Source organism: Pseudorca crassidens, chromosome 2, assembly GCF_039906515.1.
Source record: "Pseudorca crassidens isolate mPseCra1 chromosome 2, mPseCra1.hap1, whole genome shotgun sequence".
Lineage (NCBI taxonomy): Eukaryota > Metazoa > Chordata > Mammalia > Artiodactyla > Delphinidae > Pseudorca > Pseudorca crassidens.
The window spans coordinates 113,369,711-113,512,738 of NC_090297.1; the positions used below are offsets into that span (position 1 = coordinate 113,369,711).

The 143,028-nt window shown below is 46.3% G+C and overlaps 2 protein-coding genes and 3 long non-coding RNA genes across 11 annotated transcripts; 1 reads left to right on the forward strand and 4 right to left on the reverse strand.

Moving 5' to 3' along the window:
• Nucleotides 1–10,681: 10,681 nt before the first annotated feature.
• On the reverse strand, nucleotides 10,682–16,122 carry ETV3L (ETS variant transcription factor 3 like). Its single transcript, XM_067713841.1, has 5 exons — nucleotides 16,059–16,122; nucleotides 15,728–15,965; nucleotides 15,283–15,472; nucleotides 14,760–14,880; nucleotides 10,682–11,151 (listed from the first exon to the last, which is right to left on the reverse strand). The coding sequence occupies exons 1-5, from the start codon at nucleotides 16,120–16,122 to the stop codon at nucleotides 10,682–10,684; spliced, it is 1,083 nt and encodes a 360-aa protein (XP_067569942.1).
• A 19,172-nt stretch (nucleotides 16,123–35,294) lies between these two features.
• On the reverse strand, nucleotides 35,295–49,998 carry ETV3 (ETS variant transcription factor 3). Of its 4 annotated transcripts, none has more exons than XM_067728257.1 (5): nucleotides 49,796–49,998; nucleotides 47,788–47,843; nucleotides 46,958–47,195; nucleotides 45,583–45,698; nucleotides 35,295–40,046 (listed from the first exon to the last, which is right to left on the reverse strand). In XM_067728257.1, exons 2-5 carry the CDS (start codon nucleotides 47,831–47,833, stop codon nucleotides 38,911–38,913), a joined length of 1,536 nt encoding a protein of 511 aa, XP_067584358.1. In that variant the 5' UTR covers nucleotides 47,834–47,843; nucleotides 49,796–49,998; the 3' UTR covers nucleotides 35,295–38,910. The 4 variants fall into 4 exon arrangements, with proteins under 4 accessions (XP_067584358.1, XP_067584357.1, XP_067584356.1 ...); XM_067728256.1 differs by having other exon boundaries at nucleotides 47,788–47,846; nucleotides 49,796–49,996; XM_067728259.1 differs by lacking the exon at nucleotides 35,295–40,046 and adding an exon at nucleotides 42,219–42,709 and having other exon boundaries at nucleotides 47,788–47,846; nucleotides 49,796–49,995.
• A 12,338-nt stretch (nucleotides 49,999–62,336) lies between these two features.
• On the reverse strand, nucleotides 62,337–67,591 carry LOC137211403 (uncharacterized). The gene is made up of 3 exons (XR_010937077.1): nucleotides 67,342–67,591; nucleotides 66,148–66,215; nucleotides 62,337–62,984 (listed from the first exon to the last, which is right to left on the reverse strand). It is a non-coding gene; the product is annotated as an uncharacterized lncRNA (long non-coding RNA).
• A 7,516-nt stretch (nucleotides 67,592–75,107) lies between these two features.
• LOC137211406 (uncharacterized) lies at nucleotides 75,108–96,004 on the forward strand. 3 transcript variants are annotated; one of them, XR_010937083.1, is made up of 6 exons: nucleotides 75,108–75,181; nucleotides 75,855–76,027; nucleotides 84,224–84,312; nucleotides 84,574–84,594; nucleotides 94,331–94,422; nucleotides 95,659–96,004. It is a non-coding gene; the product is annotated as an uncharacterized lncRNA (long non-coding RNA). The 3 variants fall into 3 exon arrangements; XR_010937082.1 differs by lacking the exon at nucleotides 84,574–84,594; XR_010937079.1 differs by lacking the exons at nucleotides 84,224–84,312; nucleotides 84,574–84,594 and having other exon boundaries at nucleotides 95,659–96,003.
• A 198-nt stretch (nucleotides 96,005–96,202) lies between these two features.
• On the reverse strand, nucleotides 96,203–127,279 carry LOC137219527 (uncharacterized). 2 transcript variants are annotated; one of them, XR_010941160.1, is made up of 3 exons: nucleotides 127,163–127,279; nucleotides 102,571–102,892; nucleotides 96,203–100,141 (listed from the first exon to the last, which is right to left on the reverse strand). It is a non-coding gene; the product is annotated as an uncharacterized lncRNA (long non-coding RNA). The 2 variants fall into 2 exon arrangements; XR_010941159.1 differs by lacking the exon at nucleotides 102,571–102,892 and having other exon boundaries at nucleotides 96,203–97,523; nucleotides 99,996–100,141; nucleotides 127,163–127,265.
• Between the last annotated feature and the right edge of the window lie 15,749 nt (nucleotides 127,280–143,028).

Consider the following 143,028-nt stretch of genomic DNA (forward strand, 5'->3'; position numbering starts at 1 on the left):
AACCTTGGCATTCTTTCCTTCCAGTTCTGGTTTCTCTGAGACATTTGACAAAGGGGAAGAGGAACAAGAGGCAGAAGACCATCAGAAGTGACTCATCCTGATGAGCTGGGCTGGTCGAGGGTCTCAGGAGTCAGCATCCAGTATCTGTGTGTGGAGCCTACTGTAAGGCTGCTATAGCCTTGGGTTTTGCAGCCTTCAGATTTCTGTGAGGATGTCAGAGTGAGTGAGAGAAGGTCATGAGACTCAGTGTGCATACTAGGCCAACAAGAAAATGATGTGTGGAACTGATGGTAGATGTTTGAGACCAGCTGCAGAAGAGCCCCTGATTATATGAGGGCCATGAGAAGGTAGAGGTAGGACGTGGAAAGGGAGGGTAGGAAGGAGGCAGGCTCTTGTTGAAGAGGATGCCTTTAGAAGGCTTTTGGGGAGAGGGTTCAGATGTGGGACCCTCCATATTACAAGCAGGTATAAGATCATGTTTCAGTCTAATTGTCATTTTCCTTTTTTCAGTCTCCTTTCTTCTGTAAAATGATAGTAAAACTTGATCCTCCCCCAGTGAGTATGTATTGGGGGGAGGTGGGTTTGGAGAAGGGAAGGTATGTGACATATTTGTCATTATAATTATTATTAGTACTATAGGATATTAGCTTCACCACAAAAATGACATTATTGCTTTACACCTTACAGTAATAGCACATGCTTTCACAATTTTTATTTGATCTTCCTACTTGATCCTGCGATGTAGTTATGGCAGATATTATTTACTTTAAAAATTTATTTAACTTTAATATAAATAATACAATCTTGTAGTTTAAAAATCTTAAGTATAAAATATTTGCAGTGAGAAATCTATTTTCACATCTGTCCTTCAGCCACGCATTTCCTTCTCCCCAATAGGTAAACTTTGTTATTAGTTCTGTTTATTTTTCCAGACGTTTAAATGAGTTGACCTAAACCAAATAGACTGCTAGATATTTGGCCAGCAAAGATGGGTTTATTCAGGTTCAGCAGAGAATTGCCACCTTGGCAAGCCATCTGCAAGTCCCGCCAACCGCAAGGGAAGGAGAACAATTTTTATAGAGAGGAAAAGGAAGTTGAGAGGGCTATAGTAAACAAAAACTCCATGGCTTTTCATTGGCTAAGTTATTTCCAGGAAAGAAGAGGGGTCTTTCTTCTTCCTATTGGGCTCTGCTTTTATCACAGGGAGTAAGAGCTCCCCCTTCTGGTCTCCCCACTCTATTTAACTGAGGTTTCTGTTTATCAATTTTTTACAAATGCCTAATCAAGTAAACATGAATATGTGTTTCCCCCTTTCTAGACAAATGATAACATCCCATGCATACTGCTATGTACCTACTTTTCCTCTTAAAACAAATCTTAGAGGTATTTCGACATCAGTACACAAGGGGCTTCTTTTTTCTTTTTGTCTGTGCACAGTGTTCCATTTTATGGATGTACTATAATTTGTTTAACACTGCGGGTGGACATTTTGGTTGCTTCCATTATTTTTCTTTTGAAACCATGCTGCATCGAGGTCCCTTGTAATTTTGCACCTGTGCGAGTTTATCTGTATGGTCCCTGTTTCATAGATGGGACAGCTGAGACTCAAGGTGATGCAATGACAAGTCCAAGGTCACAAATGATCACTGAAGCAAGTTCTACGGCGCAGCCACTGTGAGAGTTTCCCACTACTACAACATGGAACCTGGGTTTTAGTTCAGCAGCCGTTGTTTCATGCTGCCATGGCCAGGTCCTGCCTAGTTGCTAGCCCTGTAGAGATGGGGAGAGACCTATTTGACCCTGCCTACAGGATAAAAAAGAGCCTCTGAGCGAAATCCTAAAGGATGGGTAGGAGTTAGCTTAAGCAGTGGACAAGACAGGGCCTTTCGGTCCACGGGACAAGCAGGCACCCAAAGCCCAGAGGTACAAGCAATTCAGTACCACCAGGATGTCAAGTGGGTGGTGGGAAGTGGCTGCAGAAGTATTTCTTGAGTGTTTGTGCAGGTGCAGCAGTGAGCTCCTGGATCCCATGCTATATTGAACTTGGACTTGGTTCTTTAGGTCTCAACTCAAAGTCAATGGAATTTCTGCAGAAAGGTTAACTTTTGTGTTTTACTTTTAATAATAAGAAAAACAAATGCGACGATCATTTAGGATCAACTGGGTGGTGTTTTATAACCTAAATTGCCAAATGACTTCAGTGTCTGCATTTGCCTTTGTCTTTGTGGTGGGTTGGCACCAGGTAGCGCTGCTTTAATTGTCTCAGCTAATGAGAAGAGAACAGAGGAGGACTCAATATGTAAATGAAACATTTGTGCCTCCGGGAGGCCAAATGTCTCCCAGCAGGCTGAGTGAACAAAGGGTTAGCAGAAGTTCCAACAGAGAAAAGTGGTAGGAGAAGTGAGTCATTGCATGCCTGCCAAACTCCAGAGACCCTGCGCTGGAGGGATCAGTTCCACAATCACATTTTGTGCAGCAATTAGTTTCAGCAAACATCATCTGTCACAATAAATTAATGTTATTATTTTTAAATGTATTGGTTTTTATAGTTTTGTTTCTATTTAATTGGTAAATTGCTATTGCTTTTATAGTTTTATGTACTGTAAGTATATATTTATATCTAGTTTTATGCCTATATCTATTTAAATGGCATTATAATACAGATAAATTACCAATGCTGGGGGTACAAAGACCTTTTTTTCCTTTTAGGGGAGCTACCGAAGGGTTTTGAGTCTCATGATCAGACTGGCTTTTTAAACAGAACGTCCCGGCAGTATGGATTATAAATTGGAAAGGGACAAGCTTAGACTCTCTAAGAGGCTGGTGGGGGCCTAAACTAGGTCAGTGTAGCATTGTCCAGAAAAGAATAGATTCGAGAAATGTTTAGGGGGTGAAACTGGTAGGATTTGGTGACTGACCAGGTGTAGGAAGTGAGGGAGAAAAAAGCTTGGCCTGACACTCTAGTTTCTACTTGGTTGTAATAGGCTAAATTGTGGTGTCATTAACTAAAGTTAGAAACTGAGAGAAAAGGGGAGTGAGGAGCAGCGCTGGATGATAAGACAAAGAATTCCATTTGGGACGTGATACAGTTGAGCTGCCTATGGGAAAATGAGGCAGAGATGCTCGGTGGGCAGCTGGACCAATAAGTCTGAAGCTTGAGTGAGAAGTCAGTGCTGGCTGTGCAGATGTTGTGGTAGTTAAGACAAAGAGACAAGACGAAACTAAAACCGTCTAGGAAGCATGTGTAGGATAAGCAGAGCTGTGGCCAGTGTTTTGCAGAACACTGGAGGTGGGGGAGCAAAGGGGAGCCCAGAAACGAGTTTGAAAAGGAACAGTCTTAGGAATGGGAGAGTTGAAAGGGGATGGATCTTAGCAACTAATGGAACAAAGGGTTTTCAACCGTGTTGCATGCAGAGGAGAGGTTGAATAAGATGAGGACCAACATGCGGTCACTGGATTTAGTAATATGGAAGTCACAGAAAAACATGGCACCAGGTCCCTTCCTAAGCCCCAACACAACCTTGGAATCCTTCTCAACTATGTGCTGCCTAACTGTGGCCCCAGACAGTTAACTGGAGTTGGCACAAGAGTTGACACCTGCCTGACCTTCCTTGTTTGGTACAGGTGGGAGGGGTTACATCACTGGGGAGACAATCCATTCCTAGGACTGGAAAAAAGGACTGGGGGCAGGGGAGGGAAGCCTCGAGCGGAAAGTGGAGTAGACCGAGAGGAAGGGAGTGGGATATAGGTAAGAGAAGATTTAGAACAGATGCTAAGAGCTGACCTGGGATCAGCAAAAGACTTGTGAGGACCCAGATGAGGGCAGCTACATGGTAGCACCTTGTCCTGCAGTTGTGGGATTTCCTCCATCAATCCATGGCAAGCTGGGGTAGGAAAAGTGAATGGGATTGATTATATAGGGATTGATACCCAGGGTTTGCTGTTCCAAGTGACCCAGGACAACTTATTCTTGGGGACCTTGGAACCTTCAACTGAAAAACAGATGGGTTGGACGCATGATCTCTCTGGCTTCATTTCTAAGTTCCTGGCAATCGTCCACGGTAATCGTGCTGTTTGGGTCTCATTCCATTTGGATGCAAAACCTCTGGCCCAGAAACCAAACCTTACCCATTGCTTGCTTTCCTCAGGCTGAACTTTCCAGGTAATTACTGCTGTGTTCACTCAATTTTCCCCTGGTGGGTTGCTCTGACTGGTCTGAGTCTCTGAATGGTTAAGGACAAAGCAATGAAAGAATTATAAACAGTATTAATTGTGATAGAATTAACATTTCAAATGGAATTAATAGCTCCCAGTCATGTGACCAGATACATTACTTTTATAGGTAATTATGATAAGTAATTAACACTAAATAAGTGATTCCTAACCTGGTGCCTGGAACATTTTCTTCCCTTTCCTCAAAACCTTCTGAAAAGTTCTCCTTTTGACTAACCCTATTTCCTACCTTTATCCTTAACAGGCCATAATATGAATTTAAACTATCTTTCAAATATTGTATTAGCGAGGTAGCCTTTGTTCCCAATTTTTTTTTTTTTTTTGTACGCGGGCCTCTCACTGTTGCGGCCTCTCCCGTTGTAGAGCACAGGCTCCGGACACGCAGGCTCAGCGGCCATGGCTCACGGGCCCAGCCGCTCTGCGGCACGTGGGATCTTCCCGGACCGGGGCACGAACCCGTGTCCCCTGCATCGGCAGGCGGACTCTCAACCACCGCGCCACTAGGGAAGCCCTGTTCCCAATTTTAAAGCGGGAGAGTCCAAGTTATAAACGGCATATGAGCATAAAAATGTTCAGTTGCCCTCACCATTTATTTGAGACAAACCGAAGACGACAGTAATGACGTAAGAGTTTACTCTTACTAATAAAGGTGGGGGAAGGTGGGGAGAGGTCATAGCTGCTGAGGGTCCAGGGGAGCTCATCCTTTTCAGTTGGCATCATAGGCCAGCACTTGAAGCAGGACTATGGAGCCAGGTGGCTTGGATTTGAGTCTGGCTCTGCCACTTGCCAGGAAAGTGACGTTGAACAGGTTGTTTTACCTCTCTACTTGGTGTCCTCATCTGTAAAATGGGATGATAATAGAGTCTACCTCCTAAAGCTGTTGTGGGTTTTGGATGAGCTGACGTATCTGAAGCACTTATGACACAGCTGGCTCATAGTAAGCGGTGTGTAAGTGTGGCTGCTTGAAATATTATCATCTTTTTGGAGGACAGTCGAGCAATATGTATCTAAAGCCATTGAAATGTCATAATTTTTGACCCAGTTATCTCACTCCTGGGAACGAACCTCAAAGAATTAATTGAAGGAAAGAAAAAGATTGTAACTATGGACAAAAGTTTTGAAAACATTTTATTTACAAAACAAATAACAAGAAACAACCGAAAAAAACCCACCGAAAGGGTAATGGTAAAATATATGTTGTATAAACATGATGGAATAGTCTGCCCCGGTTAAGATGATCAACGTTAATTACAGGGACTTCTCTGGTTGTCCAGTGGTTAAGAATCCTCCTTCCAATGCCGGGGATGCAGGTTCTATCCCTGGTTGGGAACTAAGATCCCACATGCCGTGGGGCAACTAAGCTGGCGTGCCTTAGCTAGAGAGGAGCCTTCGTGATGCAACAAAGAGCCTGAGTACTGCAACTAAGACCCGACGCAGCTAAAAAAACCAAAAACAAGCAAACAAAAATTAATTACAAATACATAATGAAGTGTTTATGAAGTAATATTTGATGAAACAAGAGATCACAGAATTGTGTGTCTGTTTTGATAACTTTATAAACAGTTGGCGCGTGTTGCTTGGCTTTCTGTGTTTGGTAATTAGAAAGGACCTCTTGAGATTTACTTTTAGGTATTTTATTTTATTTATCTTATTTTATCTTATTTTATTGGAAGCAAGTTTATTTAAAGAGACACATTCCATACGGATAACACAGTTCATCTCAGAAGGTAAGAGCGGCCTACTTTTAGGTGTTTTCCCTGGTGGCGCAGTGGCTGAGAGTCCGCCTGCCGACGCAGGGGACACGGGTTCGTGCCCCGGTCTGGGAAGAGCCCACATGCCTCGGAGCGGCTGGGCCCGTGAGCCATGGCCGCTGAGCCTGTGCGTCTGGAGCCTGTGCTCCGCAACGGGAGAGGCCACAACAGTGAGAGGCCCGCGTACCGCAAAAAAAAAAAAAAAAAAAAGTAGGTTGATTACTAAACAAAATTCATGTTTAAATTATGTGTTGTGCATGTATGCAGAAACCTTGCCTCTCCAGTGCTCGGTACTCAGTCGTTTGCTGTGACTGCCGGAGCCCTGACCCGGGCACACCCCACCCTCCTCTCCCCGGCCAAGTCACCTATGTTTCATGCAAGGCACTGGCTCCTGCCACGCTGTCTGTGACCCTTCACAGATGGAAGTGTCTCAAGGGCACCTCAGAACCTGGCAGCACAGTGTTTGGCACGTAGTTCTCACTTAAGAAATGCTTGTTGAATTATATATATGTGTGTGTGTGTGTTCATATGTGTGTGTGTGTGTGTGTGTGTGTGTATAAAGCGTATACGGTACTTGAATTTTTTCTCCCCTCTTGGTCAGAGTCTTCATTAGGGAGAAAAAGGGAGAGGATAGGGATTCTCCTCATTGCCAGCAATGATTCAGGGCAGCAAATACTTTGCTTCTGTTTTTGTTTTGAAATGTCCGAGGCCTCTTCCATATGCTAATCAAGTGTGTTCCAATGACAAAACACCTTCCATTTAACTGCTGTGTGTTGCACCACCCTGAGGAAACCAGCCTTTATGGGGACACCATATTAATGCAGATCAGACAATTAGAGGACAGCAGTAGACAATATGTAATCAAGCGACAAAATGTACACAAAAAGGAAAATGTTTGCTACTATGGTCATATTAAAAATTAAACAAGACTAATTTATAAAACAGAAATAGACTCACAGACATAGAGAATAAACTTATGGTTACCAAAGGGGAAAGGGGGCAGGGAGGGATAAATTAGGAGTTTGGGATTAACAGATATATACTACTATATATAAAATAGATAAACAACAAGGTCCTACTGTATAGCACAGGGAACTATATTCAGTATCCTGTGATAAACCGTAATGGAAATGAATATAAAAAATAATATATATAAATAAATATACAAATAATATATAATAATAATATATAAATAAATAAAGAATATATATATATAAAACTGAATCACCTGAAAGTGACACAACGTTGTAAATCAACTATACTTCAATTAAAAATAAAAAGAGGGGCTTCCTTGGTGGTGCAGTGGTTCAGAATCCGCCTGCCAATGAAGGGGACACGGGTTCGAGCCCTGGTCTGGGAAGATCCCACATGCCGCAGAGCAACTAAGCCCGCGAGCCACAACTACTGAGCCTGCTCTCTAGAGCCCGCGAGCCACAACTATTGAAGCCCGCGCGCCTAGAGCCCGTGCTCCTCAACAAGAGAAGCCACCGCAGTGAGAAGCCCGCGCACCACAACGAAGAGTAGCCCCCCGCTCACAGCAACTAGAGGAAGCCCGCGTGCAGCGACGAAGACCCAAGGCAGCCAAACATAAATAAATAAAATAAATAAATTTATTGGAAAAGAAGAAAAAAATCACACAGGAATAACTTTTAACATTTCCCTCTCAGTAGATAATTTGCTCTTATTTCTAAGGAATTTTAAGGGCCTCTTGAAGTCTCAATCCATGTGAGGTGAGATGGAAAGAACATTAACTGATAATTAGGAAATTTATGTTCTGAGTTTGGCTCTTCTACATGTATGATTTTGAACAAGTCCCTTCTTCTCTCTGGGCCTGTAAAATTAGGAGGTTGAACTTGATGATCTCAAAGGTCCCTTATGGCTACTAATGTCTGGTTCATGAAGCCTGGGAGTTCTGACGCCCTACAACTCTGCTGGAACCCAAGTGTGCTCCTGTCCCTGCCTTTGGTGCAACAGAGTCCAGGGCCTGGGAGCGGGGGTTGGTGAGCTGGATTTGCTGTGTCTTGCCCTGGTTCCCACCCCTCCTAGAAGAAGGCTGAGCATCTGCTCCATACTCTTCTCAGAGGACGCTGATGGCCCCAGCGGGCTAGAGGGTGTGGTGTCCAGGGCTGATGGCTGCACCCGACTGTACCAGAGGAACTGATAATCTGCCCTCTGTTTTCCCATTAGACCTGTGGATCCTTTGGTGAATAGTCCATGATTTGCAAATGGGGTTTGAAATAGGAGAGTTCTTATAAAATAGTTTTATCCTGCAACTCCCTTCCTCCCCTCGAAAGACTCGAAGGTGCCCAGCACCCCTTCACCTCAAACAGCGCCCCCATGGTTTCTACCCATCCAGCCTGGTCCCGAGCTCTGAGCTCTTCGGATCGCTGGTGTTGACTCTGGCCACCAGAGGGCACCCTTGCAACGTGTAAACCAACAGTTCTCTTCGCGTTGGTGGAGCCTGGGTCGCATCTTTGCCAGAACATCTGGACTTGCTGAAGCCTTTCTTAAGTGATTCTCAACCAGGCACGGTTTCTTCCCCTGGGGGGAACATTTCACCAGGTCTAGAAGAGGAGGCTGGGGGAGGGTGCTACTCGTATCTAGAGGCCAGAGATATACTAAACATCCTGCAATGCATAGGATAGCTCCTCACAGCTAAGAATTTTGCAGCCCAAAATGGTAATAGTGCAGAGGTTGAGAAACTCTGCTCTCCTTGAATCTGTTGTCTAAAACACAGAGTGCACCACCTGGAAATTTATGTCCTCTGAAGCTGAGCTTTCAGTCTCCTGGGTTCACCTACTCTAAAAAGAAATTTTAGAAAAGTGACCACAAAGCATTTTTCATTGCCTGAAACGTGGGGGTCATAGCAACCACGAACTTCTGAAGAGGAGGAGGGGTCAGGCAGGACACATGGGGGTCTTTGTTAGGGAACCCTGTTCCCGAGGCTGGCCTCTCTGAACAGGACCCAAACCCTATGACAGTATGATCCAGTTCTTTGTGCCACAGCAGACAACACTAGCTCTTTGTCTCCCCAGACTGGACAGGATGATGGGAAAGCGCCAGGCTGGGTGTTCATCCTTCTTGTAGGGCTGGGGATGGGCCTGGGCCTGTGACTTTGGGAGCAAGTGAGAAGCAGTTTTCACTATAGCTCCTAGGATCTCCTGGGAGCGACACTCTGAGGTCCCCTTTTTTTGGCATCTGGGGTAAGGGAGGGAGACTGTGATGAAGCCCACTCACAGATCCTTTCTCCTGGCCTATACCCCGCTTGGAAGCCTGGGAGCTGGGTTCCTTGCTCATCTTAACCTTTCTGTGTGGTGAGGGCTTAACCCTGCCTTACTCTGGGTATCTCCTTCCCCAGTCCACCCATGAGAACATGCGCCTGCCCCAAAGGACTGAGAGGCAGTGGGTAGCAGAATGAATAGGGAGCTCTGAGAGAGGGATGCACCCCTACTCTTTGGATGAGGGCCAGGGACAAATGATGGACAAAGGGACCCTCTGTGCCTCCTTAGTTTCTGCTCTCCATCATGGGAAGAAAGTGGAGACAAATCCTAAACCTGTAATTGGCAGCCTAGAGATAGGAGAGCAATATGGCTTGGCTCCTGGAACATTCTTTTCTTTTGGCCTTTCCTTGGTTGAGCAAAAGACCCCTCTCTATGTGTCCCCTCCTCCCCCAGCCACCTGTTGCTTCAGTTGGCTCCCCTTGTCATTCTTAGGACCTGGGGTGCAGAGGGAGAGGGACCCCTTCCAACTCCCTCCTTCATCCCCAGCCCTTAAAACTCTGCTCAGAGGTCCATGGCAGGGATCTGGGGGTCATTCTGTGAAGACCCTTGCTCTGCTCTTAGGTTCCTTCCTTGAGGTTGGTTTCTCACTGGCCAGGGCAGCTCCTCGGGCTACAGCTTCAGCCTTTCTCTCTGGGGCATGATGGCAGCAGAAGGGAGGAGAGTGGCTGGCTTGATTCCTACTCTTCCTCCCAACCCCCTCTCCCCCCTTCCCATCAGGAATCTTGGGTGATGTTTAACTCCATACCAGATCAGAGGGCAGCAGGAACGCAGGAGGGGGTGGTCAGCCACGAGGGAGGTTTGCCAAGGGCATTTTATTCATGGTCTGCAGTGGAGTATTACAGAGCTGAGGAGGCCCATCCCTCCTGACCCCACTTGCTTGGGTCTTGGGGAAAGGAGGGGACAGGAGCTCCCAATGTCGCAGAAATCAGAGGGATCGGAGAGAGCTGCATGGAGGGGCAGGAGAGAGAGGGGAGACCTTAGACTGATGAAGGACAAGGGCCCCAGCGAAGAAGGGAGTTGCCCTGAGACTCGGGGAACAAAACAACTCCTGACCCTTCCCCAACTTAGACTCTTAATTTCCCGTCTCATGTGGGCAGGTATAGGGTCTTTCAAATGATGGAAATCTATGGAAACCTTATTCTCTTTCTCCCTCAAAAAAGTTGAGATTAAGAATGTCTCCTTAATCTGATTAGCAATTTGGTGGGAGGGGGCACTCTGCCTCAATTTTCCCCTTCCCCACATTCGCTTTTTCCCTGCGATGCCCTCCACCTCCTTGGGTGCAACTCCGTTCCTTCAGATCGTTCTACAATTTAAAGCTGTTTCCAGCCAGGGGAAGGAGCAAAGCCAGAAGGGAGGTAGATAAGAGGTGAGATGGAGTTTGGGGGACACACCCCCACTTCACATCTTCCTCTCCCATTAAGGAGGATCCAAGGGCCACACTGCTTTGAAGTTCTGCAGATTGGGGGACACGGGACTTTCCTCTACAATGTAGGGTTCCTGCCTCTCTGAGGAGAAGCCCTCTCTGGGATCCATCGTGGGATCAGGCTTCACCTCCAGCCCCTCGGGCCTCAGGCTTGGGAGCCAGAGCCTCTCCCCAGCCCCCTGCGCCAGCCCGGCCAACAGAGGAAGGCCAGGAATATACCGGGCCCCTGGGGCCCCTGCAGCCCCTGTGGGTTCTGGGAGCAGGGTGTCCGGCATGGAGGACCCTGGGAAGTGCTGCCCTGCGGGGACAGGGGGCAAAAAAGGCCCTGAGAGGTGGGGCCAGTCAGAGGGGACAGGGGGTGGCAGGGGAGGGGTGAAGGAGGCAAAACGGGGAAGCTCGTCTTGGGGGCTCCCCAAATGGCAGCAAGGGCTGAGCCGGCAGTGGGCAGGGGCAGAGCCAAGTCCTAGAGAGGCAGAGAGAGAGAGAGAGAGACAGAGAGAGAGAGACAGAGAGAGAGAGAGGGTCAGTGAGTCCCCACCGCTGGAGATGTCTCCTTTCTCTGCCCACTTCCCATTTCTTTCTTTTTTTTTTTTTCTGCGGTACGCGGGCCTCTCACTGTTGTGGCCTCTCCCGTTGCAGAGCACAGGCTCTGGACACGCAGGCTCAATGGCCATGGCTCATGGGCCCAGTCGCCCCGCGGCACGTGGGATCCTCCCGGACCGGGGCACGAACCCATGTGCCCTGCATCGGCAGGCGGACTCTCAACCACTGCGCCACCAGGGAAGCCCTCCCATTTCTTTTTGCTCCTGCTTGAAACCTTCTCTCCCCACCTGTGCACCTTCCTTTTTTCTTTGCTTCACATCTTATCGTAAATGTCATCTCCTTGGGGAAGCCTCTGAGCCTTCCCAGCCTAGGTGAGAGCCCCTGGACTCCCCCCTCATCCTTCCTGGTACTCTCCTCCAGGGCCCTGTTGCTTAGAATCAGGAGTCATTTGTGTGATTATTAATATCTGTGTTCCCAACACTGTGGTGGCAGGAACTGTGTCTGTTTTATTCTGGATCCCGGGATCCAACCCAGCCTGGCATGTATTAAGTGCTCAATAAAAATGTGTTGGATGAATGAATGAGGATATTCTTTGCCATAACTCAATGGATCCATTCTTCACTCTCCTCGTCCCTGTAGCAAAGGACTTTAGTTCTATTCTAGCTGGGCAAAGATCTAGTTGTGTGACCCTGGGTCATTTAAATTCTCAGTCCTCAGTTCCTTCATCCATAAACCCCCTGCTCCTAGCTAAGATCAAACAGCATCATGGGGCCTGCTGAGCTGTGAGGCCAAGCATGTGGGGTGAGCCCCAGACTTCCCCTTCTCTGGCTGGCTCTGGCCTATAGCTCTCCTCCTCCAAGAAGCCCTCCCTCCTTCCATTCCTTCCAAATCTGCCCTGTTTCCCCAGGGTCCTGCAATAGAGACTCCTAGCCTGGGATCTCTGGGGATGATTATATAGAACTTCACACCACTTTCTATAGTTCAAAAAACCTAACTCCAGTTCCACATTTTTTCTTAGCAAGTATCAACCCAAGGTGATGACATCAGCAAGGCTATAGTTAGTAAAAACTGGAAAAACAACTTAGTTGTTACTTAATTCATCCGATTTATTTGGTAGGAACAATATTTCTGATGTTGGATCTGTGAAAGGGGAAAGTAGTGAAAATGATCCTTCGTGAGGAAAAGCGTGGAGACCCCTGCAAGAATGTACTTTCTCCTAAGTCACTGTCCTTTTCTTGGGTCCTTAGATGACGTGGAGACTGCTGTCTTCCCCCAGGAAGGTGTGTCCCCTGGGGCTCCTGGGGGCAGTGTCCCCCCTCAGGGCCCCACAGCTGAGTAGGCATGTGGAGAAGATGGTTCTAAGAGTCCTCCTACCCCTCCCCGCCCCTTCCCAGCTCTGGTCCTGCAGCTTCTGTCCCTGGCTCAGTAGTCCTGGCCGCTCTTCTGCCCAGAAGCTGCTTCCTCTCTTGACACCAAATGCTGTGAGTGAAGGTGGAGTGAAGGGCTGGCACACCCTTCTGGAATCCCGATCCAGAAGTGGGCATGTGGCTGCTGCTAGGCTCCCAGAGGCCTGAAGCGGCTTAGGGTGCCCCAGGACCCAAGCACGGGCAGGGCCTGGGCACCCGCGGAGGGCAGGCGGGTGCAAAATACCTCAGGCCAAGCGGGGGCCCGCCAGGGAATATTTTTTGATTTCCCCCTCATAGTTTCCCAAAGAGCGCAGCTCTGTGCCCAAGGCATTCCCAGAACTGGGAAGGGGTGGGTGTGAGCGGAAGAACAGAGAGGTGTTCAGGTGCTGTCTTGCTGCAGGCTGCCAGACTTGTGGCCCTACGAGTCCTAGCAGGTCTTGGGCCGCCCTACGCCCACAGCTTTGGCTGCGCTCGTGAGGACCCAGAGCCAGGTGCCCTGCATTCTCTGTGAGGTGGGACCTCTGGGCTCTCAGCTGCACTTGGGTGGGGTGAGGGCCATGGGTCTTTGTTCCATGAAATTGCCAGAAGTGGAGGGATAGGTCTTGGGCCTCTGCAGAAGAACCTTGTGTTGGTCAAGTGTCTCTGTTGATCTTTTTCACAGAAAATCTGACTTTGCCTCTTCCCAGCTTACAGTCCTGGAAGAACTGGCCTCTGCCTGCATTTTTGCCGTGTCCCCCTCCATCGCCATGTGCTGTCACACTGGCTTCCTCCCGGTTCCTCTTTCCTGCCCCAGGACCTTTGCACACCTTATTCTCTCTACTTGCCATGCTCTCCTCTCTCCCTCTGAACTAAGCCAGCACCGATTTACATTTTGGGTCTCAGCTCGAATGTCACTTTGTCAAGGAAGTCTTCCCGGCTGCACCCTGAACTTCCCTGTAGCAGTTAGCACAATTATCATTACTTATCTACTTGTTGGATTATTAACTGAATGTCCGCAAACCCCCTCTTGTCTACAAGCTCTATAAAGGCAGTCTTGCTCACATTGGCACCCCTGGCCCTAGGACAGGGCTTGGCACATTCAACAGGAGCCCATGAGCTATCTGTTGAAAGAAGAAATGAGTGAATAAGGGAATGAATGGGTGAACTTTATCTTCCCAATCTCTCTTCAGTTGGGCCTCCTTCTCCACCCATGGCCCTTGCCTTGGTTCTGTCCCCATCGTCCTCTGCCTAGATGAGCTTCAAAGCCTCCAACATCAGTTGTATGCCTCTCCCACCACAAACTCTACATCAACCCAAGTCGCCTTTGCAAAATGAACATCTGGATGTGCCTCTCCCTCTGGGTCCCTCCTGTCCACGGATCAAGTCCAAGCCCCCTCAGCATGGCTTCAGAGGCCCTCTGTGACCAGACGCCTGTCTGCCTCGCCAGCCTCGTCTCTCACCCGCCTCCTTGTTCCCACTCCCATCACGCACCTTAGTCTCACCATGTAAGCTGCCAGCAGATCTTCAGACTTACTACACTCACTTGCAGCTTTTTACTTCACAAATGCTGTTCCCTCTGCCTGGGCCTCTTTCTCCATCTTCTTCACCTGCTCAGGTGTAGCCTCCTCCAGGAAGCCCCCACTCATCTGCATTCCCATAGCACCTCGTGCTTCCCAGAATCTCAGCACTGGTCACTGACCATCCTCCCATCTCTGTTCCCTACTGATCTCCGAGCATCTTGAGAGCCATCTTTCATCTCTGGGTCCACACACTTAGTAAATAGCTGGTGAGCAATAAATGTTTGTTGAATGAATACATGACTTATCCTTTGACTCATGCCCCCTCACCCATGTGCTCAATCAAAAGGGTCCTCCCGGGGGCTCCCCTGGTGGCGCAGTGGTTGAGAGTCCGCCTGCCGATGCAGGGGACACGGGTTCGTGCCCCGATACGGGAAGATCCCACATGCCGCGGAGCGGCTGGGCCTGTGAGCCATGGCCGCTGAGCCTGTGCGTCCGGAGCCTGTGCTTTGCAGTGGGAGAGGCCATGACAGTGAGAGGCCCGCGTACCGCCAAAAGAAAAAAAAAAGGGTCCTTCCGTCCTCTGCTTAAGATTCCCTGGGCCCACCCCAGTCCTGAGCACTCACGGTGGACAATGCTGCCGCTTCCCTTCTTGTCCCTGGAGGCCTCTGGTGGTCCTTGAGGGGTCCGCTGTCCAGCCAGCTGCTCTGCCATGGCCCAATGGGTGGACAGCCTGCTATGCAGGAGCTGGGGAGTGAGGAGAGCAGGCTCAGGGGTTGAATGGACCCTCCCTGGCGTGTATTCCCCAGTATACATTGTTTGTTTTAATGACCAGTCATTACAATAATGAAATACTCTCATAATGGTTGCTAAGTCAGCACTGCCCACATGTCCTGGGCCCTCCCCTGAGACCCCGCCACCTCCTTCCCTGTGATCCTGGCACAGAAGGAGTTGCCCTCTCTCATAGGCAGGTGCTCTACTGTAGGGATTGTTAAGTATGTAGGGGTGGTTCAGAGTATCACCCCCACCCCTGGGACACTCAGGGACTAAGGATGCAGGGGGAGAAGAACATTGAAAGCTGATGGGCCCCTGAGGCAGAGAGGCAGGTTCCGGTGGAGCTCTGGGGATGGGACCAGCTTTCATGCCTACCTCACTCTGTACACCCATGGGCACCAGGGCTGGTCGAAACAGAGCAGGGGTCCCCAGCAGCAAGTGGAGGGATGGCAGTGCCCACGACTCCCACAGAGGGTAGTTGACGACGATGAGCTTGCTGAAGTTGAACTTGTAAGTGAACCTTTTACCTTTGGTCTTGTGCAGGATCCTCTTATTGTAGTAATATCTGGAGATTCCAAGGTTGAGAATAAAGGGTTGGCCCAGTGGCAGGGAGGATGCAGTCAGGGACGCAGCCACATCCCCCGTCCCCAAGCTGCCAAGGCAAACCCCAAGCTGATCCTGGATAACCACTGGACATCTCACCACACTCCAGAGCATTTCCCAAGCCTTGGAGGGGCAGGAATCTGACAGGGGTGCCAGAAACCACGGCTCTTTCCTTTGAACTCTCCCCTGTCTGGCCACGTCGGCTGCCTCCTCTCACCTGAGGGCCCGGCTCAGCTTGTCATAATTCATCTGTGGTTTGCACTTCCTGCGGCCCCAGAGGCGGGCCACCTCGTCTGGATCCTTGATGACAAACTCCCCGTACTCTCCCTGCTGCCAGGCGATGACATGGCGGAACTCCTCCTTCTGCAGCAGCTCCAGGATGAAGTACCATAGCTGGATCTGCCGGGAGCCCGGGGACGACTCGGCTTTGCAGGCCCAGTCGGGGAAGGCCAGGCCTGGGGTGGAGAGGGGAGTGAGCGCCGCCCCACTGCTCCCGAGGCCTCTGGGGCACTGCTGGAGCACAGCTGGGACACCTGGCGGAGGCTCACCTGAGATCCAGAAGTGACGGGAGGTGATGGCAGGGATGCCCTCATCCAGGCAGCCGCAGTGCATTGTCCATTCCGGGGGGGCAAGAGCTGTGTCTGGGTCTTGGGGGGAAATGGTCCCCTCTTAGGAGGAAGCGAAAGAAGGCAGGAGAGAAGGAGGTGAAAGAGGAAGGAAAGAGAGAAGAGGGAAGAGACTAGGGGAGGAAAGGGAGACTGAGGCAGGGGAGCAGGGTCTGAGGCAGGAAGCTCCCCCCAGCCAGGCTGGGCCCAGCCTCCTCTGGGGACCTCCTCACTGGCCAGGGGCTGACCCAGGGCTTTGGGCTTGAGGCTGAACCGCTTTATAGATGGGGAGGAATGCAGAGGGTCCTAGGTCCTGCCGCCGCTGGGGGATTTAGACAATGACACCTTTTCTCAGGCCTTAACAGGATGGGGGTTTTTCCCAGGAGGAGACAAGTGAAAATGTAATTAATCGCTGGCTCTTTCTAAACCTTGAGTGTTGGCAGATACACGAACCCGCACTTTTATAGTACTTAGAACAATTTTACATTTGAGAAGAGGAGGGATTTTTGTGCATTTTATTCACTGAGGAGTCTCGAGTGCCTAGCAGAGCGCCTGGCATGTCATGGATGTTCAAGAAATGATTGTTGGTAGAATCAATGAATGGTGATGAAGTTATCAAGGGTGTCACTATGTGTTTAATATCTGTCTTCCCCTTCAGAGTGTCAGCTCCCTGCGTTCAGGAACCCTGGCTGTCTTCTTCCCTGCTGGCTCCCCGGAACCCATCCTAGCCCAGGGCCTTGTACTCACAGGGGCTCTATAAATATTTGTTGAATTAATGAACCATGGGCAAGGAAGATGGAATCTTGCTGGTTCCCAATTTGGCTTGGGGGTGGGATGGGGGTGGGCCTTGAGATGGGGGGAAGACTGGGGAACGAGCCCCACTAAGATAAACTTGCCTGATGCAGGGAGGGGAAGAGAGGAAATGTCTAAGTCACAAAGACTTCCGGATGGAACTGAGGATGGTGCGAAAAGCTGGCTTCTACTGTCATTAGCGCAAGATGAACTGATAGGCCAGAGGATGAGGAGGGATGGGAGAATGAGAGGCCTGCTCCTGGGGCTGGGCCCAGGCGCAGCGGACTGCTTGCGCACAGGGGACCGGCTCACACCACCTGGGCTCTGGGTTTCCATCTCTGATGCAGTTGGCATGAGGCGAGCGTTGTTCTCAACCAGAACTTATTAGACCGTCAGGTCTGGAGGCATGTGGGGGCTTACCTGGAGTAGCCTCCACACTTTCCAGATGAGGCTCAGAGAGGGAAAGCGACTTGACGATGGTGTATGGTCGTCCCACCCTCCACTCCTAATTCACGGCAGTTTTTCATATACCGTGCTGCCTTAAGACTTGAAACAAATCATCTGTAGCCGTGCTTCTCCAACTCTAATGTGCATAGGAGTCACCTGAGGATCTCTTTGAAATGCAGATTCTAATTCAGTGGGACTTGGTGGAACCTAAGATTCTGCATTCCTAACAAGCTCCTAGGTGATGCCAGCGCTGCTGGTACGTGGGCTGTACTTTGAGTAGCAAGAATCCATGGGAAACAGCATTAAGGAGCTGTGGGTGTTGGAAAGTCAAGGAATCCCGAGGAATCCCAAGAACAAGGTCCTACTGGATAGCACAGGGAACTATATTCAATATCCTGTGATAAACCATAATGGAAAAGAATAGGAAAAAGAATGCATATATATGTATAACTGAATCACTTTGCTGTACAGCGGCAATTAACACAACATTGTAAATCAACTATACTTCAATAAAATAAAATAAAATTAAATTAAAAAGTCAAGGAATTCCAACCCTGCCCTCCTTCCCCCCACACTAAGAGGTCACTGGGTCTCTTGCTCTCCTTTTCCCAAGGAACACTCAGCTCCAGGTGGGCCAGTGGACAAACCTACAGCCCGCTGGGGGCAGGTGTGTCCAGGGGTACCCAATCTGGCCCCAGCAGAGAGCATCTCTGGAAATTAAGGCAGACAGGGCTATGAGTAGGTCTGTGCCCACTCTGAATCTGGGTGAATAGGTTTTCCCACCCATCCATCTGTCTCTAAACTGATAGCTGATATTCTGGAATCTTCTCTCCTTCTTTTCCTCCCCTGAAGCAGATGCCCCTACTCCTCTCCCACCTTCCTTTCCTGCTCTGTCCATTGGGAGGTTCCTCCTTTGTCTAACCTCCAGATGATTGGGATGTCTCCTACCTCATCTTAGGAAAATGGGTGGGAAAATAGGGGGAGCAGAAGTGAGAGATTCCAAAGGAGGACTGTTCCTTGGAGGAAGCAGATAGAATTCCTAGGGCTGCAGTGCCTCCTGCTGGATCTGATGATGTTTCCTGGTCTGGAGGGTTTGAGACCTCAGGGTAGATTTAGAATCTGGCAAGAAGAGAACAATAAACCCAACGCAGAGCAGACACTCAGGGCACTCTGCACTGTGCTGAGAAATTGACACACCCTGAACCTCACAGGAAGTATCAGATGAGGTGGAGCTCAGAGGGGTTGACTGACTTCTCTAAGGTCACACAGCTCTTAAGTGAAAGAGTGGAAAGCAAGAACTTAATACAAAATACAAAATTTATAATATTCAGCCACCTAGGTAGGCTACCAAACCCTCTCTCCTGCTCCCTCAAAGAACAAAATCTAAAATATGAAGCCAAATATGACGCGCAGGCTCAGTGGCCATGGCCCACGGGCCCAGTCGCTCCGCGGCATGTGGGATCTTCCCGGACCGGGGCACGAACCCGCGTCCTCTGCATCGGCAGGGGGACTCTCAACCACTGCGCCACCAGGGAAGCCCCTGATTACTATTAATAGGATTAATCCCCTTGGCCCACACAAGCGCTCATTACGACACATGTAGGTTTTAGGTAATTATTTAAGAAAAGCAATAGCGATAACGATGATAAAAAAGAGAGCCTTAACCTAGATGTTGGAGCCAAAAGAAATGTCCCAAGCAGATTTTAGGTTTTAAGAGTTTAGTGAATATGAGCTGGGCCCCTATCATGAACCCAGCATTGGGCTTGACTTTTTTTTTCTTATGTTACTTCATTGAATCTTCACAACCCTTCGTGGTGGGTATTATTATCTCTGTTTTGCAAGCTGAGGAAATTGAGGTTCAAAAGATTGGAAGACTTGCATAAGATCCCAGGGCAAGTGGTGGAGCCGGATGCAAACATGTCTGACTCCAGGCTCTGAGCTGTAATTAGTCAATCAGGGCAGAAAAGTTGAGGATGAAACTTGGGAGCAGAGGCAAGGCTTAGGAGGCCCTGGGTCCTGAAGGAGGTGCTCCAGTCTAAACCTGAGAGGTGGGCTCTTGGCCAGAAAAGTGATCAACAGTGGGGGTCGGGGGGAAGCCAGAGGACCATCAGATGGGCAGAGTGGAATACAGAGAGGTGAGGAGGACAGGAACACGCCCAGGATAAACAAAGGTCAGAGCTCAAGACAGGGCTGCCTCTCTGCAAAGTAGAAACTTGCATCCTAAGTCACCGTGTCGTTGGCCCTTCTAAACTGCTAAAGGGATTGTCCCCATAATCTGATTGATCGGACACAGCGAAGTCTTCTCAGTGACTGCTTGATGGATGAGCGGGAAAACGGACTGTTTATAAATTCAAAGGCGGCCAGAAAGAGGGCAAGAGGGTCGGCGAGGAAGAGAGTGAATCAGAGAGAATGAGACAGAGAAATAGCATCGCGGAAATCGGGGATGCTGTGGACACAGGTGAGGTTCAGATACAGCCCTGGGAGACTGAAAGATCAGAGTGGAGAAACCAGCCCTGAGGGGCAATGAGGGAAACACAGAGATGGCAGTGTGGGGGGATGTGTGCGTAATATTTTCTGCTTCTTAGCGTCGAGCAAACTGCTCATCCCCGCCCCGCCTCCGACCAAATCCCCAGTCTGATTAGAAGCCTCTGGTCTCTCCCCTTGATCTCAACCCCAAGTGGAGAGCGGTTAGTCCTGAGACCTCCCTTAATGCTATTAGCGAAAGCGGCTTAGGATGGAGAGCAGGACCAGCTGGGGGCCTCAGAAGGGCAAAGCCAACACCTCTTCCCTGGGGAATTTGGGGGAAGGGCAGGGATCGATGTCCTTCTTCACCAAGGGCATCTTGTCCCTTCTTCTGCCAAACCCAGACAGCCTAGGGCAGAGAGGAGCCCTTCTGGACGCTCCCTGGCTGGGAATCTGGCCAGCTAAACCCCATCTCCCGCCCGCAGCCTCAGCTCTTGCTGCCATCAGCCCATACCTGGGAGAGGTGCCTCCCTCTCTGCCACTGCCCCAGCGGGGTCCACCCTACTTCCCCTGAATCCCTCCTTCCTCCTCCTCAGCCCTGAGCCCCCTCTCCAGGCTCCCTCTCAACCTGCTCCCATTGCCAGTGCCCCCTCATCGGGTCTCAGATATTTATCGCCTCTTTACCCCGCCCCCACCCCTCCAGCCCCTTGCAGACTTGTCTCTGGCTCTTGTCTCTGTGGTCCCTGGGGGCCGTGGGATTTTAAAAGGTTTGTGTTACTCCATGGAGTCGAAATCCAAACCCAGACAGCCCCATGCTCCACCCCCAGCCCTGGCAGGAAGGGCAGTTAAAAGTCATGGGGAAAGTCACAGACCCCCCCCCCCCAAGGACCCAGGGGTTGGGGAATAGGAATTGGGGTGTCAGGAGACCAGCTTCCAGCCTCACACCCACTGCTCCCTTGGTCTGGCCCCGCCAAGTCTCTGTTTCACTTTGCTTGACCTTTAATCTTCAACTGTTTCCTCCTTTCTTACAGTTTCTCTCCTCTCCCCTCTCAAGTCTTATTCTTCCTTGTTTCCACTTCCCGAACCAGGCTTCTCTTGTCTTACTTCCCTAGCTCCTTTCACTTTCCTTTTTCTCTGTTGTCCATCCTTTTCTGTCTCAGTTTCTGTTGATCTCTCCATTCCTGTCTTTACGTCTTATGTCTACAGATCATACTGTCTCCTGTCTACAAATCAAGTGATCTGTCTGTCTTGCCTCCCCCTGTGCCCGTTTTCCTCCTTAGAGGGTGTCCCTGCCTCACCACCTCTCACCCAGCCTGCCCTCTGTTGTGCTGTCTCTGTCACTCTCTCTCTTGGTCACTTTCTGTCTTACCTCTTTCTGTCTTTCTCCTGCCCTCCTGTCTCTCACCTATGCTTCAGAGATGGAAACTAAAGCCCAGGCCCCCAGCTTCCCGACCCAGGCTCCTCCAGTGCCCCTGTCCTCCCCCCAGCCTTCCAGCGGCCCCTTGCCCTCTCTCCCAGCACAAATTCAGTGTCAGTTCCTTTCATCTCCTTCCCATCAGCTGGGCCCCAGGGGATCCCCTTGACTGGACACCCCCCGATCCTTCCCTTCATCTCCCCACCCAGGGGACAAGAAATCCCCCCCAGTAGGTGGCTGGGGAGTCTGGCCAGCTTCAAGGAAGTGAAAGCTCTCAGCCCAGTGCTGAGCTGGGATGAGCCGGCAGGCCCGTCTGGGGCTGAGTAACGGGACGGACGAGGAATGCAGCAGGCAGCGGGCCTCCCAGGGCGCTCTCACCAGCTGGGGGCCTCTGACGCTGTCTCACTCAGTCGCCAGCCCTCAATGCCATGTCCGCTTCCAGCTTCCGCCTCAACCCTGGCCCTCGTACCCAATCTTACCATGAACCCTGAATTCAACTTCCACTAAGGGCCAAACCGGACTCGAGACTCCATCCATGTGCCCTGGACTCTCCCCACGGGGCCCCACTGCCCTCGAGCAGGGTCAGAAAGGGGTTGGAGGTGGAGTGGCAGCGGCACCACCTTCTTCCCAGTGCTTGCCCTCTTGTCTGTTGGGAAGGAGGGTAAGACCTTTCTCTGCCGTAGGAGCATCACCGTCTGTGCCTCTCCAGCCTCACACAGCCCACCTCTGCCCCAGCTGTCACAGGGGTGCGCCTGACACGGGGCACCCAAGCTCTTAGATTTCGGGCTTCTTGGACCTCGTTCTTTGGGAAGAAGCCAGGAGTCTGAGGAAGTGAGGGAAGCGGATGGATGGGGCAGAATCCCTTCAGTCCATCAGAGATGTCACTTCATCCCAGCCCGGCGCAGGTGGGAGCACAACCTTAACTCTGCCCTCCCTGGGACCACCTCCTACTCCTTCCCATGCCCACGCTGTGATGCCCACCCCCTCAGTGTCAGTCCTCCCCCCACTACCCTTCAACCTGGCCACACGGATGGCAGCAGCGAGCTCTCTGAGCCACTGAAGTCCCTGTAGGTACAGACAACAGGGCACGGGGATGGCTGAGACTCATTCATTCAGCCCCGAGAGCCTGACTTGGCCCCATTTATCGCAGGAGTCTTCTCTGCCCCAGTGAGCCGACATCTGACCCCAGCTGTACCCCATCTGGGGAGAAGAGCCTGGTGCCACGCCAGAACTGCTGCCTTTCTGGGGTCCCTGCCTCTCTCTGCCCTGACTGCCCTACGCCTGCCTCTGCGCTGTCCCACACCTGGATGGAAGAGCCTGGCCCCTCCTAGGCAGCTTCAGTGTGGCCCTCGGGCTCTCATGTTCACCCCGTGCCTGTGTCTCCTTTCTTTTCCTCTTCCCAGTTGCTCTGCGACTGGCTCCACAGCTGGGGTAGGGGTGGGGGAGGAGAAGGGCTGTCCCTCTGGCCAGCCCCAGCGGCAGACCCGCCACCAGAGCCCCTTACCTTGGTGCAGTAGCTTCTCCGGGCTCCGTCCAGCGGCTCCTTCTGGCGCACTCCTCGCCCAGCGACCCCTCGCTCATCACGCGCTGAGTTAGGGTTACTTAAAATGAGAGCGGGATCTCCAAGCTCCCAGGGGAGCTGATGTGGTTTTTCAGACAATAGCATTAACCCTTCGGAGGCCAGTGGCACCACGGCCCTGAGCCCCCTCCACCTCTGTGGGCGGGTAGGGTGGGAGGGAGGGTCTTCCACTGGGTCCTTTGCATCCAGAGCCTTCCTCTGGAGCAGATGGCTCCTGAAACATCTGACCAACAGGGAGACTGGTGAGAGGGCTACACCCGCTTCAGTTTTAGGAAAAGGGACACTGACCTGCCGGGAAGTCCTTCCAGCTGTCTACTCTTCCCACTATAAGTCAGCCCTGCTCTCATAGAACGTCCTGTGGAGATGAGTCCAGGCCTGGACAAGAACCCCCTCTTCATAACCTCTGACTCTTAACACTACCTCACTCCCTGTTTTCCCCTCGGAGTCCCAGGTCCCACCTCCGCTCACATACTGGTGTTGAACCCTCATAATCTGTAACTTTCCTCTTAGTCTCAAATACTACAATGAAACCAATAGTTTACCCAGTCACCTTTTCTCTAAGGTTTTTAAAGCACTTATTATGTCTCTTTCCTCTTAGGGCTCTAGAAAACAGATTTTTCCTTTTCTTTGTAGATACTACTCAAAGTTAGACAGCAAGAAGAACTGCCCACTAAGTCATAAACCAGACAGGAGAAAGTAACTGCAGGGGCATCAGACACCCTGCTAAATAAATAGCAGGAAGAAGATAAGGTGGTAGAATTCCGGAATACACGGGGGAGGGCATGGAGAATTTAGGTAACTGACCTCAGGGGAAACTAGAGGAGAGAGGCTGTCAAAGACCAGCCTCTGTTTTGAACGTCCTGGGGACCAAGGGACCCTGGAGCCTGTTGGGCCTGCGTCCAATCTCCCCAATCCCTAGTGGGGAGGAAAAGATTGATGGCTGTCATTGTGGAATCAATATGATTTTCTTTTTTTTTTTTTTCTCCTTGACTCTGGGAGGCCAAGTTTCTCTCTCCCCCACTACTCCCCCCATCATTACACAGCCCCTCCCAGCCTTGAGCTGATCGAGATGGGAATGGAGGGCCATGGAATTAAATTCTGGGGGTTGTTTTCTGGTTAAATCAACCGAAGCTAACATGATGGAAAGGTGAGAGAGAGATGCTGATTGCTGGAAGAGACAGGAGCTAGGGGCCACGAAGAGAGGGTCCTTGTTGGGGGAGAGGCAGGAGGACCGGGCTCCGAGCCCATCGAGGGCAAAAAGGAAAGAGGTTACAAAGGGAGGGATGGTCCAGAACACTGTTCCAGGGAGTTGGATGCAGGGAGAAGGGAGGAATATTAGCCAGGACGAGGCAAACTGGATCTCCATAGAGGACAGAGAGCTATAGCCAGGAAGACTGAGGTTAGTGCCAAGACGTGTTACCCCAGGCATCTCTCTCAGATGTCACTGGTGTTTTCTCACTGGAAGAGCTGGCTCTGCCCCTTTGCTCACCTTCACTCCATCCCATTTCCTTCATTTAAGGATTTAGGACCATGTGAGTTCAGAGCAGGAAGATGCCAAGGCCAAGGAGAGGATTCTGGGGAGGTAGAGCCATTCCATCCTCCCCCTCTCCCACGAAGGCCCCATTGGAAGAGCAGGTCATGGCACAATCTTTAGTGGGAGAACTGGGACCTACACGGTGGGCCTGGACTCCACAGGTCCTTCAGACCACCTGCTGCCTCCACAGACTCTCCTGGGAGGGTGACATGTGACAGGCCTCCAGGGAGGGAGGCTCAAGGCTTTTCTGCTGTCCCACTTCCTGTCACTGTCCCAATTCCCAGGGAAGTCCCTCACGTTGCTAACTTCAAGTCCTTGTGAGAACCAGAGCAGCTGCTTCTGAGACTATTAGGGTTTCACCTTTTCTCTTCTGCTGCTCCACACGCTGTCCCTGCCCACTTCCTCTCACATGCCCGTAAACCTGGTCACAGCAGTCCCCCCGCCACCGCCCCTACCCTTTCTGTACAATTCACGTTTTGATGGCTGGCCCTCGTAGGGGAGGCTCGGCGTGGGATTAGGAAGCTGGGCACTTGGCACAGACATTGGCTTCTAGGGTGGGACCCTGAGCCTCTCTGTTTCTTCCTTGAGACACAGGCAAATGGCCTAGTGCCCTTTGGGGAGGGGAGGTCCCCTGACCAAATCCAGCCCTTTCCTTTGCTCTTTTGAGCATCTCTGTGTGCATCCGGTGCCTGGACACGAGGCTGCTCTACAGATGATCGCCGAGTGAATAAACCAACAGGTACCCGACCAGCTCCCCACACTCTAGCTAATCCAACTACCCTAAGTTGCAACAGGAAGCCTCAGCATTTTAAACTGCCTTCAAACCCACAACTTCATATCTAGTAACTGTACCTGGCCTGATGCAGCCCCCTAAACAACGCTGACACGGTAACGGGGCCCATTGATGGGGGGTGGAGACCCCATCCCTGTCTGGGGACAGGAGTCAACAAGAGGCAGCCCTTCCCACTTTGCAGTGTAGAGCTGGCTCTGGCTATCTCCCAGGGTCACTTGGAGAGGAGTCTCTCAGGGCTGGTCGGGGCGCAGGGCGGGGCTGGGAGGAGCCCCTCTCCTCAGCTCCCCTGCCAGCCCCCTGGGTGTGATGGCACAGACTCAGGCGCGCAGACTGCTTTCACAGCAGCAAAGCCAAGGATGCTCTATCTGAGCTGCAAGCAGACTTTTCCTGTTCTAGTTCGTGGCTTTTTTTCATACTTGAGTAACCAGCACGATAGGCTAAATTCCTAGTCTACCGACACAGTCTGACATACTTTGTATCAAGACCTCACCACCCTGAACGGGTCCTCTCAGGTCTCACTTGTGCCTTCATAATCATCTGACATTAACATGGGCAGGACCGAAGACCCACAGATGGGAGATCAGGCCCTGCGGAGGGTTTCCCCAGGCACTGTAGGGGGTGAGGGGCTTGCCAGGTGGGGTAGAGAGGAGGAGGTGGTGTTATCTCCTCCACGAGGAACAGCGAGAGGGAAAAGAAAAAGACTTCCTCACTCTCTCCTTGTTCTTCTGCCAGGACCTGGCCTGGGGTGGTGGCAGCCAGCGCAATGAACGAAGGTGGGGGACTTGGCTGGTTCCAGGAGGGTCCGTCTGGCCAGTCCAGGTGTGACAGAAGGAGACTGTCCCTTGATAAGCACTCCTTGCCAGCGGTTGGTGAAAGAGGGATGGTTCCCACTGGCTCATTCCCGTGAATCCCCCATCGCTCCCCAAGACTGGGTGGGGCCCAGTGCACCCCCATGGGGGACTGATGGTGACTGAGACTGGACCCAGAGGAGGGAGAGAAGAGGAAGTGAGGGGAGGGAAAAGGGACACCCCTGAATGGAGGGATAAGGTCCTTAGGTGGCCGGAAAGGGGGGAAAGAAAAGGAGGTGTTGGGGGAAGCTTTTGGGATCAGACTCAGGGAGACAAAGAAGAGGCCGAAGGAGAGGAAGAGGAGGAGAGGGAGTGGATGAGGCAGAGGGAGGAGGTGAGGCTGGGGATGCGGGAGGAGGCGGGGCTGAGGCAGCCTGGGATGCAGCTTTGGGATGCGGGGGCAGGGGAGGGGAGCCGTGGGTGAGTGTGTGCAGCCAGGGGCTGTGGTGTTGGTGGCGACTCTTCATGTCCCATTAGTGGCGATGGAAGGTGACACGCGGGGATCGATACCAATCGAGGCAACAGACTCCCAGTAATAAACCCATTTCACTCACACTTCTCCACCCCCAAGAGAGGGAGCCAGGGCTTCCCACGCCCGACCCCCTCTCCAGAGAGGCTGCTCTCAGAGCTGTCCCCAGCCCTGGCACCGGCGCGGGGGCAGGGCCCGCCAGGCAGAGGGAGTCTTCAGCAGGGTGGGGGGGTGTGCTCTCTCTATCTGGTTCTGTGAGCCTCAGGCTGAGGTCCCCTGAGACCTTCAGGCTGGGCCCACCTTCTCCTCTGGGGCTGAGCCCAGCCAACACCCCCAATCCTGTGAGCATTTCCAAGGCAGAACAGGGAAAAGCTCTGGAATGTGTGGGTTGGCTCAGTCTGTGGGCGCAGGTGAAGGCATCTTTGTGCTCCTGGGTCTTATTCGTGCCTCTGTGTGGGCGTCTGAATGTGTGTCTGTGTGTCTCTGAGGAGTCATACAGTGAGCGTCTCTCTGTGGATGTCTGTCTCTATGACCGTGTGTTGTTGTGCGTAGGCGTTTGTGTCAGTTTTTGTGTTTCCGCTGTGCGTTGTTGGTGTACCGTGCGTGCCTGTGTGTGTCTACACACACCTGTCTCGAGGAATGTGGGTGTGAGGCGGGGTTTGTCTGTGTGTGAATCTGAATGCGGGTGTCTGTGTTTCTGTGGGTGTCTGCTTCTGGATGTGTGGGCTGTGTTTTTGTTTTAGAGACTGTTTATGGATATCTCTGTGTATATGTGTGTGTGTCTGTCTGTCTGTCTTTGTCTCTGTGGACACATGGGAAAATACAGCTGGGCTTTTTGTATTTGTACTCAAACCCTGCTCCCATCTGGCTTCTCGAACTGGGCCTCATGCGGTATACTACCTTCCAGGTAGGGTGCCCCACTGTCCCTGGGACAGAGAGGTTCCCCCAAACACAGGACTTTTTTAGAACTAAAACTGGGACAGTCTCAGGCAAAACAGGACAGTTGGTCACTCTTCTTCCAAGCCCGGATACAAGGAGGCCAAAGTGAATGAATGCAGGTGTCAAGGAAGGAAGGATGAGAGAAAGATGGGGCGTGGAGAGTTGAAGGAGAAGCTGGAAAGGTTGAGGCATTTGAATGGAAGAGGAACCTAGAAAAGAAAAACAAAAAAATGCTGTGGGAGCAGCAGGAGGAATGCTGGTTAGACTCAAGGAGGAACTTTCCAGAGCACAGAGATGGGACTCTGGAAATTAAGATGAGAAGGAAAAAGGATCAGTTGCCCTCTGCTCTGGAAAACTCTGGTGAAGAGTTGGGTTGGGCTCTGTGGAGGACATTGGCAGAGAGTGATGGTACTTGCCAGCTCATGGAAGGTAGGATGTAGCCAGATGGACCCTGTGGGGCTCCCACCCTCCTGCACACCCGCCACTGCTTCCTCTGGCTCCTCACTGGGTGGGATGAGTTTGTGGGGCTCAGAGATGGGACCCCCCACCCTCAGCACAGATGGTGTCTGGACGCCCTGCTTTGAGTCCTTCCCTCTCCCCACCTGATGGGCTCCCTTCCTCAAAGGGGACAGAGCGAGCCTGCAAGGCCCTGGGTGGTGTGCATGGATCGGGTGGGAGATCCTGAAGGCTGTAGGAGGGAGAACTGGTTTATAATGTCCTAGAGTCTCTAAGCTCTGTGGGGAGAGCCTGAGCCTTATCCATCATGTTCACCATGGAACTCCCAGTTCCTACTTCAGTGCCTGGCACACAGTCTCAGTAGAAGTTTAGAAAATAGAGCTCCAATGCTAAGAATCTTCACACCCTGGGCCCGCTCTTGACATTGCAGGCGCCTGTGCAAGACAACAGGTGGACAGCTGTCCCCTACGCTCATACTCAGGAGGGTGCGTCCAGGGTGGAGGCGCATGCGTGCCTGGACACAGCTCTGGCCATTGCACAGGGAATTCCAGGGTTCCAGGAATCCAGAGTGTGTGCTGGAAGGAAGCACCTGGTTGCAGGTGGATGGATCCCCTTGGCCCCATAGACTTCGCACCCAGGCTCGGGGAGCTACTGTTGGCGAATGACAGTCTCAGTATCTGCTGCCACTCTGCCTGGCTGGTCTGTGAGCTAATCTGGGGCTGAGCTTTGCAAGATGGTGAGAGAGCTGAATCTTGCCCAGGATCTTCCGGCATTCACTCCCCTCCTGGGACATTGTCTATAACTTTTGTGGGGGTCTTCTTGTCCTGCCCTCAGATGGGTCTTGTCCCTTCTCTCAGACTGGAGGCTTCAGGAAGACAAGAGCCCTTGCTTCTCAGGTTGGGGGCTCCTGGGAGGAACAGTCTGTGGACTCCCTGGGGAGTGGCTGAGTCTCCTTCCCTAGTTTTCCTTCCTCCAGCTGAAGGACAGGCTGCCTGAACCCTGAGGTTAGGGGATTGGGCCAAGGCCAAGGATGGGGAGAGTGGGAGAGGGTGAGGAAGGTGGGCAGGAAGGACACACATTGGGCCACAGAGGGGGCAGGGGACAGACTGGCAGGACACATAGTTAAGAGCAGCCGGAAGGACAGAGGCAAGACTCTGCAGACTTAGTAAAGGGACGTCCAAGAGCCTGGCTGAGGAGTTGGGGTTTCCAGGTCTTGCAGGGGAGGAGGATGGGTGGGGCGGTGAGAAGAGACAGATTGAGACCAAGGCCTATGCAGCCTGTTTCCCCCAGTTCTTATCTGGACCTCGGAGAACCTGGGGTGGGCAGACATTTCCACTATCTGGAGCCAGGAAGGGTTTCTTAAAAGAGAATTTAGGGGCTCCAAGGGCAGGCTGGTCTTACCTTCCTCTATCCACCCCTGTCCCCCTTCCCAAACACCAACCCGGGGCAGGCTAACCAAACCTTTATGTTCATATATATATATATATATATATATATATATATATATATATGTATATATATTTATTCTGTGTTAGGGAGCCTTGTGTCAGGCTGATAGGAAAAAACAGGAGGGAGAGAGACGGGAAAGTCAGGAGAATGCGGAGCTCAAATAAGACCCGAGATAAGGCAATTACCTGATCAATACGGGTGAAATTGAGTAATCTAGCGGATCAATACCATGGGCAGGAGGCTGGGCGGTTGGGCGGGGGGCGCTCCCTGCTGTCAACCCTGCTCCCCTGCCCACCCCTTCTGCAGCCCCCGCCCACTCGCTTCAGTTCCCCCCACCCCACCTCCTTGGGAATTCATCTCTAGGTCTTTCTTCCACCGCTGCCTCTGCACTCTGTCCCCCAGAGAATCACCCCCTGCCCCTCCCAGCTTCCAGAGAGTGCTCAGGCCCCCGGCCCAGGACTCCGTGTCCGTCTCATCTCCCCTCACCCATGCCCTCTCCTCCCTTCCCAAACTGCTCCACTCTCAACAGTCCTTCCAGGTTGATGCCTCACCCTCTCTCTCCATCTTCCCCATCCCCACCCTGGTTCCCCCTTGGTTGGGTCCACAGCCCAAGCCAGTTGGATAGCCAGCTGCCCACATCTCTGTCCTGAGGCCAAGTGTGGCTAAGTGGTCCCCCCCACCCTCAAATCAGGTAGGAGCTCTCTAAGGACCAGAACTAGGTTTGCAAGGACCAAGCCTTCCCCATCAACTTTGACCTGACTGCTGGAGAGGGAGTTGTGCCTCCTGCTTCACTGTTACTGGCAATACAACCTACCTACTCCATCTATAGAGCACTCCTTATGTGCTAGGCGCTGGCTGAGCTGGACTCTGGGGTCAGGAGGCTAGGAGGAGGACCCTGGTTCTCACTGATCCAAAAGTGGTGGTGTAGGTGCTGCCAGATGGACACCAGTCCATCTGAGGACTGCCTGTGTTTAGAAGGGATCTTGGGGCTCTGTTTTTTTTTTTTTTTTTTTCCCTAGAAGGGCTGTGGAGGAGAGTGAGAACTCCCCCAGTGTTGTGGGGGCATCTGAGTTCCTGCCTGCCCAAGTCAGTACTGAAAATTCTCCGGTAACCAGAAAAGTCACAGCTCGCTGGGAGATGAAGGGAAAGGCTGTGGCATTGTGGGGAGAGCCCTGGAGCAGGACCCCGAGCCTTCTAATTACCCGTCTTTGAACTGGAGGTTCCTGATGGGTTAGGAGTGTCTATATTTGACTGCGAAATCCCAAGACAGAGTCTAGCATCCAGCAGGCACTCAGGAAATGTTAGATGAACAAATGAATGAATATTGTCACCTGGCCACAATCTGCCTTGTGTTTCAGTTCATTATGTTGGCTTGTTTCCCTCAGTAAACTGAGTCTCTGTGAGTCTCCAGAGAGCAGGGACTCGCTGTGTCTCCTGGCACGTGGCCACGTCAGTTTCAGGAATGAACGACTGACTGAAAGCATGTGTGCCTCTCCCTCTCTGGCCTGGAGGTCATTTCAGGGGAGCTCACACCAGTGATGATTCCATAAGATTCCCTTAGAGAAATCAGGGGCCTCTTTAAAGCAACTCAATCTCCCGTCCCTTTCTTCTAGTCTCTGTGTGTCATCACTGCGGGGCAGGGAGGTGTTTGAGAAAAAGCATGGAGCTTGGAGTCAGGAACTCTGGGTGAGTCCTGGTTTGGTTACTCACTAGCTGTGTTGACCTTGGGTGATTCACTCAACTTCGTTGACCTTTGTTTTCTTCATCCCCCAAACGGGGATAATAATAGTCATAAGAATCCACAGAGGGCAATGTTGTGGATCAACTCGTGGATCAAGTAAGTTAAAGCAAGTGACAAGAACGTACAAATGTTACTTGCAATTGGTCACCAGAAGTCCAAAATTTCAACATGGGCGACAAAGATTTTTCCCAGCTGGGCCAGGAGTGGGAGAACTAAAGCAAACCTCCTTTACTGTGATATTCTGAAGACAGGCTTATACCGTATACCTCAGTTTCCCCTCCCTTTTCCTTCCAGTTAGTTGCCTGGAGGTCAAAATCATACAAAGAATCTCTACCCCACTCTCTGCCTGTTTAAATTACTCTTTGAGGGATTTGGGGGAAAAAACCCCAGAAGGCCAAAAAAGACACACTGGAACAAAGGGCCCTGAAGCCAGAACCATGTTTGCAAGGCTGACCTCTGTCTCCTGGACAGAGGGGTCCCTCCATCCTCCTCCCTGGTCAGGTTCCTGCAGAACGTGGGGTGAGAGGTCAGAGACGGCCTCCCTCACGGACCCTTAGCTCTCTGGGACCAAGGTTGTAAGGTTCTGACTGTTCTCCTAAACCAGTCTTTGGGCTGAAGCTGGGATGGAGCCAGCACCTGACAACTGAGGCAAGGGGCAGTGTCACTGGGGCAGACACCTGCTGCCTCTTGACTCTAGACCTTCACTTCTCAGTCTTAGCCCATTGTTGGGCGGCACCCTCCCCATTGTCTCCCTAGACCAGATTCCCAGATCCTGGAGCCCCGGAGTTTGGAGATGTGGGGCTTCTCCCCTCAACCTGGGCCCTGGGAGTCAGGGTGGGGCTCGTCTGCATTCTGGGAAGGCTTTAATCTTTGATCTTTATCCCTCCATGACCAGTCCTCACAACCCAGCCCCAGGAGCCTGTTTGTCCAGAGATAGAGGCCCCCTCCCCTGGGCCTGCTGCAGGTGCTGGCTTTCCTTCTGCACTCCTGATTGGGACACAAGGCCTGACTCCTGGAGAAATGCTAAGGTTGGGGTCCCCCACACCACCCCTAATTCTGCGTGTCTGATTAGAATAAAGTGTCTTCACCCTTGTCTCAGAGATCCAAGGCCATGAATGGGCAAAGTATGGGATTCAGACTCTTGAGAAAGGTTTGAATCAGTAGGACAGGTCACCCACTGTGGACCCCTACTTTCTCATCAGTAAAACAGGGATCATAGTGTTAGGGGAACCACTGACTGAAAACTGCCTGCCCTGGCCAAGCCCGATAGTAACCACTTGCATGAGTTATCTTACAACAGGAGGTCCTGGTAAGGAACGTGGAACTAACAAGCTACCACCTACCGGAAGAATTTGGGAAAGGTTAAAAGGAGAGAGGAGACACCAGTCCATATGTCCTATCAACCTCCGAGAATCCTTCTCACTAGAATCTATTGGCTGAGCGATGTGCGCGCCACCAGGAAGGACCCTGAGCCAGAATGATTGTCCAGAGACAACCCAGAAGCTAAGCCTATCACCATAAAACCCGAGACTGCGAGCCACGTGGCAGAGCAGTCCTCCTGGGTTCCCTTACCCTGTGGCTCTCTGCCCCAGCGCCCCTTCCCAATAAAGTCTCTTGCTTTGTCAGTAAGTGTGTCTCCTCGGACAATTCATCTCCGAGTGTTAGACAAGAGCCCACTCTAGGGCCCTGGAAGGAGTCCCCCTTCCCGCAACAATAGTATCTTACCTCCTCTTGAGAGGGGCCGACGGAAGTGATGTGAAGGCAAAAGCCCTGTACAGAGTACAGGCGTAAATGTCTCTGTCATGTCATTTAAAAAAGGACTTTGAGTACTAAATGCTTTATGTGCGTCATTTAATCTTCAGAACCATCTTCTAAAATAGAGAAGTAGAGGCACGGAGAGCTTCCATAATCTGCCCAAGGACTCACAGCCAGCAAAATGGCACGGGTGGGACTATGGGATTAGAGCCAATTCCACTTTATCTCCCTTCCTCAGGGAGTCAACACACCCAGCTCCTGAGAGAGGAGGGAAGCAGAAGCTGTGATGAGAGGGGTTAGGGGTGGTGGAGTCGGGGGATGACTGAGACAGCAGTCTTCCTTCTGTCCTCAGTATTCCAAACTGGCATTCTCTATCTGGACAATCAAACCTCCTTCCTATATTTCTTGTTATTCATTTATCCAGCAAATACTCATCAAGCATCCTCAGGTTCCGGGCAGTGTGCTGGGCACTGGAGAAAACGAAACGACCCCTGCACCAGCCCTCGGCTTCTGGAACATCCTGCGAGAAACCGGACCGGCAGAGCACTGACAAGATTGTCTTAGGGTGGTGGCACAGAGGTAAACACGGGCTGCAATAGCACACAGACGAGTGCCCAGGAAAGGCCCCTGGAGGCAATGACATCTGAGTTCTGGAAAAGATGTAATTGGTCAGGTGAAGTGGAGGAAAGACGTCTGTCTCCAGGCAGTGAGTTCAGCAGGGCCAAGAGGCCTTATGGCATGAGTGGTTAAGAACACAAGTGTTGGGGCTTGAACCCCGGTCATACCAGTTAATGTCTCTGTGATTTAGTGCTCCCCTTGATGAAATGGGGATTAATACAAGTAAGCCCTTAACATGCCTGGCACGTGGTAACTGCTGTCTCTGCGCTGGCTGTTACGGTTGGATCTTAGGTTTTACGTGGGCTGACAGAGTGTGTGTATGCATGTTTGTGTGGTTAAGGATGAGGCTGGAAGGGTAATCTGAAGGGTCTTCTAAACTAAAGTAAGGACTGTGAACAGGGAGATATTGGGGAGGCTTTGAAGGGGTTATTCCCTACTCGCTCATGTCACAGGCTCTGAGACTTACTTTCCCCTCATCCTTCCTCCCCCGCCCCCCCCAAAGTGTTCTCACCTTGAAGCTCCATCTCTTTCCTCGCTTCTTCCTCCCTGCTCACCACCACTCACTCCTCTTTGCTCAGAATTTGAATAATTCCCATCCAATTCTATGCACTGAATGGTCAACATGGGGTGGCAGAACCGGTGGCCTGGAATCCCGAGCTCAAAACTATAACCAGTTTCATGCCTAACAAGTCTCACTTTGCTTTCAGCAGCCTGAGGAAGGAAAAGAAATCAGGAGGCTGTCCTAGCAGGAGGGTCTGCACCCAAGCCCATGCATTCATTCCCAGCCTGATTTGGGTTGCTTCAGGGAGTCAACCAGTTAGCCTCTGTCATTTCACCTTTTCCTGCCAAAATGAGTTAATAGTCTTCTTAAGCAGAAATGTTAATTTGACAAGCGGGCCTTCATGCTCCTCTGTGGTCTAGCCCAAACTCTTTTGCGTAATATTGGGGATGGCCATTGCTAGCAGAGTAAAATGTGAACTCTCGGCGTCTCCTACGACCCTTCATAATCCATCCTAGTTTGCCTCTTTAGCCTCACCCCTCATCAATTTCAGCCTTTCTGAACTCACAGGACCCTTCCATAGAAGTCAAATTTAACACCTGGCTGTGATTCTACCAACGTTGATATCTTTAGAAGATCACTTTGCCTTATCTCAAGAGTAAAACGAGAATACTTAGTCCGGCACCATTTTTCTTAGGGTGTGTCATATGATACTCAACACCCCATGAAGATCTCCTACTCCTCTGGATTCCTGTCCTCTACCGGGAAATACTAGGTTTCCCTAGCACTGGCTTGTCATGTACTTAAAAACAAAACAAAATCAATCATCCCCAAATCACCTTTATTGGGATGATTATTCACATGGCTGAAAAGTCACCCTTTTAGAGTGATTTTAATTCAGTGGCCTTTCTATTCAAATTGTCGTACCACTATCACCACGAACTCCAGAACATTTTCATCACCCCAAAAAGAATACGTGGCCCATTAGCAGTCACGCTTCACTGCACCCACTAATCTATGTTGTCTGTGGATTTGCCTATTCTGAACACTTCATATAGATTCATACAAAGTGTGGCCTACTGGGTCGGGCTTTGCCATGTACTCTTAATGAATCCTCAAATCAATCTTGAGGTAGAAATTTCCCCACTAACTGGTGTCCCTGGCTTCAGTGGTCCTTTATCTAGCAGCACCTATTGACTCATGGAAATTGACAACCTCCAAAGCTGTTAAAGGACCTACCCTCGCTGTGTTGGCCCCTGCACAACAGGCATAAAAAGTGTGGAGGGGGGTGAGCTAGCATGCACGCGGCACATTCTCTGGCATGACCACCCTGGCTTAGTGTCTCAACAACAAAACCAACGCTCCGCAAACATTACTTAAAAGTATTTTTTTAAAATTTTATTTAACTTTAATTTCTGAGGTAAAATACTTTTTTTTCTTTCAACTTCCATAACAAAATACAGAGCTATCAGATACCCCTGGAAAAAATATGTATATTATACATATATTTCTATAACATTACATCATATATATATAATATATATATGCAAAAATTTGAATTTATAGAAAGCGGAACATCTAAAAGGCACTGCACAATGGAGTTAAGATTACTTACATTTTATGTACATATACACACTTTATTCTGCTTAAGCGGATAACTAGTGAAGTCATCTTTCACATGTGAATTCCCCAAAATCCCTGCATCGCAATTTTATAACTCAAAGAATGCCTAAATATTTCAAAACAAATTAACTGGTAACTTTTTTTCCCCCAAGAAGAAACAAAAAAATGGAACAGTTCTTGAAAGATTGGATCAAAGTTTTTTTTCTTTTGAACAAAATTTAAAAGTATGTTCCATTACTGTCTACAAAACAAAAAACACAAACATAATTATGGAATAAATAAAAAACAAGGGACAAACAGCCAACTGACTCTACCCGCTTGGTGAGAAGTGGTATACTTCAACTATTTTTTTTTTTTTTTAATGCTTCTGAAAGTTTCTTGGCCCACTGAGGACGAGGGTGCAGTAATTCCCTGTGTTAGTTAGCGAGCTGGGTTTAATGCAGTGCAGCTTGAAAACTGGGGGTTGAAGGGACTTAGTGAATTGTTTATATTTCACTCCTAGCCGTTCTTAAACAAAAAAAAAGAAAAGCTCAGCAAGGCTGGATGCCCTGAAGAGATCTCTACTGTTTTCTTCTCTAGAGTCAAAAAAGCAAACAGTTTGAACAGGTTCTTAATACATGTTCAAGATCTGTATTTGCAAAATGTTAAACATTTGGCACAGCAAAAGGTGGAAAAAATGGGGAGGCAAAATACGTCTGGTGTTATCCCCCCCTTTCCACCTGCTGTTCAGTGATGAGATGCTCGCGGAAGAGAAAGGCCTGGCTTTGTGCCAGGCTGGTGACAGGTGCTGCCCAGAGTGGGCTCGGGGAAGAAAAACTATCTCCCACCCCTTTGCTCCAGGAAATATCAGTGACCTCCACATCCCCTGGTCCACTTCCCGGGCAAGCCCAAGTCTGGCTCTGTGTAGGACCCTCCCCCCAACCCCAGTGTGCAGTGCAAATCAACCAACAATTTACTGGTGGAATGGCAATCAAAGGAAACAGTTAAACACCAAACAATTTCTTAAAGCCAAAAACAGTTTTCATGGAGTTGAACATTTTTTGAGTGTTTTTTTCAAGTGTAAAAGCTGTGACTTTTTATTCAAACAGAAGCAGCATCTAGGAATTAATTCTGGCACTTGGGTTCTAGGGGGTTACAGGTTTGCATCACGGATTTTTCTCCCTCTTATTTTAAAGGCCTCATGTTTCTATTCCTGAGTTCATACTGACACCTGCCGGCCCTCCCCTCTAGTGGACAGAGACGGTGGGCAGCCAGCCTCCCTGGTTAGATTGGGCAATGCCCAATGCCTAAGGCAGAGATGCCTCTTCCACCTGCCTGGGCTTGCTTTCTGATTCGAGGTAAGTCGAGGTACAGAGAAAGAAACCGACAAAAACACAACCAACCAAAGGCAGCCTGACCAAAGCCTGAGTTGTTAGGGACCATTCTCCTAATCCTTTTCCCAGGGAAAGACAAGTCACTCATGGAATTTGAATCAAACAAGGGGGAGGACAACTGCCGAAAAAGAGCATGATGGACTCAAGTCCTCTTAAGCCACCTAACAACTCACCCACCGGCTCGAACCTCTCCTGGGCCCCTCTCTCACGCACGCACTCCAGTTTAAAACAGACGCCCCCCCTCACCATGAGAAGACAACCCTCAAGTGCTTCTTGGTACACTGAGTTCACCTACGCTGAGATGGAGCCGGGAATCTATCTCTCCAATTTCTAGACAACATCCCTGTGCCCACTCCTTGCTCCTATCAGAGACGCAGTTCTTTCTTCTCTCTGCTGCTCGTGGATCTGAGCCATGTTTGGTATTTCTGTATACTACTGTGTACTTACATGTGCACGTGCACACACACACACACACACACACACACACACAGTTGGCTGTGGCTTCTTTCTCTCTGCCCCTAATCCAGGCTCCTTTCGATTCATGTAAGATCAATACTTTCCCATTCCTTTGAAGTGGCTGGAAGGGAATTTCCCATGAAGAAACAATTCCTGGGGTCTCATGCAGGATAGTCAATTGATCATGAGAATTAGTACAATCTAGGGGAATGGGTATGGCAAGAACGGCAACACCACAACAGGACAGACACCCACTGCTTCACTTACACCAGGCCTCTTGGCATCTGTCTCCCTTCTGTCTCCTGTCTACCGCTTCTTTCAGCTTCCTAAACATCCACTTGTACCCCCAGCTACCTTCTGTGTTTCCAGGTTTCATCTGCCCTTAACTCCCACAATCCTGCCTTTTTGCTACCTATCCCAATACATCAAGTGGGGATGATTAAATACCAGCTTAAAATTTAACCATCTTCCAACACTCCTGGATCATCCGAAAAGATGTCTATGCCCTTTTACAGGTTTACGTTGACAGACCCGTATCATGTTGAAGTATGTTCATTGTTAAGGCTTTGACTTAAGAAGACGATAAGAGAACCAGACACTGCAGAAAGACATCTTCAACTCTGTCACGTCTCTCAGTCAACTCGCTCAGTCACACGTTGGTTTGGCTCCCCAAACCCACGATGGAAAAAAAAAAAGAGCATTTTTGTGTTTTTGTTTTTAAAGGCATTGGGTTACATCCTCCTGCCCTCTTCTTTCTTCCCTGAACAAGAGTTTATAACTCCTCATGGCTTCTTAATAGGTGAAGTAGGTGAAATGTCCAAGAAATTCACAGCAGGGCTTCCTGTCTCAACAACGAAGCTGAAGGCTCAGCGCCTGTGCCTTGCCAGCCCCGCTCTAACTGGCAGTACATTTCACGTTTCCTGAAAACATTTTATAAAAGGAAAAAAAAAAAAGAAGCCGAACAACAACAACAAAGGGAAAAAGAAAAAGAGCAACACCTGAACATCCTCCTGCCCCCATAAGACTGAGATTCTTATTCCTCCCCTGAAATAATTATAAAGAAACATTTCAGGCAAAATACTTAGTATTAATGGTCTCTCACTGCTCAACCTCCCAACCACGCCCCTTTCCCTTTTATGTGTATGTCTCAGAGCAAAATAAATTCATTAATGGCTTTCCACATATAAATACAATAGAAAAGAAACAAGTCTGGAACCTGAACTATCATGGGACCAAACAGTATCTTGGCCCTCTGGGAGTTTGTCAGAAAGTGTAAGCCTCAACAGGAAACAGAGGCTCTTTATTCTTTCAGTTCAATACCCTTCCCATGTCCTACTCACCAGGAAAAAAAGTGTGTTCACATCCCATCTAATTTACAACAGAAGATACCCCCATCCTATCCCCCAAACATAAAAATACAAGTCTATGCCCCTAGAAGGATCAAACCAGCCTAATTCCCTCCCACCCCCCCCACCCTGAAATCTTGCTACATAAATACATGTATGTGTTTGATTATAGTATAAACAGCTCCCAATCAGCTTCCAGTTCTAAGCGTCAGCAGCAGCCGTTGCCAAGCCCCGGGGTCCTGACCCATTCCAGAGGAACTTGCCATTCTTACTCAGCTCCCGGGCTTCAGGGTCATCATTCCAGCGCCGCTTCAACCGAAGCTTGGGGGGCATCAGGGCATCTTCTTTCTTCTCAGGTGCACCGGGCTCTTTGCCAGGCCTGTCCTCACTGTCTTCAGTCACCTCTAGGGGTTCTTCACTTGGGGTGCTAACGGGTACAGAGGGCCAGACAGGCGGTGCAGCTGGGCGGGCAAAGATGGTGCCTTTTTCCTCTTCTGTGGTCCTGCTTGGCACACTGCCCTCTTCTTGACAGCGCTCCTCCTTTTCTCGTGCCGACTGCCTGAGACTCTCAGGATCCTTCTCAGAGGCTGGTTCCACCTTAATTCTCGGGGGGACAGGAGCCAGCGTGGGAACAGTGACAGGCGCTGCCTCCTCGCTGCTCTCCACCCTCTCCCGGTTCTTCCGCCCGACAGGTGGGGGCTGCAGCTTGATGGAAAACTGGGTTGACTCCTCAGGATGCATCTGGCACTGCAGCGGTGGAACCATGAGCCCTGGGTAACGAGGAAATGTCCGCGGACTCAGATGGTAGTTGAACACAGAACAGGCTTGAGAATGAAGGTAGTGTTTCATTTCCTCAGGGTTGAAGGAGAAGCAACTGCTGCTGGTGAAGGGGCTCAGGCCTGGCGACGGGCTATAGGAGAAGATGGTGGGAGTCAGGGAGAGGGCTGGTGAAATGGGGACATTCAGGACGCCTCCACGGCCGGGGATGGGAGAGATGGCGAAGGGACTATGGGGGTCAGGGTACATCCCTGGCCTAGAGAACAGGGGAAGCATGATGTCAGGTTTGCGCTTCTGATGGCCAATCCCTCCGCCGACAGCATTTCGGGAGGACATGAGATCCACACCCCGGCGCCAGTCAGCGGCCGAGCCATCCTCCAGCTCCGAAAGCTCCACCTTTCTATCAGTGCCAGTGCTTGACTCCTGGCCAGAAGCAGTTAGGGAGCTAGCAGAGAACCGCCCTGGCTGCACATCACTGGTTGGAGAATGGGTGTCCAGAGGTGGGAAGTGGAAGCGGGAAGAGGCTGTTGGCACTGCTGGTGCACTCTGAGGAACCACACCTGTGAGGGAGGAAAAGACAAAAGGCCACTTTGGAGGTCCGGTCATTCATTATCAGCAATTTTACTTATGCTAAACAAGTACAAGATGTTGAAGAGCAACAGAAAATAAACATTCCGGCTGGACTGAATCCCTCAGCTGCCTGTCTCCTCAGCTTCCTATACTCAGTTTAGTCGCCACCTTTCTCTAGAGTCTTACTGTCTTCACAGTACTCATTACTATCCAAAATATCATTTACTTGTCTATCTGTATTCTAAAACATAAATCCCATGAAGGCAGGGACTTCCTATTATTTGCAAGTAGATTTCCAGCAGTTCAGGGCTTAATAATTAGTAGGTGCTTAATAACTACCAGTTGAATGAATGAATGGGTATTACAGCCTTCTCCTCTGCAACTCTAAATACTGTATATATATCACCTGCTTTAACTCTCAGCTTTGCAAATCATCTTTTCTTATTTTCATAACTTTGGCCGTATCTATAAAGTAAGCAAGCAAACCAAAGGCAATGAACGAAACTGGGAACGATATGTATGTAAACAATGCATTAAAAGGCCGAAGACCCTGCACCCCACATATATGAACACAAACAACACCACATTTTAAGAACAAAAACAGATCACAAAAAGAGGCTATGTTTGTTAAGGTAGGTTCTCATGGTGTACCTTTTATCATTTCTGATATACAATCACTACTTTGTAGAGATTCAAAAATTTTTAAATCTCTCCAATCTATTTTCTATTATACATATACTGTATAATGATCTCCACTACCATCCTGCTTTCAAGCACTGAGGACGCTGCGAGAAAGTCGAGTACCTACCACTTCTCCCAAAATCAGAGTAAAAACTGAAGCTCTAGGCCGAAACCAACACTGTGCTACACATGTCAACTTCAGAGCCTCACAAGTTAACTCCCCCGAAAAGGTCCTCCTGACAATCAGAGCATAAGAGAGGTATGAGGCCTCAGGGACCCTTTGGGCGCCTGGGAGGCATCAGTGGCTTCTATCACTGATGATGTCAGGAGGGCTATTTTTACTCTGAGGGAAGGATAAATGAGAAGAAAAAATAAGAAAAACCCAAATAAGTGAAGTGTGGTGATCCAGGAGAAGAAACAAAAAAGGTGCACGAGATACGATGTGGGTAGGAATTGCTTGCAGTCTTCTATTCTTGTTATAATTGAGTCATCCTCAGATAGGACTCTGGAGTCGGTAGGTATGTGCAAGACTGTAGCTTTCTTGGCACATATGCCTGAGTAACACTGTGCCAGCGCAGCATTTCAAAATGATGTTCCACAGAAAACTGGTCTGCAGGTCTTTTTTCTAAAACCACTGATTTAATTGCACAATTAGGAAAAACAGATGGATGACCTTGAATATAATTTGAGTAGAGTCAAGAGGGTCTCCAAAGTATCACTTCTACTAGCTTATTACAATGGCTAAAATTCTATTCTTTTTTGATTCTCCTGGATCTTTATTTTGTATTAAGAGCACATCTATTCAAAAGCAAAAAAACACTTCTATGTGTTCTGAAGGACTGAATAAGTATAATGTGTGGGGGGGAAGGGAGGTGGTAGAGAAGGTCTCATCTCCTAAACAATTTAGTTTTTTGCTTTGTTTTTTCTAAACTGGAGGCTATCTCAGTCCCTACACAGGCTAAGGTACACTGTAAATCTGCAAAAAGGAGACAGAATACATAGCATTTTCCAAATGCATTTAGAGGGAGTGAAGGAAGGCAATTTGTAGGTGGCATTCTGGATCCCTCACCTCTGAGTAACTGCAGCAGCCCTATTTTTATATGTTGTATCAGTATGTTGAGATAACAAATCTAAGACTTTGTCTGAAAACTAAGTTTGCTGCTAAAAGAAGTATGAATAACACTGCTTTGAAGAAGACAACCTTCGTGGAGCCACTATGAAATCAGAGTAGTAGTAGTAGGTAACCAACTGGTTTTTGAACCCCTTTAGCAAAATGGAATAAGGCCCTTGTCTAAGTTCAAACCCCGGCCCTACCACTTAATAGCTGTGTTACTCTAGGTAACTTACTTACTTTTCCGTGCCTCAGTTTCATTACCTGTAAAATGGATAATAACAGGACTAATCCTCATGCTATGAAAACTACAAGAGTTAATATTTGTAAAGTCCTTAAACTGGTACCAGCGCATAGCAAACCGCATGTGTTTGTTAAAATAAATAATTTTTTATTAGACAATGATCATGATTAAAAAAGCAAAACTTTAAAAGGCATGTATCATTTAAATATGGAACATATATTAGATAATAGTATTAGAGCATGTTAAAACTTCCTGGGTATGGTAATGTTATTGTGAGTAGAAGGAGAATGTCCTTGTACTTGGGAGATACATACTGAAGTACACAGGGATGAAGTGTCACATCTGCAACTTAATCTCAGAAGATAGAAAAAGTATATGGAAATATAAAGCAAATGTTTATCTATTGATTAGTGAATCTAGATAGAGGATATATGGGTGTTCGATGTTCAATTTTTTCCTCAGTTTTTCTGTAGCTTTAAAGTTTCCTAAAATAAAGATAAAAAAACTGGGGTGGGGTGAAGTGAGGTCTCAAGTCCATCCTTGAACTGGTCTGCTCTCTCCCCACACCCTGACAGGCAGCATTTTTACTAGTATCTTCTGTATCTTTCCAAGGTTTCCTATGTAAGTACATTTAAAAAATACATTTTAATGTAAATATTAAAAATACATTTAAACATTAAATATTAAAAAATAATAAAAAAATTTAAATGTATTGCTTCTATTTTTAAAAACACACAGTTCAAAATAGCCCAACTGTATCAACCCACCATCTAGACAATATCTCTCTAGCCTCCAGGATCTTAATCCACATAGCTCTGCTTCTTCGAGCATTTATCACATTCCACATTGTATTCCGAATTGTGTTAAACCTCATATATCTTATCTCTCCTGCTAAATTTTAAGTTCCTTGAGGGAAAGAACTCCCCCATAATCTTTTTCTTTTTCTTTAGGGCTTAACACATTATCTGTTGAACAAATGAATGAATCGAAAACCAGAGAAGGAATGTATGATGTATTTCAATAGCTCAATCTCTCAAGAATTGTTTCCTGAGAAAGTGTCCAACAGATAACTGTATTCAAGCCACTCTGATCAATCTTTGACTTTGCTGTCATCCTTAATTTTTTTTTTTTTTTTGCGGCATGCAGGCCTCTCACTGTTGTGGCCCCTCCCATTGCTGAGGACAGGCTCCGGACGCGCAGGCTCAGCAGCCATGGCTCACGGGCCCAGCCGCTCCGCGGCATGTGGGATCTTCCCGGACGGGGGCACGAACCCGTGAACCCGTGTCCCCTGCATCGGCAGGCGGACTCTCAACCACTGCGCCACCAGGGAAGCCCTGTCATCCTTAATTTTATCATTTGTAAAATGAGGGTACTGAGATGTATACTTTATTTGGCTAGGAGAGTTGCATGAGTTAATTCACAAAAACACTAGGCAAAAGTACCCCCATTAAGTAGATGTTCAATAAATGTTACATTCCTTTGTCATCATAAAAGTTAACCTGAAACATCTGGTCTATCTGCGTAAAAGTTCTCTATGAACTAATGACTCTAGTTCTTTGGGGTTATCTGTAACCAGGATGTAAAAACGAAGTAGTATCCCTAAAAGTTTTGCTTTCCCCATGACTTTTTGATTAGGATCTTGAGCTTAGTTAAGGATCAATGTTGGTTCAACCACCTTCAGGCACGATAGGCGGTGCTAGGCCACTACTGTTAGGTTTCTAGACCAGAGTCTTCATATAGTGAGGGTCCAGATTTCCTTTCCCTGGAAAAGCATATTACTCCCAAGGGCTGATGAATGCCCCATTCCAGGTTGTCCAAGTGGCTGGACTTGTGGGTTTTCAATAGAAAAAAAATGGGTCAAAGACAGAAGAACAAGACTCACACACTCTGGTATACCCAGCTAGAGTCAAAATTCCTCTAGGTACACAGGAGGGGGGTAAGGGTGAAAAATAGAGGAAACAAGATTCCAGTGGTTAGAACAGGTTTGATTTCCTAACGCCTCTCCCTCAGGCACAAGGAAAGAAAACAGGTTGTAATTAGAGAGATGCATTCCAATACCACTTTTATTTTTTTTTAAATGCATGCCCCAGGGACAGAAGGGAGTGGTTACAGAAGAGATGGAACTGTAATGATAGCAGCATCAAGCTAAAACTGCCCTAACTTGTTGTGTGTAGTAATTACATATCTGCCACGGATCTCAGCATTATATTCTCTCAGCCACACCCCTGCTCTAATTTTTCAGGTTTCTTCCAACTTTTCTCTGAGAAGTTGTAATACTACAGAATCACAATCAGATTTCTTGGCCTTGTACAATGCCACAAAGACAGAGCATTAATGGACTGCTCAGAAACTAGTTAAACACAATCTATTTTCTTAGGCAGAGGTCTGATTTGCATCTTAAAACAAACAAACAAACATCCTTATCAGAGACTGCTTTCTGCATCCCTGAGAGGCAGACCCAAAACCTCTGTGAGAAGCTGTAATGGAAACCTGTCCTGTGGAGAGCCTAGAGGGGAAGCCTTGCAGCACTTCAGAGGAGAGAAGGTCAAGTAACCCCAGAGTCCTGTTCTCTGAGGCGTTGTTGGTGCAGATCAAAGACACTGCTTTTCACTGCAAACATATGAACCTCCTTTCTGTGATCAAGGATGCTGTGGTTTTGATGATATTCACTTGATAAGGGTGAGCTTGGTTGTTTCATAGAAAATCGGAAGTGTTTGTAGAAGCTAGTTCTTGTCTATGAAAGAGCCACTGGGCAGGGTGTTAAAACTCTGAGTCCTGAACTTAAAGATCAACACAAACCTATGGAACACCATTCCTAAAGAGGACAATGCAATAATATCTAGGAGATGACAAATAATATGCAGAAAAAGGAACCAAATAAACCAAATCTATCTTGATGCTGCAGAGTCTATCACTTCCTGTGAGATGAATGGGAAAACTTGAGCAAGAACGCAGAGGAAATCCAGGGGATCATATTACTTCGGTGTTTCTAAATACCCCTTAAATGTGACAAATCCTAGACCTGGGTTGTTTTTTTTTTTTTTTTACACTGAAGGTCTCTCTCTTTCTGATCATTTCTACAACTGTCCATTCAAGGATAACTCAAACATGTGTATCTCAAACTGAATCCTCCTCCAGAAATTTAGGTTCATATTTGACTCTATAAACACATGTCTCTAAAAGTCCCATCAACTCCCTAAATCAACATATGCTTCTGGAATCCTGAACCCCTGCTGGGATCACCTTTCCTTTTCCCAGTCACACTGAGCAGATAACAGAAACCATGGGTGTGTTTTCCCTTCATAATGTACCTATGTCCTAGATTTCGGTTTCTGAGGGTCCAGAAGAAAGCTTCTGAGAGAAGCAACCAACTAGGCAGGGTATTACAGCATTATATACTGGGACTTACATTTTCACATATTAGACCTGGGTTTTAAAATTCCTTTTCAACTCAAAATTTATTCCCCACCAAGAGAGGTTTGCATCTTACCACTTGACCGTATGTTGATGAATGGGTAGTTGGGCATCACCAGCTTGTTGAAGTTAAATTTATAAGTAAACCTTTTCCCTTTTGTTTTATGAAGAATCCTCTTGTTGTAATAGTATCTGTAAAAACAGGAATGCACGTCAATTTATCTTCTAGCTACTGACAGTTTTTGATATACTTAGGTAACGACTAAGATCAACAATTCTTGCTGAGTATTACTTGCAAACATCACTATCATTCTTTTGCAGCCTTGCCCTTAGGTTAGAGCTGGGAGACCTAAGAGCATACTTTTCCTATTCAATTTTCAACTAAATTCTAGTCCTTTACAAAGACAATCTCACTTTGAGATCCTGAACACCTATCCTAGCCCCAACCACCTTCTTCTCTCTCTCTCTATGGTTTCAATTCTTTAGTCCATTTCCTTCCTGTTCCACTGTATGTCACTGCCTTGTTTCTCCTTTCTGCCTTGCCCAGGTGGGGGCAGACAAATCTCTTGGGAGACCTGATGTGGTTAGTCTGGAGGCCTAAGCTCAAGGCATAGACAAAGGAATGTAGAACTGTTTTATGGTGGCAGGTCAAACAATGGTACACCCTGATCTGGAAAACAGCAGTCAGCCTGGCCTACTTCACTTTCAAAAGGAAGTGAGAGGCTCCAGCGATGCTGCTGCCCAGATTTTACATTCAGGGTCACTAACAGTGAAGGAAGGCAAGGGGATTTCAATGTACGTAGAACCTTGAGGCTTGAATCTATTCAGTGGCATAGGTTATAAACTGGCCCCTGGAGGGCTAAAGGGTTATGAAATGTAAAGACTGACAAGGGGAAAAGAAAACCTGCAGAAACTTATAGTGACCAATCTTTAGACATGCTGGAGCAACCTATGAACTGACAACTCACTGAGCTCACTGACTGGTTCCTGAATAGCTAGGGTACTACCATGCTGTGAGTGCTCTCTTGTGTGCTTGCTTCACTCTTTTTCTAGTTTCTTCCAGGAGAGCCTAAAAAAGAGAAATTCTAAGAGATTTCTAACAGGGAAGTGTAAATTAATCTTTTGGATTATAAATGAGCTCCAATCCAGGTTTCACCACACATTCTCGCCCACTACAGAGCAGAATTGGCTGTCAGGATCCAGTGCCAGCCACGTTGGAATTCCCGCCTACATATAACCAAAGATATGCCTTTTCTCCTCCTGTGCCTGTGCTACCCAGATTCAATAGCTCCCACTCCCACTTTAAAGCTACACCTAAAAAAAAAAAAGCTACACCTATTCACTAGTGTAGTCTCTTATCACCTGATACCTTTTTTATCTAACATTCACCAAACTACTTAAGTCTCCTTCCAATCTGTTAACACAATGGATTTGGGAATCCTTTCCCTCACCTCAGGGCCCGGCTCAGCTTGTCATAATTCATCTGTGGTTTGCACTTCCTGCGGCCCCAGAGGCGGGCCACCTCGTCTGGATCCTTGATGACAAACTCCCCGTACTCTCCCTGCTGCCAGGCGATGACATGGCGGAACTCCTCCTTCTGCAGCAGCTCCAGGATGAAATGCCATAGCTGGATCTGCCGGGAGCCCGGGGACGACTCTGTTTTATAGGCCCAGTCAGGAAACTGATACCCTTTAATATGAAAAGGGCAAGATCAAGGTAGTCAGGAGCTAGGAACATACATACCTGTATCCCCAACCTCACATTCCAATGCTCAGAATCTCTAGAGTGCTGTGCAAACATGCCACAAACACACTTTCGGTCAGCTGGGGCTAACCACAATAGCCGAGAGGAAAGCAGAGAGAAGTTACCTTTCCTTGTGGCAATCATTAAATCTGATAAGAGCTGGGCAGCAGCACCCAGGTGTCTAATCTCTTACCCTTTCAGATCTTACTAAATCTCATGCCTACTTTCTGTAAGGACATGAAAGTTCCAAAGGGAACAAAAAGGAAAGATAATGTTTTAGGAAAATACAACCTTACCCTCAAGGTTGGAATTGTGTCTCTAACAGGAAAGAGACGCTAAAGCTCGGGATAAGGGTGTGGTGACCAGACATGTTAACATTCATCCATAGGAAACAAGCCTACAACTGTCCTAGCAGTATCTACTCTGTCAAGAGGCTGGCAGCCATGGTCTGGCATTTGTGAACCAAACCCAAGTGGAGAGAAAAGGAACCACTGAGGGACATTCCAGGTATGTCAGAAGATGATTAACTTCTGCTCACCTCCACCTCCTTCTGGCTTTTCCACGATGCTACAGCCTGCTTTCATTTTCACCCTCCTGCTGAGAGATACAAGCCACATCAATTACTTTAAGGTGCTATTTATTTATTATCCTCCCAATGTGTTCTGGCACAGCCTTTCCCCAAACTTCTTTTTCCCTGTCTTTCCCTCCTTATGTAACCCTCTTTCTTCCAAACATATCACCTCCAAACTGCTAATCCCCAAGTCATCAAATGATGCGTGCTCAAGTCATCAGCTTCAAAGGCCATAATTATCTCCCACCTGACTTTAAGCCACAAATTGTAAACACTGTTTTTAATATTTGCTTTCTTCCCCCTGACCAGTCCTTCAAATGTAAAAAAGGGTATGGTGAAATGAGTCCAAAAACGCAGCCAAAACAAGTCAAACAGTTTGTTTTCTATTACTAGACAGGCCCAGATGCCAAGATACACAAGTCTGAGTTCACCCAGATGTACCAGTTTAAAGAAGAGTTAAAAAAAAAAAAATCCAAAGCCATCTGATTGCCACTCAGGAATGAACATCTGATTTTGATTTACTTTCCTGAATTATGTGAGATGGGAGAAGGAAAACTTCTCCCAGTCAGAAACTGCCCCTTCCTCCTTGAAACAACACCCTGGGATACATTAAGTAAACACACCAAATGTACAGTTACTCTATACAAACACACACACACACTCCCCCAATTTTTCTTTGAGAAAACATTTTACGTTTTCTCCCTTTAACAGGAAGGAAAAAAAAGCAAGCATTTCTGGGAACCTTCTGTTCAACAAGTGGAGGGAGTCTGGCTGTGATTTGAATTCATTCCACTCAGATTTACAGTTCCTTAATAAATTTCCTGTTCCCAGCAGCAAGCAGCCTGTATCAGTCCATCCTTTAACAAAAAGGAGGGAAGGGTAAAACTGCCAGAGGGATATGCGGGCAGAAGGCAGATCTACCCTCAGCCAGGCAGTTCCCCAGGGTGAATGACAGGCCCTCAGTACCAACATTAGCAGGAGTCTGGAGGCAATGTAGGTGCCTTAGTGACGCTAGGGTGGGGTGGGTACAAATTCCTAATCTTGAAATTTCATCTAACCTAGGATTCCTCTAGATCCTTTGAATCTTTTTTCTCACCATACACATCAAGAAGACCAGCAAGTTTCGGGCTATGAAACTACCAGGGAATGAGGATGAGATACATACCCCAAAGGAAGGAAAAAACAAACATAAACACAGACACAGAGTTACACACACAAGATACACAATAACAAGGCCCCAGAGCTGAGGCAGGAGTTTCCTCTCCCGGCTGCTTCCATCTCCGTGACAATGAGAGAGGAAAAACACTAATTTCCCCACGGCTCCAGGAAGCTGCCCTGGACGCTAACAACTAGATTGCTCTGTCGGATCGCGGGGTCTTTATTCTGCCACCGGAATGCCTTCACCCACCACGACTCTGCGATCCAAACCCCGCTGCAACAATGACTTGCCCAGGAAGCTCTCTCCCGACATCCCAACTCCCCGATTTCACCCATAAAGGCCTCCCTCCCAGGGGCCCGGAGGCGCCTCTCCATGCCTTAGGCAAATTCATTCCGAGGACACTCTGTCCAAGTAGGATCACTCATCTCAACTCTGCAAAGCCCGGCAGGCCCCTCGCCTCCCTCCGACCGCGACCATTCCCCAAAGAGTGAGGCTTGCAGAGTCTGGTGCCGCGGATCCCCCGCTGCAGCTCCCGGTTCCGACTTCCGCAGCCCCGGAGCCTCCTTTCTACCTGCCTCCCGGCCGGGCCTCCCTCGCCCCGTGGCCTCGAAGCTCCGCGGAGCCACCGCACGAACACTGCCTGGATCCCCGTCGCCCCTCAGCCGCGGGGCCCCCTCCCTCCCCCGCCCCCCGCACTGGGGGAGGCCCGGCTGGGTTGGTACGTGGCTCGCCGGGCGGCCCCGACCGCAGGGACGCCGTCCACGCCGAAGCCGGGGGTTCTGCCCAGAGGAACCTGGCGGCGAGGCCAGGACTCACCTCTCCCCCGCACGGTCCGCCTTCGGTCCGGTCTCCTCCGCGGCGTCTCCGGCTCCTCCTCATCCACCCCAGCAGGAAGTGACCTCCTCGGCTGCTTTCGTCACTTCCATCCTCAGCGGAGAGGGCGGGGGAGGGGGCGGCGCCCTCCTGCCGGTCTCGCAGCCGCGCCGCACCGCGCCGCACCCAGCCGCGTCTCCCTTTCCTTTCTCCTTTCCGCAGACGCCGACTTCCGCCCGCACCCAGCCCTCGGCGCGCGCTCCTCCCGCCGCGCTGCCCGCGCAGCCACCCCGGCGCGGCGCGTGCGTCACGTTGCGGGGGCACGTTAGGCACGCTCGCGGCGGGCGGCAGGGCGGGATTCGGCGGGACTCGCAGGGGGAAGCGGCTCTAGGGGGCCAGCGGGGCTGCTGGGGGCTTTTCCGCCGGCTTGGTGTGGGCCAGGCGCTGACCCGGGGGTCACGCCTGTCTCGGGAGGGGACCTCGCAGAACCCACGGGAACGGGCCCAGCGCCGGCATAAAGCTTCCCCCAGACCGCTGAGAGGGGGTCCCCCGTTTCTCCGTAAAAGGGCCCTGCGACCTCCCAGAGAGGAGCGCCTTCACAATGGGAAGAGATACCCACAGACCTCAGAGGTCGTTCGCTGCCATCTAAGAAAAGAGTCTTTTCAGATACCTACAAAAGAATCCGCGAGGCTTTCTGTGAAAAGCCTTGCTTAGTTAGGCATTACACCCTCCACCTCGGGAGTGTGACGTTTCCTCGCTGACCCCCAACCCCCTGCATTTAGTCTTCATTTGTCCACATCTAAGCAGCTTGCAAGTTTTCTCCCTAAGTCATTCAACTACATCTCTCCTCTCTTTGTCTTCCGTCTTTTGTTTGTGCTCAAGCAGTTATAAGCATGTTAACCAAAGCATTTTTTGTTCTTCCTTTAAGGTTCAGTAATGGTTAAGGATCTCAAACATCTACTTTATCTCCACCCCCAGCCCCATATGCCTGAGTGATGTCCAGGCCTGGTTTCACTCCAAAAGGAGAAAAGAGGGAGGAGTGGGGATCAGTAAAGGTGAAGTAAATTAAAATGAGCAATAAGAGTGCCAGAAGTGAAATGGAGTTGAAGGACAATTTGGGATAAAGGAGTAAACTTCTTTTTGTACCGCTGTTGTAACAATACCTTTATATCCTGAATGCCAGGAAGAACATGAAACATCACCATTAGTTTTTAGAAAAGTTGGCTTCCAGTTTTGGGTTTGCCACTAGCCATTCTCCAGTTACTGTAAATTAACTAGTAAGTTGGTCCCCTCTGGGCCTAAAGTTGCCTTTCCTGTTTAAAAAGAAAGGATAATAGCATTGGTGATACAAGGTCTTTTCTAGTGAGAAAATCCTATGTAGGTGAATAAAATGAGCAAAATGTAAGTGCTCTCATAGAGAGGACCACTGTAATAGGGAAGAATACATTACTTTAACCTTTGTATCTTATCGCGTTTGCTACAAGTTAATCACTAAAGGGATGTTGCCTATAACCTTAAATTATACATAATCGACTATCTCTGGGAACTCTGCCTCCCATGTAATGAGCGTTAAGCTAAAATACCTTTCTTTAGCTCACAGGAAACCTCCTGACCAGGTCCACCTGGAAACGGCTGCAGGAAGGAAGAAATTAATACATCCTGGAAGCAGGACTTTACCCCCCTGCCCTTTTAGTATAAAAGAAGCATGAATTCTAACTCAGGGAAGATGGTTCTTTGGGACACTAGTCCACCATCTTCTCCATCTGTTGGCTTTCCAAATAAAGTTATTCTTCCTTGCCGCAACATCTCATCTCTCGACTTATTGCCCTGTTGTGCTGAGAGCAGTACAAACTTGGACTCGGTAACACTACCAATATTTTTAACTATACCATGAGCTCTTTGAGTGCAGGAACTTTGCACTTCTGCAACGTTCTCCTTCACCATGGCACTGCTGCCTTCTTCAGCCACTGCAGACAGGCTTCACAACTTGGAAATTCTTGTTCCTGAAATGTGGAGAGCATGAGCTTTCTGAAAGCACGGGGTGGAAATGCTCAGATACAGTCTGGGAGTCAGGACAGGTAATCTCTCTTGAATTCCCACTTGCTCAAAGCCCTCTTTGTCCACTGAATGCCTTCTACCCCCTTCCTACCCATCTTTATAATTGTTCCATATGCCTAAGAATACATTTCTGTTTTAAATCTCACACTCTTAGGTCTGCTTCTGCCACAACACAGCTAATCCACTGCTTCTTAAAAAAGAGAAAAAAAAGAACTCTTAAACATTACTTTTCTCCCAAAAAACCCTTTGTGAATTGGTGTGTGTGTGTGTGTGTGTGTGTGTGTGTGTGTGTGTTCCTTCCCTGGCTCGCTTTTCTTTATTTCTCCCATTTTCATTTATGCACTTACATTCTCCACATCGCAAACTTAGCTAGCCATGTATGTGATATAAATGCTTTCCTCTCTATTCTTGTCATAGATCACTATGGTAGATCTACTGTAATAGATACCATTGTATGTCATGTACATATTTGTTCTTCTTAGTGTGTTTGTCTTAGATTGCAGGCCCTCAGAGGTTAGAGCTGCAGTCAGTAGGTCCCTACAGTGCCCAGAGCAGTTCTGTGTCATCATTTGAAATGCTTAATGATGATTATTTCCTTTTCTGCGAATGTGCTTCTGAGACTGGCTTCTTCCCACCTCCCTCATAGTCAAGTCTCCCAGTAAAAATCAGGTAGCCTCTTTTCCCCAAAGTGTGTCCTCACTAAACTTGGATTCAGAAGACTTGAGTTTCCATCTCAGTTCTGCTCTTTGCTAACAAACTGTTTTCTGACTAGCCTCTGAGTTTTGACCTCCTCATCTGTAAGGATATCCTTGCTGAGGACAGAGTGTAACAGCGTCTGTGGAGCGCTTGTCCACTATGAAACCCTTTATGAAGGTCAAGGATCCCGATTACTCTTGCTACCACCCCATACCCTACTGTTCTTGGTATCAAGAACTCAAACTTTACTTATCTCCTAATTTCACAAACTTCAAGTGGATTTAATGTTTCAATCTTGGGTAGGAATCTAATGGAAAAAGAATTTTGCCTTGAGAATTAGGCTTCTTGAGTTTCTCATCTAGGCACTATTTTATGAAGGCTACACTGAGGCAATACATTTCAATCACTCTGTGCCTTGGTTTCCCCATTTATAAAATGATCATGACAAGAACTTCCAGAAAGAAAAATACTGTAACATTAAGACTATTTACATTGATGAGGTCAAAGACTGAAGGGTATATATGAAATCAACTTATTTCCACTCTGTGTGACTCAGTTTCCCCTTCAGTAAAGTGAAGATAAATGATTATAAGTGGATAAACTTTGACTACATATTATTTGCATTTACCACATTGGACTCAAGTAGCTCATAAGATTTTGTGTTTTGGTTTATTTTTCCCATTAACTCAAAGTTGTTGTGAGGCCAGAGGACTTAATGTCAGTAATATGAGTGGGGATCCCCAGATTAAAGGTTAAGTGAGTCCAAAGCAGAAGTAACTTTGCCCAAAGTCACAGCTCAGCCAGGAGGAGCAGAGAGCCTGACTGTTATTTAGCAGTGACTTATGGACTCAAGGACTCTCCCCGATTCCACGTCCATCACAGTCCACAAATACCCCTTTCTCTCATTTCCCTTTTTTAGGTCTTGGTTCCCTCATCTCAAATCAGCACTGTGGAGAGGGTTGTGAGAGATCACGAAGGAACAGAACAGGAGAATAGGATTAACATGAGGAAATGATCACTTAAGCTATTTTGGCTTTTTTTTTTTTCCTGGCAGCCTAGGAGATAGTTTCCCCTAACCAAATGTTTGATTGCCAGAATCTTTTTCTTTCTTTCTTTCTTTTTTTCCGGGCCACGCCGCATTGCCTGGCTGTGGGGTCCTAGTTCCCGGACCAGGGATTGAACCCGTCCCCAAGACAGTGAAAGTGTGGAGTCTAACCGCTGGACCACCAGGGAATTCCTAGAATCTATTCACTTATTTCAGAAAGCCTGCTGAAGTTAATTGGAGCAGAGGCCTAGATTTCCTGGTCTTAACTTATCTAGGATGTTTTTTTCCCAAGACCCTTGTGTATTTGTTCCCCACTTATAAGCCCTGAGCCTTGACCTGTTTGCCACATAAACCTTTTTGCTGTCTTTTGTATTTATTCACTGTTCATATCTGGCTCTCACTGTATTCTCTTTATGACTGTCCACATCATTTGTCATCTGAAGAGGGCAGAGACTGTGTCTATCTAATGCTCATTATATAATGGCTAATAAAAATGATAATCACTGTAATAGACTTGGGGTTCATAGTCTAACAAACACCAGTAATGGTTGTCACGAAAAATGGAGCGAGGCCTCAGATCCTATTAATTAACAGGCAATCACCTTAAGAATATTTTTAAAAGCTTTCCTTTAATAATTGTGCACACATTTTTTGAATGTGTAGAATCTTAGAGATGGAATGAATGTCAGAGGTCATCTATCCCATCCTCTCTCTAAGTGCTACCAGCCTCTCCTGGAACCCTCATGATGAAGAGAAGGTCACTGCTTTGCCCAACACCTAGTCAACCTAGATTTTTAAAATATATTGTAAACTACATCATAGCCACAAAAGAGTATATGAAAATATACGTGTATCAGTTGAAGACAATAATAACACAAAGTACCTACAACCCAGGCAGAGAATAGAAATTACCATACCCTAGAAGTCTTCTTTTGTCCCTCCTGATTCATCCAAGTTCAACGTTTAGATCACCCTAATTATAGAAAGTTCTTCCTTATATGGAGCTGAAATGTGTTCCACTGACATAACTACCCATGACTCCTAGTTCTGGCCACTGGGGCTACACAGATTAAATTTAATGTTTCTTCCATGTGACAGCCCATCAGCTCTTTGAAGACAGGTATTATGCCTCCCTAAGTAGTTGCTGGAAAAAAACAACCTTAGTTCCTTTTCTCTCCAAATGTGGCTTCAATAACTAAACACAGTCCTCCACAGACCTGGTCTCAGCAAAGTAGAGAGTAAAACTATTCTCCCTCCTTGAGTTGGTTGCTCTCCCTGCCCCCTCTTTTTTTTAAAGGTGGCTTTGGATAGGATTGACTTTTTCAGAGGCCGTAGTACACTGCTGAGTAGATAGTCAAAATTCTCATGGCTTTCTTTTGGGAACTGTTAACCCAGGACTCTTCTGTTAAGTAGTTTTAAAATCTAAATGCCAGACTTTACGTTACATTAATTCTTGTCAGTTTTATTTGGTTGGTTTTGGTCTGTTATTCGTTCCAGCCTGTCTATATCATCTTAATTTATGAGAATGTATTATAGTGTAATTTATTGATAGATTGAATTTGGAGCAAGTGTGAAAAAAATGCAGAATACGCTGAAACGCCCATGTTAAACTACTCTAAACACAGTCAAATATTTTCTAAATGCTTCAGAAGTCACTGCAGTGTCTCCTCAATTATTATACCTTTGATCTGCGAGATGCCAGTTAGCGGAGTTGCAGGTAATGGGATTTCAAATAGCAGAGTGCTTAGTGCAGGAGACTCTGGCAGAGAGTTAAAGCCACTGTGGAAAGCAGAGAACATCAAAGCGAAGCTAGTCATTATGCTGGCAGGCGGGAGAGGGGAGTGGGAGTTCATGTACAGTAGTTGGACATCATAAGGAACTGGGAATCTATCATATTTTGGCATCAATTCAGAAGGCGGAACTTCTAGATACATGTACTGCCAGGATATTTTTCTCTCAACAATAGATTATTGTAATGGGCTTGGCTAATGTGCTTGCAATAGTGCATTAAGACCAGGTTCATTGGCACAATTAAAACAAATCACCATCATTATAATAACAGGTCTTGATTTTGCAGCAAAAATCTGGGCTGCTAATACTTTAAGGAAAGAAGAAAAAGTCAAAACTTGGAAGGAAAACACCCTAGCACGCACGTTCTTCTCCTGGCTGTTAGCAAAGCACCTGGGGCACAGAGAACAGGCACCGCAGAAGCACAAAGACACACACAAGTGCCATCTTGTCCAGCTTCTACGTTATGCAGATGCTGTTTGCAGACCAAGTCCTCTCCTGCCCCTGCATGTCAATGTGGCCCAGAACAGTGCTAGTTTCTCTTACATCCCTTGTGGAAAATATTTTGCCCTAAGACTGCCCCTGAAACACTAATTGAACCTGAACGTTTAAATTGAACCTCATTACTTGAACTGCGTGAAAGAGATGTGGGTCCCTTGGGTCTGAAATAGGGCGAAAGGAGACTGAACTCACGGTTACACAGTCTCATGGTGCCAAACTACACACTGCCTCTGGGAACCTGGTTACTTGTGGCAACTTTGAGTTTTCGCCTCCCTTGCTCCACACACCTTAGCTGCCTGGGTTCCTTCTCCTTGTTGCAGAGAGGGAAGTTGGAATTAGATGGAAATCCTCAGAGGCTTTCTAACATTGGGGAACTGCCACTAAATCAGTCACTTATCCCCACAACTAATGCCATTCATTAGCTAGGTGCCTGGCTCTTCCCTATTCTGTAGAACATGGAAGATCAGATACTTGGGGATCAGTGCTTTGTGGGGAATTGTGACATGATTCCTGCAACTCCACAGAACCAAAATCAAACATCACATAAATAGCTCAGTCTTATATTTGTTAGTCTATCTTTACTTCTCAGATGAAATTGGTCTAAGCATTATGGGCTCATTGGCCAATCTCATCAGGATCATTCTTTGTTAGAATAGAATAGGTGATATAACTACCTGGTGATAAAGAACATTTAGAAATACCAACAGAGCAGAAGGGATGCCCAGTTCTGGAAGACATTTTTCTAGAAAACATAATAACTTCTTAAGTACATAACGATATTTTTTCAAAGCATTAAATATATTCTAATTTTTAAATATTTTAATTTTTTTATCCATCGATCATTCATTCTACAACAATTCACGCATCAGTCGCTATATACCATGCACTACGCCGGACTTTGTGGAAACAAAGCTCATGGAGCTTGGTCTCTTCTGATTGAAATAACAGTTCCATTAGCCATACTCCCTACAGATATTTAAAGGTGTGAACCACAGACAAAGCAAGCCAAATATATGAACAGAGTTTAATGTTGTAATCAAATATAACATAAACAGGTTCATCTAGTTCATTAAACTCTATTTGTTCATTCCTTCAGTAGATATTGGCTGAACACCTACTATGAGCCAGGCACTGTGCTAGTCATTAGGGGTACACAGATGATTGAAACACTGGTCTCTGCTTCAAAGAGCTGAGAACCTAATGGGAGAGACAGACACATAAGCAGACAGCCGTGACACACGTGGGGGAAAAGTGCAACAGACACTTTGGTAACCTACTCAGTAATTCCCAACCTTTTCTTTCTGTCTGGCAGAGCCCTCTTCCCATTATAAAAGTGAAACTGCTTTCCTAGCCTCCCCTTGTAACTAGGAAAAGGACATGCTACCAAATCCTACTCTGTAAATCTACTGGAGTGATACTGGGAAGGATTCTTCACTTGAAAAGTGATATTCCCAGAGGGGAACTCCTATACCTGCATCTCCTTCTGTTATGGACTGAATTGTGTCCCCCCCCACCCCCCCGCCAGATTCATGTGTGGAAGTCCTAACTCCCAGTATCTCAGAATGTGACTGTATTTGGAGATAGGGTCTTTAAAGAGATAATTACATTAAAATGAGCCCATTTGGGTGGACCCTAATCTAATACAACTGGTATTCTCATAAAGAAGAAGAAACTTGAACACATGTATACACACACACACACACACACACATACGAAAGACCATGTGAGGACACAGGGAGAAGATGGCCATTTAAGATAGAAGAGAGACCTCAGAAGAAACTAACATGGCCAACACCATGATCTTGGACTTACAGCCTTCAGAACTGTGAGAAAATAAAGTCCTGTTGTTTAAGCGCTCCCATCAGTGATACTGTTATGGTAACCCTAGAAAACGAATAGCTCGTCCCTGAATTTGGATGTTGTCAAGAGTTTGGATCCACTGCAGAAATCTTGCAAAAGGTCCAAAAGAATTGCAGAGATGCTAACTTAGTCCCTGATATCACTGAGCCAATTCAGGAACCATCTTCTTCTGGACTTCTTGTAAAGAGACAATAAGCCCCTATTGTTTAAGCTGCTTTAGGTGTAGGAGTTCTGTTACCTAAAACCACAAGCATTGTGATTGATACATGCAAGGGTAGAGGCATTGTGGTGTGGAGATAGGGTACTGCAGGGAAAACAAGGAGAGTTGTCTAGGTGACAACTAAGCTTGGGTCTTTAAAGATGTGCAGAAAATTAATCAAGTAAATGGCCGGACAAAGGGTACTTCAGAAAGAGAGGATCATAAAAAGAGCAGAAGCCACCAGCTATGAGGGAGAAACTTAGTAGCAAGAAGCCTTTGGTGTTGTAGGAATCCAAGCGTGGAGCCAGGAGGGGCAATACTTAACCCATGGAGGTTGGCAGGGTTTGGATTGTGCAGTGAGTCTTTGATTGCTGCTAAGAGCTGTGACTTTCTTCCTGTTGGCTTGGTTAAAATGATGTAAGTGAAGGATAAATTTGAGGGAATATAACTGGAAGTGGGGATCCCAATGGAGAGTTTTATGAAAGTTCGAGAGAGAGGAGAAAACAGAACTAAGGTGGTAGAATCAAGATGAAGAGGAAGAACTGATGCCTGAAAGTTGAGGAGACACGGAGTGACCTGCCCATCATTGTGCTGTATGGCAACTAGGCATAGATGGTAAAAGACTAGAATTATAATGTAATGGGTGGGCCAAAACTTTTGTTCGTTTTTTTCTTTCCTGTAAGATGGCTCTAGTAGCACTTAATTGTCTTTAACTTCATTCGAAACAATTTTGTTAGATTGTATGGGACCGCTGTCATATCAGCGTGCATTTAAGAAAAGACTTAACAAAATTGGTGAATTTTTGTGTAGCTATTTTAATATTGAAGATGGAAGAAAAAAAGTAACATTTTTGGCACATTATGCTTTATTATTTCAAGAAAGGTAAAAACACAACTGAAAAGCACAAAAAGTTGTGCAGTGTATGGAGAAGGTGCTGTGACTGATTGAACGCGTCAAAAGTGGTTTGTGAAGTTTTGTGCTGGAGGTTTCTTGCTGGACGATGCTCCACGGTCGGGTAGACCAGTTGAAGTTGATAGCGACCAAATCGAGACATTAATTGAGAACAATCAACGTTAACCATGTGGGAGATAGCCGACATACTCAAAATATCCAAATCAAGTGTTGAAAATCATTTGCACCAGCTTGGTTACGTGAATTACTTTGATGTTTGCGTTCCACATAATGTTTTTTTTTTTCGCGGTACGCGGGCCTCTCACTGTTGTGGCCTCTCCCGTTGCGGAGCACAGGCTCCGGACGCGCAGGCTCAGCGGCCATGGCTCACGGGCCCAGCCGCTCCGCGGCATGTGGGATCTTCCCGGACCGGGGCATGAACCCGTGTCCCCTGCATCGGCAGGCGGAATCTCAACCACTGCGCCACCAGGGAAGCCCCGTTCCACATAATTTAAGCGAAATGAACCTTCTTGACCATATTTCTTCATGCGATTCTCTCCTGAAACATAATGAAAATGTTCCGTTTTTAAAACAAATTGTGATGGGCGATGAAAAGTGGATACTGTACAATAATGTGGAACAGAAGAGATCATGGGGCAAGCGAAATGAACCACCACCAATCACACCAAAGGCTCGTCTTCATCCAAAGAAGGTGATGTTGTGTATATGGTGGGACTGGAAGGGAGTCCTTTATTAAGGAGTCTCCTTCCGGAAAACCAAACAATTAGTTCCAACAAATACTGCTCCCAATTAGAGCAACTGAAATTGGCACACGAAAAGAGTCCAGAATTAGTCAACAGAAAACGCATCAGGATCTTCCATCAGGATAACGCAAGACCTCATGTTTCTTTGATGACCAGGCAAAACCGTTACAGCTTGTCTGAGAGGTTCTGATTCATCCGCCGTATTCACCAGACATTGCACCATCGGATTCCATCTATTTCGGTCTTTACAAAATTCTCTTAATGGAAAAATTTTCAGTTCCCTGGAAGACTGTAAAAGGCACCTGGAATAGTTCTTTGCTCAAAAAGATAAAAAGTTTTAGGAAGATGGAATTATAAAGTTGCCTGAAAAATGGCAGAAGGTAGTGGAACAAAAGGGTGAATAGGTTGTTCAATAAAGTTCTTGGTGAAAATGAAAAATGTGTCTTTTATTTTTACTTAAAAAACTGAAGGCACTTTTTGGCCCACCCAATAGCTGGGAAGAGAAAGCTGAACTTTATCCTAAATGCCAACCTTTGTCTATCTGTGTCATCTTTAATAAAAAAATTTAAAAAATGTATTACTTATTTCCCTGTCTCATTCAACAGAGTCTACTAGGTGTAAACTAACCTTTTCTTAATGACTCACAGCCCTCATTATGAAAAAGGAGGCATCCTGATGTAGAGGAAAAGGCTGGGTCATGGTGTAGAGAGAAAGGCCTGTGTTAGACATCATAAAACCTGGGTTTGTTCCCAGCTCCAACGCTCGCTGATCTGTGTGACCATGGAAAAGTCACTAAGCCTCTCTGTGTAATTTTTTCTCCTTGGCGCCTACTTCATAGGCTTGCTGCGGAGTTGAAATGAGATAATGTGTGTGAAAGGGCTTGATAAACCATCAGACACCAGACAATGAGGCATTATAATCCTTTTTCTAAAGTGAAGTGACATACAGCACAATGCCGCGTCTAATTTCGAGTCCTGTTGTCCTTTGCTGTTAAATGGTTTGCTGTCTCTTTGCTCTTAAAACACTTCCCTCTCAGAAGGTCTTTCACCCACACCCACCTTGTCCTCCCAGGGCCATGGGTTGGGAAGCCAGAGGTCAGCCTCTTAGAAACTTTGTTCGGTGTAACTCAGTAAGGCTCTGTGTGGAGCGCTAAGGATCTGCTTTTGGTTCAAGAGCTTTGTGTTATAGCTAATTTGGGTGCTTAAAGGCCTTTTTCACTTCTGGATTTGGGGCCTCATTCCACAGAATTGGGGTTGTCAGAGCCTGACTTCCAGCTAAGCGAGGGGTAACTCTGGTGCTATTATGCTGCCAGCTGAACTCCTCAGTTTCCCTCTTCCTGCTTAGTTCTGTTTTATCTCTCTGTAACCAGTTTTCTGTGGTATCACGTACAGATTTCTCCTCACCACTGACTCACACGCCATGGCATAAATTAAGACAGAAACCTTGACCATAACTTTTCAACAGAGAATATTCCTTGCATTCCCATCTTTAAGGATTTGGGGTCCCTGAGTTTCCTCCTCCCCTCTCTTGCCTTCTAATGGGGTCCTCGTTTTAGCATGTTGAGGGCCTTCCAACCCTCACATCCCATAAAGACACAGATGGGTCATTTAAATGGTAGACAATTGGAAGAGTAGATGTATAACCTGGTAATTAAAGGCTGCACTTTTGAGTTGGAGCATACAAGCTCAGGTGTGTTGCATAATCTCTCTGGATCTCCATTTCCTTATCTGCAAAATGAGAGTAATGCCTTGTTGCGAGGAGTCAACGTAATAATGAATTTGAAACACTTAGCACAGACTCTGGTACAAAGGAAGTGCTCATTAAATGCAAGGTGGTGATTACTGGTTAGAGAAACTAGTCCTGGGAGATAGTAAGGATAAGATGTACAGGGTCTGAATTCCTTAGGAGAAAAGGAGAAGACAGGAGGTGATAGGAGATGGGGAATAGAGGATCCTAGAAAAGGGGTAGGCGTTTGGGTAGAGTGGGTTCTAGACCATAGGCTGGGTTTTGAATTAGCCAAACTCCTGGGATCTTACCAGGATAGGCTAGGTTTGGGGTATAGAGAGAAGAGATATCCAGGAGGTTGAGGTATTTATTACCTTCTTCGGCGACCTCAGCCAAACCTGAAACTTCAACTTTTACGTCAAGAAACTCTCCGTAGGCTTTTTCATCCCAGGTCCCTCACTTCCTCTCCCACACATCCTTCCTTCTAAGTCCCCATCAGGTTACTCTGGGTGGTGGATTAAAGATGGCCACAAATTCTTGGACACTCCTCCCTGGAGAGATGGGATCTATTTCCTCTTCTCCTGAATGTCGGCTGGCCTCTGATTGCTTTGACCAACAGAGTGTAGCAGAAGTGACACCGTGAGAGTTCTGTGCCTGGGCTTTGAGAGGATTTGCAGCTTCTACCTTTTTCTCTCGGAACCCTGAGCTACCATTTAAGAAGTCTGGTCCCCCTGCTAGAGAAAGCATGTGCGAAGACCCTGAAACTACATGGAAAGAGAAAGGCACCCAACTAAGATCAGTCTCTCCAGCATCTCAGGCAAGATACCACACATATGAGAAAAGTCACCTTGGACCACCCAGCTGAGCTGAGCCCCCAGCTGAATACCACTGGGTAACTCCATTCAGTGCCACGTGGTTCCTGACCCACAAAATTGTGAGATATAATAAAATGGCCCTTGTTTTAGACAGCTGAATTTGGGGGTGGTTTATTATATAGCAATAAATAACAGAACCACATAAGCACAAAATGAGGTTTATTTGCAATATTTTGATTGGGCACAAAGAATTTCAGGGATAAAGGGCTCCCTAGGATCTCTCCATCAAAATATTCTTAGAGATCATTATTGGAATATGGAATACAGTCAATCATATCATTATTACTGATTGAAGGCCTAAAGTTCAGTTGACCTGGGAAAGGCAACTGACTGAAACTCACCTCACTGCTGAAAGACTCTACTACTCAAATTATTTCATGTTTAGATGGAATAAATGAGGGAAATATTTGGGAGAGGGGGTCTTGCCCTCTCCTCCCACTGACTATTGGAAGCGGGTGGAAGGGATCTGGGATGAAAGAACAGGAAGGTCTGTGAAACATAGTTCTCAGATTTTGACAGTTTCATTTAGGGCCAGCTCTATTTTCCTACAATCATAAGTGGGCAAATAAAAGTTTCGCTCAGGCTTAAGGGATCTTGGAAGGGGCAGCCATGTAAGGTCTGGGATGTATAGGCACCAGCCTCGGCACTCAGGAAAACTGAGTCATGGAGAAGTTCTTTGCTCAGGTAACCCAACATGTCAGGAGTGGAGCTGGAATCAGATCCTGGCTCTCCTGGGCTCTCTTCCAGAAGGATTTTTCTACTGCACCATGATGTTCCTTCACGCTCGTTGCTGAGGACAGAAGCACATTTAAATCATGATTATCTTGCTGTTCTCTGGATCCCTGATTCCCAGATGTTCAGCCTTCTTTTCTGAGTTACCTTCCATGACTCTGAGAAGGTGAGAAGGGGCGGGTGTGTTTCACTGTCTTTGAAAACAGAGCAGGAGAGGTGGGCTTGCACAGAGCTCATAGCTCAGAAAGAGGCATTCCGATGCGATGCAGTGGGGAGAATTTTAAAGGGGCCAGGTGTCTGCCCTCAGGCACTTACATTCAAGATGGGGGGTATGGCATCTGCTTCCTCCAGTGGGTGGGGAGGCAGGAGGCCATGACTAAGCAAGGTCTGAACGACTGCAAGGTGAGGCTGCCCCTGGAATCAAGGAGAGGAGTAGAGAGGCCTAGTCAAGAAGGCCTCCTGGAGGAGGTGATAGGCACGTATTGGGAAGGAGTGAGGGAGAATATCTAGGAGCGAATGTTTTGTGCGAAGTTTCAGAAGCAGAGACAAGCAATGCTTATGTTGAAGACATGATAAGAAAACTACTGGAGATAGAGCACAACCCTTGCTGAGGAGGCAGGAGAGGTATGATTAGAAAAGTGGAGGGAGGGAAAGGGTAGTTAATAATGGCGGGAGGCCTGGACCCTTAGGAGCTCTTTTCCTGATCTCTGGACCCCAGGTATGAGTTGTCTGGTCCCAAGGCCAAACCTCCAGCCCTTTCCAGCTCCATGTACATTCCCAGCTCCCATCTGTGTCTCCCATCTCAGCAATAGTCACAACAGCACCCACGATGGCTGCTCTGCGTTGAGTGCTTACAATGCGACAGGCACTGCATGAAGCTCTTTACGTGCATCTTCTCACGTGGCCCTTGTGGAGACACTAAGGGGAATCTGCTCATGATAGATGAGGAAACGATGGAACTGGAAGACAGAGCTAAGAGCCTGTTGAGAGAGGTCAGCGAATTGCCCCAGAACTTCCTTGTCACTCATAAGTGGCAGAGCCAGGAAGGAGCCCAGGCTATGTTTTCACTTTCATTTGCGGGGACCTTCTGAGGGCTGGACCCTGTGTGCCTCTGTGTGGGTTACCAACTCACGAAACCCCGCCTGATTGTGTGGGTCACTGCAGAGACACAGGAGGGTCAGACACATTGGGCTTAAGTGCTGTCAGCGGCCCCTGTGTGCCCTCTCTGTCCCACCATTACCCCTCTCCTCCCCTCAAGTAAATCTCTTAGCACCCTCGTCCAGGGAGGATAGGGAGGGAGGGAAGGACAAGGAACTGGCACTGCCAGTGGGGAGGGGACAGTAAAGCTGTCCTCTGGTTGATCTATCCTCAAAGGACCCTAGCTCCCAGAATCCTAGGGAGAAGCTGCCTTCAGGTGAGGTTTACGCTTGTCTGCCCAGGGTTACATATTGTATAGATATGCATCCGTACAATAAGATACGAAGGTGATTAATCATCTAGGAATTCCTGCCTCTTCAATGCCTTTTATATCTCTGTTTATTTAAGGAGCACTTGCTGTGTGCCTAGCAGTCTGCGCGATGGGGGGAGGAGACAGAATAAGTGAAGGGAAAGTTAAGGTTCTTGCACTCAAGGAAGTTTTGCACTGATTGGGGATATACGATTTCTAAATATTAAATAATTAGAAGACAAAGCCAAATAATATATAATTACACTGTCATTTAAATATGATCAAGTGTCAAAATACATGCCACAAATGTGCTATGTGCTGTCTGGAAGAGACGCCAGGGTGGGCTTGAATGAATCAGTGTAGAGGGCTTCCAGAAACGCTGGGCCTTGAATGGTGGGTGGGAATCTGAGCAGTGGAGGCGGTCAGAATCAGAGGTGATGTGGAGAGTTGGTGGGGGTGGACATTAACAAGCGTGGTGAACAAGCATGGTGACTGTGTGAGCTTGGGAGGTGAGCAGACAGGCTGAGCCACGGGAGGGTGCAGGGCAGAAGAGAACACTCTGGTGTTGGACAGACTTGGGGTCAAGTTTAACTCTCCAGGGACCTAGCTGCATGACCTGGGGCATTACTTAACCTTTCTGAGCCTCCTTTTTCTTACAATACGATAATATCTGCCATTCAAGGTGGTTCTAAGGATTAAATGCAAGTAAAGTTATCAACATAGAGCCTGGCACAGAGTAGAGCTCAAAAAAAGAAAAAAGTTAGTTATTATTACAATTATTTTGAAGATGAACTTGCATAGGTGAATATGATCGTTATGAAACAATGTCTTGCATCAAATCCCGGCATCAGTCCTTTTTAGCTGGGCTCACTGCGGCAATGTACTTAACCTCCCCGAGCCTCAGCTTCCTCATCTGAAAATAGGGATGATTGTATCCCATACCTCACAGGGGGCTGCAAGGACAAGATGACCTGTTACCTATAAAACACTTAGGAGAGGGTTTGGTACCTAATGAGAGCTGATAAATGTTAGCTATTATTACAGTTAATCCTCCCAAATCCTGCAAGGGTTTTTATCATTCTCCTATTGTTGTTGAGGAAACAAAGGCTCAGAGCATAAGTAACTTGTCCAAGGCCACCCAGCCCGTCACTGGTGAGTCCAGACTGTCTTCCTCATGTCCTCAGTGGAAATGCATCTCTCCAACTCCAGGGCTCTCTGTGCTTCCAGTATAAGACTTATTATAGTGCAACTAACACTGCGGTGACGCCCTCGAGGGCAAGGCCTGGGCCTTACTCATCTTTTGTGTATCAGCACCTGACACCAGTCAGGCCCTGGCAGGTGATCAAGAATGCTTGCTGACTTGAGATGAAGTGAGGTGACTGGGGTTGGAGCACTGGAAAAGGCAGGGCTGGATGTGAGCCTGTATCTGGGCTGTCGGAGGAAGGAGTCAAGATAACGCCAGGTTTCCAGCCTGGGTGGGTGGGAGAAGGGTGGAGCTGTTAACTGAAAACCGGAAGTTGGGAAAGGCTGATGGCTTGGGTTTGAGAAGAAAGTGGGGAAAGGGGAGATGCAAAGGTCAGGCTTAGGCAGGTTGTGATGGAGAGATGGGGACCCTTTAATTAGGATCCGGGGCTATGAAAATCCACTGGCGGCTCCCCCACCCCCTCCCCACATGGACTGGCTTGTGACCTGACGTCAAGGTCCCTGCCCTGGACTTGTTACTAATGGGAGACCCGAGACACACCCAGGAAACCACAGGGCTTGGAACACTTACACAGCCACCTATCAGTGCCCAGGAGAGAAAAGGTTGTCTGGTCATTGTGGCCGGATTGAAGAAGAGCCCTGGAATGAGGGGGTGTGGGGAGGTCAGTCTAGGAGAGCTTCCTGGAGGAGGAGGGAGGAGAAGGCTCAGCTTTGGTCAGGAGGGCAGTTAGCTGCAAAGGAGGGAGACAGAATGTGGGATGGGGGTGCTCACTGCAGGGAAGACGAGGCTTCCCGCCCTTGGCTGGGATTCTGGGCCTGGTCCCCTAAGCCGTCAGCAGGGGAGCTGGAGGAGGAATACATCACAGCTGTTGTGAGGGGGCCCGAAGGAGATCTCTAGGGAAACAGGACAAGAATAACCATTCTAATGCCCAGCACCACCCCATGCACGCTGCCTTCTCTCCTGCGGGGGCTGCGCTTTCTGCCACGTGGACACCCCTCTCTCTCACTCTCTCCTTCCTCCCTTCCCCATCTTCCCACCCCAGCCGACTGTGAGGGGGGGAACGGCGGGACCACCAGTCCCAGCGCTTGGGGGAGAGTGGGTCTTGCCAGCTGTCTCCTCCCTCCCCTTAGCCCATCACGATCCCTTCCTCCCGGTTCTGACAGACAAATCGGGCACCCGCCCCTCCCTGTCTCCAAGCCCCCTCCCCCTCCCTCCACTGTCTGGCCAGCCCTCAGCCCCTCCCCTGAGCGGGATGTGAGTGATGCAACCCCAAACCCAGAAGTGAAGGGGTGAACGAGGTCCCCTCTCCCTCCCTCTTGGGCCTCTGACCCTGCTCCCTGACGTCCCCCCAGCCCCTCTCTCACCCTGTCCCGCCCCCGCCCCTCCCCCCGTGCCCTCAGCCCCTCCCCCCGCCCCCGCTCTGCCGTGGGAGGGCCCAGCAGCTCCCTGCCCTGGCCTGGCGGGTGTGAGTCCCTGGAGGGCAGGGGAAGCTCGGCTTCTGGGATTTCCCCGGCCTCTGGCCAGCAGGAAGTCTTCCTCTGGAGAGGGGAAACCTTGCTCCTGGCCTCGGGCCAGCTGCTGAGCAAGACCAAGGTTCAGGGGAGGAGCCTGTTTCCCTGGTCAGCTGGGGACTCCCGCTGACCTCTGCTCCTCAGGTTTGGGGGTTTAGGCCTCAGAGGCCCAGAGAGCGAGGTCAGGGTGGGGGAAGAGGACGAAGGAGACGCTGGGGACAGTGGGTCAGAGAGACTGGGCGCAGACCCCCACCTGTATCAGCCGTCCTGGCTTTCCCTCCCGTCCCCGGCCTGTGGAGCGGTGGGGTAGGGGCTCTCTGGACGTTTCTCCTCTCCCCGCTGGGTGTGTGTGCCAGGCGGGTGTGGCCTGGGCACAGGGCGTTGATAAGGGGCCGCGGCAGCACCGCCCGCCGCAGCCCTGCAGGACCCAGGGGGGCCTAGAGCAGAGCGCTGTGCGGGCACAGTCCACCCCGGCCTCGTCCTGACATCCGGTAACCGGGGGCAGGGAAGGAGGGTGCCTGGAAGTCTTTCTCTGGTGCCTAGGTCTCCGCCTCTCCGAGGCTGTGGAAGGTGATAAGCCCTGCGAGTGGGGCTGGGGGGGGGGGGAGCGGCCTCCTTTCCCAGGGGCTCTGGCGGGCAGAGGCCCCCGCTCTCCTCTCCGAATCTCGCCTCTGCCCTTACTCCCCGGTTGCCCTGTTCCCGGGCTCCAAATGAGCCCCTGGGGACCCCTCAGCAGCAAACACAACAGGGAGAGAGCAAGAGCCAGCCCCCGGGGAGCAGGGCAGACAGCACTCGTGACTGTGCACATTCCACCCCGCCCCGCCCCGCCCTCAGCCACCCCTCCCCATCTCCCACTCCTCCGCCCCTCAAAACCCAGGCGGGGTCCCCTTCTCAGAGATCTTCTTGGGGCTGGGCTGTCCTCCCCCCCCCGGTAGCTTGGGAAGAGGGGGGAGGGGAGGGGGAGAAGGAGAGGCAGGGAGGTTGGTTGAGACAAAGGGGGCAAGCCTGGGTGGGAAGGAGCCGCTGCGTGGGCTGGAGTTGGGGACAGAGCCAGGTGGCGACAGCCCTGCGGAGCCGAGATCAGGGAGTTTCCGGGGATGAAGGGAGAAGCTGCGCGCTGGGCCAGCGCCCCCTGGTGGACAGTGCTGCACCGGCAGCCACCCAGTCTCCCTGCCCTGCTGCTGTGGCCACTGGGGTGGTCTCTCCTGGACACGTGGACAGAGTGGAGAGCACAGCCCTGCACAGGACCCAGGCAAGGTCCTCACTAGCAAGACCTGGCTTTGAGAAGGTGTACAGGAACCAAGTTCTATTCCGGTGCCCATCGACCCTGTCCACCACATTTTCTCACCTGACCAGCAAGTGGTAGGTTATCATGCAGTCTTTGAGGCCCTTTCTGGCATGGGCATCCCGAGATTCCAGGTCAAGATGGATCTGATCTGGCTCCTCGTTACCTGTCTGATCTCAGGATCTCCTTCCCCTCTTGCCTGCACTCACATCTGCTCCAGCCACGCTGGCCTCCTGTTCCTGGAGCACACCAGGCACGGTCCCCCCTGAGGGCCATTACAAGGGTTGTCACCTCCACCAAGGAAGCTATTCCTTGAGATGTCCACTCCGTCACCTCCTCCCAGTCTTTTCTCAAAAGTCTTTCCTTGGATGAAGCCTGTTCTGACCTTCTGATGTAAAATTAAAACCACTCTCCCAGGCCTGGATCCTCCCTACCCTGCTTTTCCCAGCGCCCTTATCAGCGTCTAACACACTATACCACTTCCTTATTTATCATGACTGTGGTGTAGTGTCTTTCTCCTTCTAATGGAATGATGAGGGTAGAGGGTTTTGCTGGATTCTTTCATGGATGTATCGTAAGCACCTGGAGCAGTGACTGCAACATAGTAGAAGTTTGTTAACAGTTTGTTGAAGGAATGAGTGTACCATTGAGGAGGGTCTGGGCTGGGGGCAGACAGGTTGTTATGGATTGAGTTGTGTCTCCCAAATTCATATGTTGAAGCCTTAACCCCCTATTTGATGGTTTTGGAGATGGGGCATTTGGGAGGTAATCAGGTTTAGAGGAGGTCATAAGGGTGGGGTTCTCATGATGGGATTAGTTGCCCTCATATGAGGAGAAACCAGAGAGTTGTCTCTGACTCTGCCATGTGAGGACAGAGCACAAAGGTGGCCTTCGAAAACCAGGAAGAGAGCTCTCACCAGGAAGTGTGTTTAAGCCACCCAGTCTCTGGCTGTGTTGTTTTTTTTTTTTTTGGCCATGTGGCTTGTGGGATTTTAGTTCCCCAACCAGGAATTGAACCCGGACCCACAGCAGAGTGAGCATGGAGTCCTAACCACTGGACCGCCAGGGAATTCCCTCTGGCATTTTGTTATGGCAGCCTAAGTAGACCAAGAAGAAGTTTCGCCCTAATAGCTCCTATTTAGTGAATAGAAGTGGCTGTGCTACTAAAGTAGGGATTCATCGAAAGGATCACATTGCTGGTGAGCTTTTCACAGGCGGGGAGGGCGAGAAGAAGGCGAGGATTGTGGAGAGAATACGACATAGCCTGGCTCCTGCCCTCACTGTGTTCACAAACTGACACCCAATTTACCCGTGTCAGAGATTCTCAGTGTGCTCCATGGGACATCGGTTCTGAGAAATGCTCCTCAAGAAAGGTAGGCAGAGATCAGAGAAGTTTAGGAAATGTACAGACTGATCCCTTCTGAGATATTCATAGTCCCTACTCCAGTGGGAACATTAATTTAAATTCTTCAGTCTGGTGTTTCACAACATGTATGACCATGGGATTCACATTCCTTCTGTCTTGTCTCAAGCAGAAGCCCTAACTGTCGTGCTAAATTAGCATTCTGACATCACACACTTTAGAAATGCCGACTTACAAGATAAACCTTTTTTTTTAAAAATAAATTTATTTATTTATTTTTGGCTGCTTTGGGTCTTTGTTGCTGCGTGTGGGCTTTCTCTAGTTGTGGCGAGTGGGGGCTGCTCTTCGTTGCGGTGCGCGGGCTTCTCATTGCAGTGGCTTCTCTTGTTGCGGAGCACGGGCCCTAGGCATGCAGGCTTCAGTAGTTGTGGCTCGCGGGCTCTAGAGCACAGACTCAGTAGTTGTGGCGCACGGGCTTAATTGCTCCACGGCATGTGGGATCTTCCCGGACCAGGGTTCGAACCCGTACCCCCTGCATTGGCAGGCAGATTCTTAACCACTGTGCCACCAGGGAAGCCCAAGATAAACCTTAACACTGTGTGTGGCATCCAAGGCCTTCGTGGTGTCTTCCAGTCTCTCCAGACTAGTCTCAAACGTGCCCGACGTTTCAGCCATTCCACACAGTTCTCTATTTGCTCACAGTTCTTTTAGCTTCCCCCGCCCCCCTACACTCCTTCCTGGCCCAGCTCAAGTGCTCATTTCCCCAACCCTGCTTGTGTGTATTGTCTACCCTCCATCACTGTGTGTGTCCCATCCAGCCGTGTGTCTCAGTTGCCTTGTTTTGTTTTGTCTGCTGCCCCTCTGGACCTGCTCCTCTCAGGCAGATATGAAGTCTGCTCACTGCATCCCCAGGGCCTGTCCCATGAGCTGCTTCAGGGGACACAGGATGTGTGGAGACAAACAGAAAGGATTCTCACAGCTCTGCGTCTGCAGCCTGGGGAAGGAACACCAGCTGCTCCCTCTGGTTCCCCCCGCCCCTTTGGTATCTTTAGTATCTTCCTCCATGGACACCTCTCTGCCCTCAAAATGCCGAGGATTCAGCATCCCAAACAGGACTGGATTTCCCCAAAGGGTAATATTCAAAGATATGTATAGGTCATTCACAAAATAAAAAATACAACCAACTAAGAAACATTTGAGAACATGTTGTAACTTACTAGTAGTCATAGAAATGCAAATTAAACCGTGAGATCACATAGGGTCTGCGATATGTATCAAGAGCTGTAAAATGTTCATACCATCTGTCTCATTACCCACATCTGTGATAAATCCTAACAAAACCCCACAAATACTGGAAACACTTAATGCCCAACAGTTATCCACAATATTCTTTTTTTTTTTTTTTTTTTTTTTTTGCGGTACGCGGGCCTCTCACTGTTGTGGCCTCTCCCACTGCGGAGCACAGGCTCCGGACGCGCAGGCTCAGCGGCCATGGCTCACGGGCCCAGCCGCTCCGCGGCATGTGGGATCTTCCCGGACCGGGGCACGAACCCGTGTCCCCTGCATCGGCAGGCGGACTCTCAACCACTGCGCCACCAGGGAAGCCCTAACATGATATTCTTTTGTTAAGGACCTTTTGATTGTGAAAAATAACACCCACAAAGTGTATAGCAGTAAATGTATAGCTTAATGAATTATTATAAAGAAGTACTCAGTGTAAGCACCTAAGGTCACAAGATGGAACACCCCAGTGCCCCAGGAGTCTGTGTGTCCTTTAAAAATCACAAGGTCCCCCTCCCCAGAGATAAGCACTTGCTTTTCTCCATAGTTTGACCACCTCAGTAGACATCCATGAACATGGTGGTTTATGCTGCCTGTTTTGGGGGTTCACACAAGTGAAGGCACAGAGTTTGTGTTCTCTCCTCTCTGGTTTCTTTCACCCAACGTTACGGGATCCTTTTTTTTTTTTCTTTCTACTTTACCCTCTTCCTGTCTTCTTTTATTTTGTTGTTGTTCATTTTTTGAAAATTGAAGTATACTTGCTTTACAATATTGTATTTGTTTCAGGTGTACAGCAAAGTGATTCCATTATTTTTTTAAAGATTATAGATTATTACAAGATATTGAATATAGTTCCCTGTGTTGTACAGTAAATCCTTGCTGCTTGTCTATTTTATGTGTAGTAGTTTGTATCCCTTTCCCTTTTGGTAATCGTAAGTTTGTTTTCTATGTCTGCAAGTCTGTTTCTGTTTTGTGTAGAGATTCACTTGTATTGTTTTTTAAGATTCTAGATAGAAGTGGTATTATATAATATTTGTCATTCTCTGTCTTCTTTCACTTAGTATGATATTCTCTAGGGTCCAGGAGCCTTTTTCTTGGGTCACCTGGAGCCAGGCGCATACATTTCTGCTGACCAGGTAGTTAAGTTATAGGGATTATGAGGGAGAATGTATATAAGCTCCTGTCACAGTGCCCTGCACATAGTAGGCATTTAATACTGTTTCATTCTTACCTTCCCTCTATGACACAGGCCCAGCTTCATTTCTAAGCAAGATTCTCCACGCTTCCAACCCCAGTGCTGATCTGCTTCCTATCCTGCTACCACCACTTTTTACCACCCCCTGGAATCCAGATTCTATCCCCCTGGCCACCAGGGACAGAGCAGTCTCAGCATATTATCGTCTGCTGTTCACACAGCTCCCCACTCCTGTGAGGGTTCTTAGGATTTTCTTCAAGAATAAGACAGGCAGAGCCCACCCCTCTATCTCCCACCCATCATTCTTCACTAAGACCCTTCACTGACGAGGCAGGGCTGCTTCACATTTCAGTAGGTGGGTCTTTGCACAAGGATATGGGAAGATTTAATCTGTATTTCGGAGGAGGGTGACTGCCCAGACTTTCTGACAGTTTCTCAAAGAAGTTGAGGCAAGAGAATGAAACCGGGAAAGGAGAGTCCAGATGAACGTGTGGGGTAGGAGGCAGGGAGGTGGGGAAGCAGGGAAGCTGCCTGGCTTGGAGAAGGGCAGTGGTGGGCAGAACAGGCATCTGCAGGAGCAGCTTTTAATCCCCCCTCTCTTTCATTTCATCCCCGCTTTAAAAATTACCTTTGTGTCCCCACTGCACAGTTTCCAGTGTCTTGTGCCATTTCGCAAGGTGAGTCTTTTGTGATTACCACCGTGATAGACTAGATCTCAGGAAGGATGCCTGAAAATTTGTATGGGTTAAGGGACAGGTTTTATCAGGGAAACTTACCAAGAGAAGGTGGCAAGAAGAGAAGAGGAAGTGACCCCGGCTCTCTCATCACCCCATGGAAATGAGTGGCTGGACCTCAGTGATTTGCTGGACGCACAGATTGGGGCTGTGCTCCAGAGGAAGGACCCTGCTCCCTTCTTACAGGGCAAGGGGTGAGAGCAGCCTTGACAGTGAGGGGACAGGCAGTAAGAGTTACGTGCCAGCGATTTATAATAGTTTTCTGGGAGTGCAGGCAGCCCAGCGCCAGGGACCTGGGGGACGTGGGACATTTGTAAGCCCTCTGTCCCGGGGATAGAGCTAAGGACCTCATGGGACGTTGAGGGTGGGTGCAGACTCTCCCAGGAGGAGGATGAACCCCCAATACCAGTTGGGATGGTGTCCAGGAAAACCAGAGTATTCAGTTCTGCTTCTGGCTTTCTAGGAGACCTGGGCAACAGGCAACCAGTGTTCACTGAATCCGTGGATGAAGTCGTGTGTTCAGGTTTGAGGGAAACACCAGGCTCTTAGCCCGCAGTCACTGTCCCCAGTCCTGAGCCTGCACTGCTCCTGGGTCTGGGCCGTGCTGGGGCAGGGGTGAAGCTGGTGCTCAAGGGGTTAGGTCAGGAGAAGTGGGGCGAGGCAGCCTGGCTGTTAGGACCTCTGGGAACTGGGTGGTTGGCAGGCCGAGCAGCAGAGTTCAAAGCAGGCAGGCGCCTCTGAGCACTGACTGGAGTCAGGAATTCCTTCGGGGGAAAGGCTAGCTCAGAGGCCAAGGGGCCTTTATCTTCAGTGATACCTGGTGCAGGAATTCTTTGGCGGTTTCAGGTGGAAGCTGCATCATCCTCACATCCAGGAAGCATTTGTTCGGCACCCGCTACCTGAAGGGCCTGTGGGAGGCCTGAGGACACAAGTGGAGCCTCAGGGCTCCCTTTCCCATGGAGGCTACAGACCCCGCCTGCAGCTGGACCGGGACCAAAGTCTTCTTGCTGGAAGGTATTAGTCTTGCTGCTCTCCTGTGTTTTCATGACGTGGATGTGGCTGTGACACTGGGCTCTGTCCATATTCCCTGGATCCCGCTGGCCCTGCTCTCTTGGCCTCAGCCCCAGTCTGCTTGGCCCGGCTCTGCTGCCCTGCTTGAGGGGCTTCTCCACACCCCTCTGCGTGGCTGGTAGAGTCTTGATCTGAGTGGTGGGTTTACCGGGAACTCACTGCTGCTGGTTTTGCTCATTACCCTTGCCTTGACTCCTGCCGTGAAAGTCCATCCTCTTAAGGCCTGGCCACGCGACCCACCATCCCCCGCATTCACATCAGCCCTCTGCACACTGAGTTGTATGGCTGGAAGGGGCCGTGGAGGGAGTCATTTCTCCCCCACCCCGTACCGTTTGCTTCTCTCGCCAATGCTGAGACCCCCAACCTTACCTGAACCTTACGAGTGAGGAGGGATCTGGGGAAAACCTAGGCAGGCAATAGGCTCACTTACTCCCCTTTTGTCCTTTCCCCCTCAGACTGTCATGCTCCTGGTAAATTTTGATGCCTGAGAAGCTCATTTTTTCCTTTTTAAATTAACCGTAAGGCCATTGCTTTTGCCATTTCTCACATGACTAAAGCACTCACATGCAGACTCAGGAGGCTGCATCCCACACACAGCACGTTGGACCAGTCTCCTCCAGTTTACATCTGCCTTGGCTTCCATCAGGAACAGAGACCTGGGCCACAGGCCCCCCCAAGCTACATCTCTTTCCATTCCTGCAGCCCCTTCCTCTCCCGGTGTCTGTGTGTGCTCCACCTGCCCCTTGCGGGTCATCCTGCATGCTTCCTCCAAGAGGCCTTCCTGCTTTATTCCAGTTTTCACCTGTTGCTTGCTACGGTCTCCTAGATGATAGAAACTGTACTGTAGCACATACAACCTGCGCTGAAATGATTTCTGCTTATACCTCCCTGCTAGACTACGGGCTCGTCTAGGACAGTGGCTTTGCTTCCTGTCTCTGTATTCAGGGTACTGCACACAATAGGCGCTCATCACGTTTTTTTTTGTTTGTTTTGTTTGTAGAATGTCGACGTGCTGTTGGAAGGCCTCCTTTCGGGAAATCACTAGCGGCAGTTTGATCTTCAGCCGCCAGGTGGCACTAGTGCCCAGGCGCTGCGCGGCCAGTCGGGAGGGCGGAAGGATGCTTTGAGGGAGGCTTCGGTGCTGGTTGCAGGTGGTGCTGCGAGGTCCGTGAGTCTTTTCCTTTCATTCTCAGATTGAGCACAAGGGTCGAACCAGAGAAACGGGGAAGGGGTGGCAGGTTGATAGCTGGGGCGGCAGCACAAGAGTAAACCAGGATTCAGCTATTAGGAACTAAATCCTGGGCAAAATGAGCTTATTTTGAGTGAGAGATCCGTGATCTGGGTGAGAAATCAGGGGCAAGGTCCCGATGTGGGAGAGGCCTAGGCTAGGAATCAGGGTGGGGGGACCTGGAGGTCCACGTCTCAGACTGGGCTGGGTGAGAATTATTTTGGGCTAAGAGTGGGGCGGGTTACCATTGAGAAGGGGGGACCCTTGAGGACCCTATGTTTCAGATCTGAGTTCTTGATCCAAATGAGAAACTTCTGAGGTGAAACAGCTTCAAAGAGGAGAGTGGGGGAACTTCTGCCTCACCCCTTGAGACAGACTCTGAGAGGTGAAGGCAGATTGCCTGGGGATGGGACACAGGGGCTTTCCTGGGGCTGGGGTTCATTCAGGGGGAAATGCCCAGCTCTGGAGCATTTCCCTGGAAGTAAGACTGCTTTGAAGGACTGAGAGAAGACCGCATGTCAATATCAAACCCAGCTGCCACAATTTCGTATCAGGCACCCTTTCCATCTTCACTTCTTCACCTCTCTGCGCTGGTTTTCTTCTCTGTAGAGTGGGGAATCCTCGCCTCCCAGGTCAGTTTGGAGACAGCCTGAGGTGAACAATGGGCAGTGCTTTGGAACCTGTAGGGCACTTCCCACCTGGTTCTCATTTGGAGCACTCACAGCTGGGCACCTGCTGGGGTTGAAATCCTGGTTTTCCCCTCCCCCACTGCGTGACGCTGGGTAAGTTACCCAACCCCTCAGTACCTCCGATTTCTCATGATCCCAATGACGATGTTAATAAGGACAGACCTCATGAAACTGCTGTAAGGATCTTTAAAGTGGCTCCTAAAAATGGCCTTCATAGACTGTTTTCATTTCAAAGTTTCTTCATCTTGTTCTTCTGAATGTTGAAATATTACAAGTGTGCATAGGTGTGGGTACCAATCAGCACCATCTCTATGTATTTGGGAAGTTACATTTGAAAGAAATCTCCTGGAAGGCATAATTATATACTGCACACGTGGCCATGGAACGCATCTAACCTTCTGGAACATACCCAGCTGACGGGTTTGGATTTAGGGGACTCTGCTAGATGGAGGCCTTCAACGTCACACAGATTTCACGTTAACCGTTCCCACAGGCTGCTCATATTTTCCAAGTCATTAGAGCTGAGGCCCCTTTCTTAGGCATGATGCCACCAGACAGAGGCCTGAAGGGGATAGCCAGAAAATTGATTAGCATCATTGAAACTCCCGTGGCAACAACTTTTTTCAAATTTCTTAAAGATACCCTGGAAGAATTGCCTTCCAGAAATTAAAAAGCCCAGAGCCATAGTTGGAGCTGGACCCCCCCAGAGATCTTCAGGATGTAAAGGTGGGTCTGTCATTGCAGGAGCTGAACTGAAGTTGGGGTGTTCCTTGGAGAACAGATGCAATAGGCCTCATTTTCATTTTTTGTTTGAAGCAAAAAATGCCAAACAGGACTCTTGCCACCTCGTTGTGGTACCTGTCCTCCATGATGACCTTGGGGCTCCAGGAGGACTTGCCACCGTTTCTTCTGATTCTGGGGTCAGTTGGGACCATGGTCTCCTCCATGCCTCTCAGCCCCTCAGTGAACCTGTCCCAGCCTTTGGGACAATCTCCCCATTCTTTATAAAGACGTGGCTTCTCTCTTCCTCCTGTACAGACCATCCCCAGCCCTTAGGGCTGTAGGCTGGTAGGTCTGGGACTGCCGTGGATGGGTGGTCTGCATTCAGGGAGGACCTGCATTTGGGAAAGGCCTGACGTGACCCTGAGCTGCACAGTAATCCGAGGCTCCCAGCAGCTGTGTGGTCAGCACTGCATTTTCCAGGCCAGGCTACCTGGAACACTTCTTCCTAAAGCTGTGACATGTCACTCTCCCTATCGGCCAACAAACCCACTGACTCACCTCCATAGACTCCCTCACCCTGCTCACTGCAGAATGTCACATTTCATCACAATCATGGTTTCCCTCCCAATACTTTCCCCACACAGCTGAGCACCACAGACGCTACAGTTTTCACCAGTGACCTCAGGAGCTGCAGGTGCTTAAGACTGAGACACTCTCCTACTTGATGGCTGTCTTTCCCACAAAACCTTATCCCTGCCTTAAATCAAAGACGGCTTCTAGCCATTCAGAGTCCCTGATGGGGGAGTGGGAGAGGGAATAAACAAAGACAAACGCCTCATTGGAGAAATGTATTCCCTACACATAGAGTAGACAGATAGCTATTTTCCACAGTATACCGGGAACTCTTATAAATAAATATGAAATAGACTAACAATCCAATAGAAAAGTGTGGAGAGAATATGGAGGGTCAGAAGAATAAATACAACTGGCCATTTAACAGATACTAGAATTTTTAAACTTGCTAATATTTAAGGCATGAAAATCAAAGCAATGCGCTATTTTCACAGAGATTGGTAAAATTAAAAAATTAACAAGGTTGATTACTGATTACTGAAGGTTGATTAGGGTTTAGGGAAACTGGCACTCTCCTATGCTGTTGAGTTTTAATTTGATGCAAAATTGAGAAAAACTTGACAACATTTATTAAAATACATATGTCTATACTCTTTGCTCCAGCAATTTACCCTTTAGAAAAATTTAAGAAAGATCACAGTAATAAATACACAAATAAGTTCAGTGTAGCTTTTTTTTTTTTTTTTTTTTTTGGTAATAAGAAACAATCCAAACGACCATCAATAGGGAATTGTTTAAAGAAGGAAAGAATGTCATTGTTAGGACAAATGAGTAAACCTAGTTGTACCACCAAGTGAAGATGTCCAAGATAGGCTTGTCAATGGATAAATTTACAAAACTATGCATTCTATGATCTCATTTCTGCAAAAACACATAGGTAGATACACACATGTAGATAGATACATGCACAGGAACAATCTAGACTATAATTGTAGTGGCTCATTCAAAGATAAGGAATTGATCAGGGTTTGCTCTTTTCATTTTATGCAGTGTACATTTCTATGCTATTTGAATCTTTTATAGTGCTCAGTCGCTTTTTGTAAAAAAATACTTAAAAAAATTTATGTATTTTTGGTTGCTTTGGGTCTTTGTTGCTGTGCGCAGTCTTTCTCTAGTTGTTGCGAGCGGGGGCTACCCTTCATTGCGGTGCGCGGGCTTTTCATTGTGGTGGCTTCTCCTGTTGCAGAGCACAGGCTCTAGGTGCGCGGGCTTCAGTAGTTGTGGCTTGCAGGCTTTAGAGCGCAGGCTCAGTAGTTGAAGCGCACGGGCTTAGTTCCGCGGCATGTGGGATCTTCCAGGACCATGGATCGAACCCGTGTCCCCTGCATTGGCAGGCGGGTTCTTAACCACTGCACCACCAGGGAAGTCCCTACTTTTTTTTTTAAAGAGCAGTTTAGGTTCATGGCAAAATCAAATGGAAGGTACAGAGGTTTCCCATATACCCTCTGCCCCCACCACATGCATAGCCTTCCCCATTACAACATCCCACACCAGCGTGGACATTTGTTACAACTAATGAACCTACGTGGACACATCACAATCACCCGAATTCCATAGTTTACATTGGGTTCACTCTTGGTGTCGTCCATTCTATGGGTTTAGACGAGTGTATAATGATTTGTCCACCATCACAGTATCATACCAAATATTTTCACTGCCCTAAAAATCCTCTGTGCTCCACCTACTCATACCTCAGTCCCTGCTAACTCCTGGCAAACACTGATCATTTTATTGTCTCCATAGATTTTTTCATAAATGGATGTTGGTGCTTACTTTTGGGGTTAAAGAAAACAATAAAGAAGATTAATTTTGTAGAGAAATATCACTTAGGCAATTATCATTTACCTGCACAGGTGAACCCCATCTTTCTCTGCTTACGGGAACATAAAGACCAGATTCTCTTGTACCCTGCACGAACACCGTATGTGCCATTCAAGTTGCCAAGAACTAACTAGAGCGAACCAGTTTAAAGCAGAATCTGTAGGCTTCAGTTTAATTTTTCTTCCTCAGAGAAGCCTCCCTGTCCTTTCACGGCCCCCCTCCCCTCCCAGCAGCCTGCACTTTCCCTTCTCTGTAACTGGCATGATATCTGAGAGGCGACTTTTGGCATTTCCTTGTTTGGTGCCTGTTCCCCACTGTGGCGTGGACTCCATGTGGACAGGGAACAGGGAAGTTGTGTTTACCTTGAGTTATGAGCATCTAGCATGTGCCTGGCACCCAGGAGGGGCTCAGTAAACATCTACTGAATGAGTATGGAATAAACACCTGTGAAACAACCCTGGGGACAGATTCCAGTTTTCAATTCCGCTTTCATGGAATCGGCAGTGGGAACAGGGTTTATTTGGGAGCAAATGTTCCTATGTATGGGGGGGAAGAGATTCACACATAAGTCTTGTTGGCCTTTGTGGAAACGGTGATGGACATGCTTGAATATCTTTCATGAGCTGTTATAACCAGAAGGGATATGAGCTCAAGGAGGGGTAGCACTTTTAAAAAAATAAACTTTATTTTATTTTATTTTTTCGGTACACGGGCCTCGCACTGCTGTGGCCTCTCCCGTTGCGGAGCACAGGCTCCGGACGCGCAGGCTCAGCGGCCATGGCTCACGGGCCCAGCCGCTCCGCGGCATGTGGGATCTTCCCGGATCGGGGCACGAACTCGCGTCCCATGCATCGGCAGGCGGACTCTCAACCACTGCGCCACCAGGGAAGCCCTAAACTTTACTTTTTAGAACAGTTTTAGATTTACAGAAAATTGGGAAGATAGTAGAGTGAGTTTCCATACACTCACATACCTTCCCCTATTATTAACATTTTACACTATTAACATTTGTTACAATTCATGAGCTGATACTGACACATTTATAGTCCCTATTTATTCCGATGTCCTTAGTTTGCCTTGATGTGCCCTTTCTGTTCCAGGATCCCACCCAGGACACCACCTTACTTGTAGTTGTCATGTCTCTTTCGGCTGTTGTAGGCTGGGACAGTTTCTCAGACTTCTATTTTTTCGATGACCATTTCTTTTTAAATTAATTTTTATTGGAGTCTAGTTGCTTTATAATGTTGTGTTAGTTTCTGCTGTACAGCAAAGTGTTGATGACCGTTTTGAATACTGACCAGGCATTTTGTAAAATGTCCCTCAACTGAGATTTGTCTGATGTTTCTCTCGTGATTAGACTGGTGTTCGGGTTTTTGGGAAGAAGAGCACGGAGGTAAAGTGCCATTTTCATCACATATCAAGGGTACGTACTACCCACGTGACTTACCACTGTTGACCTTGACCTCCATCACCTGGACAAAGGGAGTGCTTGTCAGGTTCATCCACTGTGAAGTTACTCTCCCCTCCCCCCCATACTGTCCTCATTGGAAGGAGGTCATTATGTGCCGCCCACACTTAAGGGGGGGGGTTATACTTCACTCCTTGGAATTCTTATACTTCACTCCTTGGAATTCTTCTGCAGGGGAGATTGTCTCATCTCCATTTATTTATTTACACAATCATTTATTTATATCAGCAAACACTCATTGACATTTATTTTATACTTTGGGTGATAATCCAAAATCACTGTTTAAATTTTTTTTTTGGTCAGCTTATTCCTAGTTTGGCCATTGGATGTTCTTTAGCTGGCTCCTGTGACCATCTGACGTGCCCCCGTCATTTCTTTTTTAAGAACTTCCTTACGTTATGGCACTGTGAGAACTCTAGGCTCATCTTGTATATTTCCTGCTTCAGTCCTAGAAGCAGCCATTTCTCTAAGGATCTCTAGTTCCATTTATTGGGGAATAGTATTAGGTGTGGTGTGCTTGTTGCTACTTGGCGGTGGTAGAACTTTTTCAGGTATTGCAGATCGAGAGGGGCATTTCTTCTCTACAGGTATAGATTTTAAGTCCTAAGTCCATATAGTCTTATTATTTTCCTGCTTTGTTGGACATGAGTAGACCTTGAGTACATAGATCTGTCAGAAATTCATCACAAACATCTTTAGACGGGAATGAGACTGGCTAAAATAAGAGTCACTAAAGGAAAGTCACTTGGCCATCCCTCAAATATGAAACAACTGATATAGCAGGCAAAGGAAACATAACATAGAAGAGTCTGTTGTTTTGTTATTGGATAGCTGGTAATAGTTATCATATCACAGATGTTATTGTAAAGGTCTGTTGACAAAAGCAATCAAGATTGTACTGAAAGTATTGGACAAGAATGTTGCTTTGGGGCCACACTGATGTGGATTTGAATCCTTTGACCGTTATCTATCAGCCTTGGATTCTGGACAAGTCATTCTACTCCTCTCAGCCTCCTTTTTCTCATCTGTAAAGGGGATATAATGATCATATCTACCTGATAGAGTTGTTTGAGGATTAATGAGATATTGCACATCAGATGCTTAGTCTCAGTGCTTGACAAATGGTAATTACTCAATAAATGTCAACTGCCTGAAATATTGCCAGGGAGCACCCGGTCGGGGGAAAACACGTAGAGCAGATGTCGAGATATACAAGTCCTGTTCAGACACCTGAAAATAAATTTTATTAGGACAGCAGACTTTGGCCTTTCATGTGGACAGCTTTAGGATATGGGTCAAAACTATTTCAAGGCCTAATAAAAACAAACAAATGGGACCTAATTAAACGTAAAAGCTTTTGTACAGCAAAGGAAACCGTAAACAAAACAAAAAGACAGCCTCCAGAAGGGGAGAAAATATTTGCAAATGATGTGACAGACAAGCGATTAATCTCCAAAATATACAGATAGCTCCTACAGCTCAATATATGTGTGTGTGTGTGTGTGTGTGTATGACCTAATCAAAAAATGGGCAGAAGATTTAAATAGACATTTCTCCAAATAAGACATACAGATGGCCAAAAGGCACATGAAAAGATGCTCAACATCACTAATTATTAGAGAAATTAAAATCAAAACTACAATGAGATATCACCTCACACTGGTCAGAATGGCCATCATCAAAAAGTCTACAAACAAATGTTGGAGAGGGTGTGGAGAAAAGGGAACCCTCCAACACTGTGGTAGGAATGTAAATTGGTACAGCCACTATGGAGAACAGTATGGAGGTTCCTTAAAAACTAAAAATAAAGCTACCATATGATCCAGCAATCCCACTCGTGGGGATATATCCAGAGAAAACCATAATCCGAAGAGATACATGCACTCCAATGTTCATTGCAGCACTATTTACAGTAGCCAAGACATGGAAGCAACCTAAATGTCCATTGACAGAAAAATGGATAAAGAAGATGTGGGGTGTGTGTATATATATATATATATATGAATGAGTGGAATATTACTCATTCATAAAAGAGAATGAAATAAAGCCATTTGCAGCAACATAGATGGACCTGGAGATAATCATACTAAGTGAAGTAAAGCCAGACAGAGAAAGACAAGTATCATATGATATCACTTATGTGTGGAATCTAAAAAGAAAAGATACAAATGAACTTATATACAAAACAAAATAGATCCACAGACATAGAAAACAAACTTATGGTTACCAAAGAGGAAAAGGGTGGGGAAAGGGATAAATTAGGAGTTTGGGATTAACATATACACATAACTATATACACAATAGATAACCAACAGGGACCTACTGTATAGCACAGGGAAATATACTCAATATTTTTTATTTTTTTAAAATTTATTTTATTTTTGGCTGTGTTGGGTCTTCGTTGTTGCACGCGGGCTTTCTCCAGTTGCGGTGAGTGGGGGCTACTCTTCGTTGCCGTGCATGGGCTTCTCATTGCGGTGGCTTCTTTTGTTGGGGAGCACGGGCTCTAGAGCGCAGGCTCAGTAGTTGTGGCACACGGGCTTAGTTGCTCTGTGGGATCTTCCCGGACCAGGGCTCGAACCTGTGTCCCCTGAATCGGCAGGGGGATTCTTAACCACTGCGCCACCAGGGAAGCCCTATACTCAATATTTTGTAATAACCTATAAGGGAAAAGAATCTGAAAAAGAAATATCTATATATAGTATATATTCTCTATATAGTATATATTCTCTATATATACATACTGATATATATAAAACTGAATCACTCTGTATACCTGAAACTTACACAAAATTGTAAATCAACTATACTTCAATAATAATTTAAAAAAACGATTTCAAGGCCCAAAATATAGCAACATCCAGGCAGAGCAACTAATGGTAGATATTTTTCCCAGGTGGGGTGGTGGGCTCTCCCCCGTTTCTCAGATTCTGATAAATGAGTCCCCCTAGATCTGCCAACCCTGCAGAGAATGGGGAGTGGACCTGCCCGCCCACCCACTGTCACATTCCCCTGGCAGATGGCCCAGGGGAAAGAAAAGGTGAACATAGCACTGGGAATAGAGGCCAGCTCTCACCCCAGGTCTTGATGAGAATCAGAGGCAGATCTAAGTAGATGGATGGGTTTGGCCCCCAAGAGTGTCATTGCTAGAAGGGAGAGGTTATCCATCACTCACGTGGGGAATTTTTGAGGAGTTTGGCAACAGACACCAATATCATTTGTGGGGTCCATGACCTCTGAAGGTGAGTAGGGGAGGCGGCATTCACTTCTTGATGGGGCCGGTGTCTCAAATGACGATGGTGGCAAGGACAGGGCTGCTCTCTCTAAACGGATCCCCAAATGGGATGGAGAGGGCCTGTCTCATTATTACACTGGTCTTATCTCTGATTGCTATTTTGGTTGGTGAGTCATTGTGAAGATGCCACGCGCTCAAAATTCCACCCCAGAGACAGCAGCCCTAAGGGCAAACATTTACTTGATTACCCCATGTTATGGACTGAATTGTCTTCCCCCCCAAATTCAGATGTTGAAGCCCTAATCCGTTATATGACTGTATTTGGAGAGAGGACCTTTAGGGAGGTAATGAAGGTTATCTGAGCTCAAAAGATTCGGAGCCTAAACTGATAGGACTCTTGTCTTTTTAGGAAGAGGAGGAGACACCAGAGCTCTCTCTCTCTGTCTGTACAGAGAAAAGGTCATGTGAGGACACAGTGAGAAGGTGGCCATCTACAAGGTAGGAAGAGAAGCCTTACCCAAAGCCAACTCTGATGGCATTTTTATCTTGAACTTCTAGCCTCCAAGAGTGGGGAAAAAAAGTATCTGTTGTTTAAGCCACCCAGTTTGTGGTAATTTGTAATGGCAGCCTGAGCTGTCTAATATGCCCCGTATTTTTTCCACTGCACGTGTGAAACAGTTGCATTTCTTGTTTTGTGATCTGTTTGCTCCTGTCCTCTGGCCACATAATAAAAGTTACTCTGTTTATCCATTTGCTTAGGTTTAATGGCATTTCTTTCTGGTGAGTGAAGAATTTAAAATCCAGAAATAAGTTGGTGAAGGAATTAGTGAGTATCTATCCTCAGTTATTTTCTATCCCCAAGGATAGTCTTAACTTTTTAAAAGAAAATTAGGAAACTGTGGTCCCATGAGGGGGTGCTCCTGGAAACCTGGTCTAGTGGTAAAGCCAACCTTTCATAAGAGGAAGTGTCTCCGGGAGAATGGATTCTGGAGAATAAGTGTGTTTATTGAGCATTTGTGGCCTCACTGGGCACATGCACAGGACCGCACTTGCTAAACCCAGAGACTCCTGAAGTAGGAACACATCCCCAATGCTGTGACAGCTCACGGGCTCAGAAGAGTTCAGATATTTGCCCAGAGCCACTCAGGTAACAAGTAAATAAGATAAAATACAGACCTAATTTTGTTGAGTCCTAAATCTTGGGCTTTCCCAGCACTGAGGACTGTGGCACTGGCCCATCAGGGAGGGTTTATAACCTCAAGGACACTGGTCACCACTGAAACAATGCTGGTCACTGTGTCCTCGGCATCAGGCTCACAGCAATCTGCCCACCAGACAGGTGCTTCCAGTTGGGTCAGGAAGTTTCAGGAAGTTCCCGAATATGGGAGAAATACCCCCCCTCCTGACCATCACGGGGTCTTTGTCCAGCAAACCCCCTTGTTGTTGGGGAGAGAACTTGTTAACGGGAAGGGGGTGTTTAGGGTCCCTGGTTTGACACCTGTCCCCAGACTGGGAGTCTTTATTACAAATAAATATCTTGACATTTTACTCTATAGATCATCCTTGACATAATTTTGTTGACATGAGTATATCACCAAGTGTGTCCCTGTTATTGAATTATTGTAAAAATTTAGAGCTTTGGGACATCTCTAAGTCCATATGTGGATGACTGTGGACTTTGAGATACTTCCTCTAGGGGAAGATGAGACCAAGGAGGAACTACTAAGGGGACCTGCAGAGGCAGAAAGGTGATATTTATTGGGATCTGGAAAAGAGGGGCAGGAAGAGGGTAAGAGCAAGGAGAAGAGCAACGAACACTTACTGAGTGCTTATCTAATGACCCAGAAAGCATTATGTCCATTTTACAGATGAAGAAACTGAGGCTTAAGAAGTTAAATAACTTGCTGAAGTTCAAGCAGCTAATATCTCCAAAACTGTTTCCGGAACCTCATGCCAGTGCCCAGTGTCTTTCCATGATACCAGGCGTCCTTTCAGAAACCCTGGTCTTGATTCTCACCAGCCCCCACCAGCCCTTCCCTTCTCTAAGCAGTTTCCCTCAAATCCAGGAACAGCTTGCAATTCTGATCTTAGCCACAGGGTGGCGACATTGTCCGACTATGGCTCAGGTCGCCTCCCCTGTGTCTGGTGGGGTTGCCCTGCGCTGGGTGCTTTTAGCACCACATTTACTCAGTTCTCCCGACAACCCTGGGAAGTAGCTATTATCCCGTTTTACAGATGAGGCCATGGAGGATCTGCCCACAATTACCCGGTCTGTAGTAGAAGCAGGAATGGAATCAAAGTCTGCCTGTCTGTCTGCAAGTTCCCGCCTCCCAGCATGCTGGGCTCCCAGAGAAAAAGTCGTTCTGTGCCCTCAGGATGCACAGTCTGGTGGGGAGGTAGACGGGGTGGGCGGGGGACCCCACTTGAGCCTGGGCCGGGGGTGTGTAATGAAGGAGGAGGGTGGGTGAGGGGTATCCAGGCCTTCGCTTTGGTTAACGAAGGGGAGAGTTAGGTTTTAAGATGGGAATAAAGTACAGTTAGAACCACTCCTGTGAATCCCTTAGGATGCTGCTGTGTTGTAGACCGACGTACCACCCTCAGCAACTTGTCCTCCTGCTTTGGAAGAGACTGCCTTTTCCTCCTGGTAGACGGTTGGCTGTGTTCCCGAGCAAGGCTACATGAAAATGTGTCTGCAGATTGAAATGTTAGATTCCTGTCCCAGACAGGGACGTGCTGGAAACGCCTGGAGCTGGCTTGTGAGAGCTGGTGTTACGCGTCTTTTCCCGAGTCTGTGCTCAGGGTCATCATGGTGGTGGTTTGAAATGAGCCATGGAGGGAGTATCCACACCACAGGGATTGGCAAATGCTAGAGACCAGGGCCTTGTCCTCCTGAAGAGCCAGCTGTTAAACAGCTCCTGACACAGCCCTGCCCCCGGGGAAGGTGGGTGGGAGCAGAGAGATGGACCAAGGGCCCCAAGGGAACCCATGGATTTACAGCTTCCGTCTCAAGCTTACTCCAAGCTTTCAGTTTGTGAAGAGAGTAGATTCTCCTAGAGTGGAATCGCTGCATAATTTAAGTTGCTACTTTCCTGTCTCTTCTTTATTGCTCCTGAGAGCAAGTAACAGACTTTGAGTAGAAAACATGCATAAGCTGTGTCTGCACTGGAAGCAAGATGGCTAACACGGACTGTGTCTTTGGACCAACCCGTGATGGACTCTGCCCAGGTCCTAAAGAGGTGGGGCGCCTACATGGAGCAGAGTGGCTGTGGGGTTAGCTGCGGAGGGAGGGCACACACGTGATGCTCACCTCGGGGCTCAGTGACCACAGCAGATGGTGACTGGACGGGAAAGGAGGTCCCTGGCTGTGCCGAGGCACTGGCGTGCTCAGTAAATATTTGCTGAGTGGAAACCAGCCATGGCTGCTATGTGCACCTTAGCTGAAAGCTGCCTGTCGTGTTCAAGAGCGTATGTGACACCCCAGCGTCCTTACAGGAGGGCTGGGACCAGGGTGAGTCAACAGGACACCCACTCTCAGGTGCCGACCCTGCACTTGCACCAGCCTGAGCGTGGGGTCTCCTTGCCTCCCTGTTCACAGGGCCTGGGGCCTGCATCAGAAGAGGGGGAGGCAAGAGCCTGTGACCCGGTCACATCACAAGGGAGGCCATCTGAGCTGCATCTGGAAGGGTCTTCAGGCACTGGGTGGGAGGGAAGGTCTTACTCCAGGGAGTGGGAGCTGGTGTGCAGGCTGGAGGCTGATGGGGGTTCTTTCTTAGGCCCATAAGGGATGGGGAGTGACCCCTAAAGTGGGGAGGTTTTCCCAGTTATCTGTTCCTGCTGGGGCTCTCCCTCCCTTCTGTGCTCCCAATGGGAGGGTCTCAAAGGTCGGTGGGCACCTTCTCAGGGGTCATGAGTGGGGACCTACCTCTTCCCTGTGGGGAGGTTGGTGTACCCTGAGCCCCTGGGGTGGGTAGAAGGTTGTGCTGGATGTTTTGTTCTGTCCAAACCCTGTTGGTTGCAAGAGAGATGCTGAGAACTTGTCAGGCCAAGAACCACAAGGGAACCCTTGTGATAAAGGAAGCCCAGCAGAAAGAGGCCGACTGATGTGGCTGGGGAGAGAGTCACCCACAAACTGAGGTTGGGCAGAGCCATGCATGGGGGCTGGGCACAAGCTCAGCGTGGGGGCAGTCCCTCCACTAGGGGGGCTTCTCCAGCTTTAAAAGGTAACGTACTTGGTGTGACTAATGGGATGGTTAAGACTAAGGTGAAAAGACCCTGTGAAAGCTGGACCATGAGACTCCCTAGGAGGACACTTCAATGCCCCAGGAAGAAGGGCAGGTCCACCAGCCTGCAGCTCACAGACAGGGAAGGTCCCCGGGCCCTGCTGGGAGACCAGCTGAGGGTTGCCAGGCCAGCAGCCTTTGCAGGTCTGGGTTGCAGCCGGAGGTGCACGCCTGTTTTTGACACGCTGAGTGCAAGGGGAGGCGGCTGTGGTTGACCAAAAGTCACCTTGATCTCAGAGGCTGCTGAGATGCAGCCACAGGTCTTAGTTCCTCTCTGGGGTGATGCGAGGGAGGCAAGAGGCTGCCCTGGGACAGTCCTGGCCTCCTGCCCCCTCATGTGGCTCCTCAAGGTCTGAAACCATCTTGCGTGGGAGATAAACTGCCCTGAGAGGGGCTTGGATCCGGAAAGACTGTTGGTCTGAAAGGGCAGGGACCTGGTCTTAGGCCAGGCTCTGCCTTGTACTGACTTTCCACATCTTGCGGTTTACCAGTTAACCAACGTCTCTGGAGCCTTAGTTTACTCATCTGTAAAATGGGAAGGTAATCCCAATGGTACTTATCTCTCTCATAGGTGAAAGTGCTTTTGCCCTGGAAAGTGCTAGACAAGTGGGGTGCGTTGATGATGGTTTAGCTCCCTGGGTGCCTCTGACGGACTGGAGACCAGGAGGAATGTCTGTCATGTAGATACAGCAGGAACAGAGGCAGCAGTGCCCTGTGTATCCAGGGGCCAGACTTCTCCCATCCTCAGCCCTTCAGCCCAGGGCTGGGCTCCCACCTCATCAGCACAGGGGCCCGCCTCAGTGACCCGAGCGAGGACCTCCCACCTCCCACCTTTGGGGGCCCCTCACCCACCAGAAGACTTTCTCTCAGGCTGCTCGGCTTTACAAAATGGAGGTATTTTCCAACTGTCTCACAGAGAACCATGCAGCTGTTTTTATTTTCTTTTTTATTCTAATGTACAGCAAATCACATTACAGATTAAAAAAAAAAAAAAGCCGCCTACAAGCAAAAGACTTAAACATTTGAAGTGCTATAAAACGGATTCGTCAGTGACTCTCCTGAGACCATGCATGTACTTAGCATTTTATCTCGGTCTGTAAGTGTGTGGTGTTGAGGTGAAGAGACAGAAGTCACCCTGAGGGGTGTCCCCATCTTCCCTGCTGCTCTGTGCCACCCTGACCCTTTTGAGGGCCTGTGAAGGGAAACTCTGAGCCCGGGTCACAGAGGCAGGTCATGCTTCCTTGAGAATGAGATCTGTCCTGGGGTCTTTCTCTGGAAGGGCCGGAGTCCTCCCCTTCAGGTCAGCCTTGGGCCCTGGACTTGCAAATGTGCCCTTAGCATCAGAGATGGAGCCAGAGCGCGGTGAGGGGTGCAGGAAAGAGGCTGCCTGAATGGCCTCCGTGTGACCCTGACAGCTGGAACCCATGTCACATGCAGGCCCCGGGCATGCTCCTGACAAGGGACGATTTTTGGTATTTGTGAGTGATGGATGGTTCCTACCTTTCGGTCACTTCCTCACTGATTTCCGCCTCTTCTGAACTCTTGGTCTGCATTACTGTGTGGGAAGAACTCATTCCTCCCCCCCAACCCTGCCACCACACTTGTCCCTCCTTAACTCTTACACTGCTACTACTACTAGCACTCACAGCACTTCTGACACCAGATGTGGGGTACCCCAGCACCAAGCAAGTCTGTGACACCAGCTGGTTGTCCTACAATTCAATTCAGTTCTGACACTGTCCACCTGGAGATAGGCTACAGGTTAAGGGCTCAGTCCTACAAGACTGCCCCACCCCCCATTAACATGTCAATCATAAGTCCAGGTTGTCACTCGTGCTTCTGATGATGTTATAAGTCGGAGGTTCCCAAAACCTCCTCCTTGGTTTCAATTAATTTGCTAGAGCAGCCTGCAGGATTCAAGAGAACAGTTTATTTACTGTTTACCAGTTTATTATAAAGGATACAGACGAACATGAAAAGGGAAGATACGCAGAGGGCAAGGTATGTGGGAAGGGGCGTGGAGCTTCCGTGCCCTCTCTAGGTGCCCCACTCTCCCAGCACATCCGTGTGTTCACCAACATGGAAGCTTTCCAAACTCCATACTATTGGGATTTTCACGAAGGCTTCCCTGTGTAGGCATGATAGACTAATAACTCCATTTCCAGCCTCTCTTCCCTCTCTGGAAAAACGGGAGTGGGACTTCTAATCCTAGCCTGGTCTTTCTCGTGACCAGCCCCCGCTAAGGATCCCACCAAGAGTCACGTCGTTAGAACAAAAGCCTCTGCTATCAGCCCGGAAATTCCCAGAAATTTAGGAATGCTGTGTCAGAAACCAGAATCAAGGCCCAGTGTTAGAACAAAAGATGCCCTAGTCCTCTTATCACTTTCGGAAACCGCAAGGGTCTTAGGAACTCTTTGCCGGGAACTCAGGGCAGGGACCAATATACGTTTTTTCTATCATCTCAAAATTACCAAAAATAGTTGGTCCCGCAGGATCCTCACACTCGGGCCCCCCAGGCTGGGCTCCCCTTCCTGCCCTGAGTCTCTAAAGGCCCAGCACCCTCTCCACTGGACAGCTGGGTTCCTTCTTGCCTTCACCCCTCACACCCAGTCCTTTGCCAAGTGATTCTACTGCAGCCGTGTCTCTCTATCCTGTCACCTCTGCCCTCCGTCACTGCCCTGACTTAGCCCCTCATCTCTTGCCTGGATTTTACAATGTCTCCGTTCTGGCCCCGTGCCTCCAGTGTCTCCCGGGAGGCCATGCTGCCCTGATTAATCCACCTAAAGCATCTTCTGATGCTGCCTCTCCCCGGTTCAAAGAGCTTCACTGATTTCCAGTTACCCACGGAATTTATTTCAGATGCCTCAGCCTGGCTTTTAGCATCATCTATGGCCCTGCTACGCAGAGTGCGGTCCTCAGACCTGAAGCTTTAGCATCACCCAGGAGCTTGTATGAAATGCAGACTCTCAGGCCCCCCAGAGCTACTGAGTCAGAACCTGCTATTGAACAAGATTGCCAAGTGAATCGTGTGCACGTTCAAGTTGGACAAGTGCTGCCTTATGATTTGATTTCTTCCTTTTAAAGATATATATAATCAGATATATAATATACATACTTATAGCATACGTATATGTGTCAGCAAGTCATACATGCATATGGTTTTAAAAAATGTACTGAAGGGGCTTCCCTGGTGGCGCAGTGGTTGAGAGTCCGCCTGCCCATGCAGGGGACGTGGGTTCGTGCCCCGGTCGGCCCAGGAGGATCCCACGTGCCGCGGAGCGGCTGGGCCCGTGGGCCGTGGCCGCTGAGCCCGCGTGTCCGGAGCCTGTGCTCCGCAACGGGACAGGCCACAACAGTGAGAGGCCCGCGTACAGCAAAAAAAAAAAAAAAAAAATGTACTGAAAAGTCTCAGTCCCCTCCTGGCCCCAGTTCCTCTCCCCAGAGGCAACCACTTGTATTATTTCTGGTTTTAGTTTTTCCGTGTTTACTTCTGTGTCTGATGTGTATTTGTGATCTGATCTGATAATGTGTCTGATGGTATTTCTGGAGTTTTCAAACTGAAATATACCTAATGGCTTCTTGTTAATCTAGGGTGGATTTAACTCATTGATTCCCCCTCCCCTCCAACCTGCCTCCTGTTCTGCCTGCCAGTGGTTGGAATTGATCCTCTGCTGCCGGCTTTTGTCACGCGTCTGGTGGAGCCTTGGTTTTCCCCTTTTGTTTGAAAAGGATCCAGGCAGCTCTGTGGGCAATCAGGCTCCACCTTAGGGTGGTGGCAGGGGCTGGCTTTTATGCTGGGGAACCCCTAAATTTCAGAATGAGGAGGCTTTCCTGAGGCCCCAGGACCCACACAAGCTGCTGAGTTCTCTCCAGACCATGCATGCGTTCAGGGTTTTTGGGTTTTGTTTTTGTTTTAGAAGAGCCTTTATTTGTTGACATCTGAGAAGGAATGCCTGGCTCCTTCATGGTCATGCATGGGCTGGGTGAGGGCTGGGAGTTGACTATTCCATGCCCAGACTGCCCAGTAGGCTCCCTGTTTCAGCCCTGTTCTCACTCCACCCTCTTTCCTACCCGGCCGTCTGAGTTCAGAGGCCCCGCGCTTCCTCTGGGCAGATGGCTCCGTCCTCCACTGTGCCCCTAGGTGTGTGTTCTAGGTCATTGGTTCTCAAACTTGGCTGCACGTCGGGCTCACCTGGATCATTAACAAAGTCCTGTCCCCTGGGCAAGACCCCAGAGATTCTGATGTAATTGGTCTGGGGTCTGGCTCTGCCTTACTAGGCGGTCCTCTTCCTTTTCTCTCTGAGATTCCAGGCGTCTCTGGTCTGCTGATTAGTTGCCTCCCTGTCTCTCTTTGATGTGATCGATACACTTAAACAAAATACATTTACTATAGTTTTAAGGTTCCAGGGAAGGAGAGGACACACGTGCATTTACTTCGTTCATGAACATCTTGAACAAGAAGTGCAAAACCTAATTTCAGTCCACGTGTCCAACTTCATCTGCAGCCTCTCCTTTGCACTCTGTAATTTAGCAAATACCAACAAACTCCAAAACCATTCCCTTTCGCCCATCTGCACACTGCTCTTTCCCACATCTGTGACGTCACTCACGCTGCTCCCCGGGTAATGTCTAAGCCCAGAGACGAGCTGTGGGTCAGCCTCTGCATCTCCTGACCTTCCCTCTGCTCTGAAACGGCTCCAGCAGTTTCAAGCTCCTCGCTTTCACACAGCCACAATCAGAGGCAAGAGCCAGTGGGCAGAGAGGGGCACGGGCTTCTCCTCTCCCTCCTTCCTCTTGTCAGGTGGAAGTCATTCTCAGAAGCTCCCAGGAAACTTTTCTTACCTATCATTGGCCAGAATAGTGCCACGTGCCCGCCACCAGAGAGCAGGGGAGTATCCCCACCTACATCCCTGATCCAGGTATCTCGTCTTGACAGCAGAGCCAGTTAGGGCTGTTAGTAAGAAGAGGGGAGGCTCTGGGGGAGGAAGTGCATGCTGTTTGACCACAGTATTGTATTTCTCTGTTCATTCTGTGTCTTCTTTGGGGAACTAGTTATCTACAAGTTTGGTCCCCATTGTCAGTCCATTTTGCTCTAATTGCTTCCCTCTTGTCTTCTATGTTATTTTCTCATCATGTTTCCCATCACTGATGGAGTTTTCTGTAGTGTTGATTCTGTTCTTTGTATTTTAAGTTCTGCCAAAGAATTAATTTTCTCCTCAATTATTTTATTTGCTGCTCCATCCTCCAACCCCCTTCATATTCTGATATTTTCTTTCACCTCTGGTTTCATCAATCTTTTGCAAACTGCTGTTTCTTTCCTTTATTTTGGAGGACGAAATATTGGTGTAGGTCTCATGTTAGGTTTTTTTTTTTTTCCTGCTTTTTTCATCTTTGATTGGAGTCTTTCTATTTGTTCTGCTAGTTGGCTCAGCAAACCTGTGTATCTGGATTCCTTTTGCCTTTGCTTTCTGTCAGGACCCTGAAGTCTGAGCACATGAGTTAGAGAACTAGATGTCATGCCTTGTATCCTTTGCTTGGCCTCACAGCTGCCTGGGGAGGCTGGGAAGAGAGCCTGGGCTCTGGGCAATGGGAGCTGGAAAGCCCTGTCTGCTCCACCTGCCCCAGGCCTGTGAAAGCCACAGAAAAACAGCCTCCTCTGAGTGGGGTCTTCCTGTTCCACGAGGAGCCCCCTGTGGGATTCCACTTCCTTCCCCTCCACCCCTTCTGACTGGGCCGGCCATGTGGTGTGGCATCGTGCGGTTCATGAGCTTTCCGTCCCCTCACCCCTCCTGCCCCTTTGTCTGCTGCCTTTCCCATCTGGGTCATTGCTCCTGGAATGGTATTTCTCAAACTGGTGTGCTTTGTAGTCTCGGGGTCCTGCAGGTGCTCTGTTAGAATGTTTACATTTCATGCTTTCATTTCAATAATAATCTGACAGTTAATAATCTGGTAGTTCATTATGTGCATATTTGGATCCTACAGGTGCCCCCCTATAACAAAGGCATTTTCAGGGCTGCGTTTGCTTTTGTGTTACAGCATCTTCACAGGGGGACCAGATAACGGCACAGAGCATCGTCCTGATGGGGACCACCTGGTGCATGGTTTATGTGGAGGAGACAGGTGGGAGGACCGGCCATCAGGCAGGACAGGGCAGAGTGACAATAATAACCTGTGCTTTTGATGCCGGCACTGCTCTGAGTGCTGTGAGTGTGTTAACTCAGTGACTCTGCCGACAGCTCTGTGAAGGAAGACCCTGACTACTGCACTCTTACAGCTGAGGAGATGGAAGCACTGGGAAGTCAAGGCCCTGCTCAAGAGTTTGCAGCCGGTAAGTGGACTGAGGGTTTGACACGGGCAGCTGGGTCCCAAAACCTAATCTCTTACCCATTAAGCTGTAAGGCTCACGTACATTCACCCAAAGTTAATTCAGCTAAAACTAGTTTGCTAAAAGACAGTTTACACAGAAGTCCATTGAACAACCAATTCGCTGAATTTGATAAATTTATAAAATATTTACTTCTGCCAATTATTGATAAAATTTGGACTTCCCACGTAGTGCAGTGGTTAAGAATCCTCCTGCCAATGCAGGGGACACGGGTTCGAGCCCTGGTCCAGGAAGATCCCACATGCCACGGAGCAAATAAGCACCACAACTACTGAGCCTGCGAGCCACAACTACTGAAGCCCGCGTGCCTAGAGCCCATGATCCGCAACAAGAGAAGCCACCGCAATGAGAAGCCCGTGCACCACAGTGAAGAGTAGCCCCGCTCGCCGCAACTAGAGAAAGCCTGCGCGCAGCAACACAGCTAAAAAATAAATAAATTTATTTAAAAATAAAATAAAGTAAAATTATTGATAAAATTTACAGTGCTTTGAGTCAGATGGATTACCAGAACCTGTGAGGACTTTGGGGAACAAAGACCCCAGGGATCTGGCTTCAGACTGCCTCCCTGGCCTCAGGCCCTCTCCCTCTGCCTGTCAGTCTCTTCATCTCTCTGCCTCCCAGTCTCCCCTCTCAGGCCATCTTGTGAACTGACTTCTCTTTCTGTCTCCAGCAGGGAGCTGGGTAGAGAGACATGAAACATTGCTTTAGGTGCTCTTAGGAAGAAATAATGAAACCTGTCAACCAAAATGACAGAAATCTTTGAAAACTGTTAAACCATTTTTCCAATATGAATTGCTTTAAGTTTTACACATAGTTTTAAAAAAAGAAGTTTCTGGTAAATGGATAGATTTGATAATTTTGATGACTTGAACATTCACTAAATTGGCATCTGACAAATTGGCTCCCTTCTGCCCCTTAGCACCTCTCCAAAAGGCTTGTCACATTAAAAAATTCCTGCCCTATAGCTGTCAGGGGCGTATCTGACTGGTAAGCTGAGGTATGGGATTCTATCTTTGTGGCACCAACTTATAAAAGTTCATTAGCAGTAATGTTGTAAACACCCACTACGGGTGCAAATACCCAATGAAGAACGTTCTTGTTCTATGATTCCAGTGGCAAGTAGATAGATATGTGTTGAATGAAGACTTTAATAATGTTGTCATGTTAATTTTTTTTCAGGTGAATAATGCAATTCTACAGATCTATCAATTGTCACCTGGCAGAGTTTTGGTTAAGATGAGATTCTGGTAAACAAAGACTTTAATCAAGTATTGGTACAATAAATGTATGTGAACTAGCATTCTTGTATTGAAGTTAAAAAACTAAATAAAATACAGAGCCTGATGTGAGCCTGCAATTTTCTCTCTTAATACCAACACCAATGGTTTAGTTTCAGCAAAACAAAAACATTCATCACATTACATTAAAGTTGCATGTTTGAATATGTTCGAATAATCATTGCTTTATTGTTTCGTTGCTTTGTATTTATTTACTTTATATACATTTTTTGTCTATAATATAAAAGCTATAAGCACCAGACATTAATACATAGTTTCATGTTTATACATCTTTAAGTAACATAATAAAAATTAAATCAACATTCAGTAATGAGAATTATTTTCTTAAAAGGAATCTTTTTTTTACCATAAAGTGAATTTTAATTGAATTATTACAAGAAATGAAAATAAAAGGGATCTCTGATAAGCATAACACAAATACCAAACTGACGAAGTAAAGCATAAAAAAAAGTACAGAATTTCATTTATAAATGAAAAAATCCCAAGTAAAAATATTATCAAACAGTAGTACATTTAAAGAATAATATACCAACTGAGATTTATCCAAATAATGGAAGAATAGTTCCATATTAAGACATCTATTAATGTATTATTAGTAGATAAAAAAGAAAAACATATGCTATGTTCACAGATGTTAAAAAGGAAACAATAAAATTGACCATTTTACTCTTGGTAAAACTCTTTTTTTTTTTTTTGCAGTACGCGGGCCTCTCACTGCTGTGGCCTCTCCCGTTGCGGAGCACAGGCTCCGGACGTGCAGGCTCAGCGGCCATGGCTCACGGGCCCAGCCGCTCCGCGGCATGTGGGATCTTCCCAGAGCGGGGCACGAACCCGCGTCCCCTATATCGGCAGGCAGACTCTCAACCACTGCGCCACCAGGGAAGCCCTAAGACCCTATTTTAATAGCAGCAAAATTATGAAGCATTATCATTTTCAACAAGACATGCCTTTTCACTTTTGTACTGCAGGCATGCATTATTGAATAAAAATTAAAAAGCCTGTGAATTAATTGAATTTTGAGAACCTAGATAGTACATTTCATGTGCTTAGAATTAAGCCTAGTAGGTGACAGAGCTCAAAAAAATGTTTCCTTCCCTTTCCACCCCTCTCCTCTACAACACATCTGGTCCTGAATCTTGTATCTGCAGGTCACTTTTTTCCACAGTCAAGGGCCATTCTTCCCTCTATTCACGTGTAGCGAGCTGGGCTATGAAATCTTGAAGGTCCTCCACCCAAGGCCCATCCTTCTCAGGGCCCCCAGGACCCACCCCGTTCCAAGGAATCATCTCTCTCCCCCAGCCACCCCCGTGCAGGCCCTGCCTGGCCATGAGTGTTCCCTGATGGGGTCAAGTGGCTCACAGGTCAGAAGTGTGGCCAAAGGCTGAAGGGTTTGCTTCTCATATTTGGTTATTTGAGTAGCAGAGTCACCACCCACCATCTGTGATGTGAGAAAATTTTGATGGAGAACCCAGGAGAGCAGCTCGTGCTGCTCCGGGGTCTCAGTGAAATTGGTCAGGAAGACCTAGGCTTTAGCCCCAGCTCCACCTTAATGAGGGATCTGTGGGGACCCAGGGGAAAAGGGTGGGGTGGGGCAGATATTGCCAAGGCCCCTCCATGCTCCAGTGTCATCGTGGTCTAGACGTCCCCCTGGGGCTCTGGACTTCTCCGGATCTTCTCGTAGGTAGTGTGGATGGCCAAAGTACACTCCGGGCTATGTGAATGGCAGGTGCCCTTCTCCCTGTCTTTCTACAATTCAAGCAGAGTTTAGGAGTGGCCTTGGTCAATTTCTAAGCATTAGGCAGATGGGTCAGTCATGCTACATCTCTTCATGAGCTTCTTGTCCTCAACTAGGTATTCTGCCTCTCAAAACTGATAACTCCCCAAAATATAGCTTCAGCACAGACCTCTCTCTTGAACACTGCAGAATCTTTGCACTGCTCTGTCTTCTACCCAGGATGCTACCTCTCTCTCCCCACTCTAAGACTTCCACTTTGCTCACTCCCTCATCTCTTTCAGGGTCTGCTTTATTTTCTCATAACACTTATCATCGTCTAGCACTTCATAGTTTGCTTATTGATTCGTCATTCTCCCCTCCCTCAATCTAGAATGTATATTCTGTGAGGCCAAGGACTCTTCTTGTTTTGTAGACTTCTGTAGCCCAGATCAGAACAATTCAGGGAACACAGTAGACACTCAACAAATAACTGATGAACAAATTTGTAAATCACCTTGACTGCTCTCGTTGCAAAAGTGCTTTGAAAAACTGAAAAGCATCAGATAAATGTAAGTTATTATTATTGTAATCCTCATTTCATGAAAGAAGAAACTGAGGCACAGGGAGGAAAGTGATTTTCTAGGGTTGATCAAGAAGTCTGTGTCACAAACTTATTTTACGAAATAGAAACAGACTCACAGACATAGAAAACAAATTGATGGTTACCAAAGGGAAAAGGGGGTGGGGGAGGGATAAATTAGGCATTTGGGATTAACAGATAAAAACTACTATATATAGAATGGATAAACAACAAGGTCCTACTGTATAGCACAGGGGACTATATTCAATATCCTGTAATAAACCATAATAGAAAAGAATCAGAAAAAGAATCTATCACTATCTCTATCTATCACTGTCTCTGTCTATATCTATATATCTATATCTATATCATCCATATCTATATATCTATCTATATCTGAATCACTTGGCTGTATTACAGAAACTAACACAACATTGTAAATCAACTATACTTCAACTAAAAAAAAATCTGTGTCAGAGCTGGGCCTCACATCCATTTCTGCACTTAACTCCCTGTCTCCTTGTAGGGAATTCATTTTCTCCATCAGACTGAGAGCTTCCCAAGGGCAGGGACTGATGTGGCAGGGGCTTCAGGACAAGGTTGTGTATCTGGGTCAGATGTTGCCTGATCTGTTTCTCTATCCCAAAGCCACATATTGCTCACCTCCTGTGAGTCTCTGGTAGGGGTATTAGGGTTTGGGTAACAATGACCTATTTCCTGAGTCCCCCTGAGGCCCAGGTTAGATAGGGACATAACTGAGAGGGACTGACATGGGAAGTCACAGTGTGGCAGACACTGAGGCAGTTGGGGACAGTGCAGGGAACACTAGGCTGGGAATGAGGACATCCCTATCCTGTCTTGTGCTTTGCCATGGTTCTCTGATAAGTCCAAGTGTTCCCTCTGTGTCTCACTTTCCCCCACTATAACCTGCTGGGACTGGACTGGGTCCTGATGTTTTGTGGAGCAATGATCTAGCATCGTCCCCTCTTTAGGGAAGTCAAGGATGAGAGAGGAGAGGACCTGGCCACTGGCTACTCCTGGGCATCCTGACAGCAGCTCTACTTGCTTCTCCTCTGCTCATCATTTTAGCCCAGTAGTTGTCAACGGGTGGGACCAGGAATATCAACATCACTTGGGAACTTGTTAGAAATGCAAGTTCTCAGGTCTGCCTTAGACCCACTGAATCAAAACTCCGAGAGTGGGCCCAGCAAACTTTATCTTACCAAGCCCTTCAGGTACTCCCGATGCGAGCTCATTTGAGAACCGTTGCTTCTGGGAAGTCCCTTAGGTGTCCTCCCCTCCACCTGCGAGCCCTGTCTCCTGGTCTTCCCCCAGTGAAATCATTCCATCTGTGACCATAGCACCAATTTCCAACTAAGGGCAAATAGCCACATGAGATGCTCTCCTAGGGACATCTCATCAGCAGATATATCAAAGCCTTTACGCAAAGAGGTGGTATTAATGGCAGGATCTCAGGCAAGTAGGAGGGAGAGACTTCAGGAAGGAGAGAGGAGGAAACGAGCCTTTCCTGATGCTTCTCAGCTTCTTGGGTTTGCCCTATATCCAGGCCCTGCTAGTGTGCCCTACTTTTTATTTCCTTGGGTCTTGTATAGATGACAGGGTCTACCAGACACCTGGCCATTTACACTTTTGCTTCTTTCGCTTTGCCATCCCTCCTCCTTGGGTGGTAGCAAGGATCTGATGAGGCTGTGGACGTATGAGTGGGGTATGTTCCCCATCAGTGGTTTCCTCCTTTTGCCCCTCAGCTCCCAGCATGTTGTGGGCACCCAGGCACAGCAACCATATTGTCCAAACCAAGGACTGGACCCAGAACTTGATGGGAAGCAGAATACTCTGGACTCCCCAGCACTCACTGTCTCTGAGCACATATCAGTTGACCCTAATTTGATTCCCTTAGACCCACCTTAGGGTGTCTCAGGAAGCTGATCTCTTCATAGGGAGGGTCATGGCTGTTGGCCACACCAGTCTGAAGGTTAGCGGATTCCACTGCGAGAAGGGCCTGGGGAGTAGCTGCTGAGCCTGGCACCACTGGCAGGAGAGTGGACCCACCTATATATAGCAGATGCTAGTGAGAATGGATGAAACTCGAGGTGACCCCTCATCAGTCCTTGGTTGAGAGCCGCCATTGCCCTCTGGTTCATAGGATCAGGTCCCAGAGCCCTGTCCTGTCCCTGCCTTCCTCCACCCTTCCTTTCTGGGCATGCATACAGCTCCCACCTCCAGCATTGCTCTCCCCCAGGCTTCTACCAGGAATGATTCACAAGAGAGGTCAGTGAGCCTCTATCTGATCATTGCCCTGCCACCTTCCCTGGGGTCTCCATCTTCTCCTTTCTCCCAGATCCACCCCTATCCCAGGGCTCCCCTCAGGGTCTACCCAGCACCTGCCTCTCCCAGTCTGCATCTTCTTTCTCATCCAGATCCACACTCCAGCCACTAGGCTCACATCAGAACCATGAGAAGGATGCCTCTCCAAAGCCATTTGCTCTGAAGAGAACCTGGAGTCAAAGGCTAGTGTCAGATCTGCCTCAGTCAGGCCTGTTGGGTAGGCAATTGGGAGGAGGTGGGGCCACCCTGGCTCAGAGCCTGTATCCCAAGTGTACATCCTTGATGCAACCCTGACAGGTTTCCTCCTTTCTAGCCTCTCTACACACTAGCTGCTGTTACTTTAATGTTTCTTCACTAGGCTTTCTGTCCCATTTCTGCACAGGAAACTCAGAGGCTCCCGTTAGCTGCATGTGCCGTTGCTCATCCCCTCAGCCTGCCTCTTTTCTCTTCTCAGACTCCCAGAAGAAAAATACATTCTAAGAGGAGGAAGGGATAAAAAACTCTGGGGTCACCAGACCTCAGGGTATGTCCTTTTCTCTGTTTGGGATGTCTTTTCCACTACGCCACAAGAAAACTCCTATTCATCCTTCAAGGCCCATCTCAAGTATTCCCTTATCTGCGATGCCTTTCTCAACTTGGGCAGCAGTTACTTAACATTTTTCTTCCTTCCATCCTTTCTCCCTCCCTCCCTTCCTTCTTTCTTTCATACCCAAACCATATATTTTGTATTTGCTCCAACTTTAGCGTTTAACATCTGCTTTTATGTTTAGAAATTTACTCCTCCCCTTCTTTGAGCTATTTCAAATACTGACATATTATGTGTCATGTACTGTGTTGATAGCTCTATGTAGATTATTTCTTTTCATTATCACAACAGCCCTATGAAGTAGATACAATTATTATCCATATTATGGAAAAGCTACAAAAATTAAGTAAGTTGTGCAGGGTCACACAGCCAGTGTGTGGTGAAGCCCCCATTGCAATAAGCTCCTTGAGGGCAGGGGCTTATCTTATTTCTCACTGAGCCTTTTCCCCATCACCAGCACCTAGTAGGCACTCAGTGTGAGGGTTGAATGCTGTGTGAGTGAAGAAATGAGAAGAAAGATTGGTCAGATGAGAGCCCCACCTGAGCGAGCAGAGGTCAGGAAGGCATTGGTGGGATGGGGCAGCTGAACTGGTAATTACACCTCTTTCTTAACATCAGTTGTTCCTGCTCTGTAGCCCTCAGGATAGTAGGGGATTTGGTATTTTACGACACCAGGGCCTGAAGTTCTTTCATAAGGGTTCCCACCCCCGTAACCTACCCAGTACAGTCCCTTTATGTAGCTGAGGTGATGCTCCAGGCTGATGGGGGAAGGGTGGTAACTGGGTGTAGTGACCACAGGTGCTCACACTGCTCAGAGGAGGGCTGAACTGTGGTTTATGTATGCAGAGGTAGTAGCCATCCTTTGAACGGGCAAGTCTGGTATGCAGCAAAAAACGGGCATCTATCTGCCTGAACGTGCTATGCAAGTGCCGCCCATCCAGGGTTGGAGCCAGAGTCTGGGGCACGGGAGCGTTCCAGGGCTGGGGGTAGGGTGCCCTGAGTTCCTCAGTCCTTACTCCTCAAATCCTTCTCCTCCCCTGCTTGGATTCTTGTTTTTTTTTTTTTTTTTTTTTTTTTTGCGATACTGGGGCCTCTCACTGTTGTGGCCTCTCCCGTTGCGGAGCAACAGGCTCCGGACGCGCAGGCTCAGCGGCCATGGCTCACGGGTGCAGCCGCTCCGCGGCATGTGGGATCTTCCCAGACCGCGGCATGAACCCGTGTCCCCTGCATGGGCAGGCGGACTCTCAACCACTGCGCCACCAGGGAAGCCCCCCCGATTGGATTCTTATGTGTAATTCAGCCTCCCAGGCTCCTTGATGCTGGGAAAGGGGGTGCACACAAGCCAGTCCCACATTTATGCTCTGGGTGATGCATTAGTCTCCATATATTGGTCCAACTTCTGGACTTGCAGGTTTGAAGACTACAATGAGACTATGGCCATTCACTGAGGTGGGGACTTTTTGTTTGCATCACATAAACTGCCTTAAAATGTCCCTCAGTCCCCCCATTTTCCCCAAGTCCTCCCAGCCTTGCCCTCCCCTGGTCTCTGCTGGCCCATTTTCATCACCTTCCTAGCAGATGGCCATCATCCCTCCATGGACAGATGTCCTCCAGGCGTAAGGCTGCTTTCTTCTCATCCGCAGGGCTGCTGACCACACAGGTGATGCAGCTGTTGAAGCAGCCGAGGGGCGGGCTCAGGCTCAGCTTCCGGGAGCTGGGGGCTGGCCCCAGTGTCCCTCTCTGCTCTAGCTCCCTGGGGAGGCCCCGGCTCAGCCAGCTCACTGTCGGGTTCCCTGTGTTTCCTGGGGTCCCTCACTCTAGACTGACGTTGCAGCAGCCTGATGTGTTAGATGATGAATGAATCTGGATCCTGGGGTTGGGGATGTGCTCTGGGGTGAGAGGGGACAGAAGAGGAACTGAGCTTCGGGGTTAGAGACTCATCCAAGTATATCACCTCTCTCACCTATGTGATGCATCTGTGTAGGTTTCTAACTATAGGCCTGGGGAAGGAACCTACTCTCCCTGGACTGAGGTTCTGATTCCCAGCCCACAGCCAGATGGTTGAGTCCCTTCCATGCTCAGTTAAGTCTAGATAACTAAATTATCAAGATGTATATGATAATTATATAATTATATGTATACATGATAATATATATGGTCACCGTATATTATTGTATATATAATAAATAAAACATGCGAGGCATTGAGAATACAGTGTAAAAACATGATAACGTTCTTGTTTTGTTCAAGGAATAAAAACATACTGATTATCTTTAAATGCTGAAGTAAAAATGTAAGTTTAGTCATCAGTGGGATAAAAGTACAATGTTGGGGCTTCCTGGTGGTGCAGTGGTTGAGAGTCCGCCTGCCGATGCAGGGGACACGGGTTCATGTCCCGGTCCGGGAAGATCCCACATGCCGCGGAGCGGCTGGGCCCATGAGCCATGGCCGCTGAGCCTGCGCGTCCGGAGCCTGTGCTCCACAACAGGAGAGGCCGCAACAGTGACAGGCCTGAGTACCGCAAAAAAAAAAAAAAAAAAAAGTACAATGTTGTATAATTTCCTAACTACTAGAGAAGTTTGGATCAAAGAAAACTGTATTAATTAAACAAAAGGCAGAAAAAAAGAAAAAGATGATAAAAAAACATTAAATAGGATGTCTGGAGTAGGTCCATACATGTAAAAAATTAAAATGCATTTGAATGCGTTATATCTCCCTATTAAAAAGCCAAGACCCAGATTAGGCAAAACCAGATGTATGCTATTTACATTACCTAATGAAACAGAAAGATTAAAAAGAAAGAGATGAAAAACAGTTGATGTGGAAAATGTCAACAAAATGATTGCAGGTGTGGCAATAGTCACTACAGACTAAATAAAATTTGAGATAAAAAACATTAAGCCGGTCAAACAGAGATATTTTAGATTACTATGTACCTAACAACATGGTTTGGAAATGTATAAATCAAATTCACTATTACTACAATAGATGAGTTTACTACAGCAGATGGACCTAAAAGGACTAGAGGACAGGATATAATATAGGTAAATACAGATGTTAGAGGCCAGGTGTCCAATCTGGTAGGTAGCTCACCATAGGCTCAATCCCACTTCCCTCACTGTCCTTGACTTCGTCTCTTGAAGGATCTAGAAAGCTAAATTCTCAATTTCAGTTTTTCTTACAGTTGCATTGGTTCTGACCAGTGACTTAGGGGAAATCTGCTGTGTGAGAGGAAAGGTCTTCACTCCTGAAAAGAGAAAGCCTCAACACAAGAAAGATTTTTTTCCCCTGTCTTTCTCTCTTTTGCTCTTTATGCTAGAATGATGTCTGGAGCAGCAGCTATCTTGGACCAAAAGGCAACAAGCATGAGGACAGAAGCCCATGTGCCAAGGATGGCAGAGCAGGAAGATAGAGTGAGCCTCCTTCCCAGGAGACAGTGTGGAGCAGATGGATGGGTACCAGCAAAAGCTATCTCTTGACTTCTGGTTATGTGAGAAAAATAGATCCCTATTTGCTTAAGCCTTTAAAAATCAAGTTTAATGTTAATCGCTGTCAAACGTATCCCTGACTTATGTACATAGATAACAATAAAAAAGATTTGATCAGCAAAATCAAAGTTGATTAAAAACAAGGCCAAGCAAAAGAAAAAATATTGATGTCTGACTAAAAAATTAAAGCTATAAGTAAATGTCACTAAAAATGAGAATCGAGCGTAACTACAGATGAGAAGAAATTAAAAATTATAAGAAAACACTGTGTACAACTGCATGTCAATATATTTGAAAATATAAGTGAAATAATGTTTTTCTAGGAAAGTGTAAATGATCAAAATCCTATTAAGAAGTGGCAGCAAACCTGAATACACACACAGTCTTAGAAGAAATTAGAAACGTGGCCAAAGATCTGTCCTTACAAAGGTCATGAAGTGTATGTGGTTTTAGGGGTGAGTGCTACCAAATGGCCAAAGAAAAAAACTCCTGTGTTATATACACTGTTCCAGAGTTTAAAAAGGCAAAATATTTCTGAGGTCATTCTGAAAGTATAGTTTAACTATAATACTCGCGTCAGACAAGAATACCAAAACCAAAACAAGACAAAACACACAAATCCATGGGTTAATGACAGTTACAAACAGAGAATTTAAAATTCCTAAATTAAATATTAGCAAATATAATCACACAATACATCATGATCAAATTGGGTTTATTATAGGGATGCAAGGATAGTATAATTAGGAAATTTATCAATGTAATTTACACCACTAGCAGATGAAAAGAAAACCATACCTAGCATTTATTGAGCAGGTATATATTTCCAGGCATAGCTCCTAAGACTTTACATTAACTCATCTAATCCTCATAATAACCCTATAAAGTTACATGGACTAGCTGTGTCAGTAGGGTCACCTAAGGCAGGGGTAAGCAAAGGGTAAAAGATCAGGTGGTAAATATGACAGGTGGTCTCTGTCACAACTACGCAACTTTGCCATTATGGGGAGAAAGCAGCCGAATACAACATGTCAAAGAATGGACGTGGCTGTGTTCCAATAAAACTTTATTTATAATATCAGACATTGGGCTGGATTTACCAGTGGCTATAGTTTGCCAGCCCTTGATCTGGGGCAGTTGTTGAAAATGCAAATTTGTGGGCCCTTCCCAAAACTCATTGAACATTCATCTGGGGAAAATGATATTTTTACATCACTTCTTTAAAAGATCTGATTTAATGAACAGATACTTTAAATATAAAACCAAATAGAATGTCTATTACAAAGTGTCATGAAGAACAGACAGGTGTTTAGGAAGTTTATGTTCTTAGGCATTTAAAGTGTTCACTCAGCAAGTGGTTTTTATGAATTTTTATTAAGCTCTTTTCAATAGGTAAAGGAATATTAATCAGGCTTGAATAATAAAAATTCCTAGAAATCAGACTTCCCTGGTGGTGCAGTGGTTAAGAATCTGCCTGCCAGTGCAGGGGACACAGGTTCAATCCCTGATCCAGGAAGATCTCACATGCCGTGGAGCAACTAGGCCCAATGTGCCACAACTACTGAGCCTGTACTCTAGAGCCTGTGAGCCACGACTGCTGAGCCTGCACACCACAACTACTGAAGTCCGTGCACCTAGAGCCCGTGCTCCACAACAAGAGAAGCCACCACAATGAGAAGCCCGCTCACTGCAACAGAGTAGCCCCTGCTCGCCACAACTAAAGAAAGCCCACACACAGCAACGAAGACCCAACACAGCCAAAAATAAAGAAATAAAACAAATAAATTTATTTTTAAAAAATCCTAGAAAAATTAGGTGCATTTCTGTAGGTAGCCTTTAAAAATTGCTTAAATCTATTTGGTTAAAGGAATACTTCCTGAATGCCTCCTGGGAGCTGTGTAAAACACTGGGCAGATGCCAAGAAGAGTAGGGTATGGACCCTGCTCTCAAGTGGACAGCAGACCACACGCAAATAACTGTAGTCCAAGACAGAGAGAAACATTACCCATAAATGAATTAGGAAAAAGAACTTTCAGACTTCAAAATGGAAATACTCATTCAACAGGGATCAGAAAAGCCTTTATAGGACATGGCAGTTCTGAAAACCATGAGGTAACAGAGAGAGAGAGGCTATATTTGAGGAACAGTGTGTTTGGCTAGAAACGAGGCTGGAAGACTGGTGTCAATTGATGGAGGATCTCTAATGCTGGGATGAGTACTTAGTGCTACAGGCGATGGGGTGTGAGCAAGTATTGCTGGAGGATTTAATATGGACACTGGTGGATTATCAGAAAATGGAAAGCAAGACAAAGGGAAACCAGCTAGTAGCACTTGTACTTTTTCTAGCAGCTCTTCTTTTGCTCCAGCCTCGTGGTTTTGATATGATTTGTTAGTCAAATCACCCTGACCCTGGTTCCAGGGGAGGGCACAAGTCCCAGGCGTTGACAATCAGAATGTTATTTCCCTGGCCAGTGACCCCTCTAGGGGTTATCTTGGGACCCAAGCCCAAACAGAAAGTGCTTTCCCTAGAATTTTGGAAACTCCCTTTGCCCTCTGGCTGAGTGGGATCCACAGCTGTACAAGGCCATACTCCCAACCACGTGGAGAAGCCCAGGAGAATAAAGCTGACAGGAAAGGGAGAGGGAAACAATGGAAAAAAAGATGAGAGAGTACATGGTCCCTGACAGAGAGAAGAGAGTGCCCTTCAGCTTTCCAGTTCCTGTGAGCATGAGGGCCAGAGGAACTCCTTTATTGCTCCTAGAGACCTGTGTATCTTTATCATGAAAACACTCTTTATTGATCTAATTTGAGTAGGCTTTCATTTTTTGCTGTCAAAAGAGATAGGGTGAGACTGTATTGGTAGGCTGTTACTCAGAAAGTTATGCCAGGAATTTATCGGCCAAGGAGGAGAGAGAGACAAGTTCAGGAATGAGAAGCTGGAGGCCAGGGAGGCAGCTGCTATGTTCTCCATCCTTTATGGACTGGAAACCCCAGCTTGGATAGTCAACCCAGCCTCTTCTTAAAAGCTTTCCAACCTCCTGTGTTAGAGACCCTCACCCCTCCCCTGCTCCCACGAGGTGAAGTATGCAGGGAATGTGTGGGATATGGATATTCCCTGGAGAGCCACCACCATATGTCAAGAAGGAAGGGACCAGGTGGCGAGGTGAAGGGTACAAAATTTGGAGCATGGCACATGGAGGAAAGTGTCAGGAAGCAAGGCTGAATAAACCGTCAAGGACCTGATCCTGTGCAGAGTTAAACTTCTTTTCCTGAGAGCCATTTATCCTGTGGGGGATGGGAACAGGGAACATTGTTTGGTTTCAAGCTGGTAAATTACAGGAAGAGCACTGCATTTAGAAAAGATCCAGATATCAGCTTCATGGAGGATAATTTGGAAGGGAGAAGAGACCAGAGGCAGGGAAGCCAGTTAGGAGGCTGCTGTGATAACCCAAGCAGAGGTGATGGAACGGGACAGGGGCTGGGTCTCTTTCTGTATCTCTGACTTGTGTCTAGGGCAGAGTTTTGTCCTAATCTCTCCAGCTGGACTTCAGATCAACTGGTTTAAAAGCATTTTACCTAATGACGAGTTCTAACATTCAGTCTCTTACTTAGTGTTTTTTCTTCATCCAGTTTTGTTGTTTTGGTTTTACCAAGTGTTTTGTCACTTAAGAATTTTTTAAATCAGTTTTTGAACCAACCGGTTAAGGATATTTCTGATGTAATTGTGTATTTCTAATAATCAACTTTGTAGTATTCTACAATTGAAAGGAGAGCTGTTTTGATATTTGTGGGTGGGCCTCTATACTTTTATACTCCCGGGGTTGCTGGGGGCTCTCAAGTGATCCCTCTGCTTTACAACTTTTATGTGCTGCCTCTCATGACATGTGTAGCTCTGGAACCCACCCTGTACCCTGTACCTTCCCTCTGCCAGCTGTGTGTGGGCCCCGAGAGTGGGCAGTGGGATTTGGATGAGGGCCCAGGCCAGGAGGGGAGGATGGTGGTGGTCAGGCCTTACCATGGTTCTGCTAGGGGTGGATTAACTGGGAGGTGATGAAGCTTAAGCCCCTTTTTTGTTCCTGTTATAAATACTTTTAAACAAACAAACAAACAAAAAGAAATTGTAGCTAGTTTTTCCTAAGACGTAATTTTTTTTTCAGTACGCGGGCCTCTCACTGTTGTGGCCTCTCCCGTTGCGGAGCACAGGCTCCGGACGCGCAGGCTCAGCGACCATGGCTCACGGGCCCAGCCGCTCCGCTGCATGTGGGATCCTCCTGGACCGGGGCATGAACCCGCGTCCCCTGCATCGGAAGGCGGACTCTCAACCGCTGCGCCACCAGGGAAGCCCTAAGGTGTAATTTTTAAAATTTAGTTTTATTTTTAGGACATCAGAAGAGATGTAAAAACTCCTAAAAAAGAGTTTTTTTTTTTTTTTTTTTTTTTTAAGTAAAACTGATTTCTGACTTACTTTAGATAAAGTGGTTGTTGGAATGCCTGCTTGGGGCACGGTCTCATACCTTACCATATAAACAGAGTCTAAAGACTTCCTCCTGGGATTTTCCTGAGTGGAACTTGATTTTCGCTGTACATAGTCCACTCATTTCCAGAGTGAGATTCCTGATGCTCGAGAAAGCCATCTCTGTTACGTTGAATCTGTGCTTGTGTTTTTCTTCAAGGTCATACCAATCAGGATGAGGGGTATTGGGCCTCCAGGACACCAGCAGCGGTGGTTTCTCATCATCCTCAGAATCCCAATTCCACTCGATTTCTTGGATGTTAGGACCCAAAGAGGAGTTCAGTCGCAGCTGGACAGATCCCCCTAAAATCCTTTTCAATGTGCAGGAAGAGCTGGGGTCTTTGTCTGGGAATCTGGTGAAGGAATAGCTCAGACTGGAGGAAGAAAGAAGCAGAGCAAACATTGTGCTGTATCTACCGTCTGCCTCCACATCACACTAATTTTATATCTATAAAAAGAGAATTATCTCCATTTTTACAGACAAGGAAACAAAGCTGCAGAGGTAACTTGCTTAGGCATTGGTCTTACTTAGAAGCTGGCAGCTTTGATTCAAGCGCATGTCTGTCACCCTCCTAGACTCATGCTCTTTCCTTTTCTTGCAGCTTGCACCCAACATGGCCTTTGGTTTAATTCCAGGAAATAGAAACTGAAACTATTGAAGATGATAAATCATAATACAATTTCCCCATTTGTTTGTATATACCAGGAGAAAATCATTTCAGCTTTCCCTGCTGCCACCATTTTTTCACTCAACCCACTGCATTACAGTTTCTGGTCACCACTCCTCTGAAACTGCTCTTGAATGAGTTACTAATAACTCCCTAAAATTTACAAATCCATATGTCACTGGTCAATCATCAATCCTAGTCTTATGGGACCATCTTGTCACATTTGACATATGACTATTCTCTCTTTCTTGAAACTCTACTTATTTGATACAAATTTTTACTCCTTCGGGCCCTCAGCCCACCTTCATTCAATAAATGCTTAATGAGCTAGGCATCATTGAAGTTGCCAGAGATACAGTGGTGAACAAGCAGACCAGGTCTCTGCTTTCATGGAACTTCCATCCTAGTGAGAGAGACTGCTGAGAAAAGCAGGGGAAAACAAATGACTTCAGATAATTATAAGCGCTGTAAAAGAAAAAAGGGATGTGACACAGATTTCATATCTGTATCCTGGTATCTGAACTCCCTTCTCGTAGTTATGGCATTTTCTATCTTATGAGGCAAGCCCATATCCCGCTATAGAAGGTGAAAATGCCTGATACCTTCCCAGCCACCTTTGCAGCTGAGACAGCACATAACCTGGGCTCCTCCAATCAGCTGCACCTACCCAGACTTTCAAACAGAAGCTAGTGTCATGATGAGAGGAGGACAATAGTATATGTGCTATTGAGAGTGGCAGTTATGGCAGCAGCCACCTAATTGCCTAAGGCAATGGAGGCAGCAGTTCTGGGGCAAGTCAAGGGTCCAGAGTCAGTGGTGTTGGGATGTAAGCTGTGGTGTCTGTGTCAGGAGTGACAGACCAACTTCTACTGGACCAGTTCCTGGATGAGTCATCTCAAAGCCTGGTCACCTGGATCCTTCAAAGTTTTGTGGGCCACCTACTCTCCTTTAGTATACATATTTATCTAGTCAGTTGATTTCTGTTGCTTGTAGCCAAGAACATAGGATAATGTGATAGAATACTGGTGGTTTGATGGAAGTGTGAGGTGTGGGTGGTTCATCAAGAAAGTCCTCAAAGAGGGTGTGACAACTAAAGTGAGTCCTGAATGATGACAGGACAGAATGAATTATTCCAGGCAGCAGAAAGAGCATGTGCAAAGTTTCCAGTGCAGAAATGACCTTGGCTTCCCTGTGGGATGGAGTGAGAGCTATGGCTGGAACAGAGTAAGTGAAGAAGAGAGCTGAAAACAGATAGCCGAGGCAGGCAAGGATTTGTAGGGTGGGTAGGGGTGTTGGACGGATTCGGAGCACAACAGGAAGCTGCCAGCTGGTGTTTAGCAGAGTAATATGTAATTTACATTTTTATTGATCACTTTAGAATAGATACTGTGTGCAGAATGGTTTATAGGAAGGCAAGAGGAGGAAAAGGGATTCCATCCAGTTCAGAAGCTTTTACAATAGGTTAAGTGAGAGAAGGATGGTGGTAGGGGATGAGGAGAAATGGGAGATTCAGGAAAAATTTGGAGGTAGAATGATAGAGGTTGCTGATGGACTGGATGTCAGAGAGAAGGAAAAGAAGAATCAGAGATGATTTCTAGGTTTTTGGCTTAAGCAACTGGGTAGATGGAGTGACATTTATTGAGCTGTAAATACCAGAAAAGCCTGGGGAGGAGCAGGTTTGGGGTGAAGATAAGCATAACACAAGAATTCAGTTTTAGACATGTTAGCTTTGGCTTCCCAGAATGGATGTTAAATGGGCCATAGGGAAGGGTCTGAGGTCCAGGCGGAGATGTCAAGGCTGGAAATGTGGCCTTCAGCACAGTAATGCTACTTACAACCAAGGGATTAGCTAAAATCACCTAGGGATTAGGTGATTATAGCTAGGGAAGAAAAGAGGGCATAGCACTGACCACCAGAGGATTCAGCTCCATTGAGAGAGGTGGAGAAGGAGCAGTCAGTGGGGAAGACCCGGTGAGTGCAGAGTCAGAAAAGCTAAAAAAGGAAAGTGGTTCAAGAAAGAGGAGTGGGGCTTCCCTGGTGGCGCAGTGGTTGAGAGTCCGCCTGACGATGCAGGGGACGCGAGTTCGTGCCCCGGTCCGGGAAGATCCCACACGCCGCGGAGTGGCTGGGCCCGTGAGCCATGGCCGCTGAGCCTGCGCGTCCGGAGCCTGTGCTCCGCAATGGGAGAGGCCACAGCAGTGAGAGGCCTGCATACAGCAAAAAAAAAAAAAAAAAAAAAAAAAAAAGGAGGGTTGGATGACTAGGGCAGCGCTACTGAGAGGTGAGGTGAGACTTCCTTGCATTCTATTCTTTTTCTCCTTAGTACTTCCAAAATTCTTTTGTGTTTCTCATTCCATTAGTACTCACCTTCTTAATATGTATATTTCTTCACTATTATATTAAAAGATTCAAATGATGCCTGTCCTGCTCTTTATTCCACAATGCTCACCGCCACCCCAAGTAGAATGAAAATGCAGAACATTCACTAGCCCACATTCTCTGCTCACTACACAGCCTTATAATATTCTTACACCTCTCCCTGCAACATCCTTCCAACTTGGAGGTTTCACTGACATAGTCAAGTGTTCTATTTCTAAACATTTATTAGATTTTCTCTGAAAATACGACTCTCTCTCTCTCTTTTTTTTTTTTTTTTTTGCGGTATGCGGGCCTCTCCCGTTGCGGAGCACAGGCTCCGGACGCACAGGCTCAGCGGCCATGGCTCACGGGCCCAGCCGCTACGCGGCATGTGAGATCTTCTCGGACCAGGGCACGAACCCGTGTCCCCTGCATCGGCAGGCGGACTCTCAACCACTGTGCCACCAGGGAAGCTCAATACGACTCTATTTCAAGAATCTTTACCTACCACTTAAATCACAAATTCCAGGCAGTTTAATTACAACTGTTGTATGGTTTTCTGCTTACCTCTGCTTATTCTTTATCTTTCCCTACTGTTATGATTAACTGCTTGTTTGATGGACAGCTTTTCTGAGGATTTTCCTTAAATAGGCTCTGTGAGTGATATATTCTCTGAATCCTTACTTAAGTGCTAATGTCTTTTCTTACCATGCTAGTAAGTGGCATTGAGGCTCAATAGCAAGGATTGCTATCCTTTCCTTTAAGTAGCCCGTAGATGTCTTTTCACTGTCATCAAGCTTCCAGTATTGCAGATAAGAAGTCTGATTATTTTTCATTTCAAAGTATTTTCCCTTTGGAAGCTTTCTAAGTTTTTTGTTGTTGTTGTTGTATTTCAAAAATTGTACCAGCATACTCTTAGGTGCATGTCTTTTTTTTCATTGAGGTGAAATTCTCATACGATTAACACTGTAAAGTATACAATTCAGTGGCATTTTGTGTATTCCCAATGTGCAACTGCTACCTCTCTCTAGGTTTAAAACATTTTCATCATCCCAGAAAAACACCTGGTACCCAGTAAGTTATCATTCTCCCCCTGGTAACCACTAATCTATTTTCTACCTGTTCTGGATATATCACATAAAAAGAATCATACAGTATGTAACCTTTTGTGTCTGGCTTCGTGTACTTAATATAATGTTTTCAAGGGTCACCCAAGCTGTAGTTTGTACCAGTATTTTGTCCCTTTTTATGGCTGAATATTCCATTGTACATATATACCACAATTTGTTTATCCCTGCATTCATTGATGGACACGGGCTGTTTATACCTTTTGGATACTATGAATAATGCTGTTACAAACATCTGTGTACAAGTTTCTGTGTGGACATATGGTTTATTTTCTCTTGGCTATATAACTAGGAGTGGAATTTCTGGGTCATACAGTAATTCTAAGTTTAATTTTTTGAGGAAATGCCTGTTTTCTACAGTTGCTACACCATTCTGCAGTCCCAACAACGCACATGGGGTCCTATTTATCCACATCTTCACTAGCACCTCTTATTTTCCTATTAAAGCCATCCTACTGTGGTTTTGATTTGCATTTCCTAAATGCAAATATTTATTTATCTTCTTCGGAGAAATATCTATTTAAATCTTTTGCCCATCATTAGTGTATAGGAAAGCAAGAGATTTCCGTGCACTAATTTTGCATCCTGCTACTTTACCAAATTCATTGATGAAAAATCTGAAAGAGAAATTAAGGAAACACTCCCATTTACCACTGCAACAAAAAGAATAAAATACCTAGGAATAAACCTACCTAAGGAGACAGAAGACCTGTATGCAGAAAACTATAAGACACTGGTGAAAGAAATTAAAGATGATACAAACAGATGGAGAGATATACCATGTTCTTGGATTGGAAGAGTCAACACTGTGAAAATGACTATACTACCCAAAGCAATCTACAGATTCAATGGAATCCCTGTCAAACTACCAATGGCATTTTTCACAGAACTAGAACAAAAAATTTCACAATTTGTATGGAAACACAAAAGACCCCAAATAGCCAAAGCAATCTTGAGAGGGAAAAATGGAGCTGGAGGAATCAGGCTCCCTGACTTCAGACTATACTACAAAGCTACAGTAATAAAGACATTATGGTACTGGCACAAAAACAGAAATATAGATCAATGGAACAAGGTAGAAAGCCCAGAGATAAACCCACGCACATATGGTCACCTTACCTTTGATAAAGGAGGCAAGAATATACAATGGAGAAGAGACAGCCTCTTCGATAAGTGGTGCTGGGAAAACTGGATAGCTACATATAAAAGAATGAAATTAGAACACTCCCTAACACCATACACAAAAATAAACTCAAAAGGAATTAAAGACCTAAATGTAAGGCCAGACACTATAAAAGTCTTAGAGGAAAACATAGGCAGAACACTCTATGACATAAATCACAGCAAGATCCTTTTTGACCCACCTCCTAGAGAAATGGAAGTAAAAACAAAAATAAACAAATGGGACCCAATGAAGTTCCAAAGCTTTTGCACAGCAAAGAAAACCATAAACAATACGAAAAGACTACCCTCAGAATCAGAGAAAATATTTGCAAATGAAGCAACTGATAAAGGATTAATCTCCAAAATTTACAAGCAGCTCATGCAGCTCAATATTAAAAAAACAAACAACCCAATCCAAAAATGGGAAGAAGACCTAAATAGACATTTCTCCAGAGAAGATATACAGATTGCCAACAAACACATGAAAGGATGCTCAACATCATTAATCATTAGAGAAACGCAAATCAAAACTACAATGAGGTATCACCTCACACAAATCAGAATGGCCATCATCAAAAAATCTACAAACAGTAAATGCTGGAGAGGGTGTGAAGAAAAGGGAACCCTCTTGCACTGTTGGTGGGAATGTAAATTGATACAGCCACTATGGAGAACAGTATTGAGGTTCCTTAGAAAACTAAACATAGAACTACCATATGACCCAGCAATCCTACTACAGGGCATATACCCTGAGAAAATGATAATCAAAAAGAGTCATGTACCACAATGTTCATTGCAGCTCTATTTACAATAGCCAGGACATGAAAGCAACCTAAGTGTCCATCAACAGATGAATGGATAAAGAAGATGTGGCACATATATACAATGGAATATCAGTCAGCCATAAGAAGAAACGAAATTGAGTTATATGTAGTGAAGTGGATGGACCTAGAGTCTGTCATACAGAGTGAAGTAAATCAGAAAGAGTAAAACAAATACCGTATGCTAACACATACATGTGGAAACTGAAAATAAAAATGATTCTGAAGAACCTCGGGGCAGGACAGGAATAAAGATGCAGATGTAGAGAAATGACTTGAGGACATGGGGAGGGGGAAGGGTAAACTGAGACAAAGTGAGAGAGTGGCAATGACATATATACACTACCAAATGTAAAATAGATAGTGGGAAGCAGCCACTTAACACAGGGAGATCAGCTCGGTGTTTTGTGTCCACCTAGAGGGGTGGGCTAGGGAGGGTGGGAGGGAGACGCAAGAGGGAAGGGATATGGGGATATATGTATACGTAGAGCTGATTCACTTTGTTATACAGCAGAAACTAACACACCATTGTAAAGCAATTATATTCCAATAAAGATGTTAAAAAAAAGGTAAAAAAACCAAACAAAACCTTATGTAAAGCAGTGTCTGCTTACAAGTAGATGAATATCTTAATGTACCCATTGTTTTTTAATGCATTCTGTTTGGAATGGAAAAAAAAAATCATTTTTAAACAATCTTGGGACTTATCTAAACTTTTTTTTTTCCCAGCTAGACCATTTAAATAAATGATCCAATGTATTAAAAAAAATCCTTTGCCCATTTTTAAAAATTGTATTGTTTGTCTTTTTGTTGTTGAGTTGTAAGAGTTCTTTATAGATTCTGGATACCAGATCCTTATCAGACATATGATTTTGCAAACATTTTCTCCTATTCTGCAGAATGTCTTTTCATATTTTTAATAATATATTTTGATGCACGAAAGTATTTAATTTTGATGAAGTCCACTTTATCTATTTTTCTTTTGTTGTTCATGCATTTGATGTCAAATCTAAGAATCCTTTGCCAAATCTGAGGTTATGAAGATTTACCCTAATGTTTCTTCTAATAGTTTTATAGTTTCAATGGATTGTTGACCCATTTTGAGTTCATTTTTGTATATGATATTAGTAGGGGTACAAGTTTATTGTTTTGCATGGGTTATCCAGTTATCCCAGTACCGTTTGTTGAAAAGGCTATTCTTTCCCCTCATTGAATGATCTTGACATCCTCACTGAAGATCAATTGGCAATAGATGTTTGGGTTTATTTAAGGACTCTTTATTTTTTTTATTTTTTTGCAGTACGTGGGCTTCTCACTGTTGTGGCCTCTCCCGTTGTGGAGCACAGGCTCCGGACGCACAGGCTCAGCGGCCATGGCTCACAGGCCCAGCTGCTTCACGGCATGTGGGATCTTCCTGGACTGGGGCACGAACCCGTGTCCCCTGCATCAGCAGATGGACTCTCAACCACTGTGCCACCATGGAAGCCCTAGGGACTCTTAATTCTATTCCACTGGTCTATAGATCTATCCTTATGTCAGTAGCATACTGTTTTGATTACTGTAGTTTTGTAGCAAGTTTTCAAATTGGGAAACACGTGTTCGCCATACGAATTTGAAGACCATATTTTCCACTTCTGAAAAAAGAAACGGTTATTGGAATTTGGTAGGCATTACATTGAATCTGTAAATTTATTTGGGGAGTATTGCCATCTTAACAATATTGTCTTATATTCCATGAACATGGGATGGCTTTCATCCATTTACATATTCTTTAATTTATGTCAGCTCTATTTCATAGTTTTCAGTGTACAAGTCTTTCACATTCTCAACTAGATTTATCCCTACCTATTTTTTTCCAGTCATAAGTGGAACTGTTTTCCTAATGCCCATTTCAGAGTTTTAATTGCTGGTGTATAGAAACAAAACAGATTTTTGTGTGTTGGTTTTTTACCCTACAACTGTGTTGAAGTTATTAGTTTTAGTAGTTTGTGTGTGTGTGGATTCTATAGGATTTTCTATATATAGAATCATGTCAGCTGCAAATAGATATAGTATTACTTCTTCCTTTCCAATTTGAATGCCTTTCATTTCTTTTTCTTGCCCCAATGCTCTGGCTAGGAATTCCTGTAAATGTTGAATAGCACTGGTGAAAGCAAGCATCTTTTTCTTGTTCAAGATCTTCAACTGAAAGCTTTCAGTCTTTCACCATTGAATATGATGTTCACTGTGAGTTTTTCATAAATGCCCTTTGTCATGTTAGGGAAGTTCCCTTCTATTCCTATTTTGCTGAGAGTTTTTGTCATGAAAGAGTGTTAAATTTTATCAAATGCTATTTCTGCATCTAATAAGATGATCATGTATTTTTTTTTCTTCATCCATCAGTATGATGTGTTACACTGGCTAATTTTCTTATGTTAAACACCATTGCATTCCTGGGATTAATCCCACTTGTAATGGTGTATGTAATCCTTTTAATGTGCTGTTGGATTCTATTTGCTAGTGGATTTTACATGTATATCCATCTTCATTGGTCTATATTTTTTGTGGTATCTTTGTCTGGCTTTGGTATCAGGGTACTGCTGGCTTCATAGAATGTGCTGAATGTAATACACCATATAGAATGTAATGTACAACAGGGTAACTATAGTTAACACTACTTTATGGTATATTTAAAAGTTGTTAAGAGAGTAGATCCTAACAGTCCTCATCACAAGGAAAAAAAACATTTTTTGTATCTATATGAGATGACAGATGTTACCTAAACTTATTGTGGTAATCATTTCACAATATACGTAAGTCAAGTCTCTATGTTGTACACCTTAAACTTATACAGTGCTGTATGTCAATTATATCTCAATAAAACTGAAAAAAAAAAAGAATGCATTGGGAATTTCCTGGCAGTCCAGTGGGACTCTGGGCTTTCACTGCCAAGGGCCTGGGTTCAAACCCTGGTTGGGGAACTAAGAACCCACAAGCCGTGTGGCATGGCCAAAAACAAAACCAAAAAGAATGTGTATTGAGAAGTGTTCCCCCCTCTTTTATCTTTTGAAAGAGTTTAAGTCGGATTGGTTTAATTTTTCTTTAAATGTTTAGTAAAATTCAGCAGTGAAGACATCCAGTTCTGATCTTGTCTTTTTGGGGAAGTTTTTGATTACTAATTCAATTCCTTGTTATATGTCTGTTGAGATTTTCTATTTCTTCTTTAGACAATTTTGATAATTTATGTATTTCTAGGAGTTTGTCCTTTTCACATAGATTATTTAATTGGTTAGCATAAATTCTTCATGAGATTCTCTTATAATCTTTGTAATTTTTATAAGGTCATAATACCTCAGCTTTAATATTTGACCTTAGTTAACTGCAGTCTTCTCACTTTTTTTCTTAGTCAGATTAGGTAGAGGTTTGTCAATTTCGTTGAACTTTTTGAAAAACTAACTTGAGGTTTCACTGATTTCACTGATTCTATTATTTTTCTACTTTCTATTTCATTTATTTCTGCACTAGTCTTTATTATCTCCTTCCTTCTTCTGGTTTTGGGTTTAGTTTGCTCTTCTTTTTATAGTTCCTTAAGGTATAAATTTAGGTTGTTGATTTGAGATCTTTTTTATTTTTAAATGTAGGCATTTATAACCATAAAGTAATCTCTGAGCAGTACTTTTAATACATTTATACATTTTTGTATGTTTTGTTTCAATTTCATTCATCACAAAATATTTTCTAATTTCTTCTTTGGTCCATTGATTGTGTAAGAGTATGTTGTTTAATATCCATGTAATTACAGAATTTCCAGCTTTCTTTTGGTTACTGATTTCTACCTTCATTCCATTGTGGTCCAAGAAGATAGTTTCTATAATTCTGAAGTTTTATAATTTATGGAGAATTGTTTTATGGCCTAACGTGGTTTATCTTAGAGAATGTCCATGTGTAATTGAGAAAAATGTGCATTCTTCTGTTGCTGGGTAGAGTGTTCTGTATATGTATTTTAGATCTAGTTGGTTTATAGTATTGCCCAAGTTCTCTATGACTTACTGATTTTCTGTTTAGATGTTTTATTTGTTATTGAAAAGAGTGCATTGGAGTCTTCAATTATTATTGTAGGACTATTTTCCCCTTCAATTCTGTCAATATTTGTTTCAAAATTGCAGACTCTGTTGTTTGACATGTGTATTGCATACTTATTATATCTTCTTGATGAATTGACCCTTTATCAGTATAAAATGTCCCACTTTGTCTCATACCATTTTTTAAAACTTAAAATCTATTTTTCTGATATTAGAATAGTCACCCCAGCTCTCTTTTCTTTTTCTTTTTTTATAGATATGGTTCCTGTCTTTATGGAATTAATTAATTAATTAATTATTTTTGCTGTGTTGCATCTTCGTTTCTGTGCGAGGGCTTTCTCTATTTGTGGCAAGCGGGGCCACTCTTCATCGCAGTGCGCGGGCCTCTCACTATAGCGGCCTCTCTTGTTGCAGAGCACAGGCTCCAGACACACAGGCTCAGTAGTTGTGGCTCACGGGCCTAGTTGCTCCGCGGCATGTGGGATCTTCCCAGACCAGGGCTCAAACCCGTGTCCCCTGCATTAGCAGGCAGATTCTCAACCACTGCGCCACCAGGGAAGCCCTGCGCCACCAGGGAAACCCCCAGCTCTCTTTTCAATATGACTTACGTGGATCTTTTTCTACTCTTTCCCTTTCAACATATTTGTGTCTTTAGGTCTACGGTGAGTCAGGGCAGTTTATTTTTTTAAACTTTATTAAGCTTTTGAATAGCCAGTAAAGTCACAAGGCTCAAAATTTAAAAGGTATAGAATGATAAACTGTGAAAAGACTCTCATGCTTTTTTCCTTTTCCCTGTACCTTTTCAGAGATATTCTACCCATATGCATCCATATGCATAGAAAGCACATACGTAATTCCCCTTCTTTTTTACGCAAATGATAACATACTATGTAATCTTCTCTGAACAGTGCTTGTTTTCTTCCTTGATGATGTAGGTTAGTAATTATTTCATAACAGCACATAAAGAACTGACTTAACCTTTTGCATAGTCACATAGAATTCTCCTGAATTATTATTGATCCTTTTTTTTTTTTTCCTAACTGATGAGCATTTAAGTACCTTCCTCTTTTTTTGGCTTTTAATATATGAGTTATACTATTTTTCCTAATTTGTGACATTTTTTCTAATCATGGGTAGTCATTTCTGTCATGAGGAAATGTTAATTTTCATAAGGTTAAATCTATCAACATTTTCTGCTTACAGAGGTTTTTGATTTTGCCCTTGTCTTTGTCATATTTAAACCTTTCTTACTCTTGGTTATTAAATACATCATCCCATGATTTTTTTCATTTTTTTTTTTTTTTCCAGTACGCGGGCCTCTCACTGCTGTGGCCTCTCCTGTTGCGGAGCACACGCTCCGGACGCGCAGGGGCAGTGGCCATGGCTCACGGGCCCAGCCGCTCCGCAGCATGTGGGATCTTCCCGGACTGGGGCACGAACCCGTGTCCCCTGCATCGGCAGGCGGACTCTCAACCACTGTGCCACCAGGGAAGCCCTCATTTTTTATTTAAATCTTTTATGTGATGTATTTTTTATTGTGGTAAAAATATACATAACATAAAATTTACTATTTTAACCATTTTAAGTGTACAGTTCAGTGACTTAAGTATATTCACAATATTGTGCGACTATCACATCTATTTCCAGAGGAAATTTCCAGATGCATTTAAATCTTTGGTCCCTGTGGAATTTATTTTGGTATGAGGTATGTGGTATGAATACAACCTTTTCTTTCTCTGATGGTTAGCCAGTTGTCTCAAAATAATTTATTGTGTCTTTTCTGGACTTATCATGTCTATTCATGTGCTGATATTCCGCTGTTTTATGATGAGTTTTAATGTCTGGTAGACCTATTCCCTCGATTATGCTTATTTTTTAGAATGTTTCTGAATGTTCTTGCCTCATAATTTTCCATATAAACAATCTGGATTAAAAAAAAACTTTGTTGGTAATTTTTTCACTAGGATCACATTTAATTTATAAATTAATTTCAGGATAACTGATTTCTTTACAATTTAATTTTCCTATTGGATAATATGCTACATTTTTCTATTTGTTCAGGAATTATTTTGTGTTCTTCAATAGCATTTTATATTTTTGTCACATATCTTTGACACATTTCTTGTTATGTTTATACATAGACGTTTTATTTTTCTGATGTCATGTCGTTCTGGTTATTAGTACTATGTAACATGTTCATTTATTTCTTTGTATTAATTTTGTTTACAACTCTTTTCCTGAGTTCTCCTATTATTTGTAATAATTTTTCTCTGGATTCTTTTGGATTTTTCAAGTAAAAAATTAAATCATCTATAAGTAATGATAATAGAACCCTCCTCTTTGAAATTTTATACCTCATTTCTTTCTCTGGTCTGTTGAAATAAATTTCTAGGCCCAAGACTGAGTCACTCCTGTCTGGATTGCCATGTCAGCAAACCCAAACTTAGATGACTTTTGTGTTCTTGTAAATGTTCCACTTGACCAGAAACTGCAATATCCAGTCAGCCAATCCCCAAACACTAGGCCAATTCTGGGCTCTGTACTTATTTTCTCATTCCTTATTCCTTTTCTATTTTCCTCTTCCTTATTCCTTATTCTTTATCCTATAAAAGATTCCTGCCATCCACTCCATTTTACAATCCTCTGGACCCTTGGAAATGGAGAATGCCCACTTCATGAAGTGTTAAATAAAGTTGGTTTGTGTCACCTAAGTTTCCTTTGTTAATCATATTTAACACAGGTGTAACTGTATTAACCAGTATGTCTAACACTGTTAAATTGTAGTGGTGAAGGTAAAATCATCTGTACTATAAACATTGGTTATAAGTAATCTATGAAACTACCTGTGCCAGTTTCTTTTTAAAGAATAGGTCTTAGACAATTTAACCTATTTTTAAAATCAGGTAATGTGTTATTATTATTATATATATATATATATATATATATATATATATATATATATATATATATATTTGGTCTTTGTCCACTACTCCTGGGACAGAGCTCCTAAAGCCTTTGCAATTTCCTACATAAGCTCTCCAGGGGCATTACAATATTTAATATTTTTCCCAGGTCCTGAAATAGCTCCAGAGCAATAAAAGTGAAATGGGTATCTTTTGTTATTCATAACAAGCCCCTTTGTACCACAGATGAAATTTATGTTCATAAGATGACTTTGGAAAGCTCCTTAGGATGGGAGCTGGTTGTCAGGGGAACCAACCCTGTTAGCAGGTTGGAACTTTCAGTCCCACACTCTGTCATCCTGACAGTGGAGAAGGGCTAGCAACTGAGTTTAATCACCAGTGGCCAATGATTTAATCAATTCTGCCTGTGTAATGAAGTCTCCATAAAAACCCAAAAGGACGGGGTTAGGAGAGCTTCTGGGTTGGTGGACACAAGTAGGTGCTCGGAGGGTAGCACACCTGGAGAAGGCATGCAAACTCTGCCCCCCTTCCTACATACCTGGCCCTATGCAACTTGCCCATCTGGCTGTTCATGAGTTACATTTTTAAAATAAAAAACCAGTGATCTACTATAAACTGATCTCCCATTGTTCTGTGAACTGCTCTAGCAAATTAACCAAACCTGACAAGAAGGTCACGGGAACCTCTGATTTATAGCCAGTCTGTCCGAAGCACAGCTAACAACCTGGACTTTTAACTAGTGTCTGAAGTTGGGGGAGAATAAGGGACTGAACCCTTAACCTGTGGGATCTGACATAAGCTGCAGGTAGACAGTGTTATAATTGAGTTAAATTGTAGGACACCCAGCTGGTATCTGGAAAATGACCAAATTGCTTGGCGTGGGGAAAAGAACTCATACATCTGGTGTCAGAAGTAGTGTGGTAGTAGTGGGAGAGTAGGGGAGAAACACCAGAGTCTGTTTCCATAGCAGGTAATTTATCTGTTTAGATTTTCTTTCTCTCTTGGACTCAGTATTGGTAAATTATATTTTTCTAGAAAATGATCCATTGCATCTCAGTTTTCAATATATTTGTATAAAGTTAAGCAAAATAGTTTTTTGTTTAACTTCCTTTGTAGGTGTGGTTATTTCCTGCTTTTAATCTCTTCTTTTGGGTATTTAGATTTTCAAGGGACGGTTTTGAAAGATTGGAGACACTAGATCATGCTTGTGTGCTGGTGACAGTGATTCAAGTATTTTACTCTCTTTCAGACAAAACACTCTAGAGTAGGAGACAGTTTGTGATCACAAAGCAATGTTTGGTTTTTTGAACAGGGAATTAAATTATTAAAGAGAAAGCAACTGGTCAGAGTTCCGGAAAAGGTAGGAATGAGGGAATTTCCAAAGACGAACAATTTAATGAAGAGAGCTGCAAGAGCTCCATACAGCTGTGACTTAGATCTGTGTGTGGTTGCAAGCTTCCTGATTCCTGGGTTTTGGGTTTTGTTTTTTTTTTCTTGTTTGTTCTCTCTCTCTTTCATTTTTAAAGAAATTTATTAAGCTATTTCTCTTGGACTACAGAAAAGATTCTTTACTATGAACAGGGAGATAAAGTTTCAATTTACAAGAAAACTGAGAAAAATCGCTAGAGAGAAACCGGTGCCACAATTTTTACAAGATCCCAGTTCCTGATTTCCAATTCTCTTCCTAGTGCACTTCTGGAACCCATTAGAACATACAGAAAACGGACCAAATCCAAAAATGACTGAAAGGCTGGGTAAGCGCAGTGTAAATAAGGTCATTTCCATTTCTCCTATACCAACACATCCTGTGTGCCCTGACTTGAGGGCACATGCAAATATACGTCCATAAAATTTTTCCCTTGCAAATTTTTAAGGAACTGAAATTAAACATGATGATATGATACCATCTCCTTTAAATGTTTTAAAATGATTATTTTAAATACAGGACAAAGCTCACCAGTTCAATCAACTTCAATTCTTAATAGAAATGAGTTAATCATAAACCCAGCACTGCCTGAATCTGCTTTAATCCAAGATGCACCTAGAGGAAAGAGTTCTTGTTTTGTCACTGTTTAAGGAATGAAAAGGACATTGTGGCTAGAGCCACTGGCACCCATCCAGCTCCCTGCTCTCCCCTGTCATGTGGGACTCCATGCAGCCTGGTTATGACTGCTCTCGATCTGCTTATAATTCGGCATGGCTGACGCCTGCTTGGGCAAGGCAGGAACAGCTACATCTTCTATGGGGGACTTCCGGCCCTCAGTGGTTGTTAGGCAACTACAAGTGCACAAACAGAGAGCAGATGGGCAGATAGCTTCCTGTGTACCCCTTGCCACCCTGTCACCTGTACAGCTCTCTGAATGTTGACAAGTGCTGTAATGGCAGAAGAGTAGAAGTGCTCTGGGAGCACAGAGGAGCCAGCCTAGATGTAACTACATCTCAAGAAAACCCCCAGCAGATCTCCCTGAATTGCTCCCAGTAGACTCTATGATCCTAACCAGGAAATGATAGCACTGTTGAGTAGGAAAAGGAAAAGGAATTCAGATGGGGGAAGGCACTATGGGAGCAGCTGTTTCCTTACGGAGAAATGTAAATGGGATAATTTTCTTAGAGGCTGGGGTACGAAGGGAGGGTCTGAAGTAGCGAGAGAAGAGTGATTTCTTTTAAATAGCAGAGTTTCCCCTATCCCTTAATTAAGAGGTCAGAGTTCTGTGTGTGGGAGTGGTGGGGGGAGGGTTAGGACAGTGAGGGTAGTGCAGCCTGTGTCCACCTCTCTGCAGTCTGAGGCACAAAAAGGTCCTGGAGCTGTTAGATGCCTGGTGATGCTTCTTAGTTCTGAGACCTCGGGCAAGTTAATTAGCCCCTGTGAGCCTTAGTTTCCTCAATTGCAAAACGAAGGTAGTGTCATTTACTTAATGGGGCTCATGTATAAAGCCAGATTCCCGACATATGTCACAGTGCATGGTGTTTAGCAGGGGGTCTTCCATTGTGTTGACCCTTCCTGCCTCATTAGGCAACCCCACAGGAAGCATGTAGTGTGTGAGGCTGAAATGAGATAATGTATGTAATATTCCTAGTATGGTAGGAATCCTATGATAGGTGCTCAACACATATTTATTCTTGTCTTTCCTTCTAACCAAGTCCTTTTCATCCTCTCACTGACCCACACAGCTCTGCCTACCTATAGCGGTCATCGTCACCACCTTCGTGTTGTAACTTGCCCATGTTGTAATTTACCCTCTTGTTTGGTTCCAATTTCCTCATTATTATAAGTAAACCAAAAGGAATGTCTTTGTGCATAAGATTCTTCTGCATGAAGGTGTTTTTCTTTGGGGTAAATCCCAGAAGTGAAATTACCAAGGAAAAAGTATGAACATTTTAAATGTTTCTGACACATAAGATGGACTACAGAGAAGCTTTATACTTATTTAAAAAGCTGACCATAATATATGAGAGTGCCTGTCACACTGTTCCATTGTCATCAGAGTAGTCTCATTAAAGAAAAACACCTGTGCTAATTTGATAGGCAAAATATGATACCCAGTCTTCTTAATTTGCATTTGTTTGATTACCTGTGAAGACCATTATCTTTCATGTTTATTTATCTTATCTATTTTTTCTTTATGCTTCATCTATTCATACTCTCTGCTCACTCATCAACAATGGTGGTAGTATTTCTCTTATTGATTGGTAAGGGGAAACTGACTTTTTTTGCGGTATGCGGGCCTCTCACTGTTGCGGCCTCTCCCGTTGCGGAGCACAGGCTCCAGACGCGCAGGCTCAGCGGCCATGGCTCACGGGCCCAGCCGCTCCGCGGCATGTAGGATCTTCCCGGACCGGGGCACGAACCCGTGTCCCCTGCATCGGCAGGCGGACTCTCAACCACTGTGCCACCAGGGAGGCCCAAAACTGACTTCTTTTAAAGGTTCTCACAATATTCACCATGTGTAGGAGGTGGAGGTGGATGGGGAGTTTAGGAGAGTGTGCAATCTCTGTGTTGCTGCAATCCCCTTGATTCCCAGAGGAAAACCTTTTCTCTTTTATAAACTGTTGGATCATGATAAAACTGTCAACTATAAAACAAGGAAACAATAGTTTTTTGTGTCTTTTACAGTGTCTATTTGCAAATCTTTCATCAAGATAGAGAAGCACCACATGAGGTACATAGGTACTCTGCGTCCCTAGGTCAGACATTGCTCTGACATAGGGATGCATGTGCTCTGTTTCATTTAATCTCCCAAATGACACCTCAAGTTAAGTGTTATTCTATCCATTTTACACGTGAGGAAGTTGAAGCTCAGAAAGGTAAAGACACTTGTCCCAGAGTATATACGTTTGTCCAAGATTTTATGACCAATATGAGGCAGGACCAGAATTTGTGACCCAGTGGGTCTGACTGCAGAGCTCAGCCCTTCTTTGCAAAGGCAGGGGGGCAGCTCACAAGTCACACACAAGGCAGCACCTGCAGCATTACCGCCGCCCCCCATGAGGAGCTGGAAACAACCGTAACCACAGATAAAGGTCACCGGCAGATGAGAGGCCGGGGTCCCACTTCCCCTGCCTCCCCACCTCTGCGAATGGTGCCACAGCTCAGTTGTCCCTGAATGATGGGGCAATGGCAAGCTGTGCCGACCCCTCACCCCACATGCCCTCCCCAGACTGGGAGGAGAGGAAGGAAGCCGGCTGGGGGATGGGTAGGGGCTGGAGAGAAGGGCCTCAGATCGTGGAGGTTTTTCTGCCAAACAGGAAGCTGGAAAGTGAGACACCGCTCTAACTATTTCAGCAGCGGCAGCCCAGTAAATCTGGGCAAATATCTGCCTTCTGAGGTAAAGGTTTGACGGTGATTTTCCTGTGCTGAGGAACTCGCAGTCACCTCAGAAAGGCCCTAGTCCCTCTTTCCTCCCCCCTCAACTCTCAAAGAAGCTTGAGGAACAGGATGTTGATAGCATGCAAGCCCCAGCTGCCCACCTGTCTCCCCAGCCTCCTACCACAGCTGTGTCGTTCCAGGAGCAGCCCCACCTGTCCTGTTACTCACCGAGAACGAGGCTGATTTGGAGCATCGGGGTCTGGCTGGGGAACCAGCGTCCGCAGAAGCAGTCCGTGACTGCCTGGTGACTGCGTTAGACCTGGGCTCATCCTCTGCCCCGCTCCCCGCCCCTCCCAGCGCCCACTGTCCTCTCAAATCCTCTCAGCACAGCTAGAGTCTCTCCTTGCCTGATGAGTCAAAGGACAAAGTTTTAAAAACAAGAGGTTTTCTTTCTGATGAGAATAATCCATGTTAACTCTATAAAACTGGGAAAACAGAAAATTGTACAGAAGGATAAAAAATCACTTATCACACCTCATAAATCTAGCCATCATAAACATTCTATTTTTCCAGGTTATTGAGATATTATTGACACATAACATATGGAAGTTTAAAGTGCATGACATGATGATTTGATACATGTATGTATTGCAAAATGATTACCACAAAGAGGATAGTTAACAACTCCCTCCCCTCACATAGTGACTCTGTGTGTGTGTGTTGGTAGCATTTAGGATCTATTCTCTTGACAAGTTTCAAGTATATAATACAGTATTGTTAATTATAGTCACCCTGCTGTGTAACAGATCCCCAGAATTTATTCATCCTATCACCCAAAGTTTGTACTTTTTGACCAACGTCTCCCCAACTCCCAGCCCTGGAAATGACCATTCTACTCTCTATTTCTATGAGTTCAGCTTTTTCAGATGCTATGTTTAAGTGAGATGATGCAGTACTTGCCTTTCTCTGTCTGACTTATTTCCCCTAATGTGTGGCCCTCACGTTCCATCCATGTTGTCACAAAAGGTCTGGACGCGCAGGCTCAGCAGCCATGGCTCATGGGCCCAGCCGCTCCACGGCATGTGGGATCCTTCCGGACCGGGGCACGAACCCGTGTCTCCTGCGTCGGCAGGCGGACTCTCAACCACTGCGCCATGAGGGAAGCCCCAATCATAAGCACTTTTGTATAGTTCCTCTGGGTATGTTTTTCTGTGCATTTTAAAATAAAATGAAAAAAAGGTTAACTTTTTAGATAAAGTAGTGGTCTTCAAAGTGTGCTACATGAGATGATCCACTGAAGTATAAGAAGAATGTCTATATATTTTTTTAAGATAAGAAAAAAATGTCCCACGCATAACGTGTAATAAAATTTCCCTGGCACCCCGTCTTGGTCTGTTTGTCAGTTCCGTGTGAATGAATCACCCCGAGAGAAAGTGTGAAGTCCCAAGGCCAAGGTTGAGAGTGGCACTCTCATTTGTTGGGTCAGTTTCAGATGATCGCTCTCTAGGTGGCATAGGCATCACTGAATTAAGCAGCACAGAGTGGTCAAGTTGTTTAAAAAGTTCTCCGGAGAGAACACATGTAAGACAAAGAACAAGAAAAAGACAGAACTGACCCCCTCCTACACCTGATTAAGTTCTTTGTCAGCACATTTATGAGGCAAAACTGATGACCCAATTAAACCGGACAAGAGACTCACCCGAAATTCAAAGTTGTTCAGGTCACCATGATTAGACCTCTCTTACTAGCTGCCCAGTGTATTTCTAACAGACACAAATGTTTGTTGTCACATTGCTTTAAACTAGAAGAATAATGTAAGTAGTCTAAATGTCCCTAGCTTTAATTTTTGAGTTAAAAATTCAAACTCACAAAAAAATCAAGAATACCCTATGAAATATGGATTTGCCTCCACTACTGTTAATGATAAACCTTACTCTAAATGCATACTGAGCCTTGAGGTATCAGCTAATGTTGTCTGAACCATCATGAGCAGCCAGTATTAAGATACTGTTTACTTCGTGGATATGGATATCTCATAGTTTTATAGATTTTAATTTTTGGTGTCTGATTCTAAAAATGCAATTCACAATTAATAAATATACAGGGCTTCCCTGGTGGTGCAGTGGTTGAGAGTCCACCTGCCGATGCAGGGGACACGGGTTCGTGCCCCGGTCCGGGAAGATCCCACATGCCGCGGAGTGGCTGGGCCCGTGAACCATGGCCGCTGAGCCTGCGCGTCCGGAGCCTGTGCTCTGCAACGGTGAGAGACCCACATACTGAAAAAAAAAAAAAAAAAAAAAAAAAATATATATATATATATATATATATATATACACACACACACGGTGGGATTGCCTGCTTACAAGCTTTTAACTTATTTTTCACAACCCTACCATAAAGTTTGTAGACCACAATATAGACTCTATTTCTTTTTTCTTTTTTTTTGGCCACACCGTGTGGCATGCAGAACTTCCCTGCCCAGGGATTGAACTGTGCTCCCTGCGTGGAAGCGCAGAGTCCTAACCACTGGACCACCAGGGAAGTCCCTAGACTCTATTTCTTTACCTTCTCTACTTTCTAATGATTTTGATGATAAACATCCTGTTTTCAATTTTGCTAGTGGTTTTCTATAAATGGATAAAAATGAGTTTGAACCTAGTTTTCCTCTTATCATCAATGATATGCATAGAATGTTATTTCCTTTCCCATGTTCAATGAAAATTGAGTATGTTTCCTCTCTTTCTCCCAATTCTTAGTTTTTCTGATATAATTTGGGGTTTTATATACAGTTTATATAGCTATTGAATCTTGTTTACTTTATGTCTTCTTTTCCACAAATTTAAAAATATTTGCACTACAAGTTTCGTTCTCTAGCAGCTTGAAGTGCAGCCAAGCTCAAGTTGCTTTAAGAATAAAAGAGGTTCAGTGTCAGTATTCTCATATACTGAGACTGGAATTTGATCTAGAAAACCAGGAAAGTGGAAGCGAGGGGCATTTCTACTGCTTACATTATTCCCTCTGTTTTAAAACAGTGTTACAGCAAACTTATGTGTTAGAAATACATTTAGCTGCTAGTGAGAGAGATCTAATCATGGTGAATAGTAATGGTAAATAATGGTAAATAAATTGTGGGCTTGTTTTTCTCCTGTGTTCAGGAAAAATCTGTAGGAAGCAGTGCAGAGCAGCAGTGGTAATTCTGTGAAGCATCAAATTCCCAGGCTTCTTATATTTTTCTGTTCCTTGGTGTGTGGCTTCCATCCTTAAGGTCACAGAATGTCTGCTCAACTCTAACCATTATGTCCAAGTTCCAGACACTAGAAAGAAGAAAAGAGGAGAAATCTGAGAAGGTTTTTCCTCAAGTCCCATCCAATTACTTCTGCTTACATTTCATTGCCTTTCTCTGTCTTACAAAGGAGTCTCTGAAGTGTCAATTTTTAGTTAGCACATCACTACCAACGAGTATATAGTTAGAAAGGATAGCGAATAGGTAGGCAGCTAGCTGTTTCATCCGTAACACCCTTAAACATGATGCTTTGAGCACTTATATGGCTTTGCTCCTGTTAAGATTTTTCCCTAGAAGTAGAATTTCGAGATCAAAGTGCACTATGCACTTACAGTACTCATATACTGTCAAATTTCTTCCCCAAAAGGCTGTGCTTGTTTACATTCCCACAAACAGTGTGTGAGAGTTCCCATTTTCCCATAGCCTTGCCAATACTGGCTATTATTATCTTGATTGTCAGTTTGATATATGAAAAATAGTATCTTGTTTCACTTTTTATTTCCCTGATAACTGGTGAATTTGAGCATCTTTTTACAAGTTAACTTATTGGCTTTTACAAATAGGGGTTTGTCCACAGAAAATACTCTTCCATCCATGCCATCTTTCACCCCCTCCTCTTAACTACCCAAAACAAGACTAGGCTTCTAAAGAGTGTTCAGAACTAGGGATGTGTAGAAAGTTAATTGAGCCAGTACAGATAAGTTCTGCCACATGGCATCTGAAGGAGAAATTGAGTTTTCTTTCTGGACACAGTAAAATTCTAACGAGGAAGAAAAGGCCAAGGGAGATGCTTGCTAATCAGAGTCATGAGGTCTGGGTGAGGAGAGAGACAGAGAAGTGGTTGTTTGGCATGTTCTGGGAAGCTGTTGATTCAATTCCCATACTTGGCTCATAATGAGAGTCTCTGTCTGGGGTTACTCCCGTGGCGGGAGGAGTGGCAATGTCTGAGAGGAGGAAGAACATCAGCTCAGTCCCTACCAAAGCCTTGGTTGACTCATGGTGTTACAGACTCATCCAGCCTGAATAGGGAGACACTTTTGATCTCCTTTTGATCTTCCACCCAACATAGAAACCCCACATGCACCACTGATTAATGACACCCTTGTCACTGAATAACCCAACAATACAAAGTTCATCTGGTCCAGCATCTCTTGGAATGAACATTTACATAACTCAGATGTCAACTTGATTAAACATGGCCTGAAATTCACTTTTATACCCTTGAACTATCAAAAGCCCTCCTTGGTCTTCAGTAATATTTGACCTCTACATCCTCAGAGCCCCCTCCCAGGGCCTTCTCCATTACTAAATCCCTCCTGAGGTTTCAGATCTGCCCTGTTTGCATTCCGCTGAAACTATCCACTTGAGCTAGTCATCTTTTTGGCCTAATAACTTCACTGAACATCTGGAGGTTGTCAACAAGGAGCTACACTCTTGTTGGCTCTCCCCTCACTGTCTGTCTCCTTTCAAAGTCAGGTTCTACTGACAAGTGGCTCTTCCCTCGGAGGGGGTTCCAGCCTCTTCACTCCAATTGTTTGTCTCAAGTCTTCCTCATGCTGCCTTCCTCAACCCCTGGAATTGTGGTGAATAAAATTTTCTCCATCTCATTACAGTTTTTCAGAAAAAATATTCATAGCTCCTTGCAAATTTTCTCCTACAAGGTGGGAAGGAGAAAACAAATCACAACAGGTACTTGTGGGACTGAGCTCTTCCATCCTGTGTAATATCACACTCCTTACTTTTTATAATGGTTGTGGAAGAACTCTTCTGTGGGTGCTTTTAACGATTTGGAACTTTATGGTCTTTTATGGATCTGGCCCTTTCCTTGGGTACATGAGATCATCCAATCTGGCTTTCTCTATCCAACCCAGGCACGGGTCCCACTGCATCATTAGGATGTTTTAGGGGGTTCATACTGGCAAATATGCAACTATTGTTTGATCAAGTCTGACAACATTCAGGTTTAGAGATGATCTGCCATGTATCCTGCCTGTTCAGAGTCAGGGACCAGCCTGGTATCTACTCACTGGAAGAGAGCGTCCTTTGGTGGATGCCCTTCTTCTTACAAGAGGAGCAGAATACTTTATCTACCAAGATGTTTCAGCTGTAGATCTAAAACTACACATCACTCTGATTCCTTTCATTTCTTGATCTTATTTCTGGACCCCCAGGGTAGGGTTTGCTTCTGGTGCAGTCTGCAACAAAATACCACTTCCTGCCTTAGCTGAAACAAGTGGGCAGGATTTTCTGCCTCCCAGGATCCAGGCAGTGCTTCCATTTACCTGATCTGCACCACATACACTAGGGCTGCTAGGTACTAAGGGCAGGTGGTCATACGTATGATAGTTCCTTGCCACCATACCACACACATGAAAATTAATTAGTGGACACTATATATGACAATGCTTCTTACACATTTGGTCTGAGGTCTCTTGTGTGGCTAGAGGTGGGAGCCTCTTTATTCCCCTACCCAGAAGGTTGCTTTGTAGAAATCTAACTTTAGGGACTCAAGATACTTTCCACTGGTCTCTGGATCCCCTAAAGCTGAACCGATGTCTCCCATCCAACCCAGTCTTTTGGTATATTTGACAATATTGCCACTATCTCTTCTCCCTCCTCAAATTGCTTCTCCCAGAACAATAATTTGGAGGCCCATCTGGTGAAGTCCAGGCCTCGTGTGTAAGATTTCCTTATAGGTTCTCCGGCAATGCCATGGTCTAGCAATCAACGCCCTCCTCACTTGTGTTGTCTCACTGAATAAATCTCTCTAACCTCAACACATGTGTAGAGGCCTCTTCTTCCTTTTGAGGGTTGTGTGGTCAGAAACCTAACATGCAAGTCTCTCTGACTGTCAGCATTACCAAACACCTGGTGAAAATCCTGTCAGGTATTGATTTCACAGAGAAAGAGACCTTGGCAGCTTTAAACCCAGATATGGTATATAATACTAGATATTGCAAACTTTCTCTAATCTCTGTCAGTTCTCTGCCTCCAAAGCCACACTGTGGCATGCCTTCAGTCATAGGCACTGCACTTCTTGTTAATGTTTCTTATTTCTGGTAACAGCCTACCTAATGGCTGTTCCCTTAGCTGCAAGAGTCAGTCTTCAGGAAACTCTGTTCCGTCAACTGAAACAGGTAGGAAGCCCATGTTAGCCCAGTGTTGGCCACAAACCTCCTTTCCCTTCCAGGAAAGTTTCTAGTTTCTTAAGGAACTGTGGTTCCATTGGGTTAACATTAACTTCCAGCTTCCAGCTTCCAGAGTAATTTGTTAGAATTTACTCATTCATTTATGCTCACAGAACAATATTTCAAGGTGGGAGAATCAAACATATCTTATTTACCATTAACCATATGTAGACATATGCTGTGTGCATGTTCACTTGTCCTCTTGTCCCAGGTTCCACAAATGCTAGAGATGGTCTTGGCAGCAGGAAGAGGTGCGCTGGGATTGTAAGGGAACTGCTGATGCAATGTAATTTTGTCTTCAGGTTCTGCTTGAGCCTACTCTTGTATATAACTTCCACTTGATAATGAAATGCTAGTGGACATGCCTGATTGTATGATTACATGGATTGAAAATCCATCCATCCAGTTAGGGATGGTCAGCTCAGGTTGCATGGTCATTTGTGGTGTCCCATGGTCCGGTATTAAGACTATGAGAGTCTTAATATCAAGTCTAAAGCTGTATGAGAGGAGAGTTACTTTCCAAAGAAGATGTGGTTCTGCTTAATATCAGAGGACCCTCCCTTAGCTTTCTGCTGTCATGGTCTTCCACAGGCCCCAAAGAATAATTAGATGGCTCAAGATCACTTCATACAGTGGTCAATGGCAGAGCTGCTTACATTGTAGCTTGTACCAGCTAGAGAATCCTCTCTTTCTCTGGGCCCATTCAAAGGTGGTTGCCTTATGGATTACTTGGTAAATGTACTAACATTGTACACCCAGTTGTAATGCATTTGCCTCCAAATACAAAAAGGCCTAGAAAGCATGGTGTCTCTTTCCTCATGACAGGGCCTTAAGGTAAAACAAATTTGCTTTTAACTTTGAGGGGATATGCTGATATTCATAAAATTAACCACACGCCATGCAAATACTAATCCAGAGAAAGCTATAATGGCTTTCCAAGCAATTATATCAGAGAAAGTAGACTTCAGAGCAAAGCAAATTATCAGGGATGTTACGTAATGATGGAGGGTCAATTCACCAAGAAGAGATAAGAATCTTAAATATATATGCACCTAACAACAGAGCACCAAAATAAATGAAGCAGAAACTGACAGAACTGAAAGGAGAAATAGACAAATCCACTATTACAATAAGAGACTGTTAAATTCCTCTCCCAGTAGTGGAACTGGTAGCTAGAAAATCAGCAAGAATATAGAGGGAATTAACATGATCTTGAAAAAACTTGACCTAATTGATACTTATAGAGCATTCAACCCCAAAATTTAAAAAATTTATTTATTTAATTAATTTATTTTTGGCTGCGTTGGGTCTTCGTTGCCGTGCATGGGCTTTGTCTAGTTGAGGGGAGCAGGGGCTACTCTTCGTTGCGGTGTGCAGGCTTCTCATTGCAGTGGCTTCTCTTGTTGTGGAGCACGGGTTCTAGGCACACGGGCTTCAGTAGATGTGGTGCGTGGACTCAGTAGTTGTGGCACTCGGGCTCTAGATTGCAGGTTCAGTAGTTGTGGCGCAATGGGCTTAGTTACTCCGTGGCATGTGGGATCTTCCTAGACCAGGGCTCAAACCCATGTCCCCTGCATTGGCAGGTGGATTCTTAACCACTGCACCACCAGGGAAGCTCCAGACTACACAGTTTTGAAGTGTACATGGAAAATTTATCAAAATATATCCTATCCTGGGTCATAAAACAAATCTCAACAAATTTAAAAGATTTGAAATAATATAAAGTATATTCTCTGACTATAACAGAATTAGAGTAGAATTTAATAACATAAAGATAACAGAAAAATCTCCTAACAGTTAGAAATTAAACAAAACACTTAATAATTCACAGGTCAAAGAGGAAGTCTTAAGAGAAATTAGAAAATACACAAATCAAATGAAAATGAAAATACAGATATCAACATTTGTTAGAGGAAGCTAAGGCAGCAATATAAAGGCATATATTACAGAAAAATAAATGTTTCAAATTAATAATTTAAGATTTTACCTTATGAATCTAGTAAACCAAGAGCAAAGTAAACCTGGAGCAAGCAGAAGGAAGGAAGGAAGAAAAATATAGGAGCAGTGATCTGTGAAATTAAAAGATCTAATAAAGCATATATACAAAATAAACCAAAACAATGATGCAATTAATATCATGTGTAATGGTGGAAAACTGAATATTTTTCCCCTAATACTGGGAATAAAACAAGGATGGCCATTCTCACCACTCCTGTTCAACATTCTATTGTAAGTTCTAGTCAGCGCAATGACAAGAAAAAGAAATAGAATGGTATATACATTCGAAAGTGGGAAAAAGACCTGTCTTTATTATAGACATTGTCTGTAAGTTTTTCTAAATAGAAAATCCCAGGGAATTTACATACACACACACACACACACACACACACACACACACACAGATTCCTAGAGCTACTGAGCTTACCAAGGTTGCAGATATAAGAGCAATAGGGAGGAACACTTCCTAAAGCCTCATTAATAAATTTGTATACCAGGTTGTGGGAAGTGCATCGAGGTTCTTGAAGGGGATTTTCAGAGACGGAGATTAATCTAGTCAAGCTCTACAAAATGAATTAGAGGGTGGGGCAGGGCACTAGTGCATAGAGCTCCGTTAGGCTTTGTAGGTATTATAATGGCCTGTGCACTCACCTGCAGTACCTGATTCATCCCCCTTAGCATTTGGTCTAAATTGAAAATACGAATCATACTTAATTCAACTTGAGGCATTTCTCCCACAGATTTTGTGTAGTGTAGTTAATAATAATATCACCACCTGCTATAGTTAATGCATCTCAGTGTCCCCTGGAATGGTTCTTACCTGCTCCCTGCCTGCCAGCAAGGTTGAGTTTCTAGGACCCTGTAGGGAAAGGATCTTAGCTCAGTACAGTTATTGCACAATTCGGAGAGACAACCCTGTTCCCCTTCCCATCTGGAAGATAATGATGTTCTCAAATACTTAGAATCCTCCTTTAAATTGCAATCTGCATGTTTTTGGAGTAGCCTTTGTTATAATTTACACACAACTGCCTGACTATATACTGGGGTGTGTGTGTGTGTGTGTGTGTGTGTGTGCGTGTGTTTCTTTTCAGAAGTTGAGGTTTTAGTAATGATAAGCTTTGCGAGTTTCCTCTGATCTCTGGGAGTCTAACTGCTGCAGGTGGAGCTTGCCGGCCAAGCTGGGCAAATTTAAAGGGAGTGACATATGAGACACAGTTTTGTCCTGCTTGAATTAATGATTTGGGCAAATAGGAGGCTGCTTCATTTCTATGAGGCTAAAGATGGTAATAGGAAAAAGAAGGAGAGAGAATATGTTGTATGAGAAAAGATAACCTTACAATATTTTTCATAGGCCCAGGTAAACCAGCTGAAATTACTCTAGCCTTTCCCATGAAACAAAACACACATTTATTGCCAGATTACAGAGGTAATGATTGCTTCTGCTTTCATTTCCTGTGGGAGAAGAACAATCCATCCTCTTTCTCACTAAGTTTCATGTTATAAAAAAGGAACTTGGCACACTGCAATATAGAGTGATGAGAGAGCTCTGGAGGACATACAAGGAGCATGTCCTCTGGTCTGAAACCAGAGAGAGGGGTGAGGATGGGGGGGGATGGGGGGGTGCGGGCACTGTTCCAGATATTCAAAAAATGAGGGGGTGGGGTAGGAAGCTGAGAAAAAGTGTGATGGCTTGGGGAATTCTTCCTTGATTTCCTTAGCAATAAGGACAAGAAACAGTTAATATATAATGATTGTTTTCTTACCTCTGAAGGTTATAACAGTAAAATAAAATCATTGCATGTGAGGTCCTTAGCACAGGACCTGACATATGGCAGGCACGTGATCAACTACACTAGGGAATGGGAGAGGAAGAAGCCAAGGAAAAGGCCCAGGTTTCTGGAATGGGTCATTGGCTGAGACTGGGAACCCAGCAATAGGTTGGAAGTTGAAGACAATGAATGATGCATTGGGCGTGTTGAACATGAGCCCCAGTGGAGATACCTAGTAGAGAGTTGGATGCAGGGTCCGATAGTTGGAAGCAAAGGGTGTGCGGTGGAGATATAGACTTGGGCATTAGCAGCATATGAATGCTATTTGGAGACCACAGGGTAGCTGTCCTAGAAAGAGAATGAAAATGAGATGAAGGGAGGCTATGACAAAACCACTGGAAGCACCAACATTCGAGGAAAGCATTAGAGATAGAGGAAGAGTAGCAGGAAAGGAGCCTGAGGAGGATGGCAGAGGGGAATGAGGAGATCTAGGGTGCATAATATCAAGGACACCAAGGGAAAAGAGAGTTTAGGAAGTCAACAGTGTCAAACGCTGGAGCAGCTGCTGGTCCCCTCATGACGCTCTGAGGAGTCGGGGTGAAGGGAGGCCGAGGACTGAGTGTCTTGGAGCAAGTGTAGTAGTGGCTGTGATGTGGGAGAGGGAGAAATAGGACAACAGTTGGAGGTCTGAGTTTAAGGGGATATTAAGAAGGGAGAGTACCGAGAATGATTAAGGGCTACAGGAAAGGAGGGAGCAGGTTCAGCGAAATATGCCAGAGAAAGAGAAAGTACATTAGACAGTAAAGTTCCTGAAAAGGGGGGAGAAGGAGGGGTTAAAGCACAGGTGAAAGCACCAACTTTAGACTCTAGGAGCTCAGTGTCTTTTGTGGGGACAGAAGAGAAAGTTAGAACAGATGTAAATAAATGCAGGTCAGTTAAAAGTTAAGTGACAGGAACTTGAAGGCATCGCTTTTTTTCTGTCTTTCTGTTTTTCTTTTTGAAAAGAAATTTGGGGGAAATGTTATTTACAAGAGTATAAAACATTAATTGAAACTTCTGAGTGGAGGTTTTGGGAAGTGGCACCCATCCGGCCCTTCTATCATTCAATGGAGAGATCAAGCGTATATCTTTCACATCCTAAGCCAACAGAACAAAGTTTCATCCTTTGTTGCTTCAAATACATGGTTGCAGAAGGCATCACTTTCTGACTTCTCTTTTTGTTTCCTGAGAAAGAGGAGGCTCTTTTATTTCCCAAGGGTGATAAGGTAGAACGGAGGTTTGGAAGGCTAGGAGAGAAAGTCTGCAGTGTGACAAAAAGGTGGGTTCTGGAGCTCAATTACCTGGATTTGAATCCTGGCTCTGATGCTTCCCAGCTATGCGACTTGATCACATGATTTAGTCTTTCTGTGTCTCCTTTTACTCATCTGTGAAATGAGGATAATGATGTCTAGCTCACAGAGTGTTTATGAGAATTAAGCGAATTTAAAGCGTGGAGAACTGTACTAGAGCGGGCGCTCGGGAGGCCCTGAGGCACCCCGCCCCCGCCACGGGGAGACCGGAGCCCCTGAGCCTGCCTGGGATCCTGGGGTGGAGCTGGGCAGTGCGCAACCCTTTGCACGTGGCCCGTTGCTGTGAGCCATTACCAGGCAACCATTATCAGCAGATGAGAGCCAGAAGGTTAGAGCGGTGGTGAGAGGGCCCCCTCGGCTAAGGGCGGGGTGGTGGTCCTCCAGCGGAGAGTGAGGTAAGAGGCAGATGTGGCCTTCTCCCGGGGGCCCTCCAGGGAGAGGAGGGCTGGCAGGTGAGCTGGGTGCCCAGCGACAGGCTGGGGGCTGTGTCCTGCAGAGCTCACACCCTCTCCATGGCCGCCCACTGGCCCAGGCCTTGAGGCAACAGTGAACCTCTCTCCCAACCCCGCCTCTTTGAACCTAATGGCAATGGCAGTCTGCATGGGTCGTTGTCTTCGAGACCCGGCCCCGCCGTTGGGGTGGCCAGAGGAGCCTGAAGGCCAGTTGGGTCCTGGGCCCCTGGCTCCCTCAGTGATGACGGCTGGTCAGGGTCTGGGGACCTGGCCCTGAGGGCGCTGCCAGCTGAGATCTGCCCCTTCAGCCGGGCCTGGGCACTGGCGGTAAGCCCCAGACTGGCTGCTGCACCAACACTCCCGGCAGGGTAACCGACCCCCGCAGGGACCCCCTCCTCTTAGCCAGGACCTGGACTTCGGAGGGTGAAAGTTGTGCCTTTGGGACCTTGCCCTTTCTTGTCAGAACGGAGAATAACATTTGTCTGGTGGAGATTTATAGGAACATCGTGACCTGACCTCAAGAACAAAGGATCTTTGGTCAGTTGCTTCATTCCAAAATTTACAAGCAGCTCATGAAGCTCAAAATCAAAAAAACCCCCAACCCAATCCAAAAATGAGAAGAAGACCTAAATAGACATTTCTCCAAAGAAGATATACAGATTGCCAACAAACACATGAAAGGATGCTCAACATCACTAATCATTAGAGAAAAGCAAATCAAAACTACAATGAGGTATCCCCTCACACCAGTCAGAATGGCCATAATCAAAAATCTACAAACAATAAATGCCGGAGAGGGTGTGGAGAAAAGGGAACACTCTTGCACTGTTGGTGGGAATATAAATTGATACAGCCACTATGGAGAACAGTATGGAGGTTCCTTAAAATATTAAAAATAGAACTACCATACGACCCAGCAATCCCATCACTGGGCATATACCCTGAGAAAACCATAATTCAAAAAGAGTCATGGGGCTTCCCTGGTGGCGCAGTGGTTGAGAGTCCACCTGCCGATGCAGGGGACATGGGTTCGTGCCCGGGTCTGGGAAGATCCCACATGCCGTGGAGCGGCTAGGCCCGTGAGCCATGGCCGCTGAGCCTGCGCGTCCGGAATCTGTGCTCCACAACGGGAGAGGCCACAACAGTGAGAGGCCTGCGTACCGCAAAAAAAAAAAAAAAAAAAAAAAGAGTCATGGACCACAATGTTCATTGCAGCTCTGTTTATAATAGCCAGGACATGAAAGCAACCTAAATGTCCATCGACAGATGAATGGATAAAGATGTGGCACATATATACAATGGAATATTACTCAGCCATAAAAGGAAACGAAATTGAACTATTTGTAGTGAGGTGGATGGACCTAGAGTCTGTCATACAGAGTGAAGTCAGAAAGAGAAAAACAAATACCATATGCTAACACATATATATGGAATCTAAAAAAAAAAGAAAAAAAATGGTTCTGAAGAACCTTGGGACAGGACAGGAATAATGACGCAGACATAGAGAATGGACTTGAGGACACAGGGAGGGGGAAGGGTAAGCTGGGATGAAGTAAGAGAGTGGCATGGACATATATACACTACCAAATGTAAAATAGATAGCTAGTGGGAAGCAGCCACACAGCACTGGGAGATCAGCTCGGTGCTTTGTGTCCACCTAGAGGGGTGGGATAGGGAGGGTGGGAGGGAGACGCAAGAGGGAGGAGATATGGGGATATATGTATATGTATAGCTGATTCACTTTGTTATACAGCAGAAACTAACACACCATTGTAAAGCAATTATACTCCAATAAAGATGTTAAAAAAAAAAGAACAAAGGATCTGACACCAAGAATTTGCAACAACTAACCACTCCCCTCCCTCACCTTTCCTATAAAATTTTCCTTTGCTGAAAGTTTTCAGGATGTTTGGGGTTTTTAAGGCATGAGCCACCTGTCTCCTTGCATGGCCCTGCAACAAACCTTTCTCTGTTCCAAACTCCATTTTGGTATTGTTTGGCCTCACTGTGCATCGGGCACACGGACTTGCGCTTGGTAACAGAACGATTAAGACAGTACATGGCACATGGCAAGCACTCAATAAGTGTTAGCTATTATTAATTTATGTTATTATCTTTAAATAGCTATCATGCACAACAGCTGATTGCTGGGTGGTGTTAAAGATTGGCTGAGGCTAGATATTGTGAATTTATAATGGCTTTGTCAAGGAAGGTTGATGATTCTGCCAGGCAGTTTGAGTGTGGTACAAAGGTGGGGGAGAGTTGGACCAATATAGGGTTGCCAAGTAGGTGAGACTAAATAGTACTGGAACATATTTTTGTTCTAATTTACTTACTCATTTCCCCCTTGGCCTACCACTATTTGTGTCTTATGATAAATTTGTGCAGAATGTTTTAGCACAGAAATTAGCTGATAGTTAGATAAATCCATTCTTCCTCATAATGGTCACTTTCCATTAGTATTATTCTGAGGAGGCTTTAACTCATATTGACAATATACTTGACCATCAATATCAGTATTATAATCTTACCAACAATGCCAGCTGTTATGGACTTAACTGTGTCTTCCCAAAATTCATATGTTGAAGCCACTCCAATGTGACTGTATTTGGAGACAGAGCCTTTAAAGAGGTAATTAAGGTTAAATGAGGTGATAAAGATGGGGCCCTAATCCAATATGACTGGCATCCTTATAAGAAGAGGAAGGCACACTAGTGATGTATGCATGTACAGGAGAAGGACCATGTGAGGACACAGCATGAAGGTGGTCTTCTGAAAGCCAAGAATAGAGGTCTCAGGAGAAACCAAACCTGCCAACACTTTGATCTTGGACTTTCAGCCTCCAATACTGTGAGAAATAAAATTTCTGTTGTTTAAGTGACCCATTCTGTGGTATCTTTTTTGTTGTTGTTGTTGTTGTTGTTTTTGCAGTACGCGGGCCTCTCACCGCTGTGGCCTCTCCTGCTGCGGAGCACAGGTTCCGGACGCGCAGGCTCAGCGGCCATGGCTCACGGGCCCAGCCGCTCCGCGGGATCTTCCCGGACTGGGGCATGAACCCATGTCTCCTGCATCGGCAGGCGGACTCTCAACCACTGCGCCACCAGGGAAGCCCTGTGGTATCTTTTTATGATGGTCCTAGCAGACTAATAACCAGTGTTACACCATATCTCAGTATAGTGGTATATACAACCTGAAAAATAAGGGCCTACTCCCTGGGGAATATCCTTCTTGTTTGTAGATGGAAAAGTTCTTGTTGGCATTCTGTGCCTCAGAGGGTATAAGAGAACATGCTTAGATTCAGCTCATCTCTGCATTGCTGTAGTAACTCCATATCCACTAGTTTCATGGACCCAGGTGGCCACCTCAAGTAAGTTGCACCAAGATATATACTTGCTGGTTCCAATCACCCTTGCTGGAAAGGGGTTCTTTTGATGTACATGAAAAAAAAAATATCCTTCCTTAACTCACTCCTTATATTCCCATAGTCATTTCCTTGGGGTCACATTCCATAAAGATATCACATTAGGACCGTTTCCATTACACTTCTGCTTGATTATATGGCTAGGCCAATGGCCACTGCCCATGAGTCAATAAAAATTCAAACATGGGGCAAACAGCATGCAATTCACATTAATCAGCATGAACCATTTTATTTTTACTTTCCTTAATCAAGCTGTTGCCTTTCCAAGCACGATGTCATTTATTCATTGTTCAGCTGCCTTCCATAAAGTGAGCAAATCTTTATTGGTCAATAGAGAGTTGTTCATAAGCCACTTCCCAAGTGGCCCAAGTGGCTGTAGGATTTAGCAGCGCCTCAGGTATTTCCAAAGTTGACTCCTGGGGAAAAGAGCACCCCTGCTCCTGAATTCTCCTTGCACTGCCCCAGTAGCATATTCCTATATAAATCATTTCCATTTTATTATGGAACTCTTCTTGGCACTGTCCTCCCCATTAGAACATTTCTCTGACATCACTCAAGACATTTTGAGTATTTCAGTATAATTTTACATCCTCCAGTCATAAGACTAATCTTAATTAGCATCCAATAGCAAGTT

Bases quoted from the DNA above. Each gene is read 5' to 3' on its own strand.
- ETV3L (XM_067713841.1), bottom strand. From the start codon at position 16,122: ATGCACTGCGGCTGCCTGGATGAGGGCATCCCTGCCATCACCTCCCGT. The intron at 15,966-16,058 runs GTGAGCCTCCGC...TCTCCACCCCAG, and splicing joins CCGTCACTTCTGGATCTCAG to GCCTGGCCTTCCCCGACTGG. The intron at 11,152-14,759 runs GTGAGTGCTCAG...CTGCCTCTCTAG, and splicing joins AAGCGGCAGCATTGTCCACC to GACTTGGCTCTGCCCCTGCC.
- ETV3 (XM_067728255.1), bottom strand. From the start codon at position 47,866: ATGTGGCTTGTATCTCTCAGCAGGAGGGTGAAAATGAAAGCAGGCTGT. The intron at 47,196-47,787 runs GTGAGCAGAAGT...TTCATATTAAAG, and splicing joins AAAGCCAGAAGGAGGTGGAG to GGTATCAGTTTCCTGACTGG. The intron at 40,047-45,582 runs GTAAGATGCAAA...CCTCCCTCACAG, and splicing joins CATCAACATACGGTCAAGTG to GTGTGGTTCCTCAGAGTGCA.